The sequence below is a fragment of the Spermophilus citellus genome (genome assembly GCF_964194105.1).
Source record: "Spermophilus citellus genome assembly, chromosome: 12".
Lineage (NCBI taxonomy): Eukaryota > Metazoa > Chordata > Mammalia > Rodentia > Sciuridae > Spermophilus > Spermophilus citellus.
The window spans coordinates 66,441,995-66,586,173 of record NC_138198.1 but is presented as its reverse complement, the minus strand read 5'-3'; positions in this window follow the sequence as shown (position 1 = coordinate 66,586,173).

Below are 144,179 nucleotides of genomic sequence, written 5' to 3'. Positions count from 1 at the left end.
ATATATATACACAAAAAAAACAACACACACACACAAACACAGACATTAAAGAGTAGAAATATATATGCCAATCGAAATTCATCATGAAATATTTATCATCCACAGATCCAAAAATATTTATTTTACTGAACATGTATTTATGTATCATGTTGTTCAAGTGGGAAGCTCACCTGGAGGTTGAATTCTCAGTTCCAACAGCGTTTAGGAGGAGTGATCTCTTCTCACAGTTTGTATCTGCCAAGTCAGCCACCTCACAAGAATGGACGTGGGATAGGAGGTAGGATTCTATATGTGCATGTAAAAATGCATGTTGCTGAATAGGCTACAGAGAAAGGGAGACAGGAATTCACATATTTGTTAACATTCAAAACACATGGAGAACTATTTCTATTAAATTGGACTAGATTTATAACACCTACACTTTATAATGCCAAAGGCCAGTCCAACTATACACCAGGCCTGCTCTGAACTGCCTGTATTTCTATTCTGTTTGAGTTATTTTTCTCCATCACATTAGTATTCGTAGTCACAATCTAGTAGGGTATGGGTTAGTGTCAGGGATTCAGTATTTCGAACGGAAAATAGGAAAATGAATCCAAAGTGTAGGCCAATATGTGCTACAAAAAAATCTTCCCACTCTCATCCAGAACATTGCCTTGACATTACCTTCACAATAAGTAAGACACAATTTGAGGAGAAGAGTTAGAAATGCTGTGAATACATATGTGGAATGGAAAATGCTCAGGAGTTCACAACCTTGGAGGTGGTAGACTAGTTTCCATGAGTAAGGGACAGGGTAAACACTCCACAAACGTGGAGCTCTGCTGGCCTAAAGACTTTGTGAGAAACTGCTTCTGAGGTTGGGCACTTGAAATATATGTTGTTGTCAGGAGCTTTAGCTTCCTTTGTAGTGAGACCATCAAACCAGGTCTGCATCTATGTGACCTGGAGGACATGGTTTCTGATTTTCCAATGAACATGAGGCAGAAGTGCTGAATTCTCTCTTTGCAGGTAAACTGTGGCCACTGGGGTCTAAGTGTCTCCGTGTGTGGACTGTGAAGCCATTTGGTCATCCTCCACTTTTCGTGGTGTTTCTTGCTGCTGCACTGGGAGTTTGGAATTTGCTTCAGGAAATACAAGGAGTTCAACTGGGACACAGTGCTGGAGGGAGTCCTGCCACGTGTGGTGGGTCAAGGTCCTAGGAGAATGCACCAGCCAGGCTTCTATCCCACAGAGCTTGCCCCCTTGACCATAGCAACCTGATTCTGAACATTGCCCTGAAACCTCTCCATATAACAAGATGCCTTTACATAGAAGGGTCTGCTCACTGCACCATGTCAGTCACAAGCCATTTGGAAGCCAATGGCAGATCCACATGGCCCCACCACAGATGTTTTATCACACACCTGCACACCACTGCTCTAGGCCCACTACTCAGCAGGCCCCAACTTACTGGCATCTCTGTTTTACACCATTTTCATGAAACCCAGTCAATCAAGGCACTGTCTGGTACACTCATGATCAGCAACAGGACATCCAAAGGTTCTCCAGTGCCACCTGGTCATGGGAATTTCAAAAATGTCATGGTATTTATCTAGCTAGCCATTTTTAAAGGATGAAGTTGGAGGCACTGTGGGTTTCCATTCCTTCAGGAACCATTCAATGGTGAGGAAGCTCATTTCAACGAAAGCTCTGGGGAACTCTCACAAACAAGGCTTCCCAAAGAGTGGCCAAAAGGTCACAGGAAGCCAGGCCCATTGAGGTCTACAATGTGAGGTCCACGTGTGTTTGGACTCTCCACGATGGCTGCCAGGTCTTTAAGAATAAAATCATGTGATATCCGGGCTGAGATTCCCAGTGCTCTGTGGAAAGCCAGCCTGGGCCTAGATCTCAGTTTCCAAGGGCGACTCTCATGCGTGGCCTCCTAACATCCCGACACTATTCACGGCAATACTTCTCTGAGGTCAGTTCCAGAACTCAGTCTCCAAGGGGACTCACACCAGAGTTCAAGCCCAGGTGGACCCAGTCATCTCTTCCCACTGCCACACCACAATTCAAACCAAAACACTGCCACATGGCCCTCATCTTCTTCCATATAGACACTCATCATAACCTCTGGCTGGAGGTTTCCATGAGGGGCACAGCCCAAGACAGTGTCCACAATAAGCTCCCTTGCCTCTCATTTGCCTAATGTAGGGTGGACTGGACACCCTTCCTGTGGACCTGGAGTGATCAAATAGGCCTGCCTTTAATACTGCTCTACTTCTCCAATTGGAGGCCTACTGACTGCCGGGTATAGATTCTTTGTGTGACCTGGAGTCATGAGAAAACCCAAGCACCTATGGGCTAGCCTCTGCATGGCTTTGAAGGACTCATTTGACACAAAGGATCCCTATTCTCACTTGATGGAGGTCAGGAACCTTACAGAGGAAGGCGAGAGACCTCATCCAGGATGACTGCTTTTGTGCCAATTTGGCTTTGGATGCACACATGGGATCTTTCTTTGGATCCACCAGGTGCTGACAATCTAAGCCACAGCCTCACACAGGGCCAAGAGGCTGATTCAGACACATCCCTTTGCAAAGCAATTAAGCAAAGAGCCACAGGTGATGCCCATTCATTTCCATTTGAAAACTGTTTTCTTCAGGCTTCACAAAGGGGTGCCCTGAGGCAAAGGCCTTCCTGACATTCAGGGCCACAGAAGGATAGGTAAGCCAAAGGCCCAAAGCAGGGTTTCTCCAGGGAGACTTTCCTGGTCACACTGATATCTGAGTTTTCTGAGATGCTCACCATTCCTTTCAACTATCCAGTACATGGCCATGTCACCGAGCTTGGAGGTGGTACATATCTTGGACACAAAACCATGAGCCTATTCTGGAGAGTGGCCAGAATTCAGAAAGAAAACAGGAACTTAGGAAGATAGTAGGTGTTGCCCATCCATAAGGCAAGCCGCAGTCCATTCATAAATTGGGCAGGATGAATGCTGGGAAGCTTTCTACTAGACAGGACACATCCATTGATGCATTCTCTTTTCTAATGTCTACAACCAGGGACACAGTGGGATACACAAACATAGAAACACTCGCCTTGTCAAAAGCCTTACTAGAAACAGTCCACTCCAAACCAAACAAACCGCCTTTCCTACCTATTCTCAGAACATGAGACAAAACCACAAACTCACACCCACACCCACAAAGGCACCTCCTTCCAAGTTGGTCTGTGACTACCCGGAGTGTCGTCTGACTGCTGGGCCATATGATGTTCCCCCGAAAGGGCCTGTCCTGTCTCACGTCTGGCCTCCTTGGCCAACTCTGTGAAGTTGTCAGGAGCCAGCGGTGAGCCACTACCTGCTTTCTCAGGAAAGGCCCCTCTGCAGAGCTTTCCTGGCATTTGGCAATCCTCACCTCAGTGGGTACCAAGAAAGACTGACTCTGTCCTTGGTAAATCCAAACAAGTGAGCCCACTGGGACTGGGACTGGGACTGGCTCTGGGTGCCTGGCTTCCTGGATCCCAAGTTCAGAGAGTTCCATCACCAAGGAAGTGAGGTGAGGTCACTTCCTTCAGGAACTGAATGAGGTCACTGCCTTGGCAACCACTGTGTCCTAACAGTTGCTTCCAAGGCTCCCATGAGATGGAGGCTGCCCCTCCTTCCTGTGACACTTTCACAAGTTAGAATGGAATATCAACCATAGGCACCAAGGAACAGCTCTCCACACAGGCCTGCTTTGGTCCATCTTGTCTACATTAAGAAGAGAGAGGCTCATTCAGACACATCCCTTCATCCTGACCAGGTTGTTTGCCATGGAAGATGACTTCTGCTCTCTCAGGTCCTTCATAGCTGCCTACATCTTCTCCAGGGATCATTTCTGCATGGACCTTTGAGGTTCTCAGCAGGTGGAAGATCCCCCACATTCCTGTATTGTAAGACCCACTCTGTCCCTGCTCTTCTGTAAAGTTAGATTGAGGGAAGAGTGTATGGTTAGGGTTAAGAACCTGTTTGATGTGGCTTAGGAATCACTCTGCTGGATGAAGAATGGTATTGGGAACCTGCGATATTTATAATAATATATAGGTGAAATATATGTATGAAAACAGAAATCCAAGTAAGATTTGAAGGCCAGAAGGGCATTGGGCCCTTGATTGGGATACTTAGCTTTGAATGACTTTCTGCACAGATGTCTCAGATAAATCGATATACAATGGCATAGGACCTTGTACCTTGGATGATTGAATGTAGAAGAGAACATCCAGTCAAAAAGGGATAGTAGGTAGGATTAGGAAGATAGTTGGCAAGTTTTGGAAGAAGAGTGAGTATACAATTTGGACCAAAAGTTCTTTAGCAATAGGGTGTAGGTTAGAGAGTGAATGTAAACGTCAGCACATGTGAAGAGTCAGTCACAATGATGAACTGGGGAACATATGTAGGAAAGCAGATATCAATAGAGACATTAGGAAATCAGGAAAAGTATAAAGTGAGTGAGTGGATTAGACATTTTCAACAGGGTTGAGGTTGAATATATCATCTTAGGAAGAAACAAATGTGTAGTCACCAATAACATTGACATTTGAGAGCATTAGGCAACCTGGACAAGGATGTTTTTAGTAATCCATGCTCACTTTCCAATGAGGCTTTGGTGCAATCATAAGTGTGACCTTTGCATTTTGTGTCCAGAATATCACTTTGATAAAATGTATATGTAGATCAGGTGACATGAGTGTTTCTTCCACCATTTCTGGGAGTAATATGTTGAAGACATATAAATTAGCCTTTGGGGGTACAAATAGGTGTACCCTGGGTCTATGAATATAGAGATAATGCATGAATAGACCATACTGTGAATAAATATTATAACAGGTTCCAATTTAAATAATGGATTCCATTGATATCTGAAAATATATAGGAAATCTAATATTGATAGACAACCATTCATTCTAACCAGTTATACATCTAATGGTGATATTGGGGTTATGGTTTACCATGAAGGGGGTGTGAGTTTTGCTTCACAAGGGATTATGGAAATGGAAAAGAATGTGTTTGGAAAGAAGTCTCATGAAAAGACCAGTCAAGAAACGTGGAGGAATACATGTGTTCTGAAGCAGGAAGTGATTGAAAGGGAAATAAATGCCTAGAAATTTGTGAACTTGAGGATGAAATACATATCCTATGATGTGCATCAACTGAAGAAATAGTAATGTACCAGTGTTGAATAAAAATGAACGTCAAAATACACATCATGTCCCATAGGAATCTACTTGCATTCATGTTAAACTGGGTCAGTTACTGTAGAAATATTAGGATTTCAGCACTAGGAAACAAATATGTATTTCAGGTGGATGACTATTTCTGAGAATAATCTTGTGAAAAGTTGATTATAAATCCACATATATGAACATGAATGAATTTAGGGAGTATATAATATGACACATACATTTCATATTTTGAAAAATCTGGAGAGTGTGTGTATGTGTGTGTGTGTGTGTATATATATATACACAAAAAAAACAACACACACACACAAACACAGACATTAAAGAGTAGAAATATATATGCCAATCGAAATTCATCATGAAATATTTATCATCCACAGATCCAAAAATATTTATTTTACTGAACATGTATTTATGTATCATGTTGTTCAAGTGGGAAGCTCACCTGGAGGTTGAATTCTCAGTTCCAACAGCGTTTAGGAGGAGTGATCTCTCTCACAGTTTGTATCTGCCAAGTCAGCCACCTCACAAGAATGGACGTGGGATAGGAGGTAGGATTCTATATGTGCATGTAAAAATGCATGTTGCTGAATAGGCTACAGAGAAAGGGAGACAGGAATTCACATATTTGTTAACATTCAAAACACATGGAGAACTATTTCTATTAAATTGGACTAGATTTATAACACCTACACTTTATAATGCCAAAGGCCAGTCCAACTATACACCAGGCCTGCTCTGAACTGCCTGTATTTCTATTCTGTTTGAGTTATTTTTCTCCATCACATTAGTATTCGTAGTCACAATCTAGTAGGGTATGGGTTAGTGTCAGGGATTCAGTATTTCGAACGGAAAATAGGAAAATGAATCCAATGTGTAGGCCAATATGTGCTACAAAAAAATCTTCCCACTCTCATCCAGAACATTGCCTTGACATTACCTTCACAATAAGTAAGACACAATTTGAGGAGAAGAGTTAGAAATGCTGTGAATACATATGTGGAATGGAAAATGCTCAGGAGTTCACAACCTTGGAGGTGGTAGACTAGTTTCCATGAGTAAGGGACAGGGTAAACACTCCACAAACGTGGAGCTCTGCTGGCCTAAAGACTTTGTGAGAAACTGCTTCTGAGGTTGGGCACTTGAAATATATGTTGTTGTCAGGAGCTTTAGCTTCCTTTGTAGTGAGACCATCAAACCAGGTCTGCATCTATGTGACCTGGAGGACATGGTTTCTGATTTTCCAATGAACATGAGGCAGAAGTGCTGAATTCTCTCTTTGCAGGTAAACTGTGGCCACTGGGGTCTAAGTGTCTCCGTGTGTGGACTGTGAAGCCATTTGGTCATCCTCCACTTTTCGTGGTGTTTCTTGCTGCTGCACTGGGAGTTTGGAATTTGCTTCAGGAAATACAAGGAGTTCAACTGGGACACAGTGCTGGAGGGAGTTCTGCCACGTGTGGTGGGTCAAGGTCCTAGGAGAATGCACCAGCCAGGCTTCTATCCCACAGAGCTTGCCCCCTTGACCATAGCAACCTGATTCTGAACATTGCCCTGAAACCTCTCCATATAACAAGATGCCTTTACATAGAAGGGTCTGCTCACTGCACCATGTCAGTCACAAGCCATTTGGAAGCCAATGGCAGATCCACATGGCCCCACCACAGATGTTTTATCACACACCTGCACACCACTGCTCTAGGCCCACTACTCAGCAGGCCCCAACTTACTGGCATCTCTGTTTTACACCATTTTCATGAAACCCAGTCAATCAAGGCACTGTCTGGTACACTCATGATCAGCAACAGGACATCCAAAGGTTCTCCAGTGCCACCTGGTCATGGGAATTTCAAAAATGTCATGGTATTTATCTAGCTAGCCATTTTTAAAGGATGAAGTTGGAGGCACTGTGGGTTTCCATTCCTTCAGGAACCATTAAATGGTGAGGAAGCTCATTTCAACGAAAGCTCTGGGGAACTCTCACAAACAAGGCTTCCCAAAGAGTGGCCAAAAGGTCACAGGAAGCCAGGCCCATTGAGGTCTACAATGTGAGGTCCACGTGTGTTTGGACTCTCCACGATGGCTGCCAGGTCTTTAAGAATAAAATCATGTGATATCCGGGCTGAGATTCCCAGTGCTCTGTGGAAAGCCAGCCTGGGCCTAGATCTCAGTTTCCAAGGGCGACTCTCATGCGTGGCCTCCTAACATCCCGACACTATTCACGGCAATACTTCTCTGAGGTCAGTTCCAGAACTCAGTCTCCAAGGGGAATCACACCAGAGTTCAAGCCCAGGTGGACCCAGTCATCTCTTCCCACTGCCACACCACAATTCAAATCAAAACACTGCCACATGGCCCTCATCTTCTTCCATATAGACACTCATCATAACCTCTGGCTGGAGGTTTCCATGAGGGGCACAGCCCAAGACAGTGTCCACAATAAGCTCCCTTGCCTCTCATTTGCCTAATGTAGGGTGGACTGGACACCCTTCCTGTGGACCTGGAGTGATCAAATAGGCCTGCCTTTAATACTGCTCTACTTCTCCAATTGGAGGCCTACTGACTGCCGGGTATAGATTCTTTGTGTGAACTGGAGTCATGAGAAAACCCAAGCACCTATGGGCTAGCCTCTGCATGGCTTTGAAGTACTCATTTGACACAAAGGATCCCTATTCTCACTTGATGGAGGTCAGGAACCTTACAGAGGAAGGCGAGAGACCTCATCCAGGATGACTGCTTTTGTGCCAATTTGGCTTTGGATGCACACATGGGATCTTTCTTTGGATCCACCAGGTGCTGACAATCTAAGCCACAGCCTCACACAGGGCCAAGAGGCTGATTCAGACACATCCCTTTGCAAAGCAATTAAGCAAAGAGCCACAGGTGATGCCCATTCATTTCCATTTGAAAACTGTTTTCTTCAGGCTTCACAAAGGGGTGCCCTGAGGCAAAGGCCTTCCTGACATTCAGGGCCACAGAAGGATAGGTAAGCCAAAGGCCCAAAGCAGGGTTTCTCCAGGGAGACTTTCCTGGTCACACTGATATCTGAGTTTTCTGAGATGCTCACCATTCCTTTCAACTATCCAGTACATGGCCATGTCACCGAGCTTGGAGGTGGTACATATCTTGGACACAAAACCATGAGCCTATTCTGGAGAGTGGCCAGAATTCAGAAAGAAAACAGGAACTTAGGAAGATAGTAGGTGTTGCCCATCCATAAGGCAAGCCGCAGTCCATTCATAAATTGGGCAGGATGAATGCTGGGAAGCTTTCTACTAGACAGGACACATCCATTGATGCATTCTCTTTTCTAATGTCTACAACCAGGGACACAGTGGGATACACAAACATAGAAACACTCGCCTTGTCAAAAGCCTTACTAGAAACAGTCCACTCCAAACCAAACAAACCGCCTTTCCTACCTATTCTCAGAACATGAGACAAAACCACAAACTCACACCCACACCCACAAAGGCACCTCCTTCCAAGTTGGTCTGTGACTACCCGGAGTGTCGTCTGACTGCTGGGCCATATGATGTTCCCCCGAAAGGGCCTGTCCTGTCTCACGTCTGGCCTCCTTGGCCAACTCTGTGAAGTTGTCAGGAGCCAGCGGTGAGCCACTACCTGCTTTCTCAGGAAAGGCCCCTCTGCAGAGCTTTCCTGGCATTTGGCAATCCTCACCTCAGTGGGTACCAAGAAAGACTGACTCTGTCCTTGGTAAATCCAAACAAGTGAGCCCACTGGGACTGGAACTGGGACTGGCTCTGGGTGCCTGGCTTCCTGGATCCCAAGTTCAGAGAGTTCCATCACCAAGGAAGTGAGGTGAGGTCACTTCCTTCAGGAACTGAATGAGGTCACTGCCTTGGCAACCACTGTGTCCTAACAGTTGCTTCCAAGGCTCCCATGAGATGGAGGCTGCCCCTCCTTCCTGTGACACTTTCACAAGTTAGAATGGAATATCAACCATAGGCACCAAGGAACAGCTCTCCACACAGGCCTGCTTTGGTCCATCTTGTCTACATTAAGAAGAGAGAGGCTCATTCAGACACATCCCTTCATCCTGACCAGGTTGTTTGCCATGGAAGATGACTTCTGCTCTCTCAGGTCCTTCATAGCTGCCTACATCTTCTCCAGGGATCATTTCTGCATGGACCTTTGAGGTTCTCAGCAGGTGGAAGATCCCCCACATTCCTGTATTGTAAGACCCACTCTGTCCCTGCTCTTCTGTAAAGTTAGATTGAGGGAAGAGTGTATGGTTAGGGTTAAGAACCTGTTTGATGTGGCTTAGGAATCACTCTGCTGGATGAAGAATGGTATTGGGAACCTGCGATATTTATAATAATATATAGGTGAAATATATGTATGAAAACAGAAATCCAAGTAAGATTTGAAGGCCAGAAGGGCATTGGGCCCTTGATTGGGATACTTAGCTTTGAATGACTTTCTGCACAGATGTCTCAGATAAATCGATATACAATGGCATAGGACCTTGTACCTTGGATGATTGAATGTAGAAGAGAACATCCAGTCAAAAAGGGATAGTAGGTAAGATTAGGAAGATAGTTGGCAAGTTTTGGAAGAAGAGTGAGTATACAATTTGGACCAAAAGTTCTTTAGCAATAGGGTGTAGGTTAGAGAGTGAATGTAAACGTCAGCACATGTGAAGAGTCAGTCACAATGATGAACTGGGGAACATATGTAGGAAAGCAGATATCAATAGAGACATTAGGAAATCAGGAAAAGTATAAAGTGAGTGAGTGGATTAGACATTTTCAACAGGGTTGAGGTTGAATATATCATCTTAGGAAGAAACAAATGTGTAGTCACCAATAACATTGACATTTGAGAGCATTAGGCAACCTGGACAAGGATGTTTTTAGTAATCCATGCTCACTTTCCAATGAGGCTTTGGTGCAATCATAAGTGTGACCTTTGCATTTTGTGTCCAGAATATCACTGTGATAAAATGTATATGTAGATCAGGTGACATGAGTGTTTCTTCCACCATTTCTGGGAGTAATATGTTGAAGACATATAAATTAGCCTTTGGGGGTACAAATAGGTGTACCCTGGGTCTATGAATATAGAGATAATGCATGAATAGACCATACTGTGAATAAATATTATAACAGGTTCCAATTTAAATAATGGATTCCATTGATATCTGAAAATATATAGGAAATCTAATATTGATAGACAACCATTCATTCTAACCAGTTATACATCTAATGGTGATATTGGGGTTATGGTTTACCATGAAGGGGGTGTGAGTTTTGCTTCACAAGGGATTATGGAAATGGAAAAGAGTGTGTTTGGAAAGAAGTCTCATGAAAAGACCAGTCAAGAAACGTGGAGGAATACATGTGTTCTGAAGCAGGAAGTGATTGAAAGGGAAATAAATGCCTAGAAATTTGTGAACTTGAGGATGAAATACATATCCTATGATGTGCATCAACTGAAGAAATAGTAATGTACCAGTGTTGAATAAAAATGAACGTCAAAATACACATCATGTCCCATAGGAATCTACTTGCATTCATGTTAAACTGGGTCAGTTACTGTAGAAATATTAGGATTTCAGCACTAGGAAACAAATATGTATTTCAGGTGGATGACTATTTCTGAGAATAATCTTGTGAAAAGTTGATTATAAATCCACATATATGAACATGAATGAATTTAGGGAGTATATAATATGACACATACATTTCATATTTTGAAAAATCTGGAGAGTGTGTGTATGTGTGTGTGTGTGTGTATATATATATACACAAAAAAAACAACACACACACACAAACACAGACATTAAAGAGTAGAAATATATATGCCAATCGAAATTCATCATGAAATATTTATCATCCACAGATCCAAAAATATTTATTTTACTGAACATGTATTTATGTATCATGTTGTTCAAGTGGGAAGCTCACCTGGAGGTTGAATTCTCAGTTCCAACAGCGTTTAGGAGGAGTGATCTCTCTCACAGTTTGTATCTGCCAAGTCAGCCACCTCACAAGAATGGACGTGGGATAGGAGGTAGGATTCTATATGTGCATGTAAAAATGCATGTTGCTGAATAGGCTACAGAGAAAGGGAGACAGGAATTCACATATTTGTTAACATTCAAAACACATGGAGAACTATTTCTATTAAATTGGACTAGATTTATAACACCTACACTTTATAATGCCAAAGGCCAGTCCAACTATACACCAGGCCTGCTCTGAACTGCCTGTATTTCTATTCTGTTTGAGTTATTTTTCTCCATCACATTAGTATTCGTAGTCACAATCTAGTAGGGTATGGGTTAGTGTCAGGGATTCAGTATTTCGAACGGAAAATAGGAAAATGAATCCAATGTGTAGGCCAATATGTGCTACAAAAAAATCTTCCCACTCTCATCCAGAACATTGCCTTGACATTACCTTCACAATAAGTAAGACACAATTTGAGGAGAAGAGTTAGAAATGCTGTGAATACATATGTGGAATGGAAAATGCTCAGGAGTTCACAACCTTGGAGGTGGTAGACTAGTTTCCATGAGTAAGGGACAGGGTAAACACTCCACAAATGTGGAGCTCTGCTGGCCTAAAGACTTTGTGAGAAACTGCTTCTGAGGTTGGGCACTTGAAATATATGTTGTTGTCAGGAGCTTTAGCTTCCTTTGTAGTGAGACCATCAAACCAGGTCTGCATCTATGTGACCTGGAGGACATGGTTTCTGATTTTCCAATGAACATGAGGCAGAAGTGCTGAATTCTCTCTTTGCAGGTAAACTGTGGCCACTGGGGTCTAAGTGTCTCCGTGTGTGGACTGTGAAGCCATTTGGTCATCCTCCACTTTTCGTGGTGTTTCTTGCTGCTGCACTGGGAGTTTGGAATTTGCTTCAGGAAATACAAGGAGTTCAACTGGGACACAGTGCTGGAGGGAGTTCTGCCACGTGTGGTGGGTCAAGGTCCTAGGAGAATGCACCAGCCAGGCTTCTATCCCACAGAGCTTGCCCCCTTGACCATAGCAACCTGATTCTGAACATTGCCCTGAAACCTCTCCATATAACAAGATGCCTTTACATAGAAGGGTCTGCTCACTGCACCATGTCAGTCACAAGCCATTTGGAAGCCAATGGCAGATCCACATGGCCCCACCACAGATGTTTTATCACACACCTGCACACCACTGCTCTAGGCCCACTACTCAGCAGGCCCCAACTTACTGGCATCTCTGTTTTACACCATTTTCATGAAACCCAGTCAATCAAGGCACTGTCTGGTACACTCATGATCAGCAACAGGACATCCAAAGGTTCTCCAGTGCCACCTGGTCATGGGAATTTCAAAAATGTCATGGTATTTATCTAGCTAGCCATTTTTAAAGGATGAAGTTGGAGGCACTGTGGGTTTCCATTCCTTCAGGAACCATTAAATGGTGAGGAAGTTCATTTCAACGAAAGCTCTGGGGAACTCTCACAAACAAGGCTTCCCAAAGAGTGGCCAAAAGGTCACAGGAAGCCAGGCCCATTGAGGTCTACAATGTGAGGTCCACGTGTGTTTGGACTCTCCACGATGGCTGCCAGGTCTTTAAGAATAAAATCATGTGATATCCGGGCTGAGATTCCCAGTGCTCTGTGGAAAGCCAGCCTGGGCCTAGATCTCAGTTTCCAAGGGCGACTCTCATGCGTGGCCTCCTAACATCCCGACACTATTCACGGCAATACTTCTCTGAGGTCAGTTCCAGAACTCAGTCTCCAAGGGGAATCACACCAGAGTTCAAGCCCAGGTGGACCCAGTCATCTCTTCCCACTGCCACACCACAATTCAAACCAAAACACTGCCACATGGCCCTCATCTTCTTCCATATAGACACTCATCATAACCTCTGGCTGGAGGTTTCCATGAGGGGCACAGCCCAAGACAGTGTCCACAATAAGCTCCCTTGCCTCTCATTTGCCTAATGTAGGGTGGACTGGACACCCTTCCTGTGGACCTGGAGTGATCAAATAGGCCTGCCTTTAATACTGCTCTACTTCTCCAATTGGAGGCCTACTGACTGCCGGGTATAGATTCTTTGTGTGAACTGGAGTCATGAGAAAACCCAAGCACCTATGGGCTAGCCTCTGCATGGCTTTGAAGGACTCATTTGACACAAAGGATCCCTATTCTCACTTGATGGAGGTCAGGAACCTTACAGAGGAAGGCGAGAGACCTCATCCAGGATGACTGCTTTTGTGCCAATTTGGCTTTGGATGCACACATGGGATCTTTCTTTGGATCCACCAGGTGCTGACAATCTAAGCCACAGCCTCACACAGGGCCAAGAGGCTGATTCAGACACATCCCTTTGCAAAGCAATTAAGCAAAGAGCCACAGGTGATGCCCATTCATTTCCATTTGAAAACTGTTTTCTTCAGGCTTCACAAAGGGGTGCCCTGAGGCAAAGGCCTTCCTGACATTCAGGGCCACAGAAGGATAGGTAAGCCAAAGGCCCAAAGCAGGGTTTCTCCAGGGAGACTTTCCTGGTCACACTGATATCTGAGTTTTCTGAGATGCTCACCATTCCTTTCAACTATCCAGTACATGGCCATGTCACCGAGCTTGGAGGTGGTACATATCTTGGACACAAAACCATGAGCCTATTCTGGAGAGTGGCCAGAATTCAGAAAGAAAACAGGAACTTAGGAAGATAGTAGGTGTTGCCCATCCATAAGGCAAGCCGCAGTCCATTCATAAATTGGGCAGGATGAATGCTGGGAAGCTTTCTACTAGACAGGACACATCCATTGATGCATTCTCTTTTCTAATGTCTACAACCAGGGACACAGTGGGATACACAAACATAGAAACACTCGCCTTGTCAAAAGCCTTACTAGAAACAGTCCACTCCAAACCAAACAAACCGCCTTTCCTACCTATTCTCAGAACATGAGACAAAACCACAAACTCACACCCACACCCACAAAGGCACCTCCTTCCAAGTTGGTCTGTGACTACCCGGAGTGTCGTCTGACTGCTGGGCCATATGATGTTCCCCCGAAAGGGCCTGTCCTGTCTCACGTCTGGCCTCCTTGGCCAACTCTGTGAAGTTGTCAGGAGCCAGCGGTGAGCCACTACCTGCTTTCTCAGGAAAGGCCCCTCTGCAGAGCTTTCCTGGCATTTGGCAATCCTCACCTCAGTGGGTACCAAGAAAGACTGACTCTGTCCTTGGTAAATCCAAACAAGTGAGCCCACTGGGACTGGGACTGGGACTGGCTCTGGGTGCCTGGCTTCCTGGATCCCAAGTTCAGAGAGTTCCATCACCAAGGAAGTGAGGTGAGGTCACTTCCTTCAGGAACTGAATGAGGTCACTGCCTTGGCAACCACTGTGTCCTAACAGTTGCTTCCAAGGCTCCCATGAGATGGAGGCTGCCCCTCCTTCCTGTGACACTTTCACAAGTTAGAATGGAATATCAACCATAGGCACCAAGGAACAGCTCTCCACACAAGCCTGCTTTGGTCCATCTTGTCTACATTAAGAAGAGAGAGGCTCATTCAGACACATCCCTTCATCCTGACCAGGTTGTTTGCCATGGAAGATGACTTCTGCTCTCTCAGGTCCTTCATAGCTGCCTACATCTTCTCCAGGGATCATTTCTGCATGGACCTTTGAGGTTCTCAGCAGGTGGAAGATCCCCCACATTCCTGTATTGTAAGACCCACTCTGTCCCTGCTCTTCTGTAAAGTTAGATTGAGGGAAGAGTGTATGGTTAGGGTTAAGAACCTGTTTGATGTGGCTTAGGAATCACTCTGCTGGATGAAGAATGGTATTGGGAACCTGCGATATTTATAATAATATATAGGTGAAATATATGTATGAAAACAGAAATCCAAGTAAGATTTGAAGGCCAGAAGGGCATTGGGCCCTTGATTGGGATACTTAGCTTTGAATGACTTTCTGCACAGATGTCTCAGATAAATCGATATACAATGGCATAGGACCTTGTACCTTGGATGATTGAATGTAGAAGAGAACATCCAGTCAAAAAGGGATAGTAGGTAAGATTAGGAAGATAGTTGGCAAGTTTTGGAAGAAGAGTGAGTATACAATTTGGACCAAAAGTTCTTTAGCAATAGGGTGTCGGTTAGAGAGTGAATGTAAACGTCAGCACATGTGAAGAGTCAGTCACAATGATGAACTGGGGAACATATGTAGGAAAGCAGATATCAATAGAGACATTAGGAAATCAGGAAAAGTATAAAGTGAGTGAGTGGATTAGACATTTTCAACAGGGTTGAGGTTGAATATATCATCTTAGGAAGAAACAAATGTGTAGTCACCAATAACATTGACATTTGAGAGCATTAGGCAACCTGGACAAGGATGTTTTTAGTAATCCATGCTCACTTTCCAATGAGGCTTTGGTGCAATCATAAGTGTGACCTTTGCATTTTGTGTCCAGAATATCACTGTGATAAAATGTATATGTAGATCAGGTGACATGAGTGTTTCTTCCACCATTTCTGGGAGTAATATGTTGAAGACATATAAATTAGCCTTTGGGGGTACAAATAGGTGTACCCTGGGTCTATGAATATAGAGATAATGCATGAATAGACCATACTGTGAATAAATATTATAACAGGTTCCAATTTAAATAATGGATTCCATTGATATCTGAAAATATATAGGAAATCTAATATTGATAGACAACCATTCATTCTATCCAGTTATACATCTAATGGTGATATTGGGGTTATGGTTTACCATGAAGGGGGTGTGAGTTTTGCTTCACAAGGGATTATGGAAATGGAAAAGAGTGTGTTTGGAAAGAAGTCTCATGAAAAGACCAGTCAAGAAACGTGGAGGAATACATGTGTTCTGAAGCAGGAAGTGATTGAAAGGGAAATAAATGCCTAGAAATTTGTGAACTTGAGGATGAAATACATATCCTATGATGTGCATCAACTGAAGAAATAGTAATGTACCAGTGTTGAATAAAAATGAACGTCAAAATACACATCATGTCCCATAGGAATCTACTTGCATTCATGTTAAACTGGGTCAGTTACTATAGAAATATTAGGATTTCAGCACTAGGAAACAAATATGTATTTCAGGTGGATGACTATTTCTGAGAATAATCTTGTGAAAAGTTGATTATAAATCCACATATATGAACATGAATGAATTTAGGGAGTATATAATATGACACATACATTTCATATTTTGAAAAATCTGGAGAGTGTGTGTATGTGTGTGTGTGTGTGTATATATATATACACAAAAAAAACAACACACACACACAAACACAGACATTAAAGAGTAGAAATATATATGCCAATCGAAATTCATCATGAAATATTTATCATCCACAGATCCAAAAATATTTATTTTACTGAACATGTATTTATGTATCATGTTGTTCAAGTGGGAAGCTCACCTGGAGGTTGAATTCTCAGTTCCAACAGCGTTTAGGAGGAGTGATCTCTTCTCACAGTTTGTATCTGCCAAGTCAGCCACCTCACAAGAATGGACGTGGGATAGGAGGTAGGATTCTATATGTGCATGTAAAAATGCATGTTGCTGAATAGGCTACAGAGAAAGGGAGACAGGAATTCACATATTTGTTAACATTCAAAACACATGGAGAACTATTTCTATTAAATTGGACTAGATTTATAACACCTACACTTTATAATGCCAAAGGCCAGTCCAACTATACACCAGGCCTGCTCTGAACTGCCTGTATTTCTATTCTGTTTGAGTTATTTTTCTCCATCACATTAGTATTCGTAGTCACAATCTAGTAGGGTATGGGTTAGTGTCAGGGATTCAGTATTTCGAACGGAAAATAGGAAAATGAATCCAATGTGTAGGCCAATATGTGCTACAAAAAAATCTTCCCACTCTCATCCAGAACATTGCCTTGACATTACCTTCACAATAAGTAAGACACAATTTGAGGAGAAGAGTTAGAAATGCTGTGAATACATATGTGGAATGGAAAATGCTCAGGAGTTCACAACCTTGGAGGTGGTAGACTAGTTTCCATGAGTAAGGGACAGGGTAAACACTCCACAAACGTGGAGCTCTGCTGGCCTAAAGACTTTGTGAGAAACTGCTTCTGAGGTTGGGCACTTGAAATATATGTTGTTGTCAGGAGCTTTAGCTTCCTTTGTAGTGAGACCATCAAACCAGGTCTGCATCTATGTGACCTGGAGGACATGGTTTCTGATTTTCCAATGAACATGAGGCAGAAGTGCTGAATTCTCTCTTTGCAGGTAAACTGTGGCCACTGGGGTCTAAGTGTCTCCGTGTGTGGACTGTGAAGCCATTTGGTCATCCTCCACTTTTCGTGGTGTTTCTTGCTGCTGCACTGGGAGTTTGGAATTTGCTTCAGGAAATACAAGGAGTTCAACTGGGACACAGTGCTGGAGGGAGTCCTGCCACGTGTGGTGGGTCAAGGTCCTAGGAGAATGCACCAGCCAGGCTTCTATCCCACAGAGCTTGCCCCCTTGACCATAGCAACCTGATTCTGAACATTGCCCTGAAACCTCTCCATATAACAAGATGCCTTTACATAGAAGGGTCTGCTCACTGCACCATGTCAGTCACAAGCCATTTGGAAGCCAATGGCAGATCCACATGGCCCCACCACAGATGTTTTATCACACACCTGCACACCACTGCTCTAGGCCCACTACTCAGCAGGCCCCAACTTACTGGCATCTCTGTTTTACACCATTTTCATGAAACCCAGTCAATCAAGGCACTGTCTGGTACACTCATGATCAGCAACAGGACATCCAAAGGTTCTCCAGTGCCACCTGGTCATGGGAATTTCAAAAATGTCATGGTATTTATCTAGCTAGCCATTTTTAAAGGATGAAGTTGGAGGCACTGTGGGTTTCCATTCCTTCAGGAACCATTCAATGGTGAGGAAGCTCATTTCAACGAAAGCTCTGGGGAACTCTCACAAACAAGGCTTCCCAAAGAGTGGCCAAAAGGTCACAGGAAGCCAGGCCCATTGAGGTCTACAATGTGAGGTCCACGTGTGTTTGGACTCTCCACGATGGCTGCCAGGTCTTTAAGAATAAAATCATGTGATATCCGGGCTGAGATTCCCAGTGCTCTGTGGAAAGCCAGCCTGGGCCTAGATCTCAGTTTCCAAGGGCGACTCTCATGCGTGGCCTCCTAACATCCCGACACTATTCACGGCAATACTTCTCTGAGGTCAGTTCCAGAACTCAGTCTCCAAGGGGACTCACACCAGAGTTCAAGCCCAGGTGGACCCAGTCATCTCTTCCCACTGCCACACCACAATTCAAACCAAAACACTGCCACATGGCCCTCATCTTCTTCCATATAGACACTCATCATAACCTCTGGCTGGAGGTTTCCATGAGGGGCACAGCCCAAGACAGTGTCCACAATAAGCTCCCTTGCCTCTCATTTGCCTAATGTAGGGTGGACTGGACACCCTTCCTGTGGACCTGGAGTGATCAAATAGGCCTGCCTTTAATACTGCTCTACTTCTCCAATTGGAGGCCTACTGACTGCCGGGTATAGATTCTTTGTGTGACCTGGAGTCATGAGAAAACCCAAGCACCTATGGGCTAGCCTCTGCATGGCTTTGAAGGACTCATTTGACACAAAGGATCCCTATTCTCACTTGATGGAGGTCAGGAACCTTACAGAGGAAGGCGAGAGACCTCATCCAGGATGACTGCTTTTGTGCCAATTTGGCTTTGGATGCACACATGGGATCTTTCTTTGGATCCACCAGGTGCTGACAATCTAAGCCACAGCCTCACACAGGGCCAAGAGGCTGATTCAGACACATCCCTTTGCAAAGCAATTAAGCAAAGAGCCACAGGTGATGCCCATTCATTTCCATTTGAAAACTGTTTTCTTCAGGCTTCACAAAGGGGTGCCCTGAGGCAAAGGCCTTCCTGACATTCAGGGCCACAGAAGGATAGGTAAGCCAAAGGCCCAAAGCAGGGTTTCTCCAGGGAGACTTTCCTGGTCACACTGATATCTGAGTTTTCTGAGATGCTCACCATTCCTTTCAACTATCCAGTACATGGCCATGTCACCGAGCTTGGAGGTGGTACATATCTTGGACACAAAACCATGAGCCTATTCTGGAGAGTGGCCAGAATTCAGAAAGAAAACAGGAACTTAGGAAGATAGTAGGTGTTGCCCATCCATAAGGCAAGCCGCAGTCCATTCATAAATTGGGCAGGATGAATGCTGGGAAGCTTTCTACTAGACAGGACACATCCATTGATGCATTCTCTTTTCTAATGTCTACAACCAGGGACACAGTGGGATACACAAACATAGAAACACTCGCCTTGTCAAAAGCCTTACTAGAAACAGTCCACTCCAAACCAAACAAACCGCCTTTCCTACCTATTCTCAGAACATGAGACAAAACCACAAACTCACACCCACACCCACAAAGGCACCTCCTTCCAAGTTGGTCTGTGACTACCCGGAGTGTCGTCTGACTGCTGGGCCATATGATGTTCCCCCGAAAGGGCCTGTCCTGTCTCACGTCTGGCCTCCTTGGCCAACTCTGTGAAGTTGTCAGGAGCCAGCGGTGAGCCACTACCTGCTTTCTCAGGAAAGGCCCCTCTGCAGAGCTTTCCTGGCATTTGGCAATCCTCACCTCAGTGGGTACCAAGAAAGACTGACTCTGTCCTTGGTAAATCCAAACAAGTGAGCCCACTGGGACTGGGACTGGGACTGGCTCTGGGTGCCTGGCTTCCTGGATCCCAAGTTCAGAGAGTTCCATCACCAAGGAAGTGAGGTGAGGTCACTTCCTTCAGGAACTGAATGAGGTCACTGCCTTGGCAACCACTGTGTCCTAACAGTTGCTTCCAAGGCTCCCATGAGATGGAGGCTGCCCCTCCTTCCTGTGACACTTTCACAAGTTAGAATGGAATATCAACCATAGGCACCAAGGAACAGCTCTCCACACAGGCCTGCTTTGGTCCATCTTGTCTACATTAAGAAGAGAGAGGCTCATTCAGACACATCCCTTCATCCTGACCAGGTTGTTTGCCATGGAAGATGACTTCTGCTCTCTCAGGTCCTTCATAGCTGCCTACATCTTCTCCAGGGATCATTTCTGCATGGACCTTTGAGGTTCTCAGCAGGTGGAAGATCCCCCACATTCCTGTATTGTAAGACCCACTCTGTCCCTGCTCTTCTGTAAAGTTAGATTGAGGGAAGAGTGTATGGTTAGGGTTAAGAACCTGTTTGATGTGGCTTAGGAATCACTCTGCTGGATGAAGAATGGTATTGGGAACCTGCGATATTTATAATAATATATAGGTGAAATATATGTATGAAAACAGAAATCCAAGTAAGATTTGAAGGCCAGAAGGGCATTGGGCCCTTGATTGGGATACTTAGCTTTGAATGACTTTCTGCACAGATGTCTCAGATAAATCGATATACAATGGCATAGGACCTTGTACCTTGGATGATTGAATGTAGAAGAGAACATCCAGTCAAAAAGGGATAGTAGGTAAGATTAGGAAGATAGTTGGCAAGTTTTGGAAGAAGAGTGAGTATACAATTTGGACCAAAAGTTCTTTAGCAATAGGGTGTAGGTTAGAGAGTGAATGTAAACGTCAGCACATGTGAAGAGTCAGTCACAATGATGAACTGGGGAACATATGTAGGAAAGCAGATATCAATAGAGACATTAGGAAATCAGGAAAAGTATAAAGTGAGTGAGTGGATTAGACATTTTCAACAGGGTTGAGGTTGAATATATCATCTTAGGAAGAAACAAATGTGTAGTCACCAATAACATTGACATTTGAGAGCATTAGGCAACCTGGACAAGGATGTTTTTAGTAATCCATGCTCACTTTCCAATGAGGCTTTGGTGCAATCATAAGTGTGACCTTTGCATTTTGTGTCCAGAATATCACTTTGATAAAATGTATATGTAGATCAGGTGACATGAGTGTTTCTTCCACCATTTCTGGGAGTAATATGTTGAAGACATATAAATTAGCCTTTGGGGGTACAAATAGGTGTACCCTGGGTCTATGAATATAGAGATAATGCATGAATAGACCATACTGTGAATAAATATTATAACAGGTTCCAATTTAAATAATGGATTCCATTGATATCTGAAAATATATAGGAAATCTAATATTGATAGACAACCATTCATTCTAACCAGTTATACATCTAATGGTGATATTGGGGTTATGGTTTACCATGAAGGGGGTGTGAGTTTTGCTTCACAAGGGATTATGGAAATGGAAAAGAATGTGTTTGGAAAGAAGTCTCATGAAAAGACCAGTCAAGAAACGTGGAGGAATACATGTGTTCTGAAGCAGGAAGTGATTGAAAGGGAAATAAATGCCTAGAAATTTGTGAACTTGAGGATGAAATACATATCCTATGATGTGCATCAACTGAAGAAATAGTAATGTACCAGTGTTGAATAAAAATGAACGTCAAAATACACATCATGTCCCATAGGAATCTACTTGCATTCATGTTAAACTGGGTCAGTTACTGTAGAAATATTAGGATTTCAGCACTAGGAAACAAATATGTATTTCAGGTGGATGACTATTTCTGAGAATAATCTTGTGAAAAGTTGATTATAAATCCACATATATGAACATGAATGAATTTAGGGAGTATATAATATGACACATACATTTCATATTTTGAAAAATCTGGAGAGTGTGTGTATGTGTGTGTGTGTGTGTGTGTGTGTATATATATATATATATATATATATATATATATATATATATATATATATATATACACACAAAAGAAAAACACACACACAAACACAGACATTAAAGAGTAGAAATATATATGCCAATCGAAATTCATCATGAAATATTTATCATCCACAGATCCAAAAATATTTATTTTACTGAACATGTATTTATGTATCATGTTGTTCAAGTGGGAAGCTCACCTGGAGGTTGAATTCTCAGTTCCAACAGCGTTTAGGAGGAGTGATCTCTTCTCACAGTTTGTATCTGCCAAGTCAGCCACCTCACAAGAATGGACGTGGGATAGGAGGTAGGATTCTATATGTGCATGTAAAAATGCATGTTGCTGAATAGGCTACAGAGAAAGGGAGACAGGAATTCACATATTTGTTAACATTCAAAACACATGGAGAACTATTTCTATTAAATTGGACTAGATTTATAACACCTACACTTTATAATGCCAAAGGCCAGTCCAACTATACACCAGGCCTGCTCTGAACTGCCTGTATTTCTATTCTGTTTGAGTTATTTTTCTCCATCACATTAGTATTCGTAGTCACAATCTAGTAGGGTATGGGTTAGTGTCAGGGATTCAGTATTTCGAACGGAAAATAGGAAAATGAATCCAATGTGTAGGCCAATATGTGCTACAAAAAAATCTTCCCACTCTCATCCAGAACATTGCCTTGACATTACCTTCACAATAAGTAAGACACAATTTGAGGAGAAGAGTTAGAAATGCTGTGAATACATATGTGGAATGGAAAATGCTCAGGAGTTCACAACCTTGGAGGTGGTAGACTAGTTTCCATGAGTAAGGGACAGGGTAAACACTCCACAAACGTGGAGCTCTGCTGGCCTAAAGACTTTGTGAGAAACTGCTTCTGAGGTTGGGCACTTGAAATATATGTTGTTGTCAGGAGCTTTAGCTTCCTTTGTAGTGAGACTATCAAACCAGGTCTGCATCTATGTGACCTGGAGGACATGGTTTCTGATTTTCCAATGAACATGAGGCAGAAGTGCTGAATTCTCTCTTTGCAGGTAAACTGTGGCCACTGGGGTCTAAGTGTCTCCGTGTGTGGACTGTGAAGCCATTTGGTCATCCTCCACTTTTCGTGGTGTTTCTTGCTGCTGCACTGGGAGTTTGGAATTTGCTTCAGGAAATACAAGGAGTTCAACTGGGACACAGTGCTGGAGGGAGTTCTGCCACGTGTGGTGGGTCAAGGTCCTAGGAGAATGCACCAGCCAGGCTTCTATCCCACAGAGCTTGCCCCCTTGACCATAGCAACCTGATTCTGAACATTGCCCTGAAACCTCTCCATATAACAAGATGCCTTTACATAGAAGGGTCTGCTCACTGCACCATGTCAGTCACAAGCCATTTGGAAGCCAATGGCAGATCCACATGGCCCCACCACAGATGTTTTATCACACACCTGCACACCACTGCTCTAGGCCCACTACTCAGCAGGCCCCAACTTACTGGCATCTCTGTTTTACACCATTTTCATGAAACCCAGTCAATCAAGGCACTGTCTGGTACACTCATGATCAGCAACAGGACATCCAAAGGTTCTCCAGTGCCACCTGGTCATGGGAATTTCAAAAATGTCATGGTATTTATCTAGCTAGCCATTTTTAAAGGATGAAGTTGGAGGCACTGTGGGTTTCCATTCCTTCAGGAACCATTAAATGGTGAGGAAGCTCATTTCAACGAAAGCTCTGGGGAACTCTCACAAACAAGGCTTCCCAAAGAGTGGCCAAAAGGTCACAGGAAGCCAGGCCCATTGAGGTCTACAATGTGAGGTCCACGTGTGTTTGGACTCTCCACGATGGCTGCCAGGTCTTTAAGAATAAAATCATGTGATATCCGGGCTGAGATTCCCAGTGCTCTGTGGAAAGCCAGCCTGGGCCTAGATCTCAGTTTCCAAGGGCGACTCTCATGCGTGGCCTCCTAACATCCCGACACTATTCACGGCAATACTTCTCTGAGGTCAGTTCCAGAACTCAGTCTCCAAGGGGAATCACACCAGAGTTCAAGCCCAGGTGGACCCAGTCATCTCTTCCCACTGCCACACCACAATTCAAACCAAAACACTGCCACATGGCCCTCATCTTCTTCCATATAGACACTCATCATAACCTCTGGCTGGAGGTTTCCATGAGGGGCACAGCCCAAGACAGTGTCCACAATAAGCTCCCTTGCCTCTCATTTGCCTAATGTAGGGTGGACTGGACACCCTTCCTGTGGACCTGGAGTGATCAAATAGGCCTGCCTTTAATACTGCTCTACTTCTCCAATTGGAGGCCTACTGACTGCCGGGTATAGATTCTTTGTGTGAACTGGAGTCATGAGAAAACCCAAGCACCTATGGGCTAGCCTCTGCATGGCTTTGAAGGACTCATTTGACACAAAGGATCCCTATTCTCACTTGATGGAGGTCAGGAACCTTACAGAGGAAGGCGAGAGACCTCATCCAGGATGACTGCTTTTGTGCCAATTTGGCTTTGGATGCACACATGGGATCTTTCTTTGGATCCACCAGGTGCTGACAATCTAAGCCACAGCCTCACACAGGGCCAAGAGGCTGATTCAGACACATCCCTTTGCAAAGCAATTAAGCAAAGAGCCACAGGTGATGCCCATTCATTTCCATTTGAAAACTGTTTTCTTCAGGCTTCACAAAGGGGTGCCCTGAGGCAAAGGCCTTCCTGACATTCAGGGCCACAGAAGGATAGGTAAGCCAAAGGCCCAAAGCAGGGTTTCTCCAGGGAGACTTTCCTGGTCACACTGATATCTGAGTTTTCTGAGATGCTCACCATTCCTTTCAACTATCCAGTACATGGCCATGTCACCGAGCTTGGAGGTGGTACATATCTTGGACACAAAACCATGAGCCTATTCTGGAGAGAGGCCAGAATTCAGAAAGAAAACAGGAACTTAGGAAGATAGTAGGTGTTGCCCATCCATAAGGCAAGCCGCAGTCCATTCATAAATTGGGCAGGATGAATGCTGGGAAGCTTTCTACTAGACAGGACACATCCATTGATGCATTCTCTTTTCTAATGTCTACAACCAGGGACACAGTGGGATACACAAACATAGAAACACTCGCCTTGTCAAAAGCCTTACTAGAAACAGTCCACTCCAAACCAAACAAACCGCCTTTCCTACCTATTCTCAGAACATGAGACAAAACCACAAACTCACACCCACACCCACAAAGGCACCTCCTTCCAAGTTGGTCTGTGACTACCCGGAGTGTCGTCTGACTGCTGGGCCATATGATGTTCCCCCGAAAGGGCCTGTCCTGTCTCACGTCTGGCCTCCTTGGCCAACTCTGTGAAGTTGTCAGGAGCCAGCGGTGAGCCACTACCTGCTTTCTCAGGAAAGGCCCCTCTGCAGAGCTTTCCTGGCATTTGGCAATCCTCACCTCAGTGGGTACCAAGAAAGACTGACTCTGCCCTTGGTAAATCCAAACAAGTGAGCCCACTGGGACTGGGACTGGGACTGGCTCTGGGTGCCTGGCTTCCTGGATCCCAAGTTCAGAGAGTTCCATCACCAAGGAAGTGAGGTGAGGTCACTTCCTTCAGGAACTGAATGAGGTCACTGCCTTGGCAACCACTGTGTCCTAACAGTTGCTTCCAAGGCTCCCATGAGATGGAGGCTGCCCCTCCTTCCTGTGACACTTTCACAAGTTAGAATGGAATATCAACCATAGGCACCAAGGAACAGCTCTCCACACAGGCCTGCTTTGGTCCATCTTGTCTACATTAAGAAGAGAGAGGCTCATTCAGACACATCCCTTCATCCTGACCAGGTTGTTTGCCATGGAAGATGACTTCTGCTCTCTCAGGTCCTTCATAGCTGCCTACATCTTCTCCAGGGATCATTTCTGCATGGACCTTTGAGGTTCTCAGCAGGTGGAAGATCCCCCACATTCCTGTATTGTAAGACCCACTCTGTCCCTGCTCTTCTGTAAAGTTAGATTGAGGGAAGAGTGTATGGTTAGGGTTAAGAACCTGTTTGATGTGGCTTAGGAATCACTCTGCTGGATGAAGAATGGTATTGGGAACCTGCGATATTTATAATAATATATAGGTGAAATATATGTATGAAAACAGAAATCCAAGTAAGATTTGAAGGCCAGAAGGGCATTGGGCCCTTGATTGGGATACTTAGCTTTGAATGACTTTCTGCACAGATGTCTCAGATAAATCGATATACAATGGCATAGGACCTTGTACCTTGGATGATTGAATGTAGAAGAGAACATCCAGTCAAAAAGGGATCGTAGGTAGGATTAGGAAGATAGTTGGCAAGTTTTGGAAGAAGAGTGAGTATACAATTTGGACCAAAAGTTCTTTAGCAATAGGGTGTCGGTTAGAGAGTGAATGTAAACGTCAGCACATGTGAAGAGTCAGTCACAATGATGAACTGGGGAACATATGTAGGAAAGCAGATATCAATAGAGACATTAGGAAATCAGGAAAAGTATAAAGTGAGTGAGTGGATTAGACATTTTCAACAGGGTTGAGGTTGAATATATCATCTTAGGAAGAAACAAATGTGTAGTCACCAATAACATTGACATTTGAGAGCATTAGGCAACCTGGACAAGGATGTTTTTAGTAATCCATGCTCACTTTCCAATGAGGCTTTGGTGCAATCATAAGTGTGACCTTTGCATTTTGTGTCCAGAATATCACTTTGATAAAATGTATATGTAGATCAGGTGACATGAGTGTTTCTTCCACCATTTCTGGGAGTAATATGTTGAAGACATATAAATTAGCCTTTGGGGGTACACATAGGTGTACCCTGGGTCTATGAATATAGAGATAATGCATGAATAGACCATACTGTGAATAAATATTATAACAGGTTCCAATTTAAATAATGGATTCCATTGATATCTGAAAATATATAGGAAATCTAATATTGATACACAACCATTCATTCTAACCAGTTATACATCTAATGGTGATATTGGGGTTATGGTTTACCATGAAGGGGGTGTGAGTTTTGCTTCACAAGGGATTATGGAAATGGAAAAGAGTGTGTTTGGAAAGAAGTCTCATGAAAAGACCAGTCAAGAAACGTGGAGGAATACATGTGTTCTGAAGCAGGAAGTGATTGAAAGGGAAATAAATGCCTAGAAATTTGTGAACTTGAGGATGAAATACATATCCTATGATGTGCATCAACTGAAGAAATAGTAATGTACCAGTGTTGAATAAAAATGAACGTCAAAATACACATCATGTCCCATAGGAATCTACTTGCATTCATGTTAAACTGGGTCAGTTACTGTAGAAATATTAGGATTTCAGCACTAGGAAACAAATATGTATTTCAGGTGGATGACTATTTCTGAGAATAATCTTGTGAAAAGTTGATTATAAATCCACATATATGAACATGAATGAATTTAGGGAGTATATAATATGACACATACATTTCATATTTTGAAAAATCTGGAGAGTGTGTGTATGTGTGTGTGTGTGTGTGTGTGTGTGTGTGTGTATATATATATATATATATATATATATATATATATATACACAAAAGAAAAACACACACACAAACACAGACATTAAAGAGTAGAAATATATATGCCAATCGAAATTCATCATGAAATATTTATCATCCACAGATCCAAAAATATTTATTTTACTGAACATGTATTTATGTATCATGTTGTTCAAGTGGGAAGCTCACCTGGAGGTTGAATTCTCAGTTCCAACAGCGTTTAGGAGGAGTGATCTCTTCTCACAGTTTGTATCTGCCAAGTCAGCCACCTCACAAGAATGGACGTGGGATAGGAGGTAGGATTCTATATGTGCATGTAAAAATGCATGTTGCTGAATAGGCTACAGAGAAAGGGAGACAGGAATTCACATATTTGTTAACATTCAAAACACATGGAGAACTATTTCTATTAAATTGGACTAGATTTATAACACCTACACTTTATAATGCCAAAGGCCAGTCCAACTATACACCAGGCCTGCTCTGAACTGCCTGTATTTCTATTCTGTTTGAGTTATTTTTCTCCATCACATTAGTATTCGTAGTCACAATCTAGTAGGGTATGGGTTAGTGTCAGGGATTCAGTATTTCGAACGGAAAATAGGAAAATGAATCCAAAGTGTAGGCCAATATGTGCTACAAAAAAATCTTCCCACTCTCATCCAGAACATTGCCTTAACATTACCTTCACAATAAGTAAGACACAATTTGAGGAGAAGAGTTAGAAATGCTGTGAATACATATGTGGAATGGAAAATGCTCAGGAGTTCACAACCTTGGAGGTGGTAGACTAGTTTCCATGAGTAAGGGACAGGGTAAACACTCCACAAACGTGGAGCTCTGCTGGCCTAAAGACTTTGTGAGAAACTGCTTCTGAGGTTGGGCACTTGAAATATATGTTGTTGTCAGGAGCTTTAGCTTCCTTTGTAGTGAGACCATCAAACCAGGTCTGCATCTATGTGACCTGGAGGACATGGTTTCTGATTTTCCAATGAACATGAGGCAGAAGTGCTGAATTCTCTCTTTGCAGGTAAACTGTGGCCACTGGGGTCTAAGTGTCTCCGTGTGTGGACTGTGAAGCCATTTGGTCATCCTCCACTTTTCGTGGTGTTTCTTGCTGCTGCACTGGGAGTTTGGAATTTGCTTCAGGAAATACAAGGAGTTCAACTGGGACACAGTGCTGGAGGGAGTCCTGCCACGTGTGGTGGGTCAAGGTCCTAGGAGAATGCACCAGCCAGGCTTCTATCCCACAGAGCTTGCCCCCTTGACCATAGCAACCTGATTCTGAACATTGCCCTGAAACCTCTCCATATAACAAGATGCCTTTACATAGAAGGGTCTGCTCACTGCACCATGTCAGTCACAAGCCATTTGGAAGCCAATGGCAGATCCACATGGCCCCACCACAGATGTTTTATCACACACCTGCACACCACTGCTCTAGGCCCACTACTCAGCAGGCCCCAACTTACTGGCATCTCTGTTTTACACCATTTTCATGAAACCCAGTCAATCAAGGCACTGTCTGGTACACTCATGATCAGCAACAGGACATCCAAAGGTTCTCCAGTGCCACCTGGTCATGGGAATTTCAAAAATGTCATGGTATTTATCTAGCTAGCCATTTTTAAAGGATGAAGTTGGAGGCACTGTGGGTTTCCATTCCTTCAGGAACCATTAAATGGTGAGGAAGCTCATTTCAACGAAAGCTCTGGGGAACTCTCACAAACAAGGCTTCCCAAAGAGTGGCCAAAAGGTCACAGGAAGCCAGGCCCATTGAGGTCTACAATGTGAGGTCCACGTGTGTTTGGACTCTCCACGATGGCTGCCAGGTCTTTAAGAATAAAATCATGTGATATCCGGGCTGAGATTCCCAGTGCTCTGTGGAAAGCCAGCCTGGGCCTAGATCTCAGTTTCCAAGGGCGACTCTCATGCGTGGCCTCCTAACATCCCGACACTATTCACGGCAATACTTCTCTGAGGTCAGTTCCAGAACTCAGTCTCCAAGGGGAATCACACCAGAGTTCAAGCCCAGGTGGACCCAGTCATCTCTTCCCACTGCCACACCACAATTCAAACCAAAACACTGCCACATGGCCCTCATCTTCTTCCATATAGACACTCATCATAACCTCTGGCTGGAGGTTTCCATGAGGGGCACAGCCCAAGACAGTGTCCACAATAAGCTCCCTTGCCTCTCATTTGCCTAATGTAGGGTGGACTGGACACCCTTCCTGTGGACCTGGAGTGATCAAATAGGCCTGCCTTTAATACTGCTCTACTTCTCCAATTGGAGGCCTACTGACTGCCGGGTATAGATTCTTTGTGTGAACTGGAGTCATGAGAAAACCCAAGCACCTATGGGCTAGCCTCTGCATGGCTTTGAAGGACTCATTTGACACAAAGGATCCCTATTCTCACTTGATGGAGGTCAGGAACCTTACAGAGGAAGGCGAGAGACCTCATCCAGGATGACTGCTTTTGTGCCAATTTGGCTTTGGATGCACACATGGGATCTTTCTTTGGATCCACCAGGTGCTGACAATCTAAGCCACAGCCTCACACAGGGCCAAGAGGCTGATTCAGACACATCCCTTTGCAAAGCAATTAAGCAAAGAGCCACAGGTGATGCCCATTCATTTCCATTTGAAAACTGTTTTCTTCAGGCTTCACAAAGGGGTGCCCTGAGGCAAAGGCCTTCCTGACATTCAGGGCCACAGAAGGATAGGTAAGCCAAAGGCCCAAAGCAGGGTTTCTCCAGGGAGACTTTCCTGGTCACACTGATATCTGAGTTTTCTGAGATGCTCACCATTCCTTTCAACTATCCAGTACATGGCCATGTCACCGAGCTTGGAGGTGGTACATATCTTGGACACAAAACCATGAGCCTATTCTGGAGAGTGGCCAGAATTCAGAAAGAAAACAGGAACTTAGGAAGATAGTAGGTGTTGCCCATCCATAAGGCAAGCCGCAGTCCATTCATAAATTGGGCAGGATGAATGCTGGGAAGCTTTCTACTAGACAGGACACATCCATTGATGCATTCTCTTTTCTAATGTCTACAACCAGGGACACAGTGGGATACACAAACATAGAAACACTCGCCTTGTCAAAAGCCTTACTAGAAACAGTCCACTCCAAACCAAACAAACCGCCTTTCCTACCTATTCTCAGAACATGAGACAAAACCACAAACTCACACCCACACCCACAAAGGCACCTCCTTCCAAGTTGGTCTGTGACTACCCGGAGTGTCGTCTGACTGCTGGGCCATATGATGTTCCCCCGAAAGGGCCTGTCCTGTCTCACGTCTGGCCTCCTTGGCCAACTCTGTGAAGTTGTCAGGAGCCAGCAGTGAGCCACTACCTGCTTTCTCAGGAAAGGCCCCTCTGCAGAGCTTTCCTGGCATTTGGCAATCCTCACCTCAGTGGGTACCAAGAAAGACTGACTCTGCCCTTGGTAAATCCAAACAAGTGAGCCCACTGGGACTGGGACTGGGACTGGCTCTGGGTGCCTGGCTTCCTGGATCCCAAGTTCAGAGAGTTCCATCACCAAGGAAGTGAGGTGAGGTCACTTCCTTCAGGAACTGAATGAGGTCACTGCCTTGGCAACCACTGTGTCCTAACAGTTGCTTCCAAAGCTCCCATGAGATGGAGGCTGCCCCTCCTTCCTGTGACACTTTCACAAGTTAGAATGGAATATCAACCATAGGCACCAAGGAACAGCTCTCCACACAGGCCTGCTTTGGTCCATCTTGTCTACATTAAGAAGAGAGAGGCTCATTCAGACACATCCCTTCATCCTGACCAGGTTGTTTGCCATGGAAGATGACTTCTGCTCTCTCAGGTCCTTCATAGCTGCCTACATCTTCTCCAGGGATCATTTCTGCATGGACCTTTGAGGTTCTCAGCAGGTGGAAGATCCCCCACATTCCTGTATTGTAAGACCCACTCTGTCCCTGCTCTTCTGTAAAGTTAGATTGAGGGAAGAGTGTATGGTTAGGGTTAAGAACCTGTTTGATGTGGCTTAGGAATCACTCTGCTGGATGAAGAATGGTATTGGGAACCTGCGATATTTATAATAATATATAGGTGAAATATATGTATGAAAACAGAAATCCAAGTAAGATTTGAAGGCCAGAAGGGCATTGGGCCCTTGATTGGGATACTTAGCTTTGAATGACTTTCTGCACAGATGTCTCAGATAAATCGATATACAATGGCATAGGACCTTGTACCTTGGATGATTGAATGTAGAAGAGAACATCCAGTCAAAAAGGGATAGTAGGTAGGATTAGGAAGATAGTTGGCAAGTTTTGGAAGAAGAGTGAGTATACAATTTGGACCAAAAGTTCTTTAGCAATAGGGTGTAGGTTAGAGAGTGAATGTAAACGTCAGCACATGTGAAGAGTCAGTCACAATGATGAACTGGGGAACATATGTAGGAAAGCAGATATCAATAGAGACATTAGGAAATCAGGAAAAGTATAAAGAGAGTGAGTGGATTAGACATTTTCAACAGGGTTGAGGTTGAATATATCATCTTAGGAAGAAACAAATGTGTAGTCACCAATAACATTGACATTTGAGAGCATTAGGCAACCTGGACAAGGATGTTTTTAGTAATCCATGCTCACTTTCCAATGAGGCTTTGGTGCAATCATAAGTGTGACCTTTGCATTTTGTGTCCAGAATATCACTTTGATAAAATGTATATGTAGATCAGGTGACATGAGTGTTTCTTCCACCATTTCTGGGAGTAATATGTTGAAGACATATAAATTAGCCTTTGGGGGTACAAATAGGTGTACCCTGGGTCTATGAATATAGAGATAATGCATGAATAGACCATACTGTGAATAAATATTATAACAGGTTCCAATTTAAATAATGGATTCCATTGATATCTGAAAATATATAGGAAATCTAATATTGATACACAACCATTCATTCTAACCAGTTATACATCTAATGGTGATATTGGGGTTATGGTTTACCATGAAGGGGGTGTGAGTTTTGCTTCACAAGGGATTATGGAAATGGAAAAGAGTGTGTTTGGAAAGAAGTCTCATGAAAAGACCAGTCAAGAAACGTGGAGGAATACATGTGTTCTGAAGCAGGAAGTGATTGAAAGGGAAATAAATGCCTAGAAATTTGTGAACTTGAGGATGAAATACATATCCTATGATGTGCATCAACTGAAGAAATAGTAATGTACCAGTGTTGAATAAAAATGAACGTCAAAATACACATCATGTCCCATAGGAATCTACTTGCATTCATGTTAAACTGGGTCAGTTACTGTAGAAATATTAGGATTTCAGCACTAGGAAACAAATATGTATTTCAGGTGGATGACTATTTCTGAGAATAATCTTGTGAAAAGTTGATTATAAATCCACATATATGAACATGAATGAATTTAGGGAGTATATAATATGACACATACATTTCATATTTTGAAAAATCTGGAGAGTGTGTGTATGTGTGTGTGTGTGTGTGTGTGTGTGTGTGTGTGTATATATATATATATATATATATATATATATATATATATATACACAAAAGAAAAACACACACACAAACACAGACATTAAAGAGTAGAAATATATATGCCAATCGAAATTCATCATGAAATATTTATCATCCACAGATCCAAAAATATTTATTTTACTGAACATGTATTTATGTATCATGTTGTTCAAGTGGGAAGCTCACCTGGAGGTTGAATTCTCAGTTCCAACAGCGTTTAGGAGGAGTGATCTCTTCTCACAGTTTGTATCTGCCAAGTCAGCCACCTCACAAGAATGGACGTGGGATAGGAGGTAGGATTCTATATGTGCATGTAAAAATGCATGTTGCTGAATAGGCTACAGAGAAAGGGAGACAGGAATTCACATATTTGTTAACATTCAAAACACATGGAGAACTATTTCTATTAAATTGGACTAGATTTATAACACCTACACTTTATAATGCCAAAGGCCAGTCCAACTATACACCAGGCCTGCTCTGAACTGCCTGTATTTCTATTCTGTTTGAGTTATTTTTCTCCATCACATTAGTATTCGTAGTCACAATCTAGTAGGGTATGGGTTAGTGTCAGGGATTCAGTATTTCGAACGGAAAATAGGAAAATGAATCCAAAGTGTAGGCCAATATGTGCTACAAAAAAATCTTCCCACTCTCATCCAGAACATTGTCTTGACATTACCTTCACAATAAGTAAGACACAATTTGAGGAGAAGAGTTAGAAATGCTGTGAATACATATGTGGAATGGAAAATGCTCAGGAGTTCACAACCTTGGAGGTGGTAGACTAGTTTCCATGAGTAAGGGACAGGGTAAACACTCCACAAACGTGGAGCTCTGCTGGCCTAAAGACTTTGTGAGAAACTGCTTCTGAGGTTGGGCACTTGAAATATATGTTGTTGTCAGGAGCTTTAGCTTCCTTTGTAGTGAGACCATCAAACCAGGTCTGCATCTATGTGACCTGGAGGACATGGTTTCTGATTTTCCAATGAACATGAGGCAGAAGTGCTGAATTCTCTCTTTGCAGGTAAACTGTGGCCACTGGGGTCTAAGTGTCTCCGTGTGTGGACTGTGAAGCCATTTGGTCATCCTCCACTTTTCGTGGTGTTTCTTGCTGCTGCACTGGGAGTTTGGAATTTGCTTCAGGAAATACAAGGAGTTCAACTGGGACACAGTGCTGGAGGGAGTCCTGCCACGTGTGGTGGGTCAAGGTCCTAGGAGAATGCACCAGCCAGGCTTCTATCCCACAGAGCTTGCCCCCTTGACCATAGCAACCTGATTCTGAACATTGCCCTGAAACCTCTCCATATAACAAGATGCCTTTACATAGAAGGGTCTGCTCACTGCACCATGTCAGTCACAAGCCATTTGGAAGCCAATGGCAGATCCACATGGCCCCACCACAGATGTTTTATCACACACCTGCACACCACTGCTCTAGGCCCACTACTCAGCAGGCCCCAACTTACTGGCATCTCTGTTTTACACCATTTTCATGAAACCCAGTCAATCAAGGCACTGTCTGGTACACTCATGATCAGCAACAGGACATCCAAAGGTTCTCCAGTGCCACCTGGTCATGGGAATTTCAAAAATGTCATGGTATTTATCTAGCTAGCCATTTTTAAAGGATGAAGTTGGAGGCACTGTGGGTTTCCATTCCTTCAGGAACCATTCAATGGTGAGGAAGCTCATTTCAACGAAAGCTCTGGGGAACTCTCACAAACAAGGCTTCCCAAAGAGTGGCCAAAAGGTCACAGGAAGCCAGGCCCATTGAGGTCTACAATGTGAGGTCCACGTGTGTTTGGACTCTCCACGATGGCTGCCAGGTCTTTAAGAATAAAATCATGTGATATCCGGGCTGAGATTCCCAGTGCTCTGTGGAAAGCCAGCCTGGGCCTAGATCTCAGTTTCCAAGGGCGACTCTCATGCGTGGCCTCCTAACATCCCGACACTATTCACGGCAATACTTCTCTGAGGTCAGTTCCAGAACTCAGTCTCCAAGGGGACTCACACCAGAGTTCAAGCCCAGGTGGACCCAGTCATCTCTTCCCACTGCCACACCACAATTCAAACCAAAACACTGCCACATGGCCCTCATCTTCTTCCATATAGACACTCATCATAACCTCTGGCTGGAGGTTTCCATGAGGGGCACAGCCCAAGACAGTGTCCACAATAAGCTCCCTTGCCTCTCATTTGCCTAATGTAGGGTGGACTGGACACCCTTCCTGTGGACCTGGAGTGATCAAATAGGCCTGCCTTTAATACTGCTCTACTTCTCCAATTGGAGGCCTACTGACTGCCGGGTATAGATTCTTTGTGTGACCTGGAGTCATGAGAAAACCCAAGCACCTATGGGCTAGCCTCTGCATGGCTTTGAAGGACTCATTTGACACAAAGGATCCCTATTCTCACTTGATGGAGGTCAGGAACCTTACAGAGGAAGGCGAGAGACCTCATCCAGGATGACTGCTTTTGTGCCAATTTGGCTTTGGATGCACACATGGGATCTTTCTTTGGATCCACCAGGTGCTGACAATCTAAGCCACAGCCTCACACAGGGCCAAGAGGCTGATTCAGACACATCCCTTTGCAAAGCAATTAAGCAAAGAGCCACAGGTGATGCCCATTCATTTCCATTTGAAAACTGTTTTCTTCAGGCTTCACAAAGGGGTGCCCTGAGGCAAAGGCCTTCCTGACATTCAGGGCCACAGAAGGATAGGTAAGCCAAAGGCCCAAAGCAGGGTTTCTCCAGGGAGACTTTCCTGGTCACACTGATATCTGAGTTTTCTGAGATGCTCACCATTCCTTTCAACTATCCAGTACATGGCCATGTCACCGAGCTTGGAGGTGGTACATATCTTGGACACAAAACCATGAGCCTATTCTGGAGAGTGGCCAGAATTCAGAAAGAAAACAGGAACTTAGGAAGATAGTAGGTGTTGCCCATCCATAAGGCAAGCCGCAGTCCATTCATAAATTGGGCAGGATGAATGCTGGGAAGCTTTCTACTAGACAGGACACATCCATTGATGCATTCTCTTTTCTAATGTCTACAACCAGGGACACAGTGGGATACACAAACATAGAAACACTCGCCTTGTCAAAAGCCTTACTAGAAACAGTCCACTCCAAACCAAACAAACCGCCTTTCCTACCTATTCTCAGAACATGAGACAAAACCACAAACTCACACCCACACCCACAAAGGCACCTCCTTCCAAGTTGGTCTGTGACTACCCGGAGTGTCGTCTGACTGCTGGGCCATATGATGTTCCCCCGAAAGGGCCTGTCCTGTCTCACGTCTGGCCTCCTTGGCCAACTCTGTGAAGTTGTCAGGAGCCAGCGGTGAGCCACTACCTGCTTTCTCAGGAAAGGCCCCTCTGCAGAGCTTTCCTGGCATTTGGCAATCCTCACCTCAGTGGGTACCAAGAAAGACTGACTCTGTCCTTGGTAAATCCAAACAAGTGAGCCCACTGGGACTGGGACTGGGACTGGCTCTGGGTGCCTGGCTTCCTGGATCCCAAGTTCAGAGAGTTCCATCACCAAGGAAGTGAGGTGAGGTCACTTCCTTCAGGAACTGAATGAGGTCACTGCCTTGGCAACCACTGTGTCCTAACAGTTGCTTCCAAGGCTCCCATGAGATGGAGGCTGCCCCTCCTTCCTGTGACACTTTCACAAGTTAGAATGGAATATCAACCATAGGCACCAAGGAACAGCTCTCCACACAGGCCTGCTTTGGTCCATCTTGTCTACATTAAGAAGAGAGAGGCTCATTCAGACACATCCCTTCATCCTGACCAGGTTGTTTGCCATGGAAGATGACTTCTGCTCTCTCAGGTCCTTCATAGCTGCCTACATCTTCTCCAGGGATCATTTCTGCATGGACCTTTGAGGTTCTCAGCAGGTGGAAGATCCCCCACATTCCTGTATTGTAAGACCCACTCTGTCCCTGCTCTTCTGTAAAGTTAGATTGAGGGAAGAGTGTATGGTTAGGGTTAAGAACCTGTTTGATGTGGCTTAGGAATCACTCTGCTGGATGAAGAATGGTATTGGGAACCTGCGATATTTATAATAATATATAGGTGAAATATATGTATGAAAACAGAAATCCAAGTAAGATTTGAAGGCCAGAAGGGCATTGGGCCCTTGATTGGGATACTTAGCTTTGAATGACTTTCTGCACAGATGTCTCAGATAAATCGATATACAATGGCATAGGACCTTGTACCTTGGATGATTGAATGTAGAAGAGAACATCCAGTCAAAAAGGGATAGTAGGTAGGATTAGGAAGATAGTTGGCAAGTTTTGGAAGAAGAGTGAGTATACAATTTGGACCAAAAGTTCTTTAGCAATAGGGTGTAGGTTAGAGAGTGAATGTAAACGTCAGCACATGTGAAGAGTCAGTCACAATGATGAACTGGGGAACATATGTAGGAAAGCAGATATCAATAGAGACATTAGGAAATCAGGAAAAGTATAAAGTGAGTGAGTGGATTAGACATTTTCAACAGGGTTGAGGTTGAATATATCATCTTAGGAAGAAACAAATGTGTAGTCACCAATAACATTGACATTTGAGAGCATTAGGCAACCTGGACAAGGATGTTTTTAGTAATCCATGCTCACTTTCCAATGAGGCTTTGGTGCAATCATAAGTGTGACCTTTGCATTTTGTGTCCAGAATATCACTGTGATAAAATGTATATGTAGATCAGGTGACATGAGTGTTTCTTCCACCATTTCTGGGAGTAATATGTTGAAGACATATAAATTAGCCTTTGGGGGTACAAATAGGTGTACCCTGGGTCTATGAATATAGAGATAATGCATGAATAGACCATACTGTGAATAAATATTATAACAGGTTCCAATTTAAATAATGGATTCCATTGATATCTGAAAATATATAGGAAATCTAATATTGATACACAACCATTCATTCTAACCAGTTATACATCTAATGGTGATATTGGGGTTATGGTTTACCATGAAGGGGGTGTGAGTTTTGCTTCACAAGGGATTATGGAAATGGAAAAGAGTGTGTTTGGAAAGAAGTCTCATGAAAAGACCAGTCAAGAAACGTGGAGGAATACATGTGTTCTGAAGCAGGAAGTGATTGAAAGGGAAATAAATGCCTAGAAATTTGTGAACTTGAGGATGAAATACATATCCTATGATGTGCATCAACTGAAGAAATAGTAATGTACCAGTGTTGAATAAAAATGAACGTCAAAATACACATCATGTCCCATAGGAATCTACTTGCATTCATGTTAAACTGGGTCAGTTACTGTAGAAATATTAGGATTTCAGCACTAGGAAACAAATATGTATTTCAGGTGGATGACTATTTCTGAGAATAATCTTGTGAAAAGTTGATTATAAATCCACATATATGAACATGAATGAATTTAGGGAGTATATAATATGACACATACATTTCATATTTTGAAAAATCTGGAGAGTGTGTGTATGTGTGTGTGTGTGTGTGTATATATATATATATATATATATATATATATATATATATATACACAAAAGAAAAACACACACACAAACACAGACATTAAAGAGTAGAAATATATATGCCAATCGAAATTCATCATGAAATATTTATCATCCACAGATCCAAAAATATTTATTTTACTGAACATGTATTTATGTATCATGTTGTTCAAGTGGGAAGCTCACCTGGAGGTTGAATTCTCAGTTCCAACAGCGTTTAGGAGGAGTGATCTCTTCTCACAGTTTGTATCTGCCAAGTCAGCCACCTCACAAGAATGGACGTGGGATAGGAGGTAGGATTCTATATGTGCATGTAAAAATGCATGTTGCTGAATAGGCTACAGAGAAAGGGAGACAGGAATTCACATATTTGTTAACATTCAAAACACATGGAGAACTATTTCTATTAAATTGGACTAGATTTATAACACCTACACTTTATAATGCCAAAGGCCAGTCCAACTATACACCAGGCCTGCTCTGAACTGCCTGTATTTCTATTCTGTTTGAGTTATTTTTCTCCATCACATTAGTATTCGTAGTCACAATCTAGTAGGGTATGGGTTAGTGTCAGGGATTCAGTATTTCGAACGGAAAATAGGAAAATGAATCCAATGTGTAGGCCAATATGTGCTACAAAAAAATCTTCCTACTCTCATCCAGAACATTGCCTTGACATTACCTTCACAATAAGTAAGACACAATTTGAGGAGAAGAGTTAGAAATGCTGTGAATACATATGTGGAATGGAAAATGCTCAGGAGTTCACAACCTTGGAGGTGGTAGACTAGTTTCCATGAGTAAGGGACAGGGTAAACACTCCACAAACGTGGAGCTCTGCTGGCCTAAAGACTTTGTGAGAAACTGCTTCTGAGGTTGGGCACTTGAAATATATGTTGTTGTCAGGAGCTTTAGCTTCCTTTGTAGTGAGACTATCAAACCAGGTCTGCATCTATGTGACCTGGAGGACATGGTTTCTGATTTTCCAATGAAGATGAGGCAGAAGTGCTGAATTCTCTCTTTGCAGGTAAACTGTGGCCACTGGGGTCTAAGTGTCTCCGTGTGTGGACTGTGAAGCCATTTGGTCATCCTCCACTTTTCGTGGTGTTTCTTGCTGCTGCACTGGGAGTTTGGAATTTGCTTCAGGAAATACAAGGAGTTCAACTGGGACACAGTGCTGGAGGGAGTTCTGCCACGTGTGGTGGGTCAAGGTCCTAGGAGAATGCACCAGCCAGGCTTCTATCCCACAGAGCTTGCCCCCTTGACCATAGCAACCTGATTCTGAACATTGCCCTGAAACCTCTCCATATAACAAGATGCCTTTACATAGAAGGGTCTGCTCACTGCACCATGTCAGTCACAAGCCATTTGGAAGCCAATGGCAGATCCACATGGCCCCACCACAGATGTTTTATCACACACCTGCACACCACTGCTCTAGGCCCACTACTCAGCAGGCCCCAACTTACTGGCATCTCTGTTTTACACCATTTTCATGAAACCCAGTCAATCAAGGCACTGTCTGGTACACTCATGATCAGCAACAGGACATCCAAAGGTTCTCCAGTGCCACCTGGTCATGGGAATTTCAAAAATGTCATGGTATTTATCTAGCTAGCCATTTTTAAAGGATGAAGTTGGAGGCACTGTGGGTTTCCATTCCTTCAGGAACTATTCAATGGTGAGGAAGCTCATTTCAACGAAAGCTCTGGGGAACTCTCACAAACAAGGCTTCCCAAAGAGTGGCCAAAAGGTCACAGGAAGCCAGGCCCATTGAGGTCTACAATGTGAGGTCCACGTGTGTTTGGACTCTCCACGATGGCTGCCAGGTCTTTAAGAATAAAATCATGTGATATCCGGGCTGAGATTCCCAGTGCTCTGTGGAAAGCCAGCCTGGGCCTAGATCTCAGTTTCCAAGGGCGACTCTCATGCGTGGCCTCCTAACATCCCGACACTATTCACGGCAATACTTCTCTGAGGTCAGTTCCAGAACTCAGTCTCCAAGGGGACTCACACCAGAGTTCAAGCCCAGGTGGACCCAGTCATCTCTTCCCACTGCCACACCACAATTCAAACCAAAACACTGCCACATGGCCCTCATCTTCTTCCATATAGACACTCATCATAACCTCTGGCTGGAGGTTTCCATGAGGGGCACAGCCCAAGACAGTGTCCACAATAAGCTCCCTTGCCTCTCATTTGCCTAATGTAGGGTGGACTGGACACCCTTCCTGTGGACCTGGAGTGATCAAATAGGCCTGCCTTTAATACTGCTCTACTTCTCCAATTGGAGGCCTACTGACTGCCGGGTATAGATTCTTTGTGTGACCTGGAGTCATGAGAAAACCCAAGCACCTATGGGCTAGCCTCTGCATGGCTTTGAAGGACTCATTTGACACAAAGGATCCCTATTCTCACTTGATGGAGGTCAGGAACCTTACAGAGGAAGGCGAGAGACCTCATCCAGGATGACTGCTTTTGTGCCAATTTGGCTTTGGATGCACACATGGGATCTTTCTTTGGATCCACCAGGTGCTGACAATCTAAGCCACAGCCTCACACAGGGCCAAGAGGCTGATTCAGACACATCCCTTTGCAAAGCAATTAAGCAAAGAGCCACAGGTGATGCCCATTCATTTCCATTTGAAAACTGTTTTCTTCAGGCTTCACAAAGGGGTGCCCTGAGGCAAAGGCCTTCCTGACATTCAGGGCCACAGAAGGATAGGTAAGCCAAAGGCCCAAAGCAGGGTTTCTCCAGGGAGACTTTCCTGGTCACACTGATATCTGAGTTTTCTGAGATGCTCACCATTCCTTTCAACTATCCAGTACATGGCCATGTCACCGAGCTTGGAGGTGGTACATATCTTGGACACAAAACCATGAGCCTATTCTGGAGAGTGGCCAGAATTCAGAAAGAAAACAGGAACTTAGGAAGATAGTAGGTGTTGCCCATCCATAAGGCAAGCCGCAGTCCATTCATAAATTGGGCAGGATGAATGCTGGGAAGCTTTCTACTAGACAGGACACATCCATTGATGCATTCTCTTTTCTAATGTCTACAACCAGGGACACAGTGGGATACACAAACATAGAAACACTCGCCTTGTCAAAAGCCTTACTAGAAACAGTCCACTCCAAACCAAACAAACCGCCTTTCCTACCTATTCTCAGAACATGAGACAAAACCACAAACTCACACCCACACCCACAAAGGCACCTCCTTCCAAGTTGGTCTGTGACTACCCGGAGTGTCGTCTGACTGCTGGGCCATATGATGTTCCCCCGAAAGGGCCTGTCCTGTCTCACGTCTGGCCTCCTTGGCCAACTCTGTGAAGTTGTCAGGAGCCAGCGGTGAGCCACTACCTGCTTTCTCAGGAAAGGCCCCTCTGCAGAGCTTTCCTGGCATTTGGCAATCCTCACCTCAGTGGGTACCAAGAAAGACTGACTCTGTCCTTGGTAAATCCAAACAAGTGAGCCCACTGGGACTGGGACTGGGACTGGCTCTGGGTGCCTGGCTTCCTGGATCCCAAGTTCAGAGAGTTCCATCACCAAGGAAGTGAGGTGAGGTCACTTCCTTCAGGAACTGAATGAGGTCACTGCCTTGGCAACCACTGTGTCCTAACAGTTGCTTCCAAGGCTCCCATGAGATGGAGGCTGCCCCTCCTTCCTGTGACACCTTCACAAGTTAGAATGGAATATCAACCATAGGCACCAAGGAACAGCTCTCCACACAGGCCTGCTTTGGTCCATCTTGTCTACATTAAGAAGAGAGAGGCTCATTCAGACACATCCCTTCATCCTGACCAGGTTGTTTGCCATGGAAGATGACTTCTGCTCTCTCAGGTCCTTCATAGCTGCCTACATCTTCTCCAGGGATCATTTCTGCATGGACCTTTGAGGTTCTCAGCAGGTGGAAGATCCCCCACATTCCTGTATTGTAAGACCCACTCTGTCCCTGCTCTTCTGTAAAGTTAGATTGAGGGAAGAGTGTATGGTTAGGGTTAAGAACCTGTTTGATGTGGCTTAGGAATCACTCTGCTGGATGAAGAATGGTATTGGGAACCTGCGATATTTATAATAATATATAGGTGAAATATATGTATGAAAACAGAAATCCAAGTAAGATTTGAAGGCCAGAAGGGCATTGGGCCCTTGATTGGGATACTTAGCTTTGAATGACTTTCTGCACAGATGTCTCAGATAAATCGATATACAATGGCATAGGACCTTGTACCTTGGATGATTGAATGTAGAAGAGAACATCCAGTCAAAAAGGGATCGTAGGTAGGATTAGGAAGATAGTTGGCAAGTTTTGGAAGAAGAGTGAGTATACAATTTGGACCAAAAGTTCTTTAGCAATAGGGTGTCGGTTAGAGAGTGAATGTAAACGTCAGCACATGTGAAGAGTCAGTCACAATGATGAACTGGGGAACATATGTAGGAAAGCAGATATCAATAGAGACATTAGGAAATCAGGAAAAGTATAAAGTGAGTGAGTGGATTAGACATTTTCAACAGGGTTGAGGTTGAATATATCATCTTAGGAAGAAACAAATGTGTAGTCACCAATAACATTGACATTTGAGAGCATTAGGCAACCTGGACAAGGATGTTTTTAGTAATCCATGCTCACTTTCCAATGAGGCTTTGGTGCAATCATAAGTGTGACCTTTGCATTTTGTGTCCAGAATATCACTGTGATAAAATGTATATGTAGATCAGGTGACATGAGTGTTTCTTCCACCATTTCTGGGAGTAATATGTTGAAGATATATAAATTAGCCTTTGGGGGTACAAATAGGTGTACCCTGGGTCTATGAATATAGAGATAATGCATGAATAGACCATACTGTGAATAAATAGTATAACAGGTTCCAATTTAAATAATGGATTCCATTGATATCTGAAAATATATAGGAAATCTAATATTGATACACAACCATTCATTCTAACCAGTTATACATCTAATGGTGATATTGGGGTTATGGTTTACCATGAAGGGGGTGTGAGTTTTGCTTCACAAGGGATTATGGAAATGGAAAAGAGTGTGTTTGGAATGAAGTCTCATGAAAAGACCAGTCAAGAAACGTGGAGGAATACATGTGTTCTGAAGGAGGAAGTGATTGAAAGGGAAATAAATGCCTAGAAATTTGTGAACTTGAGGATGAAATACATATCCTATGATGTGCATCAACTGAAGAAATAGTAATGTACCAGTGTTGAATAAAAATGAACGTCAAAATACACATCATGTCCCATAGGAATCTACTTGCATTCATGTTAAACTGGGTCAGTTACTGTAGAAATATTAGGATTTCAGCACTAGGAAACAAATATGTATTTCAGGTGGATGACTATTTCTGAGAATAATCTTGTGAAAAGTTGATTATAAATCCACATATATGAACATGAATGAATTTAGGGAGTATATAATATGACACATACATTTCATATTTTGAAAAATCTGGAGAGTGTGTGTATGTGTGTGTGTGTGTGTGTATATATATATATATATATATATATATATATACACAAAAAAACAACACACACACACAAACACAGACATTAAAGAGTAGAAATATATATGCCAATCGAAATTCATCATGAAATATTTATCATCCACAGATCCAAAAATATTTATTTTACTGAACATGTATTTATGTATCATGTTGTTCAAGTGGGAAGCTCACCTGGAGGTTGAATTCTCAGTTCCAACAGCGTTTAGGAGGAGTGATCTCTTCTCACAGTTTGTATCTGCCAAGTCAGCCACCTCACAAGAATGGACGTGGGATAGGAGGTAGGATTCTATATGTGCATGTAAAAATGCATGTTGCTGAATAGGCTACAGAGAAAGGGAGACAGGAATTCACATATTTGTTAACATTCAAAACACATGGAGAACTATTTCTATTAAATTGGACTAGATTTATAACACCTACACTTTATAATGCCAAAGGCCAGTCCAACTATACACCAGGCCTGCTCTGAACTGCCTGTATTTCTATTCTGTTTGAGTTATTTTTCTCCATCACATTAGTATTCGTAGTCACAATCTAGTAGGGTATGGGTTAGTGTCAGGGATTCAGTATTTCGAACGGAAAATAGGAAAATGAATCCAATGTGTAGGCCAATATGTGCTACAAAAAAATCTTCCCACTCTCATCCAGAACATTGCCTTGACATTACCTTCACAATAAGTAAGACACAATTTGAGGAGAAGAGTTAGAAATGCTGTGAATACATATGTGGAATGGAAAATGCTCAGGAGTTCACAACCTTGGAGGTGGTAGACTAGTTTCCATGAGTAAGGGACAGGGTAAACACTCCACAAACGTGGAGCTCTGCTGGCCTAAAGACTTTGTGAGAAACTGCTTCTGAGGTTGGGCACTTGAAATATATGTTGTTGTCAGGAGCTTTAGCTTCCTTTGTAGTGAGACCATCAAACCAGGTCTGCATCTATGTGACCTGGAGGACATGGTTTCTGATTTTCCAATGAACATGAGGCAGAAGTGCTGAATTCTCTCTTTGCAGGTAAACTGTGGCCACTGGGGTCTAAGTGTCTCCGTGTGTGGACTGTGAAGCCATTTGGTCATCCTCCACTTTTCGTGGTGTTTCTTGCTGCTGCACTGGGAGTTTGGAATTTGCTTCAGGAAATACAAGGAGTTCAACTGGGACACAGTGCTGGAGGGAGTTCTGCCACGTGTGGTGGGTCAAGGTCCTAGGAGAATGCACCAGCCAGGCTTCTATCCCACAGAGCTTGCCCCCTTGACCATAGCAACCTGATTCTGAACATTGCCCTGAAACCTCTCCATATAACAAGATGCCTTTACATAGAAGGGTCTGCTCACTGCACCATGTCAGTCACAAGCCATTTGGAAGCCAATGGCAGATCCACATGGCCCCACCACAGATGTTTTATCACACACCTGCACACCACTGCTCTAGGCCCACTACTCAGCAGGCCCCAACTTAGTGGCATCTCTGTTTTACACCATTTTCATGAAACCCAGTCAATCAAGGCACTGTCTGGTACACTCATGATCAGCAACAGGACATCCAAAGGTTCTCCAGTGCCACCTGGTCATGGGAATTTCAAAAATGTCATGGTATTTATCTAGCTAGCCATTTTTAAAGGATGAAGTTGGAGGCACTGTGGGTTTCCATTCCTTCAGGAACCATTCAATGGTGAGGAAGCTCATTTCAACGAAAGCTCTGGGGAACTCTCACAAACAAGGCTTCCCAAAGAGTGGCCAAAAGGTCACAGGAAGCCAGGCCCATTGAGGTCTACAATGTGAGGTCCACGTGTGTTTGGACTCTCCACGATGGCTGCCAGGTCTTTAAGAATAAAATCATGTGATATCCGGGATGAGATTCCCAGTGCTCTGTGGAAAACCAGCCTGGGCCTAGATCTCAGTTTCCAAGGGCGACTCTCATGCGTGGCCTCCTAACATCCCGACACTATTCACGGCAATACTTCTCTGAGGTCAGTTCCAGAACTCAGTCTCCAAGGGGAATCACACCAGAGTTCAAGCCCAGGTGGACCCAGTCATCTCTTCCCACTGCCACACCACAATTCAAACCAAAACACTGCCACATGGCCCTCCTCTTCTTCCATATAGACACTCATCATAACCTCTGGCTGGAGGTTTCCATGAGGGGCACAGCCCAAGACAGTGTCCACAATAAGCTCCCTTGCCTCTCATTTGCCTAATGTAGGGTGGACTGGACACCCTTCCTGTGGACCTGGAGTGATCAAATAGGCCTGCCTTTAATACTGCTCTACTTCTCCAATTGGAGGCCTACTGACTGCCGGGTATAGATTCTTTGTGTGAACTGGAGTCATGAGAAAACCCAAGCACCTATGGGCTAGCCTCTGCATGGCTTTGAAGGACTCATTTGACACAAAGGATCCCTATTCTCACTTGATGGAGGTCAGGAACCTTACAGAGGAAGGCGAGAGACCTCATCCAGGATGACTGCTTTTGTGCCAATTTGGCTTTGGATGCACACATGGGATCTTTCTTTGGATCCACCAGGTGCTGACAATCTAAGCCACAGCCTCACACAGGGCCAAGAGGCTGATTCAGACACATCCCTTTGCAAAGCAATTAAGCAAAGAGCCACAGGTGATGCCCATTCATTTCCATTTGAAAACTGTTTTCTTCAGGCTTCACAAAGGGGTGCCCTGAGGCAAAGGCCTTCCTGACATTCAGGGCCACAGAAGGATAGGTAAGCCAAAGGCCCAAAGCAGGGTTTCTCCAGGGAGACTTTCCTGGTCACACTGATATCTGAGTTTTCTGAGATGCTCACCATTCCTTTCAACTATCCAGTACATGGCCATGTCACCGAGCTTGGAGGTGGTACATATCTTGGACACAAAACCATGAGCCTATTCTGGAGAGTGGCCAGAATTCAGAAAGAAAACAGGAACTTAGGAAGATAGTAGGTGTTGCCCATCCATAAGGCAAGCCGCAGTCCATTCATAAATTGGGCAGGATGAATGCTGGGAAGCTTTCTACTAGACAGGACACATCCATTGATGCATTCTCTTTTCTAATGTCTACAACCAGGGACACAGTGGGATACACAAACATAGAAACACTCGCCTTGTCAAAAGCCTTACTAGAAACAGTCCACTCCAAACCAAACAAACCGCCTTTCCTACCTATTCTCAGAACATGAGACAAAACCACAAACTCACACCCACACCCACAAAGGCACCTCCTTCCAAGTTGGTCTGTGACTACCCGGAGTGTCGTCTGACTGCTGGGCCATATGATGTTCCCCCGAAAGGGCCTGTCCTGTCTCACGTCTGGCCTCCTTGGCCAACTCTGTGAAGTTGTCAGGAGCCAGCGGTGAGCCACTACCTGCTTTCTCAGGAAAGGCCCCTCTGCAGAGCTTTCCTGGCATTTGGCAATCCTCACCTCAGTGGGTACCAAGAAAGACTGACTCTGTCCTTGGTAAATCCAAACAAGTGAGCCCACTGGGACTGGGACTGGGACTGGCTCTGGGTGCCTGGCTTCCTGGATCCCAAGTTCAGAGAGTTCCATCACCAAGGAAGTGAGGTGAGGTCACTTCCTTCAGGAACTGAATGAGGTCACTGCCTTGGCAACCACTGTGTCCTAACAGTTGCTTCCAAGGCTCCCATGAGATGGAGGCTGCCCCTCCTTCCTGTGACACTTTCACAAGTTAGAATGGAATATCAACCATAGGCACCAAGGAACAGCTCTCCACACAGGCCTGCTTTGGTCCATCTTGTCTACATTAAGAAGAGAGAGGCTCATTCAGACACATCCCTTCATCCTGACCAGGTTGTTTGCCATGGAAGATGACTTCTGCTCTCTCAGGTCCTTCATAGCTGCCTACATCTTCTCCAGGGATCATTTCTGCATGGACCTTTGAGGTTCTCAGCAGGTGGAAGATCCCCCACATTCCTGTATTGTAAGACCCACTCTGTCCCTGCTCTTCTGTAAAGTTAGATTGAGGGAAGAGTGTATGGTTAGGGTTAAGAACCTGTTTGATGTGGCTTAGGAATCACTCTGCTGGATGAAGAATGGTATTGGGAACCTGCGATATTTATAATAATATATAGGTGAAATATATGTATGAAAACAGAAATCCAAGTAAGATTTGAAGGCCAGAAGGGCATTGGGCCCTTGATTGGGATACTTAGCTTTGAATGACTTTCTGCACAGATGTCTCAGATAAATCGATATACAATGGCATAGGACCTTGTACCTTGGATGATTGAATGTAGAAGAGAACATCCAGTCAAAAAGGGATCGTAGGTAGGATTAGGAAGATAGTTGGCAAGTTTTGGAAGAAGAGTGAGTATACAATTTGGACCAAAAGTTCTTTAGCAATAGGGTGTCGGTTAGAGAGTGAATGTAAACGTCAGCACATGTGAAGAGTCAGTCACAATGATGAACTGGGGAACATATGTAGGAAAGCAGATATCAATAGAGACATTAGGAAATCAGGAAAAGTATAAAGTGAGTGAGTGGATTAGACATTTTCAACAGGGTTGAGGTTGAATATATCATCTTAGGAAGAAACAAATGTGTAGTCACCAATAACATTGACATTTGAGAGCATTAGGCAACCTGGACAAGGATGTTTTTAGTAATCCATGCTCACTTTCCAATGAGGCTTTGGTGCAATCATAAGTGTGACCTTTGCATTTTGTGTCCAGAATATCACTGTGATAAAATGTATATGTAGATCAGGTGACATGAGTGTTTCTTCCACCATTTCTGGGAGTAATATGTTGAAGATATATAAATTAGCCTTTGGGGGTACAAATAGGTGTACCCTGGGTCTATGAATATAGAGATAATGCATGAATAGACCATACTGTGAATAAATAGTATAACAGGTTCCAATTTAAATAATGGATTCCATTGATATCTGAAAATATATAGGAAATCTAATATTGATACACAACCATTCATTCTAACCAGTTATACATCTAATGGTGATATTGGGGTTATGGTTTACCATGAAGGGGGTGTGAGTTTTGCTTCACAAGGGATTATGGAAATGGAAAAGAGTGTGTTTGGAATGAAGTCTCATGAAAAGACCAGTCAAGAAACGTGGAGGAATACATGTGTTCTGAAGGAGGAAGTGATTGAAAGGGAAATAAATGCCTAGAAATTTGTGAACTTGAGGATGAAATACATATCCTATGATGTGCATCAACTGAAGAAATAGTAATGTACCAGTGTTGAATAAAAATGAACGTCAAAATACACATCATGTCCCATAGGAATCTACTTGCATTCATGTTAAACTGGGTCAGTTACTGTAGAAATATTAGGATTTCAGCACTAGGAAACAAATATGTATTTCAGGTGGATGACTATTTCTGAGAATAATCTTGTGAAAAGTTGATTATAAATCCACATATATGAACATGAATGAATTTAGGGAGTATATAATATGACACATACATTTCATATTTTGAAAAATCTGGAGAGTGTGTGTATGTGTGTGTGTGTGTGTGTGTGTGTATATATATATATATATATATATATATATATATATATATATATACACAAAAGAAAAACACACACACAAACACAGACATTAAAGAGTAGAAATATATATGCCAATCGAAATTCATCATGAAATATTTATCATCCACAGATCCAAAAATATTTATTTTACTGAACATGTATTTATGTATCATGTTGTTCAAGTGGGAAGCTCACCTGGAGGTTGAATTCTCAGTTCCAACAGCGTTTAGGAGGAGTGATCTCTTCTCACAGTTTGTATCTGCCAAGTCAGCCACCTCACAAGAATGGACGTGGGATAGGAGGTAGGATTCTATATGTGCATGTAAAAATGCATGTTGCTGAATAGGCTACAGAGAAAGGGAGACAGGAATTCACATATTTGTTAACATTCAAAACACATGGAGAACTATTTCTATTAAATTGGACTAGATTTATAACACCTACACTTTATAATGCCAAAGGCCAGTCCAACTATACACCAGGCCTGCTCTGAACTGCCTGTATTTCTATTCTGTTTGAGTTATTTTTCTCCATCACATTAGTATTCGTAGTCACAATCTAGTAGGGTATGGGTTAGTGTCAGGGATTCAGTATTTCGAACGGAAAATAGGAAAATGAATCCAATGTGTAGGCCAATATGTGCTACAAAAAAATCTTCCCACTCTCATCCAGAACATTGCCTTGACATTACCTTCACAATAAGTAAGACACAATTTGAGGAGAAGAGTTAGAAATGCTGTGAATACATATGTGGAATGGAAAATGCTCAGGAGTTCACAACCTTGGAGGTGGTAGACTAGTTTCCATGAGTAAGGGACAGGGTAAACACTCCACAAACGTGGAGCTCTGCTGGCCTAAAGACTTTGTGAGAAACTGCTTCTGAGGTTGGGCACTTGAAATATATGTTGTTGTCAGGAGCTTTAGCTTCCTTTGTAGTGAGACTATCAAACCAGGTCTGCATCTATGTGACCTGGAGGACATGGTTTCTGATTTTCCAATGAACATGAGGCAGAAGTGCTGAATTCTCTCTTTGCAGGTAAACTGTGGCCACTGGGGTCTAAGTGTCTCCGTGTGTGGACTGTGAAGCCATTTGGTCATCCTCCACTTTTCGTGGTGTTTCTTGCTGCTGCACTGGGAGTTTGGAATTTGCTTCAGGAAATACAAGGAGTTCAACTGGGACACAGTGCTGGAGGGAGTTCTGCCACGTGTGGTGGGTCAAGGTCCTAGGAGAATGCACCAGCCAGGCTTCTATCCCACAGAGCTTGCCCCCTTGACCATAGCAACCTGATTCTGAACATTGCCCTGAAACCTCTCCATATAACAAGATGCCTTTACATAGAAGGGTCTGCTCACTGCACCATGTCAGTCACAAGCCATTTGGAAGCCAATGGCAGATCCACATGGCCCCACCACAGATGTTTTATCACACACCTGCACACCACTGCTCTAGGCCCACTACTCAGCAGGCCCCAACTTACTGGCATCTCTGTTTTACACCATTTTCATGAAACCCAGTCAATCAAGGCACTGTCTGGTACACTCATGATCAGCAACAGGACATCCAAAGGTTCTCCAGTGCCACCTGGTCATGGGAATTTCAAAAATGTCATGGTATTTATCTAGCTAGCCATTTTTAAAGGATGAAGTTGGAGGCACTGTGGGTTTCCATTCCTTCAGGAACCATTCAATGGTGAGGAAGCTCATTTCAACGAAAGCTCTGGGGAACTCTCACAAACAAGGCTTCCCAAAGAGTGGCCAAAAGGTCACAGGAAGCCAGGCCCATTGAGGTCTACAATGTGAGGTCCACGTGTGTTTGGACTCTCCACGATGGCTGCCAGGTCTTTAAGAATAAAATCATGTGATATCCGGGCTGAGATTCCCAGTGCTCTGTGGAAAGCCAGCCTGGGCCTAGATCTCAGTTTCCAAGGGCGACTCTCATGCGTGGCCTCCTAACATCCCGACACTATTCACGGCAATACTTCTCTGAGGTCAGTTCCAGAACTCAGTCTCCAAGGGGAATCACACCAGAGTTCAAGCCCAGGTGGACCCAGTCATCTCTTCCCACTGCCACACCACAATTCAAACCAAAACACTGCCACATGGCCCTCATCTTCTTCCATATAGACACTCATCATAACCTCTGGCTGGAGGTTTCCATGAGGGGCACAGCCCAAGACAGTGTCCACAATAAGCTCCCTTGCCTCTCATTTGCCTAATGTAGGGTGGACTGGACACCCTTCCTGTGGACCTGGAGTGATCAAATAGGCCTGCCTTTAATACTGCTCTACTTCTCCAATTGGAGGCCTACTGACTGCCGGGTATAGATTCTTTGTGTGAACTGGAGTCATGAGAAAACCCAAGCACCTATGGGCTAGCCTCTGCATGGCTTTGAAGGACTCATTTGACACAAAGGATCCCTATTCTCACTTGATGGAGGTCAGGAACCTTACAGAGGAAGGCGAGAGACCTCATCCAGGATGACTGCTTTTGTGCCAATTTGGCTTTGGATGCACACATGGGATCTTTCTTTGGATCCACCAGGTGCTGACAATCTAAGCCACAGCCTCACACAGGGCCAAGAGGCTGATTCAGACACATCCCTTTGCAAAGCAATTAAGCAAAGAGCCACAGGTGATGCCCATTCATTTCCATTTGAAAACTGTTTTCTTCAGGCTTCACAAAGGGGTGCCCTGAGGCAAAGGCCTTCCTGACATTCAGGGCCACAGAAGGATAGGTAAGCCAAAGGCCCAAAGCAGGGTTTCTCCAGGGAGACTTTCCTGGTCACACTGATATCTGAGTTTTCTGAGATGCTCACCATTCCTTTCAACTATCCAGTACATGGCCATGTCACCGAGCTTGGAGGTGGTACATATCTTGGACACAAAACCATGAGCCTATTCTGGAGAGTGGCCAGAATTCAGAAAGAAAACAGGAACTTAGGAAGATAGTAGGTGTTGCCCATCCATAAGGCAAGCCGCAGTCCATTCATAAATTGGGCAGGATGAATGCTGGGAAGCTTTCTACTAGACAGGACACATCCATTGATGCATTCTCTTTTCTAATGTCTACAACCAGGGACACAGTGGGATACACAAACATAGAAACACTCGCCTTGTCAAAAGCCTTACTAGAAACAGTCCACTCCAAACCAAACAAACCGCCTTTCCTACCTATTCTCAGAACATGAGACAAAACCACAAACTCACACCCACACCCACAAAGGCACCTCCTTCCAAGTTGGTCTGTGACTACCCGGAGTGTCGTCTGACTGCTGGGCCATATGATGTTCCCCCGAAAGGGCCTGTCCTGTCTCACGTCTGGCCTCCTTGGCCAACTCTGTGAAGTTGTCAGGAGCCAGCGGTGAGCCACTACCTGCTTTCTCAGGAAAGGCCCCTCTGCAGAGCTTTCCTGGCATTTGGCAATCCTCACCTCAGTGGGTACCAAGAAAGACTGACTCTGTCCTTGGTAAATCCAAACAAGTGAGCCCACTGGGACTGGGACTGGGACTGGCTCTGGGTGCCTGGCTTCCTGGATCCCAAGTTCAGAGAGTTCCATCACCAAGGAAGTGAGGTGAGGTCACTTCCTTCAGGAACTGAATGAGGTCACTGCCTTGGCAACCACTGTGTCCTAACAGTTGCTTCCAAGGCTCCCATGAGATGGAGGCTGCCCCTCCTTCCTGTGACACTTTCACAAGTTAGAATGGAATATCAACCATAGGCACCAAGGAACAGCTCTCCACACAGGCCTGCTTTGGTCCATCTTGTCTACATTAAGAAGAGAGAGGCTCATTCAGACACATCCCTTCATCCTGACCAGGTTGTTTGCCATGGAAGATGACTTCTGCTCTCTCAGGTCCTTCATAGCTGCCTACATCTTCTCCAGGGATCATTTCTGCATGGACCTTTGAGGTTCTCAGCAGGTGGAAGATCCCCCACATTCCTGTATTGTAAGACCCACTCTGTCCCTGCTCTTCTGTAAAGTTAGATTGAGGGAAGAGTGTATGGTTAGGGTTAAGAACCTGTTTGATGTGGCTTAGGAATCACTCTGCTGGATGAAGAATGGTATTGGGAACCTGCGATATTTATAATAATATATAGGTGAAATATATGTATGAAAACAGAAATCCAAGTAAGATTTGAAGGCCAGAAGGGCATTGGGCCCTTGATTGGGATACTTAGCTTTGAATGACTTTCTGCACAGATGTCTCAGATAAATCGATATACAATGGCATAGGACCTTGTACCTTGGATGATTGAATGTAGAAGAGAACATCCAGTCAAAAAGGGATAGTAGGTAGGATTAGGAAGATAGTTGGCAAGTTTTGGAAGAAGAGTGAGTATACAATTTGGACCAAAAGTTCTTTAGCAATAGGGTGTCGGTTAGAGAGTGAATGTAAACGTCAGCACATGTGAAGAGTCAGTCACAATGATGAACTGGGGAACATATGTAGGAAAGCAGATATCAATAGAGACATTAGGAAATCAGGAAAAGTATAAAGTGAGTGAGTGGATTAGACATTTTCAACAGGGTTGAGGTTGAATATATCATCTTAGGAAGAAACAAATGTGTAGTCACCAATAACATTGACATTTGAGAGCATTAGGCAACCTGGACAAGGATGTTTTTAGTAATCCATGCTCACTTTCCAATGAGGCTTTGGTGCAATCATAAGTGTGACCTTTGCATTTTGTGTCCAGAATATCACTGTGATAAAATGTATATGTAGATCAGGTGACATGAGTGTTTCTTCCACCATTTCTGGGAGTAATATGTTGAAGATATATAAATTAGCCTTTGGGGGTACAAATAGGTGTACCCTGGGTCTATGAATATAGAGATAATGCATGAATAGACCATACTGTGAATAAATATTATAACAGGTTCCAATTTAAATAATGGATTCCATTGATATCTGAAAATATATAGGAAATCTAATATTGATACACAACCATTCATTCTAACCAGTTATACATCTAATGGTGATATTGGGGTTATGGTTTACCATGAAGGGGGTGTGAGTTTTGCTTCACAAGGGATTATGGAAATGGAAAAGAGTGTGTTTGGAATGAAGTCTCATGAAAAGACCAGTCAAGAAACGTGGAGGAATACATGTGTTCTGAAGCAGGAAGTGATTGAAAGGGAAATAAATGCCTAGAAATTTGTGAACTTGAGGATGAAATACATATCCTATGATGTGCATCAACTGAAGAAATAGTAATGTACCAGTGTTGAATAAAAATGAACGTCAAAATACACATCATGTCCCATAGGAATCTACTTGCATTCATGTTAAACTGGGTCAGTTACTGTAGAAATATTAGGATTTCAGCACTAGGAAACAAATATGTATTTCAGGTGGATGACTATTTCTGAGAATAATCTTGTGAAAAGTTGATTATAAATCCACATATATGAACATGAATGAATTTAGGGAGTATATAATATGACACATACATTTCATATTTTGAAAAATCTGGAGAGTGTGTGTATGTGTGTGTGTGTGTGTATATATATATACACAAAAAAACAACACACACACACAAACACAGACATTAAAGAGTAGAAATATATATGCCAATCGAAATTCATCATGAAATATTTATCATCCACAGATCCAAAAATATTTATTTTACTGAACATGTATTTATGTATCATGTTGTTCAAGTGGGAAGCTCACCTGGAGGTTGAATTCTCAGTTCCAACAGCGTTTAGGAGGAGTGATCTCTTCTCACAGTTTGTATCTGCCAAGTCAGCCACCTCACAAGAATGGACGTGGGATAGGAGGTAGGATTCTATATGTGCATGTAAAAATGCATGTTGCTGAATAGGCTACAGAGAAAGGGAGACAGGAATTCACATATTTGTTAACATTCAAAACACATGGAGAACTATTTCTATTAAATTGGACTAGATTTATAACACCTACACTTTATAATGCCAAAGGCCAGTCCAACTATACACCAGGCCTGCTCTGAACTGCCTGTATTTCTATTCTGTTTGAGTTATTTTTCTCCATCACATTAGTATTCGTAGTCACAATCTAGTAGGGTATGGGTTAGTGTCAGGGATTCAGTATTTCGAACGGAAAATAGGAAAATGAATCCAATGTGTAGGCCAATATGTGCTACAAAAAAATCTTCCCACTCTCATCCAGAACATTGCCTTGACATTACCTTCACAATAAGTAAGACACAATTTGAGGAGAAGAGTTAGAAATGCTGTGAATACATATGTGGAATGGAAAATGCTCAGGAGTTCACAACCTTGGAGGTGGTAGACTAGTTTCCATGAGTAAGGGACAGGGTAAACACTCCACAAACGTGGAGCTCTGCTGGCCTAAAGACTTTGTGAGAAACTGCTTCTGAGGTTGGGCACTTGAAATATATGTTGTTGTCAGGAGCTTTAGCTTCCTTTGTAGTGAGACCATCAAACCAGGTCTGCATCTATGTGACCTGGAGGACATGGTTTCTGATTTTCCAATGAACATGAGGCAGAAGTGCTGAATTCTCTCTTTGCAGGTAAACTGTGGCCACTGGGGTCTAAGTGTCTCCGTGTGTGGACTGTGAAGCCATTTGGTCATCCTCCACTTTTCGTGGTGTTTCTTGCTGCTGCACTGGGAGTTTGGAATTTGCTTCAGGAAATACAAGGAGTTCAACTGGGACACAGTGCTGGAGGGAGTTCTGCCACATGTGGTGGGTCAAGGTCTTAGGAGAATGCACCAGCCAGGCTTCTATCCCACAGAGCTTGCCCCCTTGACCATAGCAACCTGATTCTGAACATTGCCCTGAAACCTCTCCATATAACAAGATGCCTTTACATAGAAGGGTCTGCTCACTGCACCATGTCAGTCACAAGCCATTTGGAAGCCAATGGCAGATCCACATGGCCCCACCACAGATGTTTTATCACACACCTGCACACCACTGCTCTAGGCCCACTACTCAGCAGGCCCCAACTTACTGGCATCTCTGTTTTACACCATTTTCATGAAACCCAGTCAATCAAGGCACTGTCTGGTACACTCATGATCAGCAACAGGACATCCAAAGGTTCTCCAGTGCCACCTGGTCATGGGAATTTCAAAAATGTCATGGTATTTATCTAGCTAGCCATTTTTAAAGGATGAAGTTGGAGGCACTGTGGGTTTCCATTCCTTCAGGAACCATTCAATGGTGAGGAAGCTCATTTCAACGAAAGCTCTGGGGAACTCTCACAAACAAGGCTTCCCAAAGAGTGGCCAAAAGGTCACAGGAAGCCAGGCCCATTGAGGTCTACAATGTGAGGTCCACGTGTGTTTGGACTCTCCACGATGGCTGCCAGGTCTTTAAGAATAAAATCATGTGATATCCGGGCTGAGATTCCCAGTGCTCTGTGGAAAGCCAGCCTGGGCCTAGATCTCAGTTTCCAAGGGCGACTCTCATGCGTGGCCTCCTAACATCCCGACACTATTCACGGCAATACTTCTCTGAGGTCAGTTCCAGAACTCAGTCTCCAAGGGGAATCACACCAGAGTTCAAGCCCAGGTGGACCCAGTCATCTCTTCCCACTGCCACACCACAATTCAAACCAAAACACTGCCACATGGCCCTCATCTTCTTCCATATAGACACTCATCATAACCTCTGGCTGGAGGTTTCCATGAGGGGCACAGCCCAAGACAGTGTCCACAATAAGCTCCCTTGCCTCTCATTTGCCTAATGTAGGGTGGACTGGACACCCTTCCTGTGGACCTGGAGTGATCAAATAGGCCTGCCTTTAATACTGCTCTACTTCTCCAATTGGAGGCCTACTGACTGCCGGGTATAGATTCTTTGTGTGAACTGGAGTCATGAGAAAACCCAAGCACCTATGGGCTAGCCTCTGCATGGCTTTGAAGGACTCATTTGACACAAAGGATCCCTATTCTCACTTGATGGAGGTCAGGAACCTTACAGAGGAAGGCGAGAGACCTCATCCAGGATGACTGCTTTTGTGCCAATTTGGCTTTGGATGCACACATGGGATCTTTCTTTGGATCCACCAGGTGCTGACAATCTAAGCCACAGCCTCACACAGGGCCAAGAGGCTGATTCAGACACATCCCTTTGCAAAGCAATTAAGCAAAGAGCCACAGGTGATGCCCATTCATTTCCATTTGAAAACTGTTTTCTTCAGGCTTCACAAAGGGGTGCCCTGAGGCAAAGGCCTTCCTGACATTCAGGGCCACAGAAGGATAGGTAAGCCAAAGGCCCAAAGCAGGGTTTCTCCAGGGAGACTTTCCTGGTCACACTGATATCTGAGTTTTCTGAGATGCTCACCATTCCTTTCAACTATCCAGTACATGGCCATGTCACCGAGCTTGGAGGTGGTACATATCTTGGACACAAAACCATGAGCCTATTCTGGAGAGTGGCCAGAATTCAGAAAGAAAAGAGGAACTTAGGAAGATAGTAGGTGTTGCCCATCCATAAGGCAAGCCGCAGTCCATTCATAAATTGGGCAGGATGAATGCTGGGAAGCTTTCTACTAGACAGGACACATCCATTGATGCATTCTCTTTTCTAATGTCTACAACCAGGGACACAGTGGGATACACAAACATAGAAACACTCGCCTTGTCAAAAGCCTTACTAGAAACAGTCCACTCCAAACCAAACAAACCGCCTTTCCTACCTATTCTCAGAACATGAGACAAAACCACAAACTCACACCCACACCCACAAAGGCACCTCCTTCCAAGTTGGTCTGTGACTACCTGGAGTGTCGTCTGACTGCTGGGCCATATGATGTTCCCCCGAAAGGGCCTGTCCTGTCTCACGTCTGGCCTCCTTGGCCAACTCTGTGAAGTTGTCAGGAGCCAGCGGTGAGCCACTACCTGCTTTCTCAGGAAAGGCCCCTCTGCAGAGCTTTCCTGGCATTTGGCAATCCTCACCTCAGTGGGTACCAAGAAAGACTGACTCTGTCCTTGGTAAATCCAAACAAGTGAGCCCACTGGGACTGGAACTGGGACTGGCTCTGGGTGCCTGGCTTCCTGGATCCCAAGTTCAGAGAGTTCCATCACCAAGGAAGTGAGGTGAGGTCACTTCCTTCAGGAACTGAATGAGGTCACTGCCTTGGCAACCACTGTGTCCTAACAGTTGCTTCCAAGGCTCCCATGAGATGGAGGCTGCCCCTCCTTCCTGTGACACCTTCACAAGTTAGAATGGAATATCAACCATAGGCACCAAGGAACAGCTCTCCACACAGGCCTGCTTTGGTCCATCTTGTCTACATTAAGAAGAGAGAGGCTCATTCAGACACATCCCTTCATCCTGACCAGGTTGTTTGCCATGGAAGATGACTTCTGCTCTCTCAGGTCCTTCATAGCTGCCTACATCTTCTCCAGGGATCATTTCTGCATGGACCTTTGAGGTTCTCAGCAGGTGGAAGATCCCCCACATTCCTGTATTGTAAGACCCACTCTGTCCCTGCTCTTCTGTAAAGTTAGATTGAGGGAAGAGTGTATGGTTAGGGTTAAGAACCTGTTTGATGTGGCTTAGGAATCACTCTGCTGGATGAAGAATGGTATTGGGAACCTGCGATATTTATAATAATATATAGGTGAAATATATGTATGAAAACAGAAATCCAAGTAAGATTTGAAGGCCAGAAGGGCATTGGGCCCTTGATTGGGATACTTAGCTTTGAATGACTTTCTGCACAGATGTCTCAGATAAATCGATATACAATGGCATAGGACCTTGTACCTTGGATGATTGAATGTAGAAGAGAACATCCAGTCAAAAAGGGATCGTAGGTAGGATTAGGAAGATAGTTGGCAAGTTTTGGAAGAAGAGTGAGTATACAATTTGGACCAAAAGTTCTTTAGCAATAGGGTGTCGGTTAGAGAGTGAATGTAAACGTCAGCACATGTGAAGAGTCAGTCACAATGATGAACTGGGGAACATATGTAGGAAAGCAGATATCAATAGAGACATTAGGAAATCAGGAAAAGTATAAAGTGAGTGAGTGGATTAGACATTTTCAACAGGGTTGAGGTTGAATATATCATCTTAGGAAGAAACAAATGTGTAGTCACCAATAACATTGATATTTGAGAGCATTAGGCAACCTGGACAAGGATGTTTTTAGTAATCCATGCTCACTTTCCAATGAGGCTTTGGTGCAATCATAAGTGTGACCTTTGCATTTTGTGTCCAGAATATCACTGTGATAAAATGTATATGTAGATCAGGTGACATGAGTGTTTCTTCCACCATTTCTGGGAGTAATATGTTGAAGATATATAAATTAGCCTTTGGGGGTACAAATAGGTGTACCCTGGGTCTATGAATATAGAGATAATGCATGAATAGACCATACTGTGAATAAATAGTATAACAGGTTCCAATTTAAATAATGGATTCCATTGATATCTGAAAATATATAGGAAATCTAATATTGATACACAACCATTCATTCTAACCAGTTATACATCTAATGGTGATATTGGGGTTATGGTTTACCATGAAGGGGGTGTGAGTTTTGCTTCACAAGGGATTATGGAAATGGAAAAGAGTGTGTTTGGAATGAAGTCTCATGAAAAGACCAGTCAAGAAACGTGGAGGAATACATGTGTTCTGAAGGAGGAAGTGATTGAAAGGGAAATAAATGCCTAGAAATTTGTGAACTTGAGGATGAAATACATATCCTATGATGTGCATCAACTGAAGAAATAGTAATGTACCAGTGTTGAATAAAAATGAACGTCAAAATACACATCATGTCCCATAGGAATCTACTTGCATTCATGTTAAACTGGGTCAGTTACTGTAGAAATATTAGGATTTCAGCACTAGGAAACAAATATGTATTTCAGGTGGATGACTATTTCTGAGAATAATCTTGTGAAAAGTTGATTATAAATCCACATATATGAACATGAATGAATTTAGGGAGTATATAATATGACACATACATTTCATATTTTGAAAAATCTGGAGAGTGTGTGTATGTGTGTGTGTGTGTGTGTGTGTGTGTATATATATATATATATATATATATATATATATATATATATATACACAAAAAAAACAACACACACACACAAACACAGACATTAAAGAGTAGAAATATATATGCCAATCGAAATTCATCATGAAATATTTATCATCCACAGATCCAAAAATATTTATTTTACTGAACATGTATTTATGTATCATGTTGTTCAAGTGGGAAGCTCACCTGGAGGTTGAATTCTCAGTTCCAACAGCGTTTAGGAGGAGTGATCTCTTCTCACAGTTTGTATCTGCCAAGTCAGCCACCTCACAAGAATGGACGTGGGATAGGAGGTAGGATTCTATATGTGCATGTAAAAATGCATGTTGCTGAATAGGCTACAGAGAAAGGGAGACAGGAATTCACATATTTGTTAACATTCAAAACACATGGAGAACTATTTCTATTAAATTGGACTAGATTTATAACACCTACACTTTATAATGCCAAAGGCCAGTCCAACTATACACCAGGCCTGCTCTGAACTGCCTGTATTTCTATTCTGTTTGAGTTATTTTTCTCCATCACATTAGTATTCGTAGTCACAATCTAGTAGGGTATGGGTTAGTGTCAGGGATTCAGTATTTCGAACGGAAAATAGGAAAATGAATCCAATGTGTAGGCCAATATGTGCTACAAAAAAATCTTCCCACTCTCATCCAGAACATTGCCTTGACATTACCTTCACAATAAGTAAGACACGATTTGAGGAGAAGAGTTAGAAATGCTGTGAATACATATGTGGAATGGAAAATGCTCAGGAGTTCACAACCTTGGAGGTGGTAGACTAGTTTCCATGAGTAAGGGACAGGGTAAACACTCCACAAACGTGGAGCTCTGCTGGCCTAAAGACTTTGTGAGAAACTGCTTCTGAGGTTGGGCACTTGAAATATATGTTGTTGTCAGGAGCTTTAGCTTCCTTTGTAGTGAGACTATCAAACCAGGTCTGCATCTATGTGACCTGGAGGACATGGTTTCTGATTTTCCAATGAACATGAGGCAGAAGTGCTGAATTCTCTCTTTGCAGGTAAACTGTGGCCACTGGGGTCTAAGTGTCTCCGTGTGTGGACTGTGAAGCCATTTGGTCATCCTCCACTTTTCGTGGTGTTTCTTGCTGCTGCACTGGGAGTTTGGAATTTGCTTCAGGAAATACAAGGAGTTCAACTGGGACACAGTGCTGGAGGGAGTTCTGCCACGTGTGGTGGGTCAAGGTCCTAGGAGAATGCACCAGCCAGGCTTCTATCCCACAGAGCTTGCCCCCTTGACCATAGCAACCTGATTCTGAACATTGCCCTGAAACCTCTCCATATAACAAGATGCCTTTACATAGAAGGGTCTGCTCACTGCACCATGTCAGTCACAAGCCATTTGGAAGCCAATGGCAGATCCACATGGCCCCACCACAGATGTTTTATCACACACCTGCACACCACTGCTCTAGGCCCACTACTCAGCAGGCCCCAACTTACTGGCATCTCTGTTTTACACCATTTTCATGAAACCCAGTCAATCAAGGCACTGTCTGGTACACTCATGATCAGCAACAGGACATCCAAAGGTTCTCCAGTGCCACCTGGTCATGGGAATTTCAAAAATGTCATGGTATTTATCTAGCTAGCCATTTTTAAAGGATGAAGTTGGAGGCACTGTGGGTTTCCATTCCTTCAGGAACCATTCAATGGTGAGGAAGCTCATTTCAACGAAAGCTCTGGGGAACTCTCACAAACAAGGCTTCCCAAAGAGTGGCCAAAAGGTCACAGGAAGCCAGGCCCATTGAGGTCTACAATGTGAGGTCCACGTGTGTTTGGACTCTCCACGATGGCTGCCAGGTCTTTAAGAATAAAATCATGTGATATCCGGGCTGAGATTCCCAGTGCTCTGTGGAAAGCCAGCCTGGGCCTAGATCTCAGTTTCCAAGGGCGACTCTCATGCGTGGCCTCCTAACATCCCGACACTATTCACGGCAATACTTCTCTGAGGTCAGTTCCAGAACTCAGTCTCCAAGGGGAATCACACCAGAGTTCAAGCCCAGGTGGACCCAGTCATCTCTTCCCACTGCCACACCACAATTCAAACCAAAACACTGCCACATGGCCCTCATCTTCTTCCATATAGACACTCATCATAACCTCTGGCTGGAGGTTTCCATGAGGGGCACAGCCCAAGACAGTGTCCACAATAAGCTCCCTTGCCTCTCATTTGCCTAATGTAGGGTGGACTGGACACCCTTCCTGTGGACCTGGAGTGATCAAATAGGCCTGCCTTTAATACTGCTCTACTTCTCCAATTGGAGGCCTACTGACTGCCGGGTATAGATTCTTTGTGTGACCTGGAGTCATGAGAAAACCCAAGCACCTATGGGCTAGCCTCTGCATGGCTTTGAAGGACTCATTTGACACAAAGGATCCCTATTCTCACTTGATGGAGGTCAGGAACCTTACAGAGGAAGGCGAGAGACCTCATCCAGGATGACTGCTTTTGTGCCAATTTGGCTTTGGATGCACACATGGGATCTTTCTTTGGATCCACCAGGTGCTGACAATCTAAGCCACAGCCTCACACAGGGCCAAGAGGCTGATTCAGACACATCCCTTTGCAAAGCAATTAAGCAAAGAGCCACAGGTGATGCCCATTCATTTCCATTTGAAAACTGTTTTCTTCAGGCTTCACAAAGGGGTGCCCTGAGGCAAAGGCCTTCCTGACATTCAGGGCCACAGAAGGATAGGTAAGCCAAAGGCCCAAAGCAGGGTTTCTCCAGGGAGACTTTCCTGGTCACACTGATATCTGAGTTTTCTGAGATGCTCACCATTCCTTTCAACTATCCAGTACATGGCCATGTCACCGAGCTTGGAGGTGGTACATATATTGGACACAAAACCATGAGCCTATTCTGGAGAGTGGCCAGAATTCAGAAAGAAAAGAGGAACTTAGGAAGATAGTAGGTGTTGCCCATCCATAAGGCAAGCCGCAGTCCATTCATAAATTGGGCAGGATGAATGCTGGGAAGCTTTCTACTAGACAGGACACATCCATTGATGCATTCTCTTTTCTAATGTCTACAACCAGGGACACAGTGGGATACACAAACATAGAAACACTCGCCTTGTCAAAAGCCTTACTAGAAACAGTCCACTCCAAACCAAACAAACCGCCTTTCCTACCTATTCTCAGAACATGAGACAAAACCACAAACTCACACCCACACCCACAAAGGCACCTCCTTCCAAGTTGGTCTGTGACTACCCGGAGTGTCGTCTGACTGCTGGGCCATATGATGTTCCCCCGAAAGGGCCTGTCCTGTCTCACGTCTGGCCTCCTTGGCCAACTCTGTGAAGTTGTCAGGAGCCAGCGGTGAGCCACTACCTGCTTTCTCAGGAAAGGCCCCTCTGCAGAGCTTTCCTGGCATTTGGCAATCCTCACCTCAGTGGGTACCAAGAAAGACTGACTCTGTCCTTGGTAAATCCAAACAAGTGAGCCCACTGGGACTGGGACTGGGACTGGCTCTGGGTGCCTGGCTTCCTGGATCCCAAGTTCAGAGAGTTCCATCACCAAGGAAGTGAGGTGAGGTCACTTCCTTCAGGAACTGAATGAGGTCACTGCCTTGGCAACCACTGTGTCCTAACAGTTGCTTCCAAGGCTCCCATGAGATGGAGGCTGCCCCTCCTTCCTGTGACACTTTCACAAGTTAGAATGGAATATCAACCATAGGCACCAAGGAACAGCTCTCCACACAGGCCTGCTTTGGTCCATCTTGTCTACATTAAGAAGAGAGAGGCTCATTCAGACACATCCCTTCATCCTGACCAGGTTGTTTGCCATGGAAGATGACTTCTGCTCTCTCAGGTCCTTCATAGCTGCCTACATCTTCTCCAGGGATCATTTCTGCATGGACCTTTGAGGTTCTCAGCAGGTGGAAGATCCCCCACATTCCTGTATTGTAAGACCCACTCTGTCCCTGCTCTTCTGTAAAGTTAGATTGAGGGAAGAGTGTATGGTTAGGGTTAAGAACCTGTTTGATGTGGCTTAGGAATCACTCTGCTGGATGAAGAATGGTATTGGGAACCTGCGATATTTATAATAATATATAGGTGAAATATATGTATGAAAACAGAAATCCAAGTAAGATTTGAAGGCCAGAAGGGCATTGGGCCCTTGATTGGGATACTTAGCTTTGAATGACTTTCTGCACAGATGTCTCAGATAAATCGATATACAATGGCATAGGACCTTGTACCTTGGATGATTGAATGTAGAAGAGAACATCCAGTCAAAAAGGGATAGTAGGTAGGATTAGGAAGATAGTTGGCAAGTTTTGGAAGAAGAGTGAGTATACAATTTGGACCAAAAGTTCTTTAGCAATAGGGTGTCGGTTAGAGAGTGAATGTAAACGTCAGCACATGTGAAGAGTCAGTCACAATGATGAACTGGGGAACATATGTAGGAAAGCAGATATCAATAGAGACATTAGGAAATCAGGAAAAGTATAAAGTGAGTGAGTGGATTAGACATTTTCAACAGGGTTGAGGTTGAATATATCATCTTAGGAAGAAACAAATGTGTAGTCACCAATAACATTGACATTTGAGAGCATTAGGCAACCTGGACAAGGATGTTTTTAGTAATCCATGCTCACTTTCCAATGAGGCTTTGGTGCAATCATAAGTGTGACCTTTGCATTTTGTGTCCAGAATATCACTGTGATAAAATGTATATGTAGATCAGGTGACATGAGTGTTTCTTCCACCATTTCTGGGAGTAATATGTTGAAGATATATAAATTAGCCTTTGGGGGTACAAATAGGTGTACCCTGGGTCTATGAATATAGAGATAATGCATGAATAGACCATACTGTGAATAAATATTATAACAGGTTCCAATTTAAATAATGGATTCCATTGATATCTGAAAATATATAGGAAATCTAATATTGATACACAACCATTCATTCTAACCAGTTATACATCTAATGGTGATATTGGGGTTATGGTTTACCATGAAGGGGGTGTGAGTTTTGCTTCACAAGGGATTATGGAAATGGAAAAGAGTGTGTTTGGAATGAAGTCTCATGAAAAGACCAGTCAAGAAACGTGGAGGAATACATGTGTTCTGAAGCAGGAAGTGATTGAAAGGGAAATAAATGCCTAGAAATTTGTGAACTTGAGGATGAAATACATATCCTATGATGTGCATCAACTGAAGAAATAGTAATGTACCAGTGTTGAATAAAAATGAACGTCAAAATACACATCATGTCCCATAGGAATCTACTTGCATTCATGTTAAACTGGGTCAGTTACTGTAGAAATATTAGGATTTCAGCACTAGGAAACAAATATGTATTTCAGGTGGATGACTATTTCTGAGAATAATCTTGTGAAAAGTTGATTATAAATCCACATATATGAACATGAATGAATTTAGGGAGTATATAATATGACACATACATTTCATATTTTGAAAAATCTGGAGAGTGTGTGTATGTGTGTGTGTGTGTGTGTGTGTGTGTGTATATATATATATATATATATATATATATATATATATATATACACACAAAAGAAAAACACACACACAAACACAGACATTAAAGAGTAGAAATATATATGCCAATCGAAATTCATCATGAAATATTTATCATCCACAGATCCAAAAATATTTATTTTACTGAACATGTATTTATGTATCATGTTGTTCAAGTGGGAAGCTCACCTGGAGGTTGAATTCTCAGTTCCAACAGCGTTTAGGAGGAGTGATCTCTTCTCACAGTTTGTATCTGCCAAGTCAGCCACCTCACAAGAATGGACGTGGGATAGGAGGTAGGATTCTATATGTGCATGTAAAAATGCATGTTGCTGAATAGGCTACAGAGAAAGGGAGACAGGAATTCACATATTTGTTAACATTCAAAACACATGGAGAACTATTTCTATTAAATTGGACTAGATTTATAACACCTACACTTTATAATGCCAAAGGCCAGTCCAACTATGCACCAGGCCTGCTCTGAACTGCCTGTATTTCTATTCTGTTTGAGTTATTTTTCTCCATCACATTAGTATTCGTAGTCACAATCTAGTAGGGTATGGGTTAGTGTCAGGGATTCAGTATTTCGAACGGAAAATAGGAAAATGAATCCAATGTGTAGGCCAATATGTGCTACAAAAAAATCTTCCCACTCTCATCCAGAACATTGCCTTGACATTACCTTCACAATAAATAAGACACAATTTGAGGAGAAGAGTTAGAAATGCTGTGAATACATATGTGGAATGGAAAATGCTCAGGAGTTCACAACCTTGGAGGTGGTAGACTAGTTTCCATGAGTAAGGGACAGGGTAAACACTCCACAAACGTGGAGCTCTGCTGGCCTAAAGACTTTGTGAGAAACTGCTTCTGAGGTTGGGCACTTGAAATATATGTTGTTGTCAGGAGCTTTAGCTTCCTTTGTAGTGAGACTATCAAACCAGGTCTGCATCTATGTGACCTGGAGGACATGGTTTCTGATTTTCCAATGAACATGAGGCAGAAGTGCTGAATTCTCTCTTTGCAGGTAAACTGTGGCCACTGGGGTCTAAGTGTCTCCGTGTGTGGACTGTGAAGCCATTTGGTCATCCTCCACTTTTCGTGGTGTTTCTTGCTGCTGCACTGGGAGTTTGGAATTTGCTTCAGGAAATACAAGGAGTTCAACTGGGACACAGTGCTGGAGGGAGTTCTGCCACGTGTGGTGGGTCAAGGTCCTAGGAGAATGCACCAGCCAGGCTTCTATCCCACAGAGCTTGCCCCCTTGACCATAGCAACCTGATTCTGAACATTGCCCTGAAACCTCTCCATATAACAAGATGCCTTTACATAGAAGGGTCTGCTCACTGCACCATGTCAGTCACAAGCCATTTGGAAGCCAATGGCAGATCCACATGGCCCCACCACAGATGTTTTATCACACACCTGCACACCACTGCTCTAGGCCCACTACTCAGCAGGCCCCAACTTACTGGCATCTCTGTTTTACACCATTTTCATGAAACCCAGTCAATCAAGGCACTGTCTGGTACACTCATGATCAGCAACAGGACATCCAAAGGTTCTCCAGTGCCACCTGGTCATGGGAATTTCAAAAATGTCATGGTATTTATCTAGCTAGCCATTTTTAAAGGATGAAGTTGGAGGCACTGTGGGTTTCCATTCCTTCAGGAACCATTCAATGGTGAGGAAGCTCATTTCAACGAAAGCTCTGGGGAACTCTCACAAACAAGGCTTCCCAAAGAGTGGCCAAAAGGTCACAGGAAGCCAGGCCCATTGAGGTCTACAATGTGAGGTCCACGTGTGTTTGGACTCTCCACGATGGCTGCCAGGTCTTTAAGAATAAAATCATGTGATATCCGGGCTGAGATTCCCAGTGCTCTGTGGAAAGCCAGCCTGGGCCTAGATCTCAGTTTCCAAGGGCGACTCTCATGCGTGGCCTCCTAACATCCCGACACTATTCACGGCAATACTTCTCTGAGGTCAGTTCCAGAACTCAGTCTCCAAGGGGACTCACACCAGAGTTCAAGCCCAGGTGGACCCAGTCATCTCTTCCCACTGCCACACCACAATTCAAACCAAAACACTGCCACATGGCCCTCATCTTCTTCCATATAGACACTCATCATAACCTCTGGCTGGAGGTTTCCATGAGGGGCACAGCCCAAGACAGTGTCCACAATAAGCTCCCTTGCCTCTCATTTGCCTAATGTAGGGTGGACTGGACACCCTTCCTGTGGACCTGGAGTGATCAAATAGGCCTGCCTTTAATACTGCTCTACTTCTCCAATTGGAGGCCTACTGACTGCCGGGTATAGATTCTTTGTGTGACCTGGAGTCATGAGAAAACCCAAGCACCTATGGGCTAGCCTCTGCATGGCTTTGAAGGACTCATTTGACACAAAGGATCCCTATTCTCACTTGATGGAGGTCAGGAACCTTACAGAGGAAGGCGAGAGACCTCATCCAGGATGACTGCTTTTGTGCCAATTTGGCTTTGGATGCACACATGGGATCTTTCTTTGGATCCACCAGGTGCTGACAATCTAAGCCACAGCCTCACACAGGGCCAAGAGGCTGATTCAGACACATCCCTTTGCAAAGCAATTAAGCAAAGAGCCACAGGTGATGCCCATTCATTTCCATTTGAAAACTGTTTTCTTCAGGCTTCACAAAGGGGTGCCCAGAGGCAAAGGCCTTCCTGACATTCAGGGCCACAGAAGGATAGGTAAGCCAAAGGCCCAAAGCAGGGTTTCTCCAGGGAGACTTTCCTGGTCACACTGATATCTGAGTTTTCTGAGATGCTCACCATTCCTTTCAACTATCCAGTACATGGCCATGTCACCGAGCTTGGAGGTGGTACATATATTGGACACAAAACCATGAGCCTATTCTGGAGAGTGGCCAGAATTCAGAAAGAAAACAGGAACTTAGGAAGATAGTAGGTGTTGCCCATCCATAAGGCAAGCTGCAGTCCATTCATAAATTGGGCAGGATGAATGCTGGGAAGCTTTCTACTAGACAGGACACATCCATTGATGCATTCTCTTTTCTAATGTCTACAACCAGGGACACAGTGGGATACACAAACATAGAAACACTCGCCTTGTCAAAAGCCTTACTAGAAACAGTCCACTCCAAACCAAACAAACCGCCTTTCCTACCTATTCTCAGAACATGAGACAAAACCACAAACTCACACCCACACCCACAAAGGCACCTCCTTCCAAGTTGGTCTGTGACTACCTGGAGTGTCGTCTGACTGCTGGGCCATATGATGTTCCCCCGAAAGGGCCTGTCCTGTCTCACGTCTGGCCTCCTTGGCCAACTCTGTGAAGTTGTCAGGAGCCAGCGGTGAGCCACTACCTGCTTTCTCAGGAAAGGCCCCTCTGCAGAGCTTTCCTGGCATTTGGCAATCCTCACCTCAGTGGGTACCAAGAAAGACTGACTCTGTCCTTGGTAAATCCAAACAAGTGAGCCCACTGGGACTGGAACTGGGACTGGCTCTGGGTGCCTGGCTTCCTGGATCCCAAGTTCAGAGAGTTCCATCACCAAGGAAGTGAGGTGAGGTCACTTCCTTCAGGAACTGAATGAGGTCACTGCCTTGGCAACCACTGTGTCCTAACAGTTGCTTCCAAGGCTCCCATGAGATGGAGGCTGCCCCTCCTTCCTGTGACACTTTCACAAGTTAGAATGGAATATCAACCATAGGCACCAAGGAACAGCTCTCCACACAGGCCTGCTTTGGTCCATCTTGTCTACATTAAGAAGAGAGAGGCTCATTCAGACACATCCCTTCATCCTGACCAGGTTTTTTGCCATGGAAGATGACTTCTGCTCTCTCAGGTCCTTCATAGCTGCCTACATCTTCTCCAGGGATCATTTCTGCATGGACCTTTGAGATTCTCAGCAGGTGGAAGATCCCCCACATTCCTGTATTGTAAGACCCACTCTGTCCCTGCTCTTCTGTAAAGTTAGATTGAGGGAAGAGTGTATGGTTAGGGTTAAGAACCTGTTTGATGTGGCTTAGGAATCACTCTGCTGGATGAAGAATGGTATTGGGAACCTGCGATATTTATAATAATATATAGGTGAAATATATGTATGAAAACAGAAATCCAAGTAAGATTTGAAGGCCAGAAGGGCATTGGGCCCTTGATTGGGATACTTAGCTTTGAATGACTTTCTGCACAGATGTCTCAGATAAATCGATATACAATGGCATAGGACCTTGTACCTTGGATGATTGAATGTAGAAGAGAACATCCAGTCAAAAAGGGATAGTAGGTAAGATTAGGAAGATAGTTGGCAAGTTTTGGAAGAAGAGTGAGTATACAATTTGGACCAAAAGTTCTTTAGCAATAGGGTGTAGGTTAGAGAGTGAATGTAAACGTCAGCACATGTGAAGAGTCAGTCACAATGATGAACTGGGGAACATATGTAGGAAAGCAGATATCAATAGAGACATTAGGAAATCAGGAAAAGTATAAAGTGAGTGAGTGGATTAGACATTTTCAACAGGGTTGAGGTTGAATATATCATCTTAGGAAGAAACAAATGTGTAGTCACCAATAACATTGACATTTGAGAGCATTAGGCAACCTGGACAAGGATGTTTTTAGTAATCCATGCTCACTTTCCAATGAGGCTTTGGTGCAATCATAAGTGTGACCTTTGCATTTTGTGTCCAGAATATCACTGTGATAAAATGTATATGTAGATCAGGTGACATGAGTGTTTCTTCCACCATTTCTGGGAGTAATATGTTGAAGACATATAAATTAGCCTTTGGGGGTACAAATAGGTGTACCCTGGGTCTATGAATATAGAGATAATGCATGAATAGACCATACTGTGAATAAATATTATAACAGGTTCCAATTTAAATAATGGATTCCATTGATATCTGAAAATATATAGGAAATCTAATATTGATACACAACCATTCATTCTAACCACTTATACATCTAATGGTGATATTGGGGTTATGGTTTACCATGAAGGGGGTGTGAGTTTTGCTTCACAAGGGATTATGGAAATGGAAAAGAGTGTGTTTGGAATGAAGTCTCATGAAAAGACCAGTCAAGAAACGTGGAGGAATACATGTGTTCTGAAGCAGGAAGTGATTGAAAGGGAAATAAATGCCTAGAAATTTGTGAACTTGAGGATGAAATACATATCCTATGATGTGCATCAACTGAAGAAATAGTAATGTACCAGTGTTGAATAAAAATGAACGTCAAAATACACATCATGTCCCATAGGAATCTACTTGCATTCATGTTAAACTGGGTCAGTTACTGTAGAAATATTAGGATTTCAGCACTAGGAAACAAATATGTATTTCAGGTGGATGACTATTTCTGAGAATAATCTTGTGAAAAGTTGATTATAAATCCACATATATGAACATGAATGAATTTAGGGAGTATATAATATGACACATACATTTCATATTTTGAAAAATCTGGAGAGTGTGTGTATGTGTGTGTGTGTGTGTATATATATATACACAAAAAAACAACACACACACACAAACACAGACATTAAAGAGTAGAAATATATATGCCAATCGAAATTCATCATGAAATATTTATCATCCACAGATCCAAAAATATTTATTTTACTGAACATGTATTTATGTATCATGTTGTTCAAGTGGGAAGCTCACCTGGAGGTTGAATTCTCAGTTCCAACAGCGTTTAGGAGGAGTGATCTCTTCTCACAGTTTGTATCTGCCAAGTCAGCCACCTCACAAGAATGGACGTGGGATAGGAGGTAGGATTCTATATGTGCATGTAAAAATGCATGTTGCTGAATAGGCTACAGAGAAAGGGAGACAGGAATTCACATATTTGTTAACATTCAAAACACATGGAGAACTATTTCTATTAAATTGGACTAGATTTATAACACCTACACTTTATAATGCCAAAGGCCAGTCCAACTATACACCAGGCCTGCTCTGAACTGCCTGTATTTCTATTCTGTTTGAGTTATTTTTCTCCATCACATTAGTATTCGTAGTCACAATCTAGTAGGGTATGGGTTAGTGTCAGGGATTCAGTATTTCGAACGGAAAATAGGAAAATGAATCCAATGTGTAGGCCAATATGTGCTACAAAAAAATCTTCCCACTCTCATCCAGAACATTGCCTTGACATTACCTTCACAATAAGTAAGACACAATTTGAGGAGAAGAGTTAGAAATGCTGTGAATACATATGTGGAATGGAAAATGCTCAGGAGTTCACAACCTTGGAGGTGGTAGACTAGTTTCCATGAGTAAGGGACAGGGTAAACACTCCACAAACGTGGAGCTCTGCTGGCCTAAAGACTTTGTGAGAAACTGCTTCTGAGGTTGGGCACTTGAAATATATGTTGTTGTCAGGAGCTTTAGCTTCCTTTGTAGTGAGACTATCAAACCAGGTCTGCATCTATGTGACCTGGAGGACATGGTTTCTGATTTTCCAATGAACATGAGGCAGAAGTGCTGAATTCTCTCTTTGCAGGTAAACTGTGGCCACTGGGGTCTAAGTGTCTCCGTGTGTGGACTGTGAAGCCATTTGGTCATCCTCCACTTTTCGTGGTGTTTCTTGCTGCTGCACTGGGAGTTTGGAATTTGCTTCAGGAAATACAAGGAGTTCAACTGGGACACAGTGCTGGAGGGAGTTCTGCCACGTGTGGTGGGTCAAGGTCCTAGGAGAATGCACCAGCCAGGCTTCTATCCCACAGAGCTTGCCCCCTTGACCATAGCAACCTGATTCTGAACATTGCCCTGAAACCTCTCCATATAACAAGATGCCTTTACATAGAAGGGTCTGCTCACTGCACCATGTCAGTCACAAGCCATTTGGAAGCCAATGGCAGATCCACATGGCCCCACCACAGATGTTTTATCACACACCTGCACACCACTGCTCTAGGCCCACTACTCAGCAGGCCCCAACTTACTGGCATCTCTGTTTTACACCATTTTCATGAAACCCAGTCAATCAAGGCACTGTCTGGTACACTCATGATCAGCAACAGGACATCCAAAGGTTCTCCAGTGCCACCTGGTCATGGGAATTTCAAAAATGTCATGGTATTTATCTAGCTAGCCATTTTTAAAGGATGAAGTTGGAGGCACTGTGGGTTTCCATTCCTTCAGGAACCATTCAATGGTGAGGAAGCTCATTTCAACGAAAGCTCTGGGGAACTCTCACAAACAAGGCTTCCCAAAGAGTGGCCAAAAGGTCACAGGAAGCCAGGCCCATTGAGGTCTACAATGTGAGGTCCACGTGTGTTTGGACTCTCCACGATGGCTGCCAGGTCTTTAAGAATAAAATCATGTGATATCCGGGCTGAGATTCCCAGTGCTCTGTGGAAAGCCAGCCTGGGCCTAGATCTCAGTTTCCAAGGGCGACTCTCATGCGTGGCCTCCTAACATCCCGACACTATTCACGGCAATACTTCTCTGAGGTCAGTTCCAGAACTCAGTCTCCAAGGGGAATCACACCAGAGTTCAAGCCCAGGTGGACCCAGTCATCTCTTCCCACTGCCACACCACAATTCAAACCAAAACACTGCCACATGGCCCTCATCTTCTTCCATATAGACACTCATCATAACCTCTGGCTGGAGGTTTCCATGAGGGGCACAGCCCAAGACAGTGTCCACAATAAGCTCCCTTGCCTCTCATTTGCCTAATGTAGGGTGGACTGGACACCCTTCCTGTGGACCTGGAGTGATCAAATAGGCCTGCCTTTAATACTGCTCTACTTCTCCAATTGGAGGCCTACTGACTGCCGGGTATAGATTCTTTGTGTGACCTGGAGTCATGAGAAAACCCAAGCACCTATGGGCTAGCCTCTGCATGGCTTTGAAGGACTCATTTGACACAAAGGATCCCTATTCTCACTTGATGGAGGTCAGGAACCTTACAGAGGAAGGCGAGAGACCTCATCCAGGATGACTGCTTTTGTGCCAATTTGGCTTTGGATGCACACATGGGATCTTTCTTTGGATCCACCAGGTGCTGACAATCTAAGCCACAGCCTCACACAGGGCCAAGAGGCTGATTCAGACACATCCCTTTGCAAAGCAATTAAGCAAAGAGCCACAGGTGATGCCCATTCATTTCCATTTGAAAACTGTTTTCTTCAGGCTTCACAAAGGGGTGCCCTGAGGCAAAGGCCTTCCTGACATTCAGGGCCACAGAAGGATAGGTAAGCCAAAGGCCCAAAGCAGGGTTTCTCCAGGGAGACTTTCCTGGTCACACTGATATCTGAGTTTTCTGAGATGCTCACCATTCCTTTCAACTATCCAGTACATGGCCATGTCACCGAGCTTGGAGGTGGTACATATATTGGACACAAAACCATGAGCCTATTCTGGAGAGTGGCCAGAATTCAGAAAGAAAAGAGGAACTTAGGAAGATAGTAGGTGTTGCCCATCCATAAGGCAAGCTGCAGTCCATTCATAAATTGGGCAGGATGAATGCTGGGAAGCTTTCTACTAGACAGGACACATCCATTGATGCATTCTCTTTTCTAATGTCTACAACCAGGGACACAGTGGGATACACAAACATAGAAACACTCGCCTTGTCAAAAGCCTTACTAGAAACAGTCCACTCCAAACCAAACAAACCGCCTTTCCTACCTATTCTCAGAACATGAGACAAAACCACAAACTCACACCCACACCCACAAAGGCACCTCCTTCCAAGTTGGTCTGTGACTACCTGGAGTGTCGTCTGACTGCTGGGCCATATGATGTTCCCCCGAAAGGGCCTGTCCTGTCTCACGTCTGGCCTCCTTGGCCAACTCTGTGAAGTTGTCAGGAGCCAGCGGTGAGCCACTACCTGCTTTCTCAGGAAAGGCCCCTCTGCAGAGCTTTCCTGGCATTTGGCAATCCTCACCTCAGTGGGTACCAAGAAAGACTGACTCTGTCCTTGGTAAATCCAAACAAGTGAGCCCACTGGGACTGGAACTGGGACTGGCTCTGGGTGCCTGGCTTCCTGGATCCCAAGTTCAGAGAGTTCCATCACCAAGGAAGTGAGGTGAGGTCACTTCCTTCAGGAACTGAATGAGGTCACTGCCTTGGCAACCACTGTGTCCTAACAGTTGCTTCCAAGGCTCCCATGAGATGGAGGCTGCCCCTCCTTCCTGTGACACTTTCACAAGTTAGAATGGAATATCAACCATAGGCACCAAGGAACAGCTCTCCACACAGGCCTGCTTTGGTCCATCTTGTCTACATTAAGAAGAGAGAGGCTCATTCAGACACATCCCTTCATCCTGACCAGGTTGTTTGCCATGGAAGATGACTTCTGCTCTCTCAGGTCCTTCATAGCTGCCTACATCTTCTCCAGGGATCATTTCTGCATGGACCTTTGAGGTTCTCAGCAGGTGGAAGATCCCCCACATTCCTGTATTGTAAGACCCACTCTGTCCCTGCTCTTCTGTAAAGTTAGATTGAGGGAAGAGTGTATGGTTAGGGTTAAGAACCTGTTTGATGTGGCTTAGGAATCACTCTGCTGGATGAAGAATGGTATTGGGAACCTGCGATATTTATAATAATATATAGGTGAAATATATGTATGAAAACAGAAATCCAAGTAAGATTTGAAGGCCAGAAGGGCATTGGGCCCTTGATTGGGATACTTAGCTTTGAATGACTTTCTGCACAGATGTCTCAGATAAATCGATATACAATGGCATAGGACCTTGTACCTTGGATGATTGAATGTAGAAGAGAACATCCAGTCAAAAAGGGATAGTAGGTAAGATTAGGAAGATAGTTGGCAAGTTTTGGAAGAAGAGTGAGTATACAATTTGGACCAAAAGTTCTTTAGCAATAGGGTGTAGGTTAGAGAGTGAATGTAAACGTCAGCACATGTGAAGAGTCAGTCACAATGATGAACTGGGGAACATATGTAGGAAAGCAGATATCAATAGAGACATTAGGAAATCAGGAAAAGTATAAAGTGAGTGAGTGGATTAGACATTTTCAACAGGGTTGAGGTTGAATATATCATCTTAGGAAGAAACAAATGTGTAGTCACCAATAACATTGACATTTGAGAGCATTAGGCAACCTGGACAAGGATGTTTTTAGTAATCCATGCTCACTTTCCAATGAGGCTTTGGTGCAATCATAAGTGTGACCTTTGCATTTTGTGTCCAGAATATCACTGTGATAAAATGTATATGTAGATCAGGTGACATGAGTGTTTCTTCCACCATTTCTGGGAGTAATATGTTGAAGACATATAAATTAGCCTTTGGGGGTACAAATAGGTGTACCCTGGGTCTATGAATATAGAGATAATGCATGAATAGACCATACTGTGAATAAATATTATAACAGGTTCCAATTTAAATAATGGATTCCATTGATATCTGAAAATATATAGGAAATCTAATATTGATAGACAACCATTCATTCTAACCAGTTATACATCTAATGGTGATATTGGGGTTATGGTTTACCATGAAGGGGGTGTGAGTTTTGCTTCACAAGGGATTATGGAAATGGAAAAGAGTGTGTTTGGAAAGAAGTCTCATGAAAAGACCAGTCAAGAAACGTGGAGGAATACATGTGTTCTGAAGCAGGAAGTGATTGAAAGGGAAATAAATGCCTAGAAATTTGTGAACTTGAGGATGAAATACATATCCTATGATGTGCATCAACTGAAGAAATAGTAATGTACCAGTGTTGAATAAAAATGAACGTCAAAATACACATCATGTCCCATAGGAATCTACTTGCATTCATGTTAAACTGGGTCAGTTACTGTAGAAATATTAGGATTTCAGCACTAGGAAACAAATATGTATTTCAGGTGGATGACTATTTCTGAGAATAATCTTGTGAAAAGTTGATTATAAATCCACATATATGAACATGAATGAATTTAGGGAGTATATAATATGACACATACATTTCATATTTTGAAAAATCTGGAGAGTGTGTGTATGTGTGTGTGTGTGTGTATATATATATACACAAAAAAAACAACACACACACACAAACACAGACATTAAAGAGTAGAAATATATATGCCAATCGAAATTCATCATGAAATATTTATCATCCACAGATCCAAAAATATTTATTTTACTGAACATGTATTTATGTATCATGTTGTTCAAGTGGGAAGCTCACCTGGAGGTTGAATTCTCAGTTCCAACTGCGTTTAGGAGGAGTGATCTCTCTCACAGTTTGTATCTGCCAAGTCAGCCACCTCACAAGAATGGACGTGGGATAGGAGGTAGGATTCTATATGTGCATGTAAAAATGCATGTTGCTGAATAGGCTACAGAGAAAGGGAGACAGGAATTCACATATTTGTTAACATTCAAAACACATGGAGAACTATTTCTATTAAATTGGACTAGATTTATAACACCTACACTTTATAATGCCAAAGGCCAGTCCAACTATACACCAGGCCTGCTCTGAACTGCCTGTATTTCTATTCTGTTTGAGTTATTTTTCTCCATCACATTAGTATTCGTAGTCACAATCTAGTAGGGTATGGGTTAGTGTCAGGGATTCAGTATTTCGAACGGAAAATAGGAAAATGAATCCAATGTGTAGGCCAATATGTGCTACAAAAAAATCTTCCCACTCTCATCCAGAACATTGCCTTGACATTACCTTCACAATAAGTAAGACACAATTTGAGGAGAAGAGTTAGAAATGCTGTGAATACATATGTGGAATGGAAAATGCTCAGGAGTTCACAACCTTGGAGGTGGTAGACTAGTTTCCATGAGTAAGGGACAGGGTAAACACTCCACAAATGTGGAGCTCTGCTGGCCTAAAGACTTTGTGAGAAACTGCTTCTGAGGTTGGGCACTTGAAATATATGTTGTTGTCAGGAGCTTTAGCTTCCTTTGTAGTGAGACCATCAAACCAGGTCTGCATCTATGTGACCTGGAGGACATGGTTTCTGATTTTCCAATGAACATGAGGCAGAAGTGCTGAATTCTCTCTTTGCAGGTAAACTGTGGCCACTGGGGTCTAAGTGTCTCCGTGTGTGGACTGTGAAGCCATTTGGTCATCCTCCACTTTTCGTGGTGTTTCTTGCTGCTGCACTGGGAGTTTGGAATTTGCTTCAGGAAATACAAGGAGTTCAACTGGGACACAGTGCTGGAGGGAGTTCTGCCACGTGTGGTGGGTCAAGGTCCTAGGAGAATGCACCAGCCAGGCTTCTATCCCACAGAGCTTGCCCCCTTGACCATAGCAACCTGATTCTGAACATTGCCCTGAAACCTCTCCATATAACAAGATGCCTTTACATAGAAGGGTCTGCTCACTGCACCATGTCAGTCACAAGCCATTTGGAAGCCAATGGCAGATCCACATGGCCCCACCACAGATGTTTTATCACACACCTGCACACCACTGCTCTAGGCCCACTACTCAGCAGGCCCCAACTTACTGGCATCTCTGTTTTACACCATTTTCATGAAACCCAGTCAATCAAGGCACTGTCTGGTACACTCATGATCAGCAACAGGACATCCAAAGGTTCTCCAGTGCCACCTGGTCATGGGAATTTCAAAAATGTCATGGTATTTATCTAGCTAGCCATTTTTAAAGGATGAAGTTGGAGGCACTGTGGGTTTCCATTCCTTCAGGAACCATTCAATGGTGAGGAAGCTCATTTCAACGAAAGCTCTGGGGAACTCTCACAAACAAGGCTTCCCAAAGAGTGGCCAAAAGGTCACAGGAAGCCAGGCCCATTGAGGTCTACAATGTGAGGTCCACGTGTGTTTGGACTCTCCACGATGGCTGCCAGGTCTTTAAGAATAAAATCATGTGATATCCGGGCTGAGATTCCCAGTGCTCTGTGGAAAGCCAGCCTGGGCCTAGATCTCAGTTTCCAAGGGCGACTCTCATGCGTGGCCTCCTAACATCCCGACACTATTCACGGCAATACTTCTCTGAGGTCAGTTCCAGAACTCAGTCTCCAAGGGGAATCACACCAGAGTTCAAGCCCAGGTGGACCCAGTCATCTCTTCCCACTGCCACACCACAATTCAAATCAAAACACTGCCACATGGCCCTCATCTTCTTCCATATAGACACTCATCATAACCTCTGGCTGGAGGTTTCCATGAGGGGCACAGCCCAAGACAGTGTCCACAATAAGCTCCCTTGCCTCTCATTTGCCTAATGTAGGGTGGACTGGACACCCTTCCTGTGGACCTGGAGTGATCAAATAGGCCTGCCTTTAATACTGCTCTACTTCTCCAATTGGAGGCCTACTGACTGCCGGGTATAGATTCTTTGTGTGAACTGGAGTCATGAGAAAACCCAAGCACCTATGGGCTAGCCTCTGCATGGCTTTGAAGTACTCATTTGACACAAAGGATCCCTATTCTCACTTGATGGAGGTCAGGAACCTTACAGAGGAAGGCGAGAGACCTCATCCAGGATGACTGCTTTTGTGCCAATTTGGCTTTGGATGCACACATGGGATCTTTCTTTGGATCCACCAGGTGCTGACAATCTAAGCCACAGCCTCACACAGGGCCAAGAGGCTGATTCAGACACATCCCTTTGCAAAGCAATTAAGCAAAGAGCCACAGGTGATGCCCATTCATTTCCATTTGAAAACTGTTTTCTTCAGGCTTCACAAAGGGGTGCCCTGAGGCAAAGGCCTTCCTGACATTCAGGGCCACAGAAGGATAGGTAAGCCAAAGGCCCAAAGCAGGGTTTCTCCAGGGAGACTTTCCTGGTCACACTGATATCTGAGTTTTCTGAGATGCTCACCATTCCTTTCAACTATCCAGTACATGGCCATGTCACCGAGCTTGGAGGTGGTACATATCTTGGACACAAAACCATGAGCCTATTCTGGAGAGTGGCCAGAATTCAGAAAGAAAACAGGAACTTAGGAAGATAGTAGGTGTTGCCCATCCATAAGGCAAGCCGCAGTCCATTCATAAATTGGGCAGGATGAATGCTGGGAAGCTTTCTACTAGACAGGACACATCCATTGATGCATTCTCTTTTCTAATGTCTACAACCAGGGACACAGTGGGATACACAAACATAGAAACACTCGCCTTGTCAAAAGCCTTACTAGAAACAGTCCACTCCAAACCAAACAAACCGCCTTTCCTACCTATTCTCAGAACATGAGACAAAACCACAAACTCACACCCACACCCACAAAGGCACCTCCTTCCAAGTTGGTCTGTGACTACCCGGAGTGTCGTCTGACTGCTGGGCCATATGATGTTCCCCCGAAAGGGCCTGTCCTGTCTCACGTCTGGCCTCCTTGGCCAACTCTGTGAAGTTGTCAGGAGCCAGCGGTGAGCCACTACCTGCTTTCTCAGGAAAGGCCCCTCTGCAGAGCTTTCCTGGCATTTGGCAATCCTCACCTCAGTGGGTACCAAGAAAGACTGACTCTGTCCTTGGTAAATCCAAACAAGTGAGCCCACTGGGACTGGAACTGGGACTGGCTCTGGGTGCCTGGCTTCCTGGATCCCAAGTTCAGAGAGTTCCATCACCAAGGAAGTGAGGTGAGGTCACTTCCTTCAGGAACTGAATGAGGTCACTGCCTTGGCAACCACTGTGTCCTAACAGTTGCTTCCAAGGCTCCCATGAGATGGAGGCTGCCCCTCCTTCCTGTGACACTTTCACAAGTTAGAATGGAATATCAACCATAGGCACCAAGGAACAGCTCTCCACACAGGCCTGCTTTGGTCCATCTTGTCTACATTAAGAAGAGAGAGGCTCATTCAGACACATCCCTTCATCCTGACCAGGTTGTTTGCCATGGAAGATGACTTCTGCTCTCTCAGGTCCTTCATAGCTGCCTACATCTTCTCCAGGGATCATTTCTGCATGGACCTTTGAGGTTCTCAGCAGGTGGAAGATCCCCCACATTCCTGTATTGTAAGACCCACTCTGTCCCTGCTCTTCTGTAAAGTTAGATTGAGGGAAGAGTGTATGGTTAGGGTTAAGAACCTGTTTGATGTGGCTTAGGAATCACTCTGCTGGATGAAGAATGGTATTGGGAACCTGCGATATTTATAATAATATATAGGTGAAATATATGTATGAAAACAGAAATCCAAGTAAGATTTGAAGGCCAGAAGGGCATTGGGCCCTTGATTGGGATACTTAGCTTTGAATGACTTTCTGCACAGATGTCTCAGATAAATCGATATACAATGGCATAGGACCTTGTACCTTGGATGATTGAATGTAGAAGAGAACATCCAGTCAAAAAGGGATAGTAGGTAAGATTAGGAAGATAGTTGGCAAGTTTTGGAAGAAGAGTGAGTATACAATTTGGACCAAAAGTTCTTTAGCAATAGGGTGTAGGTTAGAGAGTGAATGTAAACGTCAGCACATGTGAAGAGTCAGTCACAATGATGAACTGGGGAACATATGTAGGAAAGCAGATATCAATAGAGACATTAGGAAATCAGGAAAAGTATAAAGTGAGTGAGTGGATTAGACATTTTCAACAGGGTTGAGGTTGAATATATCATCTTAGGAAGAAACAAATGTGTAGTCACCAATAACATTGACATTTGAGAGCATTAGGCAACCTGGACAAGGATGTTTTTAGTAATCCATGCTCACTTTCCAATGAGGCTTTGGTGCAATCATAAGTGTGACCTTTGCATTTTGTGTCCAGAATATCACTGTGATAAAATGTATATGTAGATCAGGTGACATGAGTGTTTCTTCCACCATTTCTGGGAGTAATATGTTGAAGACATATAAATTAGCCTTTGGGGGTACAAATAGGTGTACCCTGGGTCTATGAATATAGAGATAATGCATGAATAGACCATACTGTGAATAAATATTATAACAGGTTCCAATTTAAATAATGGATTCCATTGATATCTGAAAATATATAGGAAATCTAATATTGATAGACAACCATTCATTCTAACCAGTTATACATCTAATGGTGATATTGGGGTTATGGTTTACCATGAAGGGGGTGTGAGTTTTGCTTCACAAGGGATTATGGAAATGGAAAAGAGTGTGTTTGGAAAGAAGTCTCATGAAAAGACCAGTCAAGAAACGTGGAGGAATACATGTGTTCTGAAGCAGGAAGTGATTGAAAGGGAAATAAATGCCTAGAAATTTGTGAACTTGAGGATGAAATACATATCCTATGATGTGCATCAACTGAAGAAATAGTAATGTACCAGTGTTGAATAAAAATGAACGTCAAAATACACATCATGTCCCATAGGAATCTACTTGCATTCATGTTAAACTGGGTCAGTTACTGTAGAAATATTAGGATTTCAGCACTAGGAAACAAATATGTATTTCAGGTGGATGACTATTTCTGAGAATAATCTTGTGAAAAGTTGATTATAAATCCACATATATGAACATGAATGAATTTAGGGAGTATATAATATGACACATACATTTCATATTTTGAAAAATCTGGAGAGTGTGTGTATGTGTGTGTGTGTGTGTATATATATATACACAAAAAAACAACACACACACACAAACACAGACATTAAAGAGTAGAAATATATATGCCAATCGAAATTCATCATGAAATATTTATCATCCACAGATCCAAAAATATTTATTTTACTGAACATGTATTTATGTATCATGTTGTTCAAGTGGGAAGCTCACCTGGAGGTTGAATTCTCAGTTCCAACAGCGTTTAGGAGGAGTGATCTCTCTCACAGTTTGTATCTGCCAAGTCAGCCACCTCACAAGAATGGACGTGGGATAGGAGGTAGGATTCTATATGTGCATGTAAAAATGCATGTTGCTGAATAGGCTACAGAGAAAGGGAGACAGGAATTCACATATTTGTTAACATTCAAAACACATGGAGAACTATTTCTATTAAATTGGACTAGATTTATAACACCTACACTTTATAATGCCAAAGGCCAGTCCAACTATACACCAGGCCTGCTCTGAACTGCCTGTATTTCTATTCTGTTTGAGTTATTTTTCTCCATCACATTAGTATTCGTAGTCACAATCTAGTAGGGTATGGGTTAGTGTCAGGGATTCAGTATTTCGAACGGAAAATAGGAAAATGAATCCAATGTGTAGGCCAATATGTGCTACAAAAAAATCTTCCCACTCTCATCCAGAACATTGCCTTGACATTACCTTCACAATAAGTAAGACACAATTTGAGGAGAAGAGTTAGAAATGCTGTGAATACATATGTGGAATGGAAAATGCTCAGGAGTTCACAACCTTGGAGGTGGTAGACTAGTTTCCATGAGTAAGGGACAGGGTAAACACTCCACAAATGTGGAGCTCTGCTGGCCTAAAGACTTTGTGAGAAACTGCTTCTGAGGTTGGGCACTTGAAATATATGTTGTTGTCAGGAGCTTTAGCTTCCTTTGTAGTGAGACCATCAAACCAGGTCTGCATCTATGTGACCTGGAGGACATGGTTTCTGATTTTCCAATGAACATGAGGCAGAAGTGCTGAATTCTCTCTTTGCAGGTAAACTGTGGCCACTGGGGTCTAAGTGTCTCCGTGTGTGGACTGTGAAGCCATTTGGTCATCCTCCACTTTTCGTGGTGTTTCTTGCTGCTGCACTGGGAGTTTGGAATTTGCTTCAGGAAATACAAGGAGTTCAACTGGGACACAGTGCTGGAGGGAGTTCTGCCACGTGTGGTGGGTCAAGGTCCTAGGAGAATGCACCAGCCAGGCTTCTATCCCACAGAGCTTGCCCCCTTGACCATAGCAACCTGATTCTGAACATTGCCCTGAAACCTCTCCATATAACAAGATGCCTTTACATAGAAGGGTCTGCTCACTGCACCATGTCAGTCACAAGCCATTTGGAAGCCAATGGCAGATCCACATGGCCCCACCACAGATGTTTTATCACACACCTGCACACCACTGCTCTAGGCCCACTACTCAGCAGGCCCCAACTTACTGGCATCTCTGTTTTACACCATTTTCATGAAACCCAGTCAATCAAGGCACTGTCTGGTACACTCATGATCAGCAACAGGACATCCAAAGGTTCTCCAGTGCCACCTGGTCATGGGAATTTCAAAAATGTCATGGTATTTATCTAGCTAGCCATTTTTAAAGGATGAAGTTGGAGGCACTGTGGGTTTCCATTCCTTCAGGTACCATTAAATGGTGAGGAAGTTCATTTCAACGAAAGCTCTGGGGAACTCTCACAAACAAGGCTTCCCAAAGAGTGGCCAAAAGGTCACAGGAAGCCAGGCCCATTGAGGTCTACAATGTGAGGTCCACGTGTGTTTGGACTCTCCACGATGGCTGCCAGGTCTTTAAGAATAAAATCATGTGATATCCGGGCTGAGATTCCCAGTGCTCTGTGGAAAGCCAGCCTGGGCCTAGATCTCAGTTTCCAAGGGCGACTCTCATGCGTGGCCTCCTAACATCCCGACACTATTCACGGCAATACTTCTCTGAGGTCAGTTCCAGAACTCAGTCTCCAAGGGGAATCACACCAGAGTTCAAGCCCAGGTGGACCCAGTCATCTCTTCCCACTGCCACACCACAATTCAAACCAAAACACTGCCACATGGCCCTCATCTTCTTCCATATAGACACTCATCATAACCTCTGGCTGGAGGTTTCCATGAGGGGCACAGCCCAAGACAGTGTCCACAATAAGCTCCCTTGCCTCTCATTTGCCTAATGTAGGGTGGACTGGACACCCTTCCTGTGGACCTGGAGTGATCAAATAGGCCTGCCTTTAATACTGCTCTACTTCTCCAATTGGAGGCCTACTGACTGCCGGGTATAGATTCTTTGTGTGAACTGGAGTCATGAGAAAACCCAAGCACCTATGGGCTAGCCTCTGCATGGCTTTGAAGGACTCATTTGACACAAAGGATCCCTATTCTCACTTGATGGAGGTCAGGAACCTTACAGAGGAAGGCGAGAGACCTCATCCAGGATGACTGCTTTTGTGCCAATTTGGCTTTGGATGCACACATGGGATCTTTCTTTGGATCCACCAGGTGCTGACAATCTAAGCCACAGCCTCACACAGGGCCAAGAGGCTGATTCAGACACATCCCTTTGCAAAGCAATTAAGCAAAGAGCCACAGGTGATGCCCATTCATTTCCATTTGAAAACTGTTTTCTTCAGGCTTCACAAAGGGGTGCCCTGAGGCAAAGGCCTTCCTGACATTCAGGGCCACAGAAGGATAGGTAAGCCAAAGGCCCAAAGCAGGGTTTCTCCAGGGAGACTTTCCTGGTCACACTGATATCTGAGTTTTCTGAGATGCTCACCATTCCTTTCAACTATCCAGTACATGGCCATGTCACCGAGCTTGGAGGTGGTACATATCTTGGACACAAAACCATGAGCCTATTCTGGAGAGTGGCCAGAATTCAGAAAGAAAACAGGAACTTAGGAAGATAGTAGGTGTTGCCCATCCATAAGGCAAGCCGCAGTCCATTCATAAATTGGGCAGGATGAATGCTGGGAAGCTTTCTACTAGACAGGACACATCCATTGATGCATTCTCTTTTCTAATGTCTACAACCAGGGACACAGTGGGATACACAAACATAGAAACACTCGCCTTGTCAAAAGCCTTACTAGAAACAGTCCACTCCAAACCAAACAAACCGCCTTTCCTACCTATTCTCAGAACATGAGACAAAACCACAAACTCACACCCACACCCACAAAGGCACCTCCTTCCAAGTTGGTCTGTGACTACCCGGAGTGTCGTCTGACTGCTGGGCCATATGATGTTCCCCCGAAAGGGCCTGTCCTGTCTCACGTCTGGCCTCCTTGGCCAACTCTGTGAAGTTGTCAGGAGCCAGCGGTGAGCCACTACCTGCTTTCTCAGGAAAGGCCCCTCTGCAGAGCTTTCCTGGCATTTGGCAATCCTCACCTCAGTGGGTACCAAGAAAGACTGACTCTGTCCTTGGTAAATCCAAACAAGTGAGCCCACTGGGACTGGGACTGGGACTGGCTCTGGGTGCCTGGCTTCCTGGATCCCAAGTTCAGAGAGTTCCATCACCAAGGAAGTGAGGTGAGGTCACTTCCTTCAGGAACTGAATGAGGTCACTGCCTTGGCAACCACTGTGTCCTAACAGTTGCTTCCAAGGCTCCCATGAGATGGAGGCTGCCCCTCCTTCCTGTGACACTTTCACAAGTTAGAATGGAATATCAACCATAGGCACCAAGGAACAGCTCTCCACACAAGCCTGCTTTGGTCCATCTTGTCTACATTAAGAAGAGAGAGGCTCATTCAGACACATCCCTTCATCCTGACCAGGTTGTTTGCCATGGAAGATGACTTCTGCTCTCTCAGGTCCTTCATAGCTGCCTACATCTTCTCCAGGGATCATTTCTGCATGGACCTTTGAGGTTCTCAGCAGGTGGAAGATCCCCCACATTCCTGTATTGTAAGACCCACTCTGTCCCTGCTCTTCTGTAAAGTTAGATTGAGGGAAGAGTGTATGGTTAGGGTTAAGAACCTGTTTGATGTGGCTTAGGAATCACTCTGCTGGATGAAGAATGGTATTGGGAACCTGCGATATTTATAATAATATATAGGTGAAATATATGTATGAAAACAGAAATCCAAGTAAGATTTGAAGGCCAGAAGGGCATTGGGCCCTTGATTGGGATACTTAGCTTTGAATGACTTTCTGCACAGATGTCTCAGATAAATCGATATACAATGGCATAGGACCTTGTACCTTGGATGATTGAATGTAGAAGAGAACATCCAGTCAAAAAGGGATAGTAGGTAAGATTAGGAAGATAGTTGGCAAGTTTTGGAAGAAGAGTGAGTATACAATTTGGACCAAAAGTTCTTTAGCAATAGGGTGTCGGTTAGAGAGTGAATGTAAACGTCAGCACATGTGAAGAGTCAGTCACAATGATGAACTGGGGAACATATGTAGGAAAGCAGATATCAATAGAGACATTAGGAAATCAGGAAAAGTATAAAGTGAGTGAGTGGATTAGACATTTTCAACAGGGTTGAGGTTGAATATATCATCTTAGGAAGAAACAAATGTGTAGTCACCAATAACATTGACATTTGAGAGCATTAGGCAACCTGGACAAGGATGTTTTTAGTAATCCATGCTCACTTTCCAATGAGGCTTTGGTGCAATCATAAGTGTGACCTTTGCATTTTGTGTCCAGAATATCACTGTGATAAAATGTATATGTAGATCAGGTGACATGAGTGTTTCTTCCACCATTTCTGGGAGTAATATGTTGAAGACATATAAATTAGCCTTTGGGGGTACAAATAGGTGTACCCTGGGTCTATGAATATAGAGATAATGCATGAATAGACCATACTGTGAATAAATATTATAACAGGTTCCAATTTAAATAATGGATTCCATTGATATCTGAAAATATATAGGAAATCTAATATTGATAGACAACCATTCATTCTAACCAGTTATACATCTAATGGTGATATTGGGGTTATGGTTTACCATGAAGGGGGTGTGAGTTTTGCTTCACAAGGGATTATGGAAATGGAAAAGAGTGTGTTTGGAAAGAAGTCTCATGAAAAGACCAGTCAAGAAACGTGGAGGAATACATGTGTTCTGAAGCAGGAAGTGATTGAAAGGGAAATAAATGCCTAGAAATTTGTGAACTTGAGGATGAAATACATATCCTATGATGTGCATCAACTGAAGAAATAGTAATGTACCAGTGTTGAATAAAAATGAACGTCAAAATACACATCATGTCCCATAGGAATCTACTTGCATTCATGTTAAACTGGGTCAGTTACTGTAGAAATATTAGGATTTCAGCACTAGGAAACAAATATGTATTTCAGGTGGATGACTATTTCTGAGAATAATCTTGTGAAAAGTTGATTATAAATCCACATATATGAACATGAATGAATTTAGGGAGTATATAATATGACACATACATTTCATATTTTGAAAAATCTGGAGAGTGTGTGTATGTGTGTGTGTGTGTGTATATATATATACACAAAAAAAACAACACACACACACAAACACAGACATTAAAGAGTAGAAATATATATGCCAATCGAAATTCATCATGAAATATTTATCATCCACAGATCCAAAAATATTTATTTTACTGAACATGTATTTATGTATCATGTTGTTCAAGTGGGAAGCTCACCTGGAGGTTGAATTCTCAGTTCCAACAGCGTTTAGGAGGAGTGATCTCTTCTCACAGTTTGTATCTGCCAAGTCAGCCACCTCACAAGAATGGACGTGGGATAGGAGGTAGGATTCTATATGTGCATGTAAAAATGCATGTTGCTGAATAGGCTACAGAGAAAGGGAGACAGGAATTCACATATTTGTTAACATTCAAAACACATGGAGAACTATTTCTATTAAATTGGACTAGATTTATAACACCTACACTTTATAATGCCAAAGGCCAGTCCAACTATACACCAGGCCTGCTCTGAACTGCCTGTATTTCTATTCTGTTTGAGTTATTTTTCTCCATCACATTAGTATTCGTAGTCACAATCTAGTAGGGTATGGGTTAGTGTCAGGGATTCAGTATTTCGAACGGAAAATAGGAAAATGAATCCAATGTGTAGGCCAATATGTGCTACAAAAAAATCTTCCCACTCTCATCCAGAACATTGCCTTGACATTACCTTCACAATAAGTAAGACACAATTTGAGGAGAAGAGTTAGAAATGCTGTGAATACATATGTGGAATGGAAAATGCTCAGGAGTTCACAACCTTGGAGGTGGTAGACTAGTTTCCATGAGTAAGGGACAGGGTAAACACTCCACAAACGTGGAGCTCTGCTGGCCTAAAGACTTTGTGAGAAACTGCTTCTGAGGTTGGGCACTTGAAATATATGTTGTTGTCAGGAGCTTTAGCTTCCTTTGTAGTGAGACCATCAAACCAGGTCTGCATCTATGTGACCTGGAGGACATGGTTTCTGATTTTCCAATGAACATGAGGCAGAAGTGCTGAATTCTCTCTTTGCAGGTAAACTGTGGCCACTGGGGTCTAAGTGTCTCCGTGTGTGGACTGTGAAGCCATTTGGTCATCCTCCACTTTTCGTGGTGTTTCTTGCTGCTGCACTGGGAGTTTGGAATTTGCTTCAGGAAATACAAGGAGTTCAACTGGGACACAGTGCTGGAGGGAGTCCTGCCACGTGTGGTGGGTCAAGGTCCTAGGAGAATGCACCAGCCAGGCTTCTATCCCACAGAGCTTGCCCCCTTGACCATAGCAACCTGATTCTGAACATTGCCCTGAAACCTCTCCATATAACAAGATGCCTTTACATAGAAGGGTCTGCTCACTGCACCATGTCAGTCACAAGCCATTTGGAAGCCAATGGCAGATCCACATGGCCCCACCACAGATGTTTTATCACACACCTGCACACCACTGCTCTAGGCCCACTACTCAGCAGGCCCCAACTTACTGGCATCTCTGTTTTACACCATTTTCATGAAACCCAGTCAATCAAGGCACTGTCTGGTACACTCATGATCAGCAACAGGACATCCAAAGGTTCTCCAGTGCCACCTGGTCATGGGAATTTCAAAAATGTCATGGTATTTATCTAGCTAGCCATTTTTAAAGGATGAAGTTGGAGGCACTGTGGGTTTCCATTCCTTCAGGAACCATTCAATGGTGAGGAAGCTCATTTCAACGAAAGCTCTGGGGAACTCTCACAAACAAGGCTTCCCAAAGAGTGGCCAAAAGGTCACAGGAAGCCAGGCCCATTGAGGTCTACAATGTGAGGTCCACGTGTGTTTGGACTCTCCACGATGGCTGCCAGGTCTTTAAGAATAAAATCATGTGATATCCGGGCTGAGATTCCCAGTGCTCTGTGGAAAGCCAGCCTGGGCCTAGATCTCAGTTTCCAAGGGCGACTCTCATGCGTGGCCTCCTAACATCCCGACACTATTCACGGCAATACTTCTCTGAGGTCAGTTCCAGAACTCAGTCTCCAAGGGGACTCACACCAGAGTTCAAGCCCAGGTGGACCCAGTCATCTCTTCCCACTGCCACACCACAATTCAAACCAAAACACTGCCACATGGCCCTCATCTTCTTCCATATAGACACTCATCATAACCTCTGGCTGGAGGTTTCCATGAGGGGCACAGCCCAAGACAGTGTCCACAATAAGCTCCCTTGCCTCTCATTTGCCTAATGTAGGGTGGACTGGACACCCTTCCTGTGGACCTGGAGTGATCAAATAGGCCTGCCTTTAATACTGCTCTACTTCTCCAATTGGAGGCCTACTGACTGCCGGGTATAGATTCTTTGTGTGACCTGGAGTCATGAGAAAACCCAAGCACCTATGGGCTAGCCTCTGCATGGCTTTGAAGGACTCATTTGACACAAAGGATCCCTATTCTCACTTGATGGAGGTCAGGAACCTTACAGAGGAAGGCGAGAGACCTCATCCAGGATGACTGCTTTTGTGCCAATTTGGCTTTGGATGCACACATGGGATCTTTCTTTGGATCCACCAGGTGCTGACAATCTAAGCCACAGCCTCACACAGGGCCAAGAGGCTGATTCAGACACATCCCTTTGCAAAGCAATTAAGCAAAGAGCCACAGGTGATGCCCATTCATTTCCATTTGAAAACTGTTTTCTTCAGGCTTCACAAAGGGGTGCCCTGAGGCAAAGGCCTTCCTGACATTCAGGGCCACAGAAGGATAGGTAAGCCAAAGGCCCAAAGCAGGGTTTCTCCAGGGAGACTTTCCTGGTCACACTGATATCTGAGTTTTCTGAGATGCTCACCATTCCTTTCAACTATCCAGTACATGGCCATGTCACCGAGCTTGGAGGTGGTACATATCTTGGACACAAAACCATGAGCCTATTCTGGAGAGTGGCCAGAATTCAGAAAGAAAACAGGAACTTAGGAAGATAGTAGGTGTTGCCCATCCATAAGGCAAGCCGCAGTCCATTCATAAATTGGGCAGGATGAATGCTGGGAAGCTTTCTACTAGACAGGACACATCCATTGATGCATTCTCTTTTCTAATGTCTACAACCAGGGACACAGTGGGATACACAAACATAGAAACACTCGCCTTGTCAAAAGCCTTACTAGAAACAGTCCACTCCAAACCAAACAAACCGCCTTTCCTACCTATTCTCAGAACATGAGACAAAACCACAAACTCACACCCACACCCACAAAGGCACCTCCTTCCAAGTTGGTCTGTGACTACCCGGAGTGTCGTCTGACTGCTGGGCCATATGATGTTCCCCCGAAAGGGCCTGTCCTGTCTCACGTCTGGCCTCCTTGGCCAACTCTGTGAAGTTGTCAGGAGCCAGCGGTGAGCCACTACCTGCTTTCTCAGGAAAGGCCCCTCTGCAGAGCTTTCCTGGCATTTGGCAATCCTCACCTCAGTGGGTACCAAGAAAGACTGACTCTGTCCTTGGTAAATCCAAACAAGTGAGCCCACTGGGACTGGGACTGGGACTGGCTCTGGGTGCCTGGCTTCCTGGATCCCAAGTTCAGAGAGTTCCATCACCAAGGAAGTGAGGTGAGGTCACTTCCTTCAGGAACTGAATGAGGTCACTGCCTTGGCAACCACTGTGTCCTAACAGTTGCTTCCAAGGCTCCCATGAGATGGAGGCTGCCCCTCCTTCCTGTGACACTTTCACAAGTTAGAATGGAATATCAACCATAGGCACCAAGGAACAGCTCTCCACACAGGCCTGCTTTGGTCCATCTTGTCTACATTAAGAAGAGAGAGGCTCATTCAGACACATCCCTTCATCCTGACCAGGTTGTTTGCCATGGAAGATGACTTCTGCTCTCTCAGGTCCTTCATAGCTGCCTACATCTTCTCCAGGGATCATTTCTGCATGGACCTTTGAGGTTCTCAGCAGGTGGAAGATCCCCCACATTCCTGTATTGTAAGACCCACTCTGTCCCTGCTCTTCTGTAAAGTTAGATTGAGGGAAGAGTGTATGGTTAGGGTTAAGAACCTGTTTGATGTGGCTTAGGAATCACTCTGCTGGATGAAGAATGGTATTGGGAACCTGCGATATTTATAATAATATATAGGTGAAATATATGTATGAAAACAGAAATCCAAGTAAGATTTGAAGGCCAGAAGGGCATTGGGCCCTTGATTGGGATACTTAGCTTTGAATGACTTTCTGCACAGATGTCTCAGATAAATCGATATACAATGGCATAGGACCTTGTACCTTGGATGATTGAATGTAGAAGAGAACATCCAGTCAAAAAGGGATAGTAGGTAAGATTAGGAAGATAGTTGGCAAGTTTTGGAAGAAGAGTGAGTATACAATTTGGACCAAAAGTTCTTTAGCAATAGGGTGTCGGTTAGAGAGTGAATGTAAACGTCAGCACATGTGAAGAGTCAGTCACAATGATGAACTGGGGAACATATGTAGGAAAGCAGATATCAATAGAGACATTAGGAAATCAGGAAAAGTATAAAGTGAGTGAGTGGATTAGACATTTTCAACAGGGTTGAGGTTGAATATATCATCTTAGGAAGAAACAAATGTGTAGTCACCAATAACATTGACATTTGAGAGCATTAGGCAACCTGGACAAGGATGTTTTTAGTAATCCATGCTCACTTTCCAATGAGGCTTTGGTGCAATCATAAGTGTGACCTTTGCATTTTGTGTCCAGAATATCACTTTGATAAAATGTATATGTAGATCAGGTGACATGAGTGTTTCTTCCACCATTTCTGGGAGTAATATGTTGAAGACATATAAATTAGCCTTTGGGGGTACAAATAGGTGTACCCTGGGTCTATGAATATAGAGATAATGCATGAATAGACCATACTGTGAATAAATATTATAACAGGTTCCAATTTAAATAATGGATTCCATTGATATCTGAAAATATATAGGAAATCTAATATTGATACACAACCATTCATTCTAACCAGTTATACATCTAATGGTGATATTGGGGTTATGGTTTACCATGAAGGGGGTGTGAGTTTTGCTTCACAAGGGATTATGGAAATGGAAAAGAATGTGTTTGGAAAGAAGTCTCATGAAAAGACCAGTCAAGAAACGTGGAGGAATACATGTGTTCTGAAGCAGGAAGTGATTGAAAGGGAAATAAATGCCTAGAAATTTGTGAACTTGAGGATGAAATACATATCCTATGATGTGCATCAACTGAAGAAATAGTAATGTACCAGTGTTGAATAAAAATGAACGTCAAAATACACATCATGTCCCATAGGAATCTACTTGCATTCATGTTAAACTGGGTCAGTTACTGTAGAAATATTAGGATTTCAGCACTAGGAAACAAATATGTATTTCAGGTGGATGACTATTTCTGAGAATAATCTTGTGAAAAGTTGATTATAAATCCACATATATGAACATGAATGAATTTAGGGAGTATATAATATGACACATACATTTCATATTTTGAAAAATCTGGAGAGTGTGTGTATGTGTGTGTGTGTGTGTGTGTGTGTATATATATATATATATATATATATATATATATATATATACACACAAAAGAAAAACACACACACAAACACAGACATTAAAGAGTAGAAATATATATGCCAATCGAAATTCATCATGAAATATTTATCATCCACAGATCCAAAAATATTTATTTTACTGAACATGTATTTATGTATCATGTTGTTCAAGTGGGAAGCTCACCTGGAGGTTGAATTCTCAGTTCCAACAGCGTTTAGGAGGAGTGATCTCTTCTCACAGTTTGTATCTGCCAAGTCAGCCACCTCACAAGAATGGACGTGGGATAGGAGGTAGGATTCTATATGTGCATGTAAAAATGCATGTTGCTGAATAGGCTACAGAGAAAGGGAGACAGGAATTCACATATTTGTTAACATTCAAAACACATGGAGAACTATTTCTATTAAATTGGACTAGATTTATAACACCTACACTTTATAATGCCAAAGGCCAGTCCAACTATACACCAGGCCTGCTCTGAACTGCCTGTATTTCTATTCTGTTTGAGTTATTTTTCTCCATCACATTAGTATTCGTAGTCACAATCTAGTAGGGTATGGGTTAGTGTCAGGGATTCAGTATTTCGAACGGAAAATAGGAAAATGAATCCAATGTGTAGGCCAATATGTGCTACAAAAAAATCTTCCCACTCTCATCCAGAACATTGCCTTGACATTACCTTCACAATAAGTAAGACACAATTTGAGGAGAAGAGTTAGAAATGCTGTGAATACATATGTGGAATGGAAAATGCTCAGGAGTTCACAACCTTGGAGGTGGTAGACTAGTTTCCATGAGTAAGGGACAGGGTAAACACTCCACAAACGTGGAGCTCTGCTGGCCTAAAGACTTTGTGAGAAACTGCTTCTGAGGTTGGGCACTTGAAATATATGTTGTTGTCAGGAGCTTTAGCTTCCTTTGTAGTGAGACTATCAAACCAGGTCTGCATCTATGTGACCTGGAGGACATGGTTTCTGATTTTCCAATGAACATGAGGCAGAAGTGCTGAATTCTCTCTTTGCAGGTAAACTGTGGCCACTGGGGTCTAAGTGTCTCCGTGTGTGGACTGTGAAGCCATTTGGTCATCCTCCACTTTTCGTGGTGTTTCTTGCTGCTGCACTGGGAGTTTGGAATTTGCTTCAGGAAATACAAGGAGTTCAACTGGGACACAGTGCTGGAGGGAGTTCTGCCACGTGTGGTGGGTCAAGGTCCTAGGAGAATGCACCAGCCAGGCTTCTATCCCACAGAGCTTGCCCCCTTGACCATAGCAACCTGATTCTGAACATTGCCCTGAAACCTCTCCATATAACAAGATGCCTTTACATAGAAGGGTCTGCTCACTGCACCATGTCAGTCACAAGCCATTTGGAAGCCAATGGCAGATCCACATGGCCCCACCACAGATGTTTTATCACACACCTGCACACCACTGCTCTAGGCCCACTACTCAGCAGGCCCCAACTTACTGGCATCTCTGTTTTACACCATTTTCATGAAACCCAGTCAATCAAGGCACTGTCTGGTACACTCATGATCAGCAACAGGACATCCAAAGGTTCTCCAGTGCCACCTGGTCATGGGAATTTCAAAAATGTCATGGTATTTATCTAGCTAGCCATTTTTAAAGGATGAAGTTGGAGGCACTGTGGGTTTCCATTCCTTCAGGAACCATTAAATGGTGAGGAAGCTCATTTCAACGAAAGCTCTGGGGAACTCTCACAAACAAGGCTTCCCAAAGAGTGGCCAAAAGGTCACAGGAAGCCAGGCCCATTGAGGTCTACAATGTGAGGTCCACGTGTGTTTGGACTCTCCACGATGGCTGCCAGGTCTTTAAGAATAAAATCATGTGATATCCGGGCTGAGATTCCCAGTGCTCTGTGGAAAGCCAGCCTGGGCCTAGATCTCAGTTTCCAAGGGCGACTCTCATGCGTGGCCTCCTAACATCCCGACACTATTCACGGCAATACTTCTCTGAGGTCAGTTCCAGAACTCAGTCTCCAAGGGGAATCACACCAGAGTTCAAGCCCAGGTGGACCCAGTCATCTCTTCCCACTGCCACACCACAATTCAAACCAAAACACTGCCACATGGCCCTCATCTTCTTCCATATAGACACTCATCATAACCTCTGGCTGGAGGTTTCCATGAGGGGCACAGCCCAAGACAGTGTCCACAATAAGCTCCCTTGCCTCTCATTTGCCTAATGTAGGGTGGACTGGACACCCTTCCTGTGGACCTGGAGTGATCAAATAGGCCTGCCTTTAATACTGCTCTACTTCTCCAATTGGAGGCCTACTGACTGCCGGGTATAGATTCTTTGTGTGAACTGGAGTCATGAGAAAACCCAAGCACCTATGGGCTAGCCTCTGCATGGCTTTGAAGGACTCATTTGACACAAAGGATCCCTATTCTCACTTGATGGAGGTCAGGAACCTTACAGAGGAAGGCGAGAGACCTCATCCAGGATGACTGCTTTTGTGCCAATTTGGCTTTGGATGCACACATGGGATCTTTCTTTGGATCCACCAGGTGCTGACAATCTAAGCCACAGCCTCACACAGGGCCAAGAGGCTGATTCAGACACATCCCTTTGCAAAGCAATTAAGCAAAGAGCCACAGGTGATGCCCATTCATTTCCATTTGAAAACTGTTTTCTTCAGGCTTCACAAAGGGGTGCCCTGAGGCAAAGGCCTTCCTGACATTCAGGGCCACAGAAGGATAGGTAAGCCAAAGGCCCAAAGCAGGGTTTCTCCAGGGAGACTTTCCTGGTCACACTGATATCTGAGTTTTCTGAGATGCTCACCATTCCTTTCAACTATCCAGTACATGGCCATGTCACCGAGCTTGGAGGTGGTACATATCTTGGACACAAAACCATGAGCCTATTCTGGAGAGTGGCCAGAATTCAGAAAGAAAACAGGAACTTAGGAAGATAGTAGGTGTTGCCCATCCATAAGGCAAGCCGCAGTCCATTCATAAATTGGGCAGGATGAATGCTGGGAAGCTTTCTACTAGACAGGACACATCCATTGATGCATTCTCTTTTCTAATGTCTACAACCAGGGACACAGTGGGATACACAAACATAGAAACACTCGCCTTGTCAAAAGCCTTACTAGAAACAGTCCACTCCAAACCAAACAAACCGCCTTTCCTACCTATTCTCAGAACATGAGACAAAACCACAAACTCACACCCACACCCACAAAGGCACCTCCTTCCAAGTTGGTCTGTGACTACCCGGAGTGTCGTCTGACTGCTGGGCCATATGATGTTCCCCCGAAAGGGCCTGTCCTGTCTCACGTCTGGCCTCCTTGGCCAACTCTGTGAAGTTGTCAGGAGCCAGCGGTGAGCCACTACCTGCTTTCTCAGGAAAGGCCCCTCTGCAGAGCTTTCCTGGCATTTGGCAATCCTCACCTCAGTGGGTACCAAGAAAGACTGACTCTGCCCTTGGTAAATCCAAACAAGTGAGCCCACTGGGACTGGGACTGGGACTGGCTCTGGGTGCCTGGCTTCCTGGATCCCAAGTTCAGAGAGTTCCATCACCAAGGAAGTGAGGTGAGGTCACTTCCTTCAGGAACTGAATGAGGTCACTGCCTTGGCAACCACTGTGTCCTAACAGTTGCTTCCAAGGCTCCCATGAGATGGAGGCTGCCCCTCCTTCCTGTGACACTTTCACAAGTTAGAATGGAATATCAACCATAGGCACCAAGGAACAGCTCTCCACACAGGCCTGCTTTGGTCCATCTTGTCTACATTAAGAAGAGAGAGGCTCATTCAGACACATCCCTTCATCCTGACCAGGTTGTTTGCCATGGAAGATGACTTCTGCTCTCTCAGGTCCTTCATAGCTGCCTACATCTTCTCCAGGGATCATTTCTGCATGGACCTTTGAGGTTCTCAGCAGGTGGAAGATCCCCCACATTCCTGTATTGTAAGACCCACTCTGTCCCTGCTCTTCTGTAAAGTTAGATTGAGGGAAGAGTGTATGGTTAGGGTTAAGAACCTGTTTGATGTGGCTTAGGAATCACTCTGCTGGATGAAGAATGGTATTGGGAACCTGCGATATTTATAATAATATATAGGTGAAATATATGTATGAAAACAGAAATCCAAGTAAGATTTGAAGGCCAGAAGGGCATTGGGCCCTTGATTGGGATACTTAGCTTTGAATGACTTTCTGCACAGATGTCTCAGATAAATCGATATACAATGGCATAGGACCTTGTACCTTGGATGATTGAATGTAGAAGAGAACATCCAGTCAAAAAGGGATCGTAGGTAGGATTAGGAAGATAGTTGGCAAGTTTTGGAAGAAGAGTGAGTATACAATTTGGACCAAAAGTTCTTTAGCAATAGGGTGTCGGTTAGAGAGTGAATGTAAACGTCAGCACATGTGAAGAGTCAGTCACAATGATGAACTGGGGAACATATGTAGGAAAGCAGATATCAATAGAGACATTAGGAAATCAGGAAAAGTATAAAGTGAGTGAGTGGATTAGACATTTTCAACAGGGTTGAGGTTGAATATATCATCTTAGGAAGAAACAAATGTGTAGTCACCAATAACATTGACATTTGAGAGCATTAGGCAACCTGGACAAGGATGTTTTTAGTAATCCATGCTCACTTTCCAATGAGGCTTTGGTGCAATCATAAGTGTGACCTTTGCATTTTGTGTCCAGAATATCACTTTGATAAAATGTATATGTAGATCAGGTGACATGAGTGTTTCTTCCACCATTTCTGGGAGTAATATGTTGAAGACATATAAATTAGCCTTTGGGGGTACACATAGGTGTACCCTGGGTCTATGAATATAGAGATAATGCATGAATAGACCATACTGTGAATAAATATTATAACAGGTTCCAATTTAAATAATGGATTCCATTGATATCTGAAAATATATAGGAAATCTAATATTGATACACAACCATTCATTCTAACCAGTTATACATCTAATGGTGATATTGGGGTTATGGTTTACCATGAAGGGGGTGTGAGTTTTGCTTCACAAGGGATTATGGAAATGGAAAAGAGTGTGTTTGGAAAGAAGTCTCATGAAAAGACCAGTCAAGAAACGTGGAGGAATACATGTGTTCTGAAGCAGGAAGTGATTGAAAGGGAAATAAATGCCTAGAAATTTGTGAACTTGAGGATGAAATACATATCCTATGATGTGCATCAACTGAAGAAATAGTAATGTACCAGTGTTGAATAAAAATGAACGTCAAAATACACATCATGTCCCATAGGAATCTACTTGCATTCATGTTAAACTGGGTCAGTTACTGTAGAAATATTAGGATTTCAGCACTAGGAAACAAATATGTATTTCAGGTGGATGACTATTTCTGAGAATAATCTTGTGAAAAGTTGATTATAAATCCACATATATGAACATGAATGAATTTAGGGAGTATATAATATGACACATACATTTCATATTTTGAAAAATCTGGAGAGTGTGTGTATGTGTGTGTGTGTGTGTGTGTGTGTGTGTGTATATATATATATATATATATATATATATATATATACACAAAAGAAAAACACACACACAAACACAGACATTAAAGAGTAGAAATATATATGCCAATCGAAATTCATCATGAAATATTTATCATCCACAGATCCAAAAATATTTATTTTACTGAACATGTATTTATGTATCATGTTGTTCAAGTGGGAAGCTCACCTGGAGGTTGAATTCTCAGTTCCAACAGCGTTTAGGAGGAGTGATCTCTTCTCACAGTTTGTATCTGCCAAGTCAGCCACCTCACAAGAATGGACGTGGGATAGGAGGTAGGATTCTATATGTGCATGTAAAAATGCATGTTGCTGAATAGGCTACAGAGAAAGGGAGACAGGAATTCACATATTTGTTAACATTCAAAACACATGGAGAACTATTTCTATTAAATTGGACTAGATTTATAACACCTACACTTTATAATGCCAAAGGCCAGTCCAACTATACACCAGGCCTGCTCTGAACTGCCTGTATTTCTATTCTGTTTGAGTTATTTTTCTCCATCACATTAGTATTCGTAGTCACAATCTAGTAGGGTATGGGTTAGTGTCAGGGATTCAGTATTTCGAACGGAAAATAGGAAAATGAATCCAAAGTGTAGGCCAATATGTGCTACAAAAAAATCTTCCCACTCTCATCCAGAACATTGCCTTGACATTACCTTCACAATAAGTAAGACACAATTTGAGGAGAAGAGTTAGAAATGCTGTGAATACATATGTGGAATGGAAAATGCTCAGGAGTTCACAACCTTGGAGGTGGTAGACTAGTTTCCATGAGTAAGGGACAGGGTAAACACTCCACAAACGTGGAGCTCTGCTGGCCTAAAGACTTTGTGAGAAACTGCTTCTGAGGTTGGGCACTTGAAATATATGTTGTTGTCAGGAGCTTTAGCTTCCTTTGTAGTGAGACCATCAAACCAGGTCTGCATCTATGTGACCTGGAGGACATGGTTTCTGATTTTCCAATGAACATGAGGCAGAAGTGCTGAATTCTCTCTTTGCAGGTAAACTGTGGCCACTGGGGTCTAAGTGTCTCCGTGTGTGGACTGTGAAGCCATTTGGTCATCCTCCACTTTTCGTGGTGTTTCTTGCTGCTGCACTGGGAGTTTGGAATTTGCTTCAGGAAATACAAGGAGTTCAACTGGGACACAGTGCTGGAGGGAGTCCTGCCACGTGTGGTGGGTCAAGGTCCTAGGAGAATGCACCAGCCAGGCTTCTATCCCACAGAGCTTGCCCCCTTGACCATAGCAACCTGATTCTGAACATTGCCCTGAAACCTCTCCATATAACAAGATGCCTTTACATAGAAGGGTCTGCTCACTGCACCATGTCAGTCACAAGCCATTTGGAAGCCAATGGCAGATCCACATGGCCCCACCACAGATGTTTTATCACACACCTGCACACCACTGCTCTAGGCCCACTACTCAGCAGGCCCCAACTTACTGGCATCTCTGTTTTACACCATTTTCATGAAACCCAGTCAATCAAGGCACTGTCTGGTACACTCATGATCAGCAACAGGACATCCAAAGGTTCTCCAGTGCCACCTGGTCATGGGAATTTCAAAAATGTCATGGTATTTATCTAGCTAGCCATTTTTAAAGGATGAAGTTGGAGGCACTGTGGGTTTCCATTCCTTCAGGAACCATTAAATGGTGAGGAAGCTCATTTCAACGAAAGCTCTGGGGAACTCTCACAAACAAGGCTTCCCAAAGAGTGGCCAAAAGGTCACAGGAAGCCAGGCCCATTGAGGTCTACAATGTGAGGTCCACGTGTGTTTGGACTCTCCACGATGGCTGCCAGGTCTTTAAGAATAAAATCATGTGATATCCGGGCTGAGATTCCCAGTGCTCTGTGGAAAGCCAGCCTGGGCCTAGATCTCAGTTTCCAAGGGCGACTCTCATGCGTGGCCTCCTAACATCCCGACACTATTCACGGCAATACTTCTCTGAGGTCAGTTCCAGAACTCAGTCTCCAAGGGGAATCACACCAGAGTTCAAGCCCAGGTGGACCCAGTCATCTCTTCCCACTGCCACACCACAATTCAAACCAAAACACTGCCACATGGCCCTCATCTTCTTCCATATAGACACTCATCATAACCTCTGGCTGGAGGTTTCCATGAGGGGCACAGCCCAAGACAGTGTCCACAATAAGCTCCCTTGCCTCTCATTTGCCTAATGTAGGGTGGACTGGACACCCTTCCTGTGGACCTGGAGTGATCAAATAGGCCTGCCTTTAATACTGCTCTACTTCTCCAATTGGAGGCCTACTGACTGCCGGGTATAGATTCTTTGTGTGAACTGGAGTCATGAGAAAACCCAAGCACCTATGGGCTAGCCTCTGCATGGCTTTGAAGGACTCATTTGACACAAAGGATCCCTATTCTCACTTGATGGAGGTCAGGAACCTTACAGAGGAAGGCGAGAGACCTCATCCAGGATGACTGCTTTTGTGCCAATTTGGCTTTGGATGCACACATGGGATCTTTCTTTGGATCCACCAGGTGCTGACAATCTAAGCCACAGCCTCACACAGGGCCAAGAGGCTGATTCAGACACATCCCTTTGCAAAGCAATTAAGCAAAGAGCCACAGGTGATGCCCATTCATTTCCATTTGAAAACTGTTTTCTTCAGGCTTCACAAAGGGGTGCCCTGAGGCAAAGGCCTTCCTGACATTCAGGGCCACAGAAGGATAGGTAAGCCAAAGGCCCAAAGCAGGGTTTCTCCAGGGAGACTTTCCTGGTCACACTGATATCTGAGTTTTCTGAGATGCTCACCATTCCTTTCAACTATCCAGTACATGGCCATGTCACCGAGCTTGGAGGTGGTACATATCTTGGACACAAAACCATGAGCCTATTCTGGAGAGTGGCCAGAATTCAGAAAGAAAACAGGAACTTAGGAAGATAGTAGGTGTTGCCCATCCATAAGGCAAGCCGCAGTCCATTCATAAATTGGGCAGGATGAATGCTGGGAAGCTTTCTACTAGACAGGACACATCCATTGATGCATTCTCTTTTCTAATGTCTACAACCAGGGACACAGTGGGATACACAAACATAGAAACACTCGCCTTGTCAAAAGCCTTACTAGAAACAGTCCACTCCAAACCAAACAAACCGCCTTTCCTACCTATTCTCAGAACATGAGACAAAACCACAAACTCACACCCACACCCACAAAGGCACCTCCTTCCAAGTTGGTCTGTGACTACCCGGAGTGTCGTCTGACTGCTGGGCCATATGATGTTCCCCCGAAAGGGCCTGTCCTGTCTCACGTCTGGCCTCCTTGGCCAACTCTGTGAAGTTGTCAGGAGCCAGCGGTGAGCCACTACCTGCTTTCTCAGGAAAGGCCCCTCTGCAGAGCTTTCCTGGCATTTGGCAATCCTCACCTCAGTGGGTACCAAGAAAGACTGACTCTGCCCTTGGTAAATCCAAACAAGTGAGCCCACTGGGACTGGGACTGGGACTGGCTCTGGGTGCCTGGCTTCCTGGATCCCAAGTTCAGAGAGTTCCATCACCAAGGAAGTGAGGTGAGGTCACTTCCTTCAGGAACTGAATGAGGTCACTGCCTTGGCAACCACTGTGTCCTAACAGTTGCTTCCAAAGCTCCCATGAGATGGAGGCTGCCCCTCCTTCCTGTGACACTTTCACAAGTTAGAATGGAATATCAACCATAGGCACCAAGGAACAGCTCTCCACACAGGCCTGCTTTGGTCCATCTTGTCTACATTAAGAAGAGAGAGGCTCATTCAGACACATCCCTTCATCCTGACCAGGTTGTTTGCCATGGAAGATGACTTCTGCTCTCTCAGGTCCTTCATAGCTGCCTACATCTTCTCCAGGGATCATTTCTGCATGGACCTTTGAGGTTCTCAGCAGGTGGAAGATCCCCCACATTCCTGTATTGTAAGACCCACTCTGTCCCTGCTCTTCTGTAAAGTTAGATTGAGGGAAGAGTGTATGGTTAGGGTTAAGAACCTGTTTGATGTGGCTTAGGAATCACTCTGCTGGATGAAGAATGGTATTGGGAACCTGCGATATTTATAATAATATATAGGTGAAATATATGTATGAAAACAGAAATCCAAGTAAGATTTGAAGGCCAGAAGGGCATTGGGCCCTTGATTGGGATACTTAGCTTTGAATGACTTTCTGCACAGATGTCTCAGATAAATCGATATACAATGGCATAGGACCTTGTACCTTGGATGATTGAATGTAGAAGAGAACATCCAGTCAAAAAGGGATAGTAGGTAGGATTAGGAAGATAGTTGGCAAGTTTTGGAAGAAGAGTGAGTATACAATTTGGACCAAAAGTTCTTTAGCAATAGGGTGTAGGTTAGAGAGTGAATGTAAACGTCAGCACATGTGAAGAGTCAGTCACAATGATGAACTGGGGAACATATGTAGGAAAGCAGATATCAATAGAGACATTAGGAAATCAGGAAAAGTATAAAGAGAGTGAGTGGATTAGACATTTTCAACAGGGTTGAGGTTGAATATATCATCTTAGGAAGAAACAAATGTGTAGTCACCAATAACATTGACATTTGAGAGCATTAGGCAACCTGGACAAGGATGTTTTTAGTAATCCATGCTCACTTTCCAATGAGGCTTTGGTGCAATCATAAGTGTGACCTTTGCATTTTGTGTCCAGAATATCACTTTGATAAAATGTATATGTAGATCAGGTGACATGAGTGTTTCTTCCACCATTTCTGGGAGTAATATGTTGAAGACATATAAATTAGCCTTTGGGGGTACAAATAGGTGTACCCTGGGTCTATGAATATAGAGATAATGCATGAATAGACCATACTGTGAATAAATATTATAACAGGTTCCAATTTAAATAATGGATTCCATTGATATCTGAAAATATATAGGAAATCTAATATTGATACACAACCATTCATTCTAACCAGTTATACATCTAATGGTGATATTGGGGTTATGGTTTACCATGAAGGGGGTGTGAGTTTTGCTTCACAAGGGATTATGGAAATGGAAAAGAGTGTGTTTGGAAAGAAGTCTCATGAAAAGACCAGTCAAGAAACGTGGAGGAATACATGTGTTCTGAAGCAGGAAGTGATTGAAAGGGAAATAAATGCCTAGAAATTTGTGAACTTGAGGATGAAATACATATCCTATGATGTGCATCAACTGAAGAAATAGTAATGTACCAGTGTTGAATAAAAATGAACGTCAAAATACACATCATGTCCCATAGGAATCTACTTGCATTCATGTTAAACTGGGTCAGTTACTGTAGAAATATTAGGATTTCAGCACTAGGAAACAAATATGTATTTCAGGTGGATGACTATTTCTGAGAATAATCTTGTGAAAAGTTGATTATAAATCCACATATATGAACATGAATGAATTTAGGGAGTATATAATATGACACATACATTTCATATTTTGAAAAATCTGGAGAGTGTGTGTATGTGTGTGTGTGTGTGTGTGTGTGTGTGTGTATATATATATATATATATATATATATATATATATACACAAAAGAAAAACACACACACAAACACAGACATTAAAGAGTAGAAATATATATGCCAATCGAAATTCATCATGAAATATTTATCATCCACAGATCCAAAAATATTTATTTTACTGAACATGTATTTATGTATCATGTTGTTCAAGTGGGAAGCTCACCTGGAGGTTGAATTCTCAGTTCCAACAGCGTTTAGGAGGAGTGATCTCTTCTCACAGTTTGTATCTGCCAAGTCAGCCACCTCACAAGAATGGACGTGGGATAGGAGGTAGGATTCTATATGTGCATGTAAAAATGCATGTTGCTGAATAGGCTACAGAGAAAGGGAGACAGGAATTCACATATTTGTTAACATTCAAAACACATGGAGAACTATTTCTATTAAATTGGACTAGATTTATAACACCTACACTTTATAATGCCAAAGGCCAGTCCAACTATACACCAGGCCTGCTCTGAACTGCCTGTATTTCTATTCTGTTTGAGTTATTTTTCTCCATCACATTAGTATTCGTAGTCACAATCTAGTAGGGTATGGGTTAGTGTCAGGGATTCAGTATTTCGAACGGAAAATAGGAAAATGAATCCAAAGTGTAGGCCAATATGTGCTACAAAAAAATCTTCCCACTCTCATCCAGAACATTGCCTTGACATTACCTTCACAATAAGTAAGACACAATTTGAGGAGAAGAGTTAGAAATGCTGTGAATACATATGTGGAATGGAAAATGCTCAGGAGTTCACAACCTTGGAGGTGGTAGACTAGTTTCCATGAGTAAGGGACAGGGTAAACACTCCACAAACGTGGAGCTCTGCTGGCCTAAAGACTTTGTGAGAAACTGCTTCTGAGGTTGGGCACTTGAAATATATGTTGTTGTCAGGAGCTTTAGCTTCCTTTGTAGTGAGACCATCAAACCAGGTCTGCATCTATGTGACCTGGAGGACATGGTTTCTGATTTTCCAATGAACATGAGGCAGAAGTGCTGAATTCTCTCTTTGCAGGTAAACTGTGGCCACTGGGGTCTAAGTGTCTCCGTGTGTGGACTGTGAAGCCATTTGGTCATCCTCCACTTTTCGTGGTGTTTCTTGCTGCTGCACTGGGAGTTTGGAATTTGCTTCAGGAAATACAAGGAGTTCAACTGGGACACAGTGCTGGAGGGAGTCCTGCCACGTGTGGTGGGTCAAGGTCCTAGGAGAATGCACCAGCCAGGCTTCTATCCCACAGAGCTTGCCCCCTTGACCATAGCAACCTGATTCTGAACATTGCCCTGAAACCTCTCCATATAACAAGATGCCTTTACATAGAAGGGTCTGCTCACTGCACCATGTCAGTCACAAGCCATTTGGAAGCCAATGGCAGATCCACATGGCCCCACCACAGATGTTTTATCACACACCTGCACACCACTGCTCTAGGCCCACTACTCAGCAGGCCCCAACTTACTGGCATCTCTGTTTTACACCATTTTCATGAAACCCAGTCAATCAAGGCACTGTCTGGTACACTCATGATCAGCAACAGGACATCCAAAGGTTCTCCAGTGCCACCTGGTCATGGGAATTTCAAAAATGTCATGGTATTTATCTAGCTAGCCATTTTTAAAGGATGAAGTTGGAGGCACTGTGGGTTTCCATTCCTTCAGGAACCATTCAATGGTGAGGAAGCTCATTTCAACGAAAGCTCTGGGGAACTCTCACAAACAAGGCTTCCCAAAGAGTGGCCAAAAGGTCACAGGAAGCCAGGCCCATTGAGGTCTACAATGTGAGGTCCACGTGTGTTTGGACTCTCCACGATGGCTGCCAGGTCTTTAAGAATAAAATCATGTGATATCCGGGCTGAGATTCCCAGTGCTCTGTGGAAAGCCAGCCTGGGCCTAGATCTCAGTTTCCAAGGGCGACTCTCATGCGTGGCCTCCTAACATCCCGACACTATTCACGGCAATACTTCTCTGAGGTCAGTTCCAGAACTCAGTCTCCAAGGGGACTCACACCAGAGTTCAAGCCCAGGTGGACCCAGTCATCTCTTCCCACTGCCACACCACAATTCAAACCAAAACACTGCCACATGGCCCTCATCTTCTTCCATATAGACACTCATCATAACCTCTGGCTGGAGGTTTCCATGAGGGGCACAGCCCAAGACAGTGTCCACAATAAGCTCCCTTGCCTCTCATTTGCCTAATGTAGGGTGGACTGGACACCCTTCCTGTGGACCTGGAGTGATCAAATAGGCCTGCCTTTAATACTGCTCTACTTCTCCAATTGGAGGCCTACTGACTGCCGGGTATAGATTCTTTGTGTGACCTGGAGTCATGAGAAAACCCAAGCACCTATGGGCTAGCCTCTGCATGGCTTTGAAGGACTCATTTGACACAAAGGATCCCTATTCTCACTTGATGGAGGTCAGGAACCTTACAGAGGAAGGCGAGAGACCTCATCCAGGATGACTGCTTTTGTGCCAATTTGGCTTTGGATGCACACATGGGATCTTTCTTTGGATCCACCAGGTGCTGACAATCTAAGCCACAGCCTCACACAGGGCCAAGAGGCTGATTCAGACACATCCCTTTGCAAAGCAATTAAGCAAAGAGCCACAGGTGATGCCCATTCATTTCCATTTGAAAACTGTTTTCTTCAGGCTTCACAAAGGGGTGCCCTGAGGCAAAGGCCTTCCTGACATTCAGGGCCACAGAAGGATAGGTAAGCCAAAGGCCCAAAGCAGGGTTTCTCCAGGGAGACTTTCCTGGTCACACTGATATCTGAGTTTTCTGAGATGCTCACCATTCCTTTCAACTATCCAGTACATGGCCATGTCACCGAGCTTGGAGGTGGTACATATCTTGGACACAAAACCATGAGCCTATTCTGGAGAGTGGCCAGAATTCAGAAAGAAAACAGGAACTTAGGAAGATAGTAGGTGTTGCCCATCCATAAGGCAAGCCGCAGTCCATTCATAAATTGGGCAGGATGAATGCTGGGAAGCTTTCTACTAGACAGGACACATCCATTGATGCATTCTCTTTTCTAATGTCTACAACCAGGGACACAGTGGGATACACAAACATAGAAACACTCGCCTTGTCAAAAGCCTTACTAGAAACAGTCCACTCCAAACCAAACAAACCGCCTTTCCTACCTATTCTCAGAACATGAGACAAAACCACAAACTCACACCCACACCCACAAAGGCACCTCCTTCCAAGTTGGTCTGTGACTACCCGGAGTGTCGTCTGACTGCTGGGCCATATGATGTTCCCCCGAAAGGGCCTGTCCTGTCTCACGTCTGGCCTCCTTGGCCAACTCTGTGAAGTTGTCAGGAGCCAGCGGTGAGCCACTACCTGCTTTCTCAGGAAAGGCCCCTCTGCAGAGCTTTCCTGGCATTTGGCAATCCTCACCTCAGTGGGTACCAAGAAAGACTGACTCTGTCCTTGGTAAATCCAAACAAGTGAGCCCACTGGGACTGGGACTGGGACTGGCTCTGGGTGCCTGGCTTCCTGGATCCCAAGTTCAGAGAGTTCCATCACCAAGGAAGTGAGGTGAGGTCACTTCCTTCAGGAACTGAATGAGGTCACTGCCTTGGCAACCACTGTGTCCTAACAGTTGCTTCCAAGGCTCCCATGAGATGGAGGCTGCCCCTCCTTCCTGTGACACTTTCACAAGTTAGAATGGAATATCAACCATAGGCACCAAGGAACAGCTCTCCACACAGGCCTGCTTTGGTCCATCTTGTCTACATTAAGAAGAGAGAGGCTCATTCAGACACATCCCTTCATCCTGACCAGGTTGTTTGCCATGGAAGATGACTTCTGCTCTCTCAGGTCCTTCATAGCTGCCTACATCTTCTCCAGGGATCATTTCTGCATGGACCTTTGAGGTTCTCAGCAGGTGGAAGATCCCCCACATTCCTGTATTGTAAGACCCACTCTGTCCCTGCTCTTCTGTAAAGTTAGATTGAGGGAAGAGTGTATGGTTAGGGTTAAGAACCTGTTTGATGTGGCTTAGGAATCACTCTGCTGGATGAAGAATGGTATTGGGAACCTGCGATATTTATAATAATATATAGGTGAAATATATGTATGAAAACAGAAATCCAAGTAAGATTTGAAGGCCAGAAGGGCATTGGGCCCTTGATTGGGATACTTAGCTTTGAATGACTTTCTGCACAGATGTCTCAGATAAATCGATATACAATGGCATAGGACCTTGTACCTTGGATGATTGAATGTAGAAGAGAACATCCAGTCAAAAAGGGATAGTAGGTAGGATTAGGAAGATAGTTGGCAAGTTTTGGAAGAAGAGTGAGTATACAATTTGGACCAAAAGTTCTTTAGCAATAGGGTGTAGGTTAGAGAGTGAATGTAAACGTCAGCACATGTGAAGAGTCAGTCACAATGATGAACTGGGGAACATATGTAGGAAAGCAGATATCAATAGAGACATTAGGAAATCAGGAAAAGTATAAAGTGAGTGAGTGGATTAGACATTTTCAACAGGGTTGAGGTTGAATATATCATCTTAGGAAGAAACAAATGTGTAGTCACCAATAACATTGACATTTGAGAGCATTAGGCAACCTGGACAAGGATGTTTTTAGTAATCCATGCTCACTTTCCAATGAGGCTTTGGTGCAATCATAAGTGTGACCTTTGCATTTTGTGTCCAGAATATCACTGTGATAAAATGTATATGTAGATCAGGTGACATGAGTGTTTCTTCCACCATTTCTGGGAGTAATATGTTGAAGACATATAAATTAGCCTTTGGGGGTACAAATAGGTGTACCCTGGGTCTATGAATATAGAGATAATGCATGAATAGACCATACTGTGAATAAATATTATAACAGGTTCCAATTTAAATAATGGATTCCATTGATATCTGAAAATATATAGGAAATCTAATATTGATACACAACCATTCATTCTAACCAGTTATACATCTAATGGTGATATTGGGGTTATGGTTTACCATGAAGGGGGTGTGAGTTTTGCTTCACAAGGGATTATGGAAATGGAAAAGAGTGTGTTTGGAAAGAAGTCTCATGAAAAGACCAGTCAAGAAACGTGGAGGAATACATGTGTTCTGAAGCAGGAAGTGATTGAAAGGGAAATAAATGCCTAGAAATTTGTGAACTTGAGGATGAAATACATATCCTATGATGTGCATCAACTGAAGAAATAGTAATGTACCAGTGTTGAATAAAAATGAACGTCAAAATACACATCATGTCCCATAGGAATCTACTTGCATTCATGTTAAACTGGGTCAGTTACTGTAGAAATATTAGGATTTCAGCACTAGGAAACAAATATGTATTTCAGGTGGATGACTATTTCTGAGAATAATCTTGTGAAAAGTTGATTATAAATCCACATATATGAACATGAATGAATTTAGGGAGTATATAATATGACACATACATTTCATATTTTGAAAAATCTGGAGAGTGTGTGTATGTGTGTGTGTGTGTGTGTGTATATATATATATATATATATATATATATATATATATATATATACACAAAAGAAAAACACACACACAAACACAGACATTAAAGAGTAGAAATATATATGCCAATCGAAATTCATCATGAAATATTTATCATCCACAGATCCAAAAATATTTATTTTACTGAACATGTATTTATGTATCATGTTGTTCAAGTGGGAAGCTCACCTGGAGGTTGAATTCTCAGTTCCAACAGCGTTTAGGAGGAGTGATCTCTTCTCACAGTTTGTATCTGCCAAGTCAGCCACCTCACAAGAATGGACGTGGGATAGGAGGTAGGATTCTATATGTGCATGTAAAAATGCATGTTGCTGAATAGGCTACAGAGAAAGGGAGACAGGAATTCACATATTTGTTAACATTCAAAACACATGGAGAACTATTTCTATTAAATTGGACTAGATTTATAACACCTACACTTTATAATGCCAAAGGCCAGTCCAACTATACACCAGGCCTGCTCTGAACTGCCTGTATTTCTATTCTGTTTGAGTTATTTTTCTCCATCACATTAGTATTCGTAGTCACAATCTAGTAGGGTATGGGTTAGTGTCAGGGATTCAGTATTTCGAACGGAAAATAGGAAAATGAATCCAATGTGTAGGCCAATATGTGCTACAAAAAAATCTTCCTACTCTCATCCAGAACATTGCCTTGACATTACCTTCACAATAAGTAAGACACAATTTGAGGAGAAGAGTTAGAAATGCTGTGAATACATATGTGGAATGGAAAATGCTCAGGAGTTCACAACCTTGGAGGTGGTAGACTAGTTTCCATGAGTAAGGGACAGGGTAAACACTCCACAAACGTGGAGCTCTGCTGGCCTAAAGACTTTGTGAGAAACTGCTTCTGAGGTTGGGCACTTGAAATATATGTTGTTGTCAGGAGCTTTAGCTTCCTTTGTAGTGAGACTATCAAACCAGGTCTGCATCTATGTGACCTGGAGGACATGGTTTCTGATTTTCCAATGAAGATGAGGCAGAAGTGCTGAATTCTCTCTTTGCAGGTAAACTGTGGCCACTGGGGTCTAAGTGTCTCCGTGTGTGGACTGTGAAGCCATTTGGTCATCCTCCACTTTTCGTGGTGTTTCTTGCTGCTGCACTGGGAGTTTGGAATTTGCTTCAGGAAATACAAGGAGTTCAACTGGGACACAGTGCTGGAGGGAGTTCTGCCACGTGTGGTGGGTCAAGGTCCTAGGAGAATGCACCAGCCAGGCTTCTATCCCACAGAGCTTGCCCCCTTGACCATAGCAACCTGATTCTGAACATTGCCCTGAAACCTCTCCATATAACAAGATGCCTTTACATAGAAGGGTCTGCTCACTGCACCATGTCAGTCACAAGCCATTTGGAAGCCAATGGCAGATCCACATGGCCCCACCACAGATGTTTTATCACACACCTGCACACCACTGCTCTAGGCCCACTACTCAGCAGGCCCCAACTTACTGGCATCTCTGTTTTACACCATTTTCATGAAACCCAGTCAATCAAGGCACTGTCTGGTACACTCATGATCAGCAACAGGACATCCAAAGGTTCTCCAGTGCCACCTGGTCATGGGAATTTCAAAAATGTCATGGTATTTATCTAGCTAGCCATTTTTAAAGGATGAAGTTGGAGGCACTGTGGGTTTCCATTCCTTCAGGAACTATTCAATGGTGAGGAAGCTCATTTCAACGAAAGCTCTGGGGAACTCTCACAAACAAGGCTTCCCAAAGAGTGGCCAAAAGGTCACAGGAAGCCAGGCCCATTGAGGTCTACAATGTGAGGTCCACGTGTGTTTGGACTCTCCACGATGGCTGCCAGGTCTTTAAGAATAAAATCATGTGATATCCGGGCTGAGATTCCCAGTGCTCTGTGGAAAGCCAGCCTGGGCCTAGATCTCAGTTTCCAAGGGCGACTCTCATGTGTGGCCTCCTAACATCCCGACACTATTCACGGCAATACTTCTCTGAGGTCAGTTCCAGAACTCAGTCTCCAAGGGGACTCACACCAGAGTTCAAGCCCAGGTGGACCCAGTCATCTCTTCCCACTGCCACACCACAATTCAAACCAAAACACTGCCACATGGCCCTCATCTTCTTCCATATAGACACTCATCATAACCTCTGGCTGGAGGTTTCCATGAGGGGCACAGCCCAAGACAGTGTCCACAATAAGCTCCCTTGCCTCTCATTTGCCTAATGTAGGGTGGACTGGACACCCTTCCTGTGGACCTGGAGTGATCAAATAGGCCTGCCTTTAATACTGCTCTACTTCTCCAATTGGAGGCCTACTGACTGCCGGGTATAGATTCTTTGTGTGACCTGGAGTCATGAGAAAACCCAAGCACCTATGGGCTAGCCTCTGCATGGCTTTGAAGGACTCATTTGACACAAAGGATCCCTATTCTCACTTGATGGAGGTCAGGAACCTTACAGAGGAAGGCGAGAGACCTCATCCAGGATGACTGCTTTTGTGCCAATTTGGCTTTGGATGCACACATGGGATCTTTCTTTGGATCCACCAGGTGCTGACAATCTAAGCCACAGCCTCACACAGGGCCAAGAGGCTGATTCAGACACATCCCTTTGCAAAGCAATTAAGCAAAGAGCCACAGGTGATGCCCATTCATTTCCATTTGAAAACTGTTTTCTTCAGGCTTCACAAAGGGGTGCCCTGAGGCAAAGGCCTTCCTGACATTCAGGGCCACAGAAGGATAGGTAAGCCAAAGGCCCAAAGCAGGGTTTCTCCAGGGAGACTTTCCTGGTCACACTGATATCTGAGTTTTCTGAGATGCTCACCATTCCTTTCAACTATCCAGTACATGGCCATGTCACCGAGCTTGGAGGTGGTACATATCTTGGACACAAAACCATGAGCCTATTCTGGAGAGTGGCCAGAATTCAGAAAGAAAACAGGAACTTAGGAAGATAGTAGGTGTTGCCCATCCATAAGGCAAGCCGCAGTCCATTCATAAATTGGGCAGGATGAATGCTGGGAAGCTTTCTACTAGACAGGACACATCCATTGATGCATTCTCTTTTCTAATGTCTACAACCAGGGACACAGTGGGATACACAAACATAGAAACACTCGCCTTGGCAAAAGCCTTACTAGAAACAGTCCACTCCAAACCAAACAAACCGCCTTTCCTACCTATTCTCAGAACATGAGACAAAACCACAAACTCACACCCACACCCACAAAGGCACCTCCTTCCAAGTTGGTCTGTGACTACCCGGAGTGTCGTCTGACTGCTGGGCCATATGATGTTCCCCCGAAAGGGCCTGTCCTGTCTCACGTCTGGCCTCCTTGGCCAACTCTGTGAAGTTGTCAGGAGCCAGCGGTGAGCCACTACCTGCTTTCTCAGGAAAGGCCCCTCTGCAGAGCTTTCCTGGCATTTGGCAATCCTCACCTCAGTGGGTACCAAGAAAGACTGACTCTGTCCTTGGTAAATCCAAACAAGTGAGCCCACTGGGACTGGGACTGGGACTGGCTCTGGGTGCCTGGCTTCCTGGATCCCAAGTTCAGAGAGTTCCATCACCAAGGAAGTGAGGTGAGGTCACTTCCTTCAGGAACTGAATGAGGTCACTGCCTTGGCAACCACTGTGTCCTAACAGTTGCTTCCAAGGCTCCCATGAGATGGAGGCTGCCCCTCCTTCCTGTGACACCTTCACAAGTTAGAATGGAATATCAACCATAGGCACCAAGGAACAGCTCTCCACACAGGCCTGCTTTGGTCCATCTTGTCTACATTAAGAAGAGAGAGGCTCATTCAGACACATCCCTTCATCCTGACCAGGTTGTTTGCCATGGAAGATGACTTCTGCTCTCTCAGGTCCTTCATAGCTGCCTACATCTTCTCCAGGGATCATTTCTGCATGGACCTTTGAGGTTCTCAGCAGGTGGAAGATCCCCCACATTCCTGTATTGTAAGACCCACTCTGTCCCTGCTCTTCTGTAAAGTTAGATTGAGGGAAGAGTGTATGGTTAGGGTTAAGAACCAGTTTGATGTGGCTTAGGAATCACTCTGCTGGATGAAGAATGGTATTGGGAACCTGCGATATTTATAATAATATATAGGTGAAATATATGTATGAAAACAGAAATCCAAGTAAGATTTGAAGGCCAGAAGGGCATTGGGCCCTTGATTGGGATACTTAGCTTTGAATGACTTTCTGCACAGATGTCTCAGATAAATCGATATACAATGGCATAGGACCTTGTACCTTGGATGATTGAATGTAGAAGAGAACATCCAGTCAAAAAGGGATCGTAGGTAGGATTAGGAAGATAGTTGGCAAGTTTTGGAAGAAGAGTGAGTATACAATTTGGACCAAAAGTTCTTTAGCAATAGGGTGTCGGTTAGAGAGTGAATGTAAACGTCAGCACATGTGAAGAGTCAGTCACAATGATGAACTGGGGAACATATGTAGGAAAGCAGATATCAATAGAGACATTAGGAAATCAGGAAAAGTATAAAGTGAGTGAGTGGATTAGACATTTTCAACAGGGTTGAGGTTGAATATATCATCTTAGGAAGAAACAAATGTGTAGTCACCAATAACATTGACATTTGAGAGCATTAGGCAACCTGGACAAGGATGTTTTTAGTAATCCATGCTCACTTTCCAATGAGGCTTTGGTGCAATCATAAGTGTGACCTTTGCATTTTGTGTCCAGAATATCACTGTGATAAAATGTATATGTAGATCAGGTGACATGAGTGTTTCTTCCACCATTTCTGGGAGTAATATGTTGAAGATATATAAATTAGCCTTTGGGGGTACAAATAGGTGTACCCTGGGTCTATGAATATAGAGATAATGCATGAATAGACCATACTGTGAATAAATAGTATAACAGGTTCCAATTTAAATAATGGATTCCATTGATATCTGAAAATATATAGGAAATCTAATATTGATACACAACCATTCATTCTAACCAGTTATACATCTAATGGTGATATTGGGGTTATGGTTTACCATGAAGGGGGTGTGAGTTTTGCTTCACAAGGGATTATGGAAATGGAAAAGAGTGTGTTTGGAATGAAGTCTCATGAAAAGACCAGTCAAGAAACGTGGAGGAATACATGTGTTCTGAAGGAGGAAGTGATTGAAAGGGAAATAAATGCCTAGAAATTTGTGAACTTGAGGATGAAATACATATCCTATGATGTGCATCAACTGAAGAAATAGTAATGTACCAGTGTTGAATAAAAATGAACGTCAAAATACACATCATGTCCCATAGGAATCTACTTGCATTCATGTTAAACTGGGTCAGTTACTGTAGAAATATTAGGATTTCAGCACTAGGAAACAAATATGTATTTCAGGTGGATGACTATTTCTGAGAATAATCTTGTGAAAAGTTGATTATAAATCCACATATATGAACATGAATGAATTTAGGGAGTATATAATATGACACATACATTTCATATTTTGAAAAATCTGGAGAGTGTGTGTATGTGTGTGTGTGTGTGTGTGTATATATATATATATATATATATATATATATATACACAAAAAAAACAACACACACACACAAACACAGACATTAAAGAGTAGAAATATATATGCCAATCGAAATTCATCATGAAATATTTATCATCCACAGATCCAAAAATATTTATTTTACTGAACATGTATTTATGTATCATGTTGTTCAAGTGGGAAGCTCACCTGGAGGTTGAATTCTCAGTTCCAACAGCGTTTAGGAGGAGTGATCTCTTCTCACAGTTTGTATCTGCCAAGTCAGCCACCTCACAAGAATGGACGTGGGATAGGAGGTAGGATTCTATATGTGCATGTAAAAATGCATGTTGCTGAATAGGCTACAGAGAAAGGGAGACAGGAATTCACATATTTGTTAACATTCAAAACACATGGAGAACTATTTCTATTAAATTGGACTAGATTTATAACACCTACACTTTATAATGCCAAAGGCCAGTCCAACTATACACCAGGCCTGCTCTGAACTGCCTGTATTTCTATTCTGTTTGAGTTATTTTTCTCCATCACATTAGTATTCGTAGTCACAATCTAGTAGGGTATGGGTTAGTGTCAGGGATTCAGTATTTCGAACGGAAAATAGGAAAATGAATCCAATGTGTAGGCCAATATGTGCTACAAAAAAATCTTCCCACTCTCATCCAGAACATTGCCTTGACATTACCTTCACAATAAGTAAGACACAATTTGAGGAGAAGAGTTAGAAATGCTGTGAATACATATGTGGAATGGAAAATGCTCAGGAGTTCACAACCTTGGAGGTGGTAGACTAGTTTCCATGAGTAAGGGACAGGGTAAACACTCCACAAACGTGGAGCTCTGCTGGCCTAAAGACTTTGTGAGAAACTGCTTCTGAGGTTGGGCACTTGAAATATATGTTGTTGTCAGGAGCTTTAGCTTCCTTTGTAGTGAGACCATCAAACCAGGTCTGCATCTATGTGACCTGGAGGACATGGTTTCTGATTTTCCAATGAACATGAGGCAGAAGTGCTGAATTCTCTCTTTGCAGGTAAACTGTGGCCACTGGGGTCTAAGTGTCTCCGTGTGTGGACTGTGAAGCCATTTGGTCATCCTCCACTTTTCGTGGTGTTTCTTGCTGCTGCACTGGGAGTTTGGAATTTGCTTCAGGAAATACAAGGAGTTCAACTGGGACACAGTGCTGGAGGGAGTTCTGCCACGTGTGGTGGGTCAAGGTCCTAGGAGAATGCACCAGCCAGGCTTCTATCCCACAGAGCTTGCCCCCTTGACCATAGCAACCTGATTCTGAACATTGCCCTGAAACCTCTCCATATAACAAGATGCCTTTACATAGAAGGGTCTGCTCACTGCACCATGTCAGTCACAAGCCATTTGGAAGCCAATGGCAGATCCACATGGCCCCACCACAGATGTTTTATCACACACCTGCACACCACTGCTCTAGGCCCACTACTCAGCAGGCCCCAACTTAGTGGCATCTCTGTTTTACACCATTTTCATGAAACCCAGTCAATCAAGGCACTGTCTGGTACACTCATGATCAGCAACAGGACATCCAAAGGTTCTCCAGTGCCACCTGGTCATGGGAATTTCAAAAATGTCATGGTATTTATCTAGCTAGCCATTTTTAAAGGATGAAGTTGGAGGCACTGTGGGTTTCCATTCCTTCAGGAACCATTCAATGGTGAGGAAGCTCATTTCAACGAAAGCTCTGGGGAACTCTCACAAACAAGGCTTCCCAAAGAGTGGCCAAAAGGTCACAGGAAGCCAGGCCCATTGAGGTCTACAATGTGAGGTCCACGTGTGTTTGGACTCTCCACGATGGCTGCCAGGTCTTTAAGAATAAAATCATGTGATATCCGGGCTGAGATTCCCAGTGCTCTGTGGAAAACCAGCCTGGGCCTAGATCTCAGTTTCCAAGGGCGACTCTCATGCGTGGCCTCCTAACATCCCGACACTATTCACGGCAATACTTCTCTGAGGTCAGTTCCAGAACTCAGTCTCCAAGGGGAATCACACCAGAGTTCAAGCCCAGGTGGACCCAGTCATCTCTTCCCACTGCCACACCACAATTCAAACCAAAACACTGCCACATGGCCCTCATCTTCTTCCATATAGACACTCATCATAACCTCTGGCTGGAGGTTTCCATGAGGGGCACAGCCCAAGACAGTGTCCACAATAAGCTCCCTTGCCTCTCATTTGCCTAATGTAGGGTGGACTGGACACCCTTCCTGTGGACCTGGAGTGATCAAATAGGCCTGCCTTTAATACTGCTCTACTTCTCCAATTGGAGGCCTACTGACTGCCGGGTATAGATTCTTTGTGTGAACTGGAGTCATGAGAAAACCCAAGCACCTATGGGCTAGCCTCTGCATGGCTTTGAAGGACTCATTTGACACAAAGGATCCCTATTCTCACTTGATGGAGGTCAGGAACCTTACAGAGGAAGGCGAGAGACCTCATCCAGGATGACTGCTTTTGTGCCAATTTGGCTTTGGATGCACACATGGGATCTTTCTTTGGATCCACCAGGTGCTGACAATCTAAGCCACAGCCTCACACAGGGCCAAGAGGCTGATTCAGACACATCCCTTTGCAAAGCAATTAAGCAAAGAGCCACAGGTGATGCCCATTCATTTCCATTTGAAAACTGTTTTCTTCAGGCTTCACAAAGGGGTGCCCTGAGGCAAAGGCCTTCCTGACATTCAGGGCCACAGAAGGATAGGTAAGCCAAAGGCCCAAAGCAGGGTTTCTCCAGGGAGACTTTCCTGGTCACACTGATATCTGAGTTTTCTGAGATGCTCACCATTCCTTTCAACTATCCAGTACATGGCCATGTCACCGAGCTTGGAGGTGGTACATATCTTGGACACAAAACCATGAGCCTATTCTGGAGAGTGGCCAGAATTCAGAAAGAAAACAGGAACTTAGGAAGATAGTAGGTGTTGCCCATCCATAAGGCAAGCCGCAGTCCATTCATAAATTGGGCAGGATGAATGCTGGGAAGCTTTCTACTAGACAGGACACATCCATTGATGCATTCTCTTTTCTAATGTCTACAACCAGGGACACAGTGGGATACACAAACATAGAAACACTCGCCTTGTCAAAAGCCTTACTAGAAACAGTCCACTCCAAACCAAACAAACCGCCTTTCCTACCTATTCTCAGAACATGAGACAAAACCACAAACTCACACCCACACCCACAAAGGCACCTCCTTCCAAGTTGGTCTGTGACTACCCGGAGTGTCGTCTGACTGCTGGGCCATATGATGTTCCCCCGAAAGGGCCTGTCCTGTCTCACGTCTGGCCTCCTTGGCCAACTCTGTGAAGTTGTCAGGAGCCAGCGGTGAGCCACTACCTGCTTTCTCAGGAAAGGCCCCTCTGCAGAGCTTTCCTGGCATTTGGCAATCCTCACCTCAGTGGGTACCAAGAAAGACTGACTCTGTCCTTGGTAAATCCAAACAAGTGAGCCCACTGGGACTGGGACTGGGACTGGCTCTGGGTGCCTGGCTTCCTGGATCCCAAGTTCAGAGAGTTCCATCACCAAGGAAGTGAGGTGAGGTCACTTCCTTCAGGAACTGAATGAGGTCACTGCCTTGGCAACCACTGTGTCCTAACAGTTGCTTCCAAGGCTCCCATGAGATGGAGGCTGCCCCTCCTTCCTGTGACACTTTCACAAGTTAGAATGGAATATCAACCATAGGCACCAAGGAACAGCTCTCCACACAGGCCTGCTTTGGTCCATCTTGTCTACATTAAGAAGAGAGAGGCTCATTCAGACACATCCCTTCATCCTGACCAGGTTGTTTGCCATGGAAGATGACTTCTGCTCTCTCAGGTCCTTCATAGCTGCCTACATCTTCTCCAGGGATCATTTCTGCATGGACCTTTGAGGTTCTCAGCAGGTGGAAGATCCCCCACATTCCTGTATTGTAAGACCCACTCTGTCCCTGCTCTTCTGTAAAGTTAGATTGAGGGAAGAGTGTATGGTTAGGGTTAAGAACCTGTTTGATGTGGCTTAGGAATCACTCTGCTGGATGAAGAATGGTATTGGGAACCTGCGATATTTATAATAATATATAGGTGAAATATATGTATGAAAACAGAAATCCAAGTAAGATTTGAAGGCCAGAAGGGCATTGGGCCCTTGATTGGGATACTTAGCTTTGAATGACTTTCTGCACAGATGTCTCAGATAAATCGATATACAATGGCATAGGACCTTGTACCTTGGATGATTGAATGTAGAAGAGAACATCCAGTCAAAAAGGGATCGTAGGTAGGATTAGGAAGATAGTTGGCAAGTTTTGGAAGAAGAGTGAGTATACAATTTGGACCAAAAGTTCTTTAGCAATAGGGTGTCGGTTAGAGAGTGAATGTAAACGTCAGCACATGTGAAGAGTCAGTCACAATGATGAACTGGGGAACATATGTAGGAAAGCAGATATCAATAGAGACATTAGGAAATCAGGAAAAGTATAAAGTGAGTGAGTGGATTAGACATTTTCAACAGGGTTGAGGTTGAATATATCATCTTAGGAAGAAACAAATGTGTAGTCACCAATAACATTGACATTTGAGAGCATTAGGCAACCTGGACAAGGATGTTTTTAGTAATCCATGCTCACTTTCCAATGAGGCTTTGGTGCAATCATAAGTGTGACCTTTGCATTTTGTGTCCAGAATATCACTGTGATAAAATGTATATGTAGATCAGGTGACATGAGTGTTTCTTCCACCATTTCTGGGAGTAATATGTTGAAGATATATAAATTAGCCTTTGGGGGTACAAATAGGTGTACCCTGGGTCTATGAATATAGAGATAATGCATGAATAGACCATACTGTGAATAAATAGTATAACAGGTTCCAATTTAAATAATGGATTCCATTGATATCTGAAAATATATAGGAAATCTAATATTGATACACAACCATTCATTCTAACCAGTTATACATCTAATGGTGATATTGGGGTTATGGTTTACCATGAAGGGGGTGTGAGTTTTGCTTCACAAGGGATTATGGAAATGGAAAAGAGTGTGTTTGGAATGAAGTCTCATGAAAAGACCAGTCAAGAAACGTGGAGGAATACATGTGTTCTGAAGGAGGAAGTGATTGAAAGGGAAATAAATGCCTAGAAATTTGTGAACTTGAGGATGAAATACATATCCTATGATGTGCATCAACTGAAGAAATAGTAATGTACCAGTGTTGAATAAAAATGAACGTCAAAATACACATCATGTCCCATAGGAATCTACTTGCATTCATGTTAAACTGGGTCAGTTACTGTAGAAATATTAGGATTTCAGCACTAGGAAACAAATATGTATTTCAGGTGGATGACTATTTCTGAGAATAATCTTGTGAAAAGTTGATTATAAATCCACATATATGAACATGAATGAATTTAGGGAGTATATAATATGACACATACATTTCATATTTTGAAAAATCTGGAGAGTGTGTGTATGTGTGTGTGTGTGTGTGTGTGTGTATATATATATATATATATATATATATATATATATATATATATATATATATATACACAAAAGAAAAACACACACACAAACACAGACATTAAAGAGTAGAAATATATATGCCAATCGAAATTCATCATGAAATATTTATCATCCACAGATCCAAAAATATTTATTTTACTGAACATGTATTTATGTATCATGTTGTTCAAGTGGGAAGCTCACCTGGAGGTTGAATTCTCAGTTCCAACAGCGTTTAGGAGGAGTGATCTCTTCTCACAGTTTGTATCTGCCAAGTCAGCCACCTCACAAGAATGGACGTGGGATAGGAGGTAGGATTCTATATGTGCATGTAAAAATGCATGTTGCTGAATAGGCTACAGAGAAAGGGAGACAGGAATTCACATATTTGTTAACATTCAAAACACATGGAGAACTATTTCTATTAAATTGGACTAGATTTATAACACCTACACTTTATAATGCCAAAGGCCAGTCCAACTATACACCAGGCCTGCTCTGAACTGCCTGTATTTCTATTCTGTTTGAGTTATTTTTCTCCATCACATTAGTATTCGTAGTCACAATCTAGTAGGGTATGGGTTAGTGTCAGGGATTCAGTATTTCGAACGGAAAATAGGAAAATGAATCCAATGTGTAGGCCAATATGTGCTACAAAAAAATCTTCCCACTCTCATCCAGAACATTGCCTTGACATTACCTTCACAATAAGTAAGACACAATTTGAGGAGAAGAGTTAGAAATGCTGTGAATACATATGTGGAATGGAAAATGCTCAGGAGTTCACAACCTTGGAGGTGGTAGACTAGTTTCCATGAGTAAGGGACAGGGTAAACACTCCACAAACGTGGAGCTCTGCTGGCCTAAAGACTTTGTGAGAAACTGCTTCTGAGGTTGGGCACTTGAAATATATGTTGTTGTCAGGAGCTTTAGCTTCCTTTGTAGTGAGACTATCAAACCAGGTCTGCATCTATGTGACCTGGAGGACATGGTTTCTGATTTTCCAATGAACATGAGGCAGAAGTGCTGAATTCTCTCTTTGCAGGTAAACTGTGGCCACTGGGGTCTAAGTGTCTCCGTGTGTGGACTGTGAAGCCATTTGGTCATCCTCCACTTTTCGTGGTGTTTCTTGCTGCTGCACTGGGAGTTTGGAATTTGCTTCAGGAAATACAAGGAGTTCAACTGGGACACAGTGCTGGAGGGAGTTCTGCCACGTGTGGTGGGTCAAGGTCCTAGGAGAATGCACCAGCCAGGCTTCTATCCCACAGAGCTTGCCCCCTTGACCATAGCAACCTGATTCTGAACATTGCCCTGAAACCTCTCCATATAACAAGATGCCTTTACATAGAAGGGTCTGCTCACTGCACCATGTCAGTCACAAGCCATTTGGAAGCCAATGGCAGATCCACATGGCCCCACCACAGATGTTTTATCACACACCTGCACACCACTGCTCTAGGCCCACTACTCAGCAGGCCCCAACTTACTGGCATCTCTGTTTTACACCATTTTCATGAAACCCAGTCAATCAAGGCACTGTCTGGTACACTCATGATCAGCAACAGGACATCCAAAGGTTCTCCAGTGCCACCTGGTCATGGGAATTTCAAAAATGTCATGGTATTTATCTAGCTAGCCATTTTTAAAGGATGAAGTTGGAGGCACTGTGGGTTTCCATTCCTTCAGGAACCATTCAATGGTGAGGAAGCTCATTTCAACGAAAGCTCTGGGGAACTCTCACAAACAAGGCTTCCCAAAGAGTGGCCAAAAGGTCACAGGAAGCCAGGCCCATTGAGGTCTACAATGTGAGGTCCACGTGTGTTTGGACTCTCCACGATGGCTGCCAGGTCTTTAAGAATAAAATCATGTGATATCCGGGCTGAGATTCCCAGTGCTCTGTGGAAAGCCAGCCTGGGCCTAGATCTCAGTTTCCAAGGGCGACTCTCATGCGTGGCCTCCTAACATCCCGACACTATTCACGGCAATACTTCTCTGAGGTCAGTTCCAGAACTCAGTCTCCAAGGGGAATCACACCAGAGTTCAAGCCCAGGTGGACCCAGTCATCTCTTCCCACTGCCACACCACAATTCAAACCAAAACACTGCCACATGGCCCTCATCTTCTTCCATATAGACACTCATCATAACCTCTGGCTGGAGGTTTCCATGAGGGGCACAGCCCAAGACAGTGTCCACAATAAGCTCCCTTGCCTCTCATTTGCCTAATGTAGGGTGGACTGGACACCCTTCCTGTGGACCTGGAGTGATCAAATAGGCCTGCCTTTAATACTGCTCTACTTCTCCAATTGGAGGCCTACTGACTGCCGGGTATAGATTCTTTGTGTGAACTGGAGTCATGAGAAAACCCAAGCACCTATGGGCTAGCCTCTGCATGGCTTTGAAGGACTCATTTGACACAAAGGATCCCTATTCTCACTTGATGGAGGTCAGGAACCTTACAGAGGAAGGCGAGAGACCTCATCCAGGATGACTGCTTTTGTGCCAATTTGGCTTTGGATGCACACATGGGATCTTTCTTTGGATCCACCAGGTGCTGACAATCTAAGCCACAGCCTCACACAGGGCCAAGAGGCTGATTCAGACACATCCCTTTGCAAAGCAATTAAGCAAAGAGCCACAGGTGATGCCCATTCATTTCCATTTGAAAACTGTTTTCTTCAGGCTTCACAAAGGGGTGCCCTGAGGCAAAGGCCTTCCTGACATTCAGGGCCACAGAAGGATAGGTAAGCCAAAGGCCCAAAGCAGGGTTTCTCCAGGGAGACTTTCCTGGTCACACTGATATCTGAGTTTTCTGAGATGCTCACCATTCCTTTCAACTATCCAGTACATGGCCATGTCACCGAGCTTGGAGGTGGTACATATCTTGGACACAAAACCATGAGCCTATTCTGGAGAGTGGCCAGAATTCAGAAAGAAAACAGGAACTTAGGAAGATAGTAGGTGTTGCCCATCCATAAGGCAAGCCGCAGTCCATTCATAAATTGGGCAGGATGAATGCTGGGAAGCTTTCTACTAGACAGGACACATCCATTGATGCATTCTCTTTTCTAATGTCTACAACCAGGGACACAGTGGGATACACAAACATAGAAACACTCGCCTTGTCAAAAGCCTTACTAGAAACAGTCCACTCCAAACCAAACAAACCGCCTTTCCTACCTATTCTCAGAACATGAGACAAAACCACAAACTCACACCCACACCCACAAAGGCACCTCCTTCCAAGTTGGTCTGTGACTACCCGGAGTGTCGTCTGACTGCTGGGCCATATGATGTTCCCCCGAAAGGGCCTGTCCTGTCTCACGTCTGGCCTCCTTGGCCAACTCTGTGAAGTTGTCAGGAGCCAGCGGTGAGCCACTACCTGCTTTCTCAGGAAAGGCCCCTCTGCAGAGCTTTCCTGGCATTTGGCAATCCTCACCTCAGTGGGTACCAAGAAAGACTGACTCTGTCCTTGGTAAATCCAAACAAGTGAGCCCACTGGGACTGGGACTGGGACTGGCTCTGGGTGCCTGGCTTCCTGGATCCCAAGTTCAGAGAGTTCCATCACCAAGGAAGTGAGGTGAGGTCACTTCCTTCAGGAACTGAATGAGGTCACTGCCTTGGCAACCACTGTGTCCTAACAGTTGCTTCCAAGGCTCCCATGAGATGGAGGCTGCCCCTCCTTCCTGTGACACTTTCACAAGTTAGAATGGAATATCAACCATAGGCACCAAGGAACAGCTCTCCACACAGGCCTGCTTTGGTCCATCTTGTCTACATTAAGAAGAGAGAGGCTCATTCAGACACATCCCTTCATCCTGACCAGGTTGTTTGCCATGGAAGATGACTTCTGCTCTCTCAGGTCCTTCATAGCTGCCTACATCTTCTCCAGGGATCATTTCTGCATGGACCTTTGAGGTTCTCAGCAGGTGGAAGATCCCCCACATTCCTGTATTGTAAGACCCACTCTGTCCCTGCTCTTCTGTAAAGTTAGATTGAGGGAAGAGTGTATGGTTAGGGTTAAGAACCTGTTTGATGTGGCTTAGGAATCACTCTGCTGGATGAAGAATGGTATTGGGAACCTGCGATATTTATAATAATATATAGGTGAAATATATGTATGAAAACAGAAATCCAAGTAAGATTTGAAGGCCAGAAGGGCATTGGGCCCTTGATTGGGATACTTAGCTTTGAATGACTTTCTGCACAGATGTCTCAGATAAATCGATATACAATGGCATAGGACCTTGTACCTTGGATGATTGAATGTAGAAGAGAACATCCAGTCAAAAAGGGATAGTAGGTAGGATTAGGAAGATAGTTGGCAAGTTTTGGAAGAAGAGTGAGTATACAATTTGGACCAAAAGTTCTTTAGCAATAGGGTGTCGGTTAGAGAGTGAATGTAAACGTCAGCACATGTGAAGAGTCAGTCACAATGATGAACTGGGGAACATATGTAGGAAAGCAGATATCAATAGAGACATTAGGAAATCAGGAAAAGTATAAAGTGAGTGAGTGGATTAGACATTTTCAACAGGGTTGAGGTTGAATATATCATCTTAGGAAGAAACAAATGTGTAGTCACCAATAACATTGACATTTGAGAGCATTAGGCAACCTGGACAAGGATGTTTTTAGTAATCCATGCTCACTTTCCAATGAGGCTTTGGTGCAATCATAAGTGTGACCTTTGCATTTTGTGTCCAGAATATCACTGTGATAAAATGTATATGTAGATCAGGTGACATGAGTGTTTCTTCCACCATTTCTGGGAGTAATATGTTGAAGATATATAAATTAGCCTTTGGGGGTACAAATAGGTGTACCCTGGGTCTATGAATATAGAGATAATGCATGAATAGACCATACTGTGAATAAATAGTATAACAGGTTCCAATTTAAATAATGGATTCCATTGATATCTGAAAATATATAGGAAATCTAATATTGATACACAACCATTCATTCTAACCAGTTATACATCTAATGGTGATATTGGGGTTATGGTTTACCATGAAGGGGGTGTGAGTTTTGCTTCACAAGGGATTATGGAAATGGAAAAGAGTGTGTTTGGAATGAAGTCTCATGAAAAGACCAGTCAAGAAACGTGGAGGAATACATGTGTTCTGAAGGAGGAAGTGATTGAAAGGGAAATAAATGCCTAGAAATTTGTGAACTTGAGGATGAAATACATATCCTATGATGTGCATCAACTGAAGAAATAGTAATGTACCAGTGTTGAATAAAAATGAACGTCAAAATACACATCATGTCCCATAGGAATCTACTTGCATTCATGTTAAACTGGGTCAGTTACTGTAGAAATATTAGGATTTCAGCACTAGGAAACAAATATGTATTTCAGGTGGATGACTATTTCTGAGAATAATCTTGTGAAAAGTTGATTATAAATCCACATATATGAACATGAATGAATTTAGGGAGTATATAATATGACACATACATTTCATATTTTGAAAAATCTGGAGAGTGTGTGTATGTGTGTGTGTGTGTGTATATATATATACACAAAAAAACAACACACACACACAAACACAGACATTAAAGAGTAGAAATATATATGCCAATCGAAATTCATCATGAAATATTTATCATCCACAGATCCAAAAATATTTATTTTACTGAACATGTATTTATGTATCATGTTGTTCAAGTGGGAAGCTCACCTGGAGGTTGAATTCTCAGTTCCAACAGCGTTTAGGAGGAGTGATCTCTTCTCACAGTTTGTATCTGCCAAGTCAGCCACCTCACAAGAATGGACGTGGGATAGGAGGTAGGATTCTATATGTGCATGTAAAAATGCATGTTGCTGAATAGGCTACAGAGAAAGGGAGACAGGAATTCACATATTTGTTAACATTCAAAACACATGGAGAACTATTTCTATTAAATTGGACTAGATTTATAACACCTACACTTTATAATGCCAAAGGCCAGTCCAACTATACACCAGGCCTGCTCTGAACTGCCTGTATTTCTATTCTGTTTGAGTTATTTTTCTCCATCACATTAGTATTCGTAGTCACAATCTAGTAGGGTATGGGTTAGTGTCAGGGATTCAGTATTTCGAACGGAAAATAGGAAAATGAATCCAATGTGTAGGCCAATATGTGCTACAAAAAAATCTTCCCACTCTCATCCAGAACATTGCCTTGACATTACCTTCACAATAAGTAAGACACAATTTGAGGAGAAGAGTTAGAAATGCTGTGAATACATATGTGGAATGGAAAATGCTCAGGAGTTCACAACCTTGGAGGTGGTAGACTAGTTTCCATGAGTAAGGGACAGGGTAAACACTCCACAAACGTGGAGCTCTGCTGGCCTAAAGACTTTGTGAGAAACTGCTTCTGAGGTTGGGCACTTGAAATATATGTTGTTGTCAGGAGCTTTAGCTTCCTTTGTAGTGAGACCATCAAACCAGGTCTGCATCTATGTGACCTGGAGGACATGGTTTCTGATTTTCCAATGAACATGAGGCAGAAGTGCTGAATTCTCTCTTTGCAGGTAAACTGTGGCCACTGGGGTCTAAGTGTCTCCGTGTGTGGACTGTGAAGCCATTTGGTCATCCTCCACTTTTCGTGGTGTTTCTTGCTGCTGCACTGGGAGTTTGGAATTTGCTTCAGGAAATACAAGGAGTTCAACTGGGACACAGTGCTGGAGGGAGTTCTGCCACATGTGGTGGGTCAAGGTCTTAGGAGAATGCACCAGCCAGGCTTCTATCCCACAGAGCTTGCCCCCTTGACCATAGCAACCTGATTCTGAACATTGCCCTGAAACCTCTCCATATAACAAGATGCCTTTACATAGAAGGGTCTGCTCACTGCACCATGTCAGTCACAAGCCATTTGGAAGCCAATGGCAGATCCACATGGCCCCACCACAGATGTTTTATCACACACCTGCACACCACTGCTCTAGGCCCACTACTCAGCAGGCCCCAACTTACTGGCATCTCTGTTTTACACCATTTTCATGAAACCCAGTCAATCAAGGCACTGTCTGGTACACTCATGATCAGCAACAGGACATCCAAAGGTTCTCCAGTGCCACCTGGTCATGGGAATTTCAAAAATGTCATGGTATTTATCTAGCTAGCCATTTTTAAAGGATGAAGTTGGAGGCACTGTGGGTTTCCATTCCTTCAGGAACCATTCAATGGTGAGGAAGCTCATTTCAACGAAAGCTCTGGGGAACTCTCACAAACAAGGCTTCCCAAAGAGTGGCCAAAAGGTCACAGGAAGCCAGGCCCATTGAGGTCTACAATGTGAGGTCCACGTGTGTTTGGACTCTCCACGATGGCTGCCAGGTCTTTAAGAATAAAATCATGTGATATCCGGGCTGAGATTCCCAGTGCTCTGTGGAAAGCCAGCCTGGGCCTAGATCTCAGTTTCCAAGGGCGACTCTCATGCGTGGCCTCCTAACATCCCGACACTATTCACGGCAATACTTCTCTGAGGTCAGTTCCAGAACTCAGTCTCCAAGGGGAATCACACCAGAGTTCAAGCCCAGGTGGACCCAGTCATCTCTTCCCACTGCCACACCACAATTCAAACCAAAACACTGCCACATGGCCCTCATCTTCTTCCATATAGACACTCATCATAACCTCTGGCTGGAGGTTTCCATGAGGGGCACAGCCCAAGACAGTGTCCACAATAAGCTCCCTTGCCTCTCATTTGCCTAATGTAGGGTGGACTGGACACCCTTCCTGTGGACCTGGAGTGATCAAATAGGCCTGCCTTTAATACTGCTCTACTTCTCCAATTGGAGGCCTACTGACTGCCGGGTATAGATTCTTTGTGTGAACTGGAGTCATGAGAAAACCCAAGCACCTATGGGCTAGCCTCTGCATGGCTTTGAAGGACTCATTTGACACAAAGGATCCCTATTCTCACTTGATGGAGGTCAGGAACCTTACAGAGGAAGGCGAGAGACCTCATCCAGGATGACTGCTTTTGTGCCAATTTGGCTTTGGATGCACACATGGGATCTTTCTTTGGATCCACCAGGTGCTGACAATCTAAGCCACAGCCTCACACAGGGCCAAGAGGCTGATTCAGACACATCCCTTTGCAAAGCAATTAAGCAAAGAGCCACAGGTGATGCCCATTCATTTCCATTTGAAAACTGTTTTCTTCAGGCTTCACAAAGGGGTGCCCTGAGGCAAAGGCCTTCCTGACATTCAGGGCCACAGAAGGATAGGTAAGCCAAAGGCCCAAAGCAGGGTTTCTCCAGGGAGACTTTCCTGGTCACACTGATATCTGAGTTTTCTGAGATGCTCACCATTCCTTTCAACTATCCAGTACATGGCCATGTCACCGAGCTTGGAGGTGGTACATATCTTGGACACAAAACCATGAGCCTATTCTGGAGAGTGGCCAGAATTCAGAAAGAAAAGAGGAACTTAGGAAGATAGTAGGTGTTGCCCATCCATAAGGCAAGCCGCAGTCCATTCATAAATTGGGCAGGATGAATGCTGGGAAGCTTTCTACTAGACAGGACACATCCATTGATGCATTCTCTTTTCTAATGTCTACAACCAGGGACACAGTGGGATACACAAACATAGAAACACTCGCCTTGTCAAAAGCCTTACTAGAAACAGTCCACTCCAAACCAAACAAACCGCCTTTCCTACCTATTCTCAGAACATGAGACAAAACCACAAACTCACACCCACACCCACAAAGGCACCTCCTTCCAAGTTGGTCTGTGACTACCTGGAGTGTCGTCTGACTGCTGGGCCATATGATGTTCCCCCGAAAGGGCCTGTCCTGTCTCACGTCTGGCCTCCTTGGCCAACTCTGTGAAGTTGTCAGGAGCCAGCGGTGAGCCACTACCTGCTTTCTCAGGAAAGGCCCCTCTGCAGAGCTTTCCTGGCATTTGGCAATCCTCACCTCAGTGGGTACCAAGAAAGACTGACTCTGTCCTTGGTAAATCCAAACAAGTGAGCCCACTGGGACTGGAACTGGGACTGGCTCTGGGTGCCTGGCTTCCTGGATCCCAAGTTCAGAGAGTTCCATCACCAAGGAAGTGAGGTGAGGTCACTTCCTTCAGGAACTGAATGAGGTCACTGCCTTGGCAACCACTGTGTCCTAACAGTTGCTTCCAAGGCTCCCATGAGATGGAGGCTGCCCCTCCTTCCTGTGACACCTTCACAAGTTAGAATGGAATATCAACCATAGGCACCAAGGAACAGCTCTCCACACAGGCCTGCTTTGGTCCATCTTGTCTACATTAAGAAGAGAGAGGCTCATTCAGACACATCCCTTCATCCTGACCAGGTTGTTTGCCATGGAAGATGACTTCTGCTCTCTCAGGTCCTTCATAGCTGCCTACATCTTCTCCAGGGATCATTTCTGCATGGACCTTTGAGGTTCTCAGCAGGTGGAAGATCCCCCACATTCCTGTATTGTAAGACCCACTCTGTCCCTGCTCTTCTGTAAAGTTAGATTGAGGGAAGAGTGTATGGTTAGGGTTAAGAACCTGTTTGATGTGGCTTAGGAATCACTCTGCTGGATGAAGAATGGTATTGGGAACCTGCGATATTTATAATAATATATAGGTGAAATATATGTATGAAAACAGAAATCCAAGTAAGATTTGAAGGCCAGAAGGGCATTGGGCCCTTGATTGGGATACTTAGCTTTGAATGACTTTCTGCACAGATGTCTCAGATAAATCGATATACAATGGCATAGGACCTTGTACCTTGGATGATTGAATGTAGAAGAGAACATCCAGTCAAAAAGGGATAGTAGGTAGGATTAGGAAGATAGTTGGCAAGTTTTGGAAGAAGAGTGAGTATACAATTTGGACCAAAAGTTCTTTAGCAATAGGGTGTCGGTTAGAGAGTGAATGTAAACGTCAGCACATGTGAAGAGTCAGTCACAATGATGAACTGGGGAACATATGTAGGAAAGCAGATATCAATAGAGACATTAGGAAATCAGGAAAAGTATAAAGTGAGTGAGTGGATTAGACATTTTCAACAGGGTTGAGGTTGAATATATCATCTTAGGAAGAAACAAATGTGTAGTCACCAATAACATTGACATTTGAGAGCATTAGGCAACCTGGACAAGGATGTTTTTAGTAATCCATGCTCACTTTCCAATGAGGCTTTGGTGCAATCATAAGTGTGACCTTTGCATTTTGTGTCCAGAATATCACTGTGATAAAATGTATATGTAGATCAGGTGACATGAGTGTTTCTTCCACCATTTCTGGGAGTAATATGTTGAAGATATATAAATTAGCCTTTGGGGGTACAAATAGGTGTACCCTGGGTCTATGAATATAGAGATAATGCATGAATAGACCATACTGTGAATAAATAGTATAACAGGTTCCAATTTAAATAATGGATTCCATTGATATCTGAAAATATATAGGAAATCTAATATTGATACACAACCATTCATTCTAACCAGTTATACATCTAATGGTGATATTGGGGTTATGGTTTACCATGAAGGGGGTGTGAGTTTTGCTTCACAAGGGATTATGGAAATGGAAAAGAGTGTGTTTGGAATGAAGTCTCATGAAAAGACCAGTCAAGAAACGTGGAGGAATACATGTGTTCTGAAGGAGGAAGTGATTGAAAGGGAAATAAATGCCTAGAAATTTGTGAACTTGAGGATGAAATACATATCCTATGATGTGCATCAACTGAAGAAATAGTAATGTACCAGTGTTGAATAAAAATGAACGTCAAAATACACATCATGTCCCATAGGAATCTACTTGCATTCATGTTAAACTGGGTCAGTTACTGTAGAAATATTAGGATTTCAGCACTAGGAAACAAATATGTATTTCAGGTGGATGACTATTTCTGAGAATAATCTTGTGAAAAGTTGATTATAAATCCACATATATGAACATGAATGAATTTAGGGAGTATATAATATGACACATACATTTCATATTTTGAAAAATCTGGAGAGTGTGTGTATGTGTGTGTGTGTGTGTGTGTGTGTGTATATATATATATATATATATATATATATATATATATATATATATACACAAAAGAAAAACACACACACAAACACAGACATTAAAGAGTAGAAATATATATGCCAATCGAAATTCATCATGAAATATTTATCATCCACAGATCCAAAAATATTTATTTTACTGAACATGTATTTATGTATCATGTTGTTCAAGTGGGAAGCTCACCTGGAGGTTGAATTCTCAGTTCCAACAGCGTTTAGGAGGAGTGATCTCTTCTCACAGTTTGTATCTGCCAAGTCAGCCACCTCACAAGAATGGACGTGGGATAGGAGGTAGGATTCTATATGTGCATGTAAAAATGCATGTTGCTGAATAGGCTACAGAGAAAGGGAGACAGGAATTCACATATTTGTTAACATTCAAAACACATGGAGAACTATTTCTATTAAATTGGACTAGATTTATAACACCTACACTTTATAATGCCAAAGGCCAGTCCAACTATACACCAGGCCTGCTCTGAACTGCCTGTATTTCTATTCTGTTTGAGTTATTTTTCTCCATCACATTAGTATTCGTAGTCACAATCTAGTAGGGTATGGGTTAGTGTCAGGGATTCAGTATTTCGAACGGAAAATAGGAAAATGAATCCAATGTGTAGGCCAATATGTGCTACAAAAAAATCTTCCCACTCTCATCCAGAACATTGCCTTGACATTACCTTCACAATAAGTAAGACACGATTTGAGGAGAAGAGTTAGAAATGCTGTGAATACATATGTGGAATGGAAAATGCTCAGGAGTTCACAACCTTGGAGGTGGTAGACTAGTTTCCATGAGTAAGGGACAGGGTAAACACTCCACAAACGTGGAGCTCTGCTGGCCTAAAGACTTTGTGAGAAACTGCTTCTGAGGTTGGGCACTTGAAATATATGTTGTTGTCAGGAGCTTTAGCTTCCTTTGTAGTGAGACTATCAAACCAGGTCTGCATCTATGTGACCTGGAGGACATGGTTTCTGATTTTCCAATGAACATGAGGCAGAAGTGCTGAATTCTCTCTTTGCAGGTAAACTGTGGCCACTGGGGTCTAAGTGTCTCCGTGTGTGGACTGTGAAGCCATTTGGTCATCCTCCACTTTTCGTGGTGTTTCTTGCTGCTGCACTGGGAGTTTGGAATTTGCTTCAGGAAATACAAGGAGTTCAACTGGGACACAGTGCTGGAGGGAGTTCTGCCACGTGTGGTGGGTCAAGGTCCTAGGAGAATGCACCAGCCAGGCTTCTATCCCACAGAGCTTGCCCCCTTGACCATAGCAACCTGATTCTGAACATTGCCCTGAAACCTCTCCATATAACAAGATGCCTTTACATAGAAGGGTCTGCTCACTGCACCATGTCAGTCACAAGCCATTTGGAAGCCAATGGCAGATCCACATGGCCCCACCACAGATGTTTTATCACACACCTGCACACCACTGCTCTAGGCCCACTACTCAGCAGGCCCCAACTTACTGGCATCTCTGTTTTACACCATTTTCATGAAACCCAGTCAATCAAGGCACTGTCTGGTACACTCATGATCAGCAACAGGACATCCAAAGGTTCTCCAGTGCCACCTGGTCATGGGAATTTCAAAAATGTCATGGTATTTATCTAGCTAGCCATTTTTAAAGGATGAAGTTGGAGGCACTGTGGGTTTCCATTCCTTCAGGAACCATTCAATGGTGAGGAAGCTCATTTCAACGAAAGCTCTGGGGAACTCTCACAAACAAGGCTTCCCAAAGAGTGGCCAAAAGGTCACAGGAAGCCAGGCCCATTGAGGTCTACAATGTGAGGTCCACGTGTGTTTGGACTCTCCACGATGGCTGCCAGGTCTTTAAGAATAAAATCATGTGATATCCGGGCTGAGATTCCCAGTGCTCTGTGGAAAGCCAGCCTGGGCCTAGATCTCAGTTTCCAAGGGCGACTCTCATGCGTGGCCTCCTAACATCCCGACACTATTCACGGCAATACTTCTCTGAGGTCAGTTCCAGAACTCAGTCTCCAAGGGGAATCACACCAGAGTTCAAGCCCAGGTGGACCCAGTCATCTCTTCCCACTGCCACACCACAATTCAAACCAAAACACTGCCACATGGCCCTCATCTTCTTCCATATAGACACTCATCATAACCTCTGGCTGGAGGTTTCCATGAGGGGCACAGCCCAAGACAGTGTCCACAATAAGCTCCCTTGCCTCTCATTTGCCTAATGTAGGGTGGACTGGACACCCTTCCTGTGGACCTGGAGTGATCAAATAGGCCTGCCTTTAATACTGCTCTACTTCTCCAATTGGAGGCCTACTGACTGCCGGGTATAGATTCTTTGTGTGACCTGGAGTCATGAGAAAACCCAAGCACCTATGGGCTAGCCTCTGCATGGCTTTGAAGGACTCATTTGACACAAAGGATCCCTATTCTCACTTGATGGAGGTCAGGAACCTTACAGAGGAAGGCGAGAGACCTCATCCAGGATGACTGCTTTTGTGCCAATTTGGCTTTGGATGCACACATGGGATCTTTCTTTGGATCCACCAGGTGCTGACAATCTAAGCCACAGCCTCACACAGGGCCAAGAGGCTGATTCAGACACATCCCTTTGCAAAGCAATTAAGCAAAGAGCCACAGGTGATGCCCATTCATTTCCATTTGAAAACTGTTTTCTTCAGGCTTCACAAAGGGGTGCCCTGAGGCAAAGGCCTTCCTGACATTCAGGGCCACAGAAGGATAGGTAAGCCAAAGGCCCAAAGCAGGGTTTCTCCAGGGAGACTTTCCTGGTCACACTGATATCTGAGTTTTCTGAGATGCTCACCATTCCTTTCAACTATCCAGTACATGGCCATGTCACCGAGCTTGGAGGTGGTACATATATTGGACACAAAACCATGAGCCTATTCTGGAGAGTGGCCAGAATTCAGAAAGAAAAGAGGAACTTAGGAAGATAGTAGGTGTTGCCCATCCATAAGGCAAGCCGCAGTCCATTCATAAATTGGGCAGGATGAATGCTGGGAAGCTTTCTACTAGACAGGACACATCCATTGATGCATTCTCTTTTCTAATGTCTACAACCAGGGACACAGTGGGATACACAAACATAGAAACACTCGCCTTGTCAAAAGCCTTACTAGAAACAGTCCACTCCAAACCAAACAAACCGCCTTTCCTACCTATTCTCAGAACATGAGACAAAACCACAAACTCACACCCACACCCACAAAGGCACCTCCTTCCAAGTTGGTCTGTGACTACCCGGAGTGTCGTCTGACTGCTGGGCCATATGATGTTCCCCCGAAAGGGCCTGTCCTGTCTCACGTCTGGCCTCCTTGGCCAACTCTGTGAAGTTGTCAGGAGCCAGCGGTGAGCCACTACCTGCTTTCTCAGGAAAGGCCCCTCTGCAGAGCTTTCCTGGCATTTGGCAATCCTCACCTCAGTGGGTACCAAGAAAGACTGACTCTGTCCTTGGTAAATCCAAACAAGTGAGCCCACTGGGACTGGGACTGGGACTGGCTCTGGGTGCCTGGCTTCCTGGATCCCAAGTTCAGAGAGTTCCATCACCAAGGAAGTGAGGTGAGGTCACTTCCTTCAGGAACTGAATGAGGTCACTGCCTTGGCAACCACTGTGTCCTAACAGTTGCTTCCAAGGCTCCCATGAGATGGAGGCTGCCCCTCCTTCCTGTGACACTTTCACAAGTTAGAATGGAATATCAACCATAGGCACCAAGGAACAGCTCTCCACACAGGCCTGCTTTGGTCCATCTTGTCTACATTAAGAAGAGAGAGGCTCATTCAGACACATCCCTTCATCCTGACCAGGTTGTTTGCCATGGAAGATGACTTCTGCTCTCTCAGGTCCTTCATAGCTGCCTACATCTTCTCCAGGGATCATTTCTGCATGGACCTTTGAGGTTCTCAGCAGGTGGAAGATCCCCCACATTCCTGTATTGTAAGACCCACTCTGTCCCTGCTCTTCTGTAAAGTTAGATTGAGGGAAGAGTGTATGGTTAGGGTTAAGAACCTGTTTGATGTGGCTTAGGAATCACTCTGCTGGATGAAGAATGGTATTGGGAACCTGCGATATTTATAATAATATATAGGTGAAATATATGTATGAAAACAGAAATCCAAGTAAGATTTGAAGGCCAGAAGGGCATTGGGCCCTTGATTGGGATACTTAGCTTTGAATGACTTTCTGCACAGATGTCTCAGATAAATCGATATACAATGGCATAGGACCTTGTACCTTGGATGATTGAATGTAGAAGAGAACATCCAGTCAAAAAGGGATAGTAGGTAGGATTAGGAAGATAGTTGGCAAGTTTTGGAAGAAGAGTGAGTATACAATTTGGACCAAAAGTTCTTTAGCAATAGGGTGTCGGTTAGAGAGTGAATGTAAACGTCAGCACATGTGAAGAGTCAGTCACAATGATGAACTGGGGAACATATGTAGGAAAGCAGATATCAATAGAGACATTAGGAAATCAGTAAAAGTATAAAGTGAGTGAGTGGATTAGACATTTTCAACAGGGTTGAGGTTGAATATATCATCTTAGGAAGAAACAAATGTGTAGTCACCAATAACATTGACATTTGAGAGCATTAGGCAACCTGGACAAGGATGTTTTTAGTAATCCATGCTCACTTTCCAATGAGGCTTTGGTGCAATCATAAGTGTGACCTTTGCATTTTGTGTCCAGAATATCACTGTGATAAAATGTATATGTAGATCAGGTGACATGAGTGTTTCTTCCACCATTTCTGGGAGTAATATGTTGAAGATATATAAATTAGCCTTTGGGGGTACAAATAGGTGTACCCTGGGTCTATGAATATAGAGATAATGCATGAATAGACCATACTGTGAATAAATATTATAACAGGTTCCAATTTAAATAATGGATTCCATTGATATCTGAAAATATATAGGAAATCTAATATTGATACACAACCATTCATTCTAACCAGTTATACATCTAATGGTGATATTGGGGTTATGGTTTACCATGAAGGGGGTGTGAGTTTTGCTTCACAAGGGATTATGGAAATGGAAAAGAGTGTGTTTGGAATGAAGTCTCATGAAAAGACCAGTCAAGAAACGTGGAGGAATACATGTGTTCTGAAGCAGGAAGTGATTGAAAGGGAAATAAATGCCTAGAAATTTGTGAACTTGAGGATGAAATACATATCCTATGATGTGCATCAACTGAAGAAATAGTAATGTACCAGTGTTGAATAAAAATGAACGTCAAAATACACATCATGTCCCATAGGAATCTACTTGCATTCATGTTAAACTGGGTCAGTTACTGTAGAAATATTAGGATTTCAGCACTAGGAAACAAATATGTATTTCAGGTGGATGACTATTTCTGAGAATAATCTTGTGAAAAGTTGATTATAAATCCACATATATGAACATGAATGAATTTAGGGAGTATATAATATGACACATACATTTCATATTTTGAAAAATCTGGAGAGTGTGTGTATGTGTGTGTGTGTGTGTGTGTGTGTGTATATATATATATATATATATATATATATATATATATATATATATACACAAAAGAAAAACACACACACAAACACAGACATTAAAGAGTAGAAATATATATGCCAATCGAAATTCATCATGAAATATTTATCATCCACAGATCCAAAAATATTTATTTTACTGAACATGTATTTATGTATCATGTTGTTCAAGTGGGAAGCTCACCTGGAGGTTGAATTCTCAGTTCCAACAGCGTTTAGGAGGAGTGATCTCTTCTCACAGTTTGTATCTGCCAAGTCAGCCACCTCACAAGAATGGACGTGGGATAGGAGGTAGGATTCTATATGTGCATGTAAAAATGCATGTTGCTGAATAGGCTACAGAGAAAGGGAGACAGGAATTCACATATTTGTTAACATTCAAAACACATGGAGAACTATTTCTATTAAATTGGACTAGATTTATAACACCTACACTTTATAATGCCAAAGGCCAGTCCAACTATGCACCAGGCCTGCTCTGAACTGCCTGTATTTCTATTCTGTTTGAGTTATTTTTCTCCATCACATTAGTATTCGTAGTCACAATCTAGTAGGGTATGGGTTAGTGTCAGGGATTCAGTATTTCGAACGGAAAATAGGAAAATGAATCCAATGTGTAGGCCAATATGTGCTACAAAAAAATCTTCCCACTCTCATCCAGAACATTGCCTTGACATTACCTTCACAATAAATAAGACACAATTTGAGGAGAAGAGTTAGAAATGCTGTGAATACATATGTGGAATGGAAAATGCTCAGGAGTTCACAACCTTGGAGGTGGTAGACTAGTTTCCATGAGTAAGGGACAGGGTAAACACTCCACAAACGTGGAGCTCTGCTGGCCTAAAGACTTTGTGAGAAACTGCTTCTGAGGTTGGGCACTTGAAATATATGTTGTTGTCAGGAGCTTTAGCTTCCTTTGTAGTGAGACTATCAAACCAGGTCTGCATCTATGTGACCTGGAGGACATGGTTTCTGATTTTCCAATGAACATGAGGCAGAAGTGCTGAATTCTCTCTTTGCAGGTAAACTGTGGCCACTGGGGTCTAAGTGTCTCCGTGTGTGGACTGTGAAGCCATTTGGTCATCCTCCACTTTTCGTGGTGTTTCTTGCTGCTGCACTGGGAGTTTGGAATTTGCTTCAGGAAATACAAGGAGTTCAACTGGGACACAGTGCTGGAGGGAGTTCTGCCACGTGTGGTGGGTCAAGGTCCTAGGAGAATGCACCAGCCAGGCTTCTATCCCACAGAGCTTGCCCCCTTGACCATAGCAACCTGATTCTGAACATTGCCCTGAAACCTCTCCATATAACAAGATGCCTTTACATAGAAGGGTCTGCTCACTGCACCATGTCAGTCACAAGCCATTTGGAAGCCAATGGCAGATCCACATGGCCCCACCACAGATGTTTTATCACACACCTGCACACCACTGCTCTAGGCCCACTACTCAGCAGGCCCCAACTTACTGGCATCTCTGTTTTACACCATTTTCATGAAACCCAGTCAATCAAGGCACTGTCTGGTACACTCATGATCAGCAACAGGACATCCAAAGGTTCTCCAGTGCCACCTGGTCATGGGAATTTCAAAAATGTCATGGTATTTATCTAGCTAGCCATTTTTAAAGGATGAAGTTGGAGGCACTGTGGGTTTCCATTCCTTCAGGAACCATTCAATGGTGAGGAAGCTCATTTCAACGAAAGCTCTGGGGAACTCTCACAAACAAGGCTTCCCAAAGAGTGGCCAAAAGGTCACAGGAAGCCAGGCCCATTGAGGTCTACAATGTGAGGTCCACGTGTGTTTGGACTCTCCACGATGGCTGCCAGGTCTTTAAGAATAAAATCATGTGATATCCGGGCTGAGATTCCCAGTGCTCTGTGGAAAGCCAGCCTGGGCCTAGATCTCAGTTTCCAAGGGCGACTCTCATGCGTGGCCTCCTAACATCCCGACACTATTCACGGCAATACTTCTCTGAGGTCAGTTCCAGAACTCAGTCTCCAAGGGGACTCACACCAGAGTTCAAGCCCAGGTGGACCCAGTCATCTCTTCCCACTGCCACACCACAATTCAAACCAAAACACTGCCACATGGCCCTCATCTTCTTCCATATAGACACTCATCATAACCTCTGGCTGGAGGTTTCCATGAGGGGCACAGCCCAAGACAGTGTCCACAATAAGCTCCCTTGCCTCTCATTTGCCTAATGTAGGGTGGACTGGACACCCTTCCTGTGGACCTGGAGTGATCAAATAGGCCTGCCTTTAATACTGCTCTACTTCTCCAATTGGAGGCCTACTGACTGCCGGGTATAGATTCTTTGTGTGACCTGGAGTCATGAGAAAACCCAAGCACCTATGGGCTAGCCTCTGCATGGCTTTGAAGGACTCATTTGACACAAAGGATCCCTATTCTCACTTGATGGAGGTCAGGAACCTTACAGAGGAAGGCGAGAGACCTCATCCAGGATGACTGCTTTTGTGCCAATTTGGCTTTGGATGCACACATGGGATCTTTCTTTGGATCCACCAGGTGCTGACAATCTAAGCCACAGCCTCACACAGGGCCAAGAGGCTGATTCAGACACATCCCTTTGCAAAGCAATTAAGCAAAGAGCCACAGGTGATGCCCATTCATTTCCATTTGAAAACTGTTTTCTTCAGGCTTCACAAAGGGGTGCCCAGAGGCAAAGGCCTTCCTGACATTCAGGGCCACAGAAGGATAGGTAAGCCAAAGGCCCAAAGCAGGGTTTCTCCAGGGAGACTTTCCTGGTCACACTGATATCTGAGTTTTCTGAGATGCTCACCATTCCTTTCAACTATCCAGTACATGGCCATGTCACCGAGCTTGGAGGTGGTACATATATTGGACACAAAACCATGAGCCTATTCTGGAGAGTGGCCAGAATTCAGAAAGAAAACAGGAACTTAGGAAGATAGTAGGTGTTGCCCATCCATAAGGCAAGCTGCAGTCCATTCATAAATTGGGCAGGATGAATGCTGGGAAGCTTTCTACTAGACAGGACACATCCATTGATGCATTCTCTTTTCTAATGTCTACAACCAGGGACACAGTGGGATACACAAACATAGAAACACTCGCCTTGTCAAAAGCCTTACTAGAAACAGTCCACTCCAAACCAAACAAACCGCCTTTCCTACCTATTCTCAGAACATGAGACAAAACCACAAACTCACACCCACACCCACAAAGGCACCTCCTTCCAAGTTGGTCTGTGACTACCTGGAGTGTCGTCTGACTGCTGGGCCATATGATGTTCCCCCGAAAGGGCCTGTCCTGTCTCACGTCTGGCCTCCTTGGCCAACTCTGTGAAGTTGTCAGGAGCCAGCGGTGAGCCACTACCTGCTTTCTCAGGAAAGGCCCCTCTGCAGAGCTTTCCTGGCATTTGGCAATCCTCACCTCAGTGGGTACCAAGAAAGACTGACTCTGTCCTTGGTAAATCCAAACAAGTGAGCCCACTGGGACTGGAACTGGGACTGGCTCTGGGTGCCTGGCTTCCTGGATCCCAAGTTCAGAGAGTTCCATCACCAAGGAAGTGAGGTGAGGTCACTTCCTTCAGGAACTGAATGAGGTCACTGCCTTGGCAACCACTGTGTCCTAACAGTTGCTTCCAAGGCTCCCATGAGATGGAGGCTGCCCCTCCTTCCTGTGACACTTTCACAAGTTAGAATGGAATATCAACCATAGGCACCAAGGAACAGCTCTCCACACAGGCCTGCTTTGGTCCATCTTGTCTACATTAAGAAGAGAGAGGCTCATTCAGACACATCCCTTCATCCTGACCAGGTTTTTTGCCATGGAAGATGACTTCTGCTCTCTCAGGTCCTTCATAGCTGCCTACATCTTCTCCAGGGATCATTTCTGCATGGACCTTTGAGATTCTCAGCAGGTGGAAGATCCCCCACATTCCTGTATTGTAAGACCCACTCTGTCCCTGCTCTTCTGTAAAGTTAGATTGAGGGAAGAGTGTATGGTTAGGGTTAAGAACCTGTTTGATGTGGCTTAGGAATCACTCTGCTGGATGAAGAATGGTATTGGGAACCTGCGATATTTATAATAATATATAGGTGAAATATATGTATGAAAACAGAAATCCAAGTAAGATTTGAAGGCCAGAAGGGCATTGGGCCCTTGATTGGGATACTTAGCTTTGAATGACTTTCTGCACAGATGTCTCAGATAAATCGATATACAATGGCATAGGACCTTGTACCTTGGATGATTGAATGTAGAAGAGAACATCCAGTCAAAAAGGGATAGTAGGTAAGATTAGGAAGATAGTTGGCAAGTTTTGGAAGAAGAGTGAGTATACAATTTGGACCAAAAGTTCTTTAGCAATAGGGTGTAGGTTAGAGAGTGAATGTAAACGTCAGCACATGTGAAGAGTCAGTCACAATGATGAACTGGGGAACATATGTAGGAAAGCAGATATCAATAGAGACATTAGGAAATCAGGAAAAGTATAAAGTGAGTGAGTGGATTAGACATTTTCAACAGGGTTGAGGTTGAATATATCATCTTAGGAAGAAACAAATGTGTAGTCACCAATAACATTGACATTTGAGAGCATTAGGCAACCTGGACAAGGATGTTTTTAGTAATCCATGCTCACTTTCCAATGAGGCTTTGGTGCAATCATAAGTGTGACCTTTGCATTTTGTGTCCAGAATATCACTGTGATAAAATGTATATGTAGATCAGGTGACATGAGTGTTTCTTCCACCATTTCTGGGAGTAATATGTTGAAGACATATAAATTAGCCTTTGGGGGTACAAATAGGTGTACCCTGGGTCTATGAATATAGAGATAATGCATGAATAGACCATACTGTGAATAAATATTATAACAGGTTCCAATTTAAATAATGGATTCCATTGATATCTGAAAATATATAGGAAATCTAATATTGATACACAACCATTCATTCTAACCAGTTATACATCTAATGGTGATATTGGGGTTATGGTTTACCATGAAGGGGGTGTGAGTTTTGCTTCACAAGGGATTATGGAAATGGAAAAGAGTGTGTTTGGAATGAAGTCTCATGAAAAGACCAGTCAAGAAACGTGGAGGAATACATGTGTTCTGAAGCAGGAAGTGATTGAAAGGGAAATAAATGCCTAGAAATTTGTGAACTTGAGGATGAAATACATATCCTATGATGTGCATCAACTGAAGAAATAGTAATGTACCAGTGTTGAATAAAAATGAACGTCAAAATACACATCATGTCCCATAGGAATCTACTTGCATTCATGTTAAACTGGGTCAGTTACTGTAGAAATATTAGGATTTCAGCACTAGGAAACAAATATGTATTTCAGGTGGATGACTATTTCTGAGAATAATCTTGTGAAAAGTTGATTATAAATCCACATATATGAACATGAATGAATTTAGGGAGTATATAATATGACACATACATTTCATATTTTGAAAAATCTGGAGAGTGTGTGTATGTGTGTGTGTGTGTGTATATATATATACACAAAAAAACAACACACACACACAAACACAGACATTAAAGAGTAGAAATATATATGCCAATCGAAATTCATCATGAAATATTTATCATCCACAGATCCAAAAATATTTATTTTACTGAACATGTATTTATGTATCATGTTGTTCAAGTGGGAAGCTCACCTGGAGGTTGAATTCTCAGTTCCAACAGCGTTTAGGAGGAGTGATCTCTTCTCACAGTTTGTATCTGCCAAGTCAGCCACCTCACAAGAATGGACGTGGGATAGGAGGTAGGATTCTATATGTGCATGTAAAAATGCATGTTGCTGAATAGGCTACAGAGAAAGGGAGACAGGAATTCACATATTTGTTAACATTCAAAACACATGGAGAACTATTTCTATTAAATTGGACTAGATTTATAACACCTACACTTTATAATGCCAAAGGCCAGTCCAACTATACACCAGGCCTGCTCTGAACTGCCTGTATTTCTATTCTGTTTGAGTTATTTTTCTCCATCACATTAGTATTCGTAGTCACAATCTAGTAGGGTATGGGTTAGTGTCAGGGATTCAGTATTTCGAACGGAAAATAGGAAAATGAATCCAATGTGTAGGCCAATATGTGCTACAAAAAAATCTTCCCACTCTCATCCAGAACATTGCCTTGACATTACCTTCACAATAAGTAAGACACAATTTGAGGAGAAGAGTTAGAAATGCTGTGAATACATATGTGGAATGGAAAATGCTCAGGAGTTCACAACCTTGGAGGTGGTAGACTAGTTTCCATGAGTAAGGGACAGGGTAAACACTCCACAAACGTGGAGCTCTGCTGGCCTAAAGACTTTGTGAGAAACTGCTTCTGAGGTTGGGCACTTGAAATATATGTTGTTGTCAGGAGCTTTAGCTTCCTTTGTAGTGAGACTATCAAACCAGGTCTGCATCTATGTGACCTGGAGGACATGGTTTCTGATTTTCCAATGAACATGAGGCAGAAGTGCTGAATTCTCTCTTTGCAGGTAAACTGTGGCCACTGGGGTCT